The sequence below is a fragment of the Phalacrocorax aristotelis genome, chromosome 6 (genome assembly GCF_949628215.1).
Source record: "Phalacrocorax aristotelis chromosome 6, bGulAri2.1, whole genome shotgun sequence".
Classification (NCBI taxonomy): Eukaryota; Metazoa; Chordata; class Aves; order Suliformes; family Phalacrocoracidae; genus Phalacrocorax; species Phalacrocorax aristotelis.
In genome coordinates, this window is record NC_134281.1 from 52,279,822 (window position 1) to 52,424,000 (window position 144,179).

The 144,179-nt window shown below is 39.8% G+C and overlaps 2 protein-coding genes across 5 annotated transcripts in view; one reads left to right on the top strand and one right to left on the bottom strand.

The window, feature by feature from the left end:
* The first annotated feature begins 1,744 nt into the window (after nt 1–1,744).
* Nucleotides 1,745–80,960, top strand: ST6GALNAC5 (ST6 N-acetylgalactosaminide alpha-2,6-sialyltransferase 5). Of its 3 annotated transcripts, none has more exons than XM_075097893.1 (5): nt 1,745–2,254; nt 2,892–3,119; nt 64,206–64,615; nt 70,012–70,119; nt 73,131–76,777. In XM_075097893.1, exons 1-5 carry the CDS (start codon nt 2,189–2,191, stop codon nt 73,243–73,245), a joined length of 927 nt encoding a protein of 308 aa, XP_074953994.1. In that variant the 5' UTR covers nt 1,745–2,188; the 3' UTR covers nt 73,246–76,777. The 3 variants fall into 3 exon arrangements, with proteins under 3 accessions (XP_074953994.1, XP_074953992.1, XP_074953993.1); XM_075097891.1 differs by lacking the exon at nt 73,131–76,777 and adding an exon at nt 76,784–80,960 and having other exon boundaries at nt 1,747–2,254; XM_075097892.1 differs by lacking the exons at nt 1,745–2,254; nt 73,131–76,777 and adding exons at nt 2,411–2,541; nt 76,784–80,960.
* A 6,960-nt stretch (nt 80,961–87,920) lies between these two features.
* PIGK (phosphatidylinositol glycan anchor biosynthesis class K) overlaps nt 87,921–144,179 on the bottom strand; it is a 71,949-nt gene continuing 15,690 nt past the window's right edge. For both annotated transcript variants that reach the window (XM_075097889.1, XM_075097890.1), the window contains 3 exons: nt 143,530–143,702; nt 112,366–112,441; nt 87,921–89,144 (listed from right to left, as the gene is read on the bottom strand). In XM_075097889.1, coding sequence (XP_074953990.1) covers nt 89,028–89,144; nt 112,366–112,441; nt 143,530–143,702 — 366 coding nt within the window. In that variant the 3' untranslated portion in view covers nt 87,921–89,027. The remainder of the gene's footprint in view (nt 89,145–112,365; nt 112,442–143,529; nt 143,703–144,179) is intronic.

A 144,179-nucleotide genomic window follows, 5' to 3' on the forward strand; every position in this document is an offset into this window, starting at 1 on the left:
CGGAGGAATAGAAATGCATGGACAGTTCAGTATCCCCTGCATACTGAAAATAAACTGGTTCAATCAGGAAGTCAGATGGACTTTAAGATGTTCTCTGTATTGTTTCCAAGTTGCTCAAATGCTTATGAGTTCAGCCTATGCTCTTCTCCTCTTTGCAAATCCAACTCTTGGGTATATAGATGTATACCTACAAGTACATAGATTCCAGTAGTGTTAAAAACTGAATCTCCAGATAGCTAGCACTATTATTTCATAGGAATTTAAAATTAAATTAAATGGCTGGGCTGTTTTCCAGATGATTTCTAAAGTTCCCATGCTTACACGTAAAAAGCTCCGTAGGATTTACATTACACTACTGTATTTGTTTCAGTGAGCATTTGACTGCCAAGAATACTATCTATGATCATCATGGCAATCTAATTAAACATTTGACAAGCAGAAAGCTGGACATTATTCAAGTCAAGCTCAGCATTAAATTAGAAAATTTAGTTTGTCTCCTTTATCAGTAGACTTTTAAATCAACCTATTCTACCAAAACCCATAAGTTTAATGAATTTGGTCAGACATACTGTGTAACAGATGTCTAACATACAGCCGTGAGCCTAAATCATAAAAATGATGCTCCACTTTGGCATGGCAAAATATGTTAGAAAGGCTTAGAAAGGTCAGTCACCAGCAACCTGCTTGCTGATAGTTGAGAAACAGCACTGTAAAATGCATGAGCTGCCTTTTGTAGTCTCTTGCAGAGCCACAGATAATTTGCTTTCAATGATTCATCAGTTGGCCCTTTGTTTCACTAATTTGAGTGTCAAGTGCAACCACATAATAAAGAATTACCAAGACCTGATAAGATTCTTCTTGCATTGCTTCGTTTGCCTTAACAACTGGTACTATTGAAACCAAACCCACAAACTGAATAAATAGCAAGCATGCGTGCAATATGACATTCTTCTTTGAAATGATAAAGTATGTTTACTGCGCTATCCGCTGATGTACCATACATTCTTGTTTCTTCCTACTTTCTTAAAAGGCACTAAATGCTGCATGCTGTGCCAACGCTAGAGATGGCATTTGTTTCACTATTAGTCCTCCAATGAATTAGTAAAGATAAAAAATGAATTTCACTGACAATTCCAACCTTGAGAAAGCTGCTATCGTGACCATGGTTGAGTTAGCCTGCTGATCGTTTTCTCCTTAATGTAATCTTTAATGCTGTATAGTGATAGGTTAGATGTGAAGCCATATATTAGAACTATTATTTCCATGAGTAATTTTAAGAGAAATATCTTCATGATTAGGAGATAGATTTTTTTTTAAAAATTCTATGCTGTCAGTTTAATAACTTTGTAAGAAATCAGCCTTAAAATGCCTTGTTTTGAAGGGGCGCATTTATAAACTTGGAATTCCCAGAGCGAGAGATCTAGGTAATTTGAGGTCTGTTAATAAAGTTTTCACAACTGAACTATACACCATTAACACACACACCACCAAACAAAAAAAAAAAAACAAACCAACAAAACCCCAAGAAATTTTTAGGAGGATGCTTATGAAAGGAGAGCGGGAAAGCGTTGTCGTCAGAAACCAAAAAGACGGCACGAAGGGCAAGCCCGTGAGATTTGCTTTAAGAAATGAAGAAAGCTTCTGTCAAGAGGTTCTGAAACCTGTTTTTAGGGCTTGGGAAAGAAAGGGTGTTATCAGCGCCTCACGAGGAGTTGAGGGCGTCGATTTTTTTTTTACTAACGTGAAGGTAAAGTACTTCCTCACCGCCGCCAGCTTCGGCAGACCCAGCTCGCCGTGGGAGAGCCACGGGTTTTCCGCTAGGGAAAAACCCAAATAATGTCATGTGAGGGTCGTGCCCCGGTGCTACAAGCAGAACCGAAGCCCGGAGCGCGGGGGGCAGCCACTGCCGGTGCCCGGTGCCCGCCAGGGGCGCGGTGCCCGGTGCCGCGGCCGCCCCCGGCGCCCGCCGGCGGAGCAGCGCGGCCGAGGGGGAGGCAGAAGTTAACTTCCACCTGCCCTGGAGCCGCCGCTGCGCCGGCGGGAGGAGGCGGAGGCGGAGGCGGAGGCAGGCGGGGCAGCCGAGGACCCGGCTCTGGCAGGCTCGGAGGGTCCGGCCGGGTGTAATTCCCCCCTAATCCCCGCCACGGCGGCGCTTCCCTGGCCGAGCCATGTCTGCGGCTTCCCCGCCATGCCGAGCCTAGCGGGGAGCGGGAGGACTGGCGGCCGGGAGGCGCACAAAATGAAGACCCTGATGGTAAGTGCATTGTTGGCACTGCTCATCCCGGCTCCGGCGGCGGGGAGGAGCGGAGCGGCGCGGAGCGGGGCTGCCCCGGGCACCCTGCACACGCTCCAGCCGTGCCGGGCTGCAGCCCCGCAGCTCCGCGGGATCGCGGGAAGGCGAGCAACACCCCGGCGGCGGCGGCGAAGAACTTTCCGCCTGCTTTCTTTTATTCGTGTTGCTGGCGGTTTGGGGGGTTTTGTGTCTGTGTGCCTTTTAAGGAGCGCATAGAAAGCCGATGTGCTTAAAGGACGAGGCTGGAGGTAGCAGCGCGGGTGGGGAGCGCTACATGCAGTCCCCGACACTCGTTACGGTGCGCGAATGAGGCGCCCGAAGGGGGGCGGCTGCACGGGAATGAGGGGTGCGGGGAGCCGGGCAGGGAGAAGGGGCAAGGAAGCGGGTCTGGCGGGGGAGAGAGAGGGAGGGAGGGAGGGGGGCAGCAAGGCGGGCCGGCCGGCGGGGGAGGAATGAGGAGGTGTTCTCCAATTCTCTCATCGCACTTTTGCCGGGATTCTGGCGGCGTGAAACTTGCGGGGAGCGGGGCGGCGGGAGCGGGGCGCCCCGCAGGGCCCCGCCGCGCTGAGCCGCCTCTCTCTCGCTCTGCCCCCCGCAGCGCCACGGGCTGGCCGTCTGCCTGGCGCTCACCACCATGTGCACCAGCTTGTTGCTCATGTACGGCGGCATCGGCGGCGGCGGGGGCCGCCCGGAGCCCCGGCGGCGGCAGCAGCAGCAGCAGGTGGCGGCGGTGCCCAGCCGCCCGCCGGGACGCGGGCAGCACCGCCCGGCCCTCCCCGTCGGGGCCGGCCTCCTGGAGGGCTACATCAGCGTCCTGGAGCACAAGGTGAGCCTCCGGCCGCGGGGCCGTCCCTCGGGCGCCCCGGGCCGGCCCGACCCCCCGGCGGGCCCCCCCGGAGCTCGGACCCGCAGAGCTCTCCTTCCCGCCCCCCCGGGGCCTCCCCCGGCGGGATGGGCTGCTTGGGTGGCTGGGCCGGCTTCCCTGCCGCCGTGCCGGGCCCTGGGTGCCAGGATTAACGGGACCCGGTGTCCAGCCTGCTGTTAGGCCTTTGGGGTGTGTTAGCTTTCTCTTCCCTTGCCCAGTAGAAGATGGAGGGTCAAGTGTTGTTTCTGATGTTGGATGCCAGAGGTACGCTACAAATGCACGTTTGAGACAATATGAGGAAAGGTTAAAAGAAGGAAGTTTAGTTACTGGAAGGGAAAGTCAATAGGTAGGTGTTTATTCTCAGCTCATTTTGTCTTGGGAAACTGAAGAGAACTGACAGTGTCTCCTGCCCAGATTCCTTTTCATACTCCTCCTGGGAAGCAGAAGTTGTCAACCATAGTCTCCATTCTAGAAATTGGGGGCATCGCTTTAATGGTGAACAAAATTATGTCTGTCCCACCCTTGACACATGATTGTCAGACTGTAATACCCGTTTACCAGAGATAGGCAGACTAAGCTTTGATATCTCATGGGACAGACATAATGACATAAAGTGAGCAAGGTGGCACATCCACGTTCAAGAGAGACTCAAGGTTCAGTGATTTTCTCAGAAGGCAGATTCCTCTACTTCTTGTGCAGTGTTCAGTTTGTTGCATTTTCCTGGAAATTCCAAGGACCCTGTCTGCCAAAACCCCAGATAACGTTTAGTACACACACTTCTTGCAATAAAAATTTGCTGTAAAAAATAAGCAAGGGAAGTGAGAAGTGAGGTTTAACTTTCTCATGTTTTCACATCCAGACTGACATCTTTCTGAAAGATATGTTGTCAAACAAGTTACGGAGCTCAGTTTAGAGGTGCTGTGTGAAGATCAGTGACTTTGATACACAGAGATTTTTATTGTTCCTTCTGGCTTTACTTTCTATGCAAGAGTTATCTGTAGGTCTCTTAACATAGAAAAACAGCTCATGACGGTCCCTTGTAGGCTTTATCTGCTTTCTTACATGGTTCTCCTGGAAATTCTCCAATGTAATGTCTGTATAGAAAAAGCAGGCTTGGCCATGGGGCTCCCTGCTCTGTGAGGTGTTCTCCTTCAATTCTTTTGTTCTTCTTGAACATGACTGCAGTGGTGAGGTGTAGATATATTTGCACATGATGTTTATAAACAGTAATAACTGAAAAGGTATCAACAGGTTTTTAGGGTGTGTATGTGAGCAGCCTTCTGACACTGGTCACCCCTTACATTGATTTCTCTTGACTCCCAAACACCCCTCGTTAATAGAACGCACTTAAAATCACTATTCGGTGTTTATTATTTTCCAGGGTAATTTTAATGTTTCCCTGTGTTTTGGAGAAAACTGATCCTCTGGCTTTTTAATATATTGTAATATGGCCCAGAACCCACAGATACTGCATTTCTGAATTTCATTTCACATAGCTCATGCCTCACAGTTATAACCTTCTGAAGATTTAATAACTTTTCTACATAACTTCTGGGGGTCAAAAAGAAGACGGTGCAGCCCCTGCTGGGTTCCCAGCTTGCTTTGTCTTATTTTAATGCACATGAGATCATGCAGAGAGCTGTGCCACTGTGGTACACAGAGCAGTGACGACACTGTATTACCATAAGGGGATGATGGGGGAGAGAAGGGCTCAGATTTGACTCTTAATAGTGTATTTGTTTTAGTGTTTTAAGGCTCATGTATTTAACATGGGTTTTCAATCTCAAAATACATAGGTTTCCTGCAGAATAAAAAATGGGGAATGCAAAAGATTGCAGGCATTAATGGTTTGGTAAAAGAAGGATGCAGGATCAGGGATGATGAGAATAGGGAGAGAGATTGCAAGAACTGAGAAACGTGAACATTTTCAGAGAACATGTGTTTTGGGTGGGACACTGGAGGCTGCAGAGAAGACAGCTTGAATAGCGAGCAGCATAAAAGTGAGAGAAAATGAAGGAATCAGGGAGGTTTAAGGAATATTAGGAGAGCTGCAAGAAGAGAGCAAGATAAAATTCTGTAGCTGTGAGAAGGACGAGATATTTGAAAAGACAGGGAGGTCTGGAAGGAGCTGAAAAGTACCTGTTGTATGAGGACAACAGGCTTGGAAAGGTAAGGGGGGAATGACTTCAGCAATGCTACATGTTATTTTGATGGCACAGAGGTGACAGTGTGACATGACAATGGATGGTAGATTTTTCACAATACAGCTTCCTTAATTTACCATATAGAATCTTGGAATTAGCTGTCGGCTTGAATGACCGTTATACAAAATTCATCCTTGGGTCATGCATGAATGACAGTTAGCAGTAGACTAAATGTCTTGATCATTCACATCTAGGAGATGAAACATGTTCTTAACTTTAGAAAGACTTTTTTTTCTGGATCCCATAGTTTGCTTCAATAGGAAGACCTAGTTTCATGTTTGTGGTGTTGTACCCATTCTGATGCATTTAATGAGTAGGTATGCACATATATGTGGAAGCTATATGATAAGTACTAGTGTTATTATTAATCCATAATTACAATATGGGTATTGACACGTACAGAAGATGTGTTACGTGGCAGTATAGACATTCAGGGATAAAAGTTAACACGTTTTCCACCTTGTGGAATACCATGTATTATAAAAGCCCATCACTACTAGTAGTACAGCTCATTTAGTAGTGCTGGGTGATCATGTATGGAGACTATTTGCCAGAAAATCAAGGTAGTTAATAAAGTACCAATGATTTTAAAAATATAGCTTGCAATATTGTAATTACCAATTATTTCCCTCCTTTTATTTTATATTCATAAGAATTGTAGTTCCTCATCCATCCTGTCAAGATAAGCAGGCAGTCTCTGTGAGTACAGCTAAAATATATAATACTCTTTACTGGATTGAAGAGTCTTTTTGGAGGAGTGTCTTGTCACTTGGTCAAATTTGTGATATTTTGTTTCTTACTGCTTTTTTTCCCTGAAACAAGGCAGAGATCAGAACCCATGTTTTTAGCTTTAGCAACCTTTTGCAGTTCAGCAGTGCAAACTTTTTGTTGAACTGAACCCTTAAAACAAGAAAATTCAGATTCAGAGGTTGGTTCTTGGCATTTTGCCTCTGCATGTCCCAGACCAACAGCAGTTGGCATTCATTGTTGATGGATGTTTGAAATGAATGAATGATAGCTTTTTTTGCTCCGAAGAGCCAGATGTTTATACCCTAAAACCTCTCACATTTGGAAACATAGTTTGCTGAGAGTTGCTATTGAGAGGTCAAGGATCGAAACAAAGCGGAGAAGTAGCAGCTACCCTTCTACTTTGAGGAACTGTTGCTTCCTGCAGAGGCACATTGGCAGAGTGTAGCACTACTTAGCTCTTGCATCTGTTCTGCAATTAGAAAGGACAAGAGTCCCAGACTGTCAACTAACATCTTTCATGAATTCTTTGAGTGTAATCCTGAAATTAAAGAGGTTTTGTCACTGGCATCGAGGGAAGCAGAATTATGCTCTTCCGTGAGGAGGCATGGGGATAAGACTTTCTGTTGATTTATCATAGTGCTAGCAAGAAATTACAATGCTAATATTTTTAAAGCAATTACTGCATACAAATAAGAGACTGTTAATGAAAGTAGGAAACCTAGCACTATTCCAGAACTTGCAAGAAATAAATATTTAACCATTATATTACTATTCTGCAATGAATGTGAGGACATGTCTCTGGATACTTAAAAAGCTTTTTACCCAGTATGGACCCAACAGTTGGCACTGCGAATAAAATATGAGTTTGTCACGTATGTAATTGAATAATATTTCACACCATCAAGGATTTTGTTTCTTAGAAAATAAAAAAAAAAATATCTTGCAAAGTGTGTGATTTATTAGAACCAAGTTTAAATACCTTAAGAGAGCACTGAGATCAACGTGATAATTTGAGTGATCACAATGATTTCTTAGTTTATGATAATGCAAATTATCATATGGAAAGAAATCTTTGTAATCCCTTTAAATTCATGCAGATCAGAGAACAATGTAGTTAATTATGTGCTTGAGGAATAGTCATTCTGCAAATACTGGTATAGCTCCTTAATCTCTGAGACAGAATAAATTGTTCCGGGGTGAAATTATATTTCAATTATATTTCAAGGATAGTAAACTTTGTGTACTTAAAATAGGGGGGAATCTTGACATGTTTGATATTCTTTGTAATGAGTATTACATAGAGGTCAGAATTCAATTTTTTACATAAATAGTTAAATCATTGATGGTTTTGGGCTGAATAGTTTGGGGGTGGTCACTAAACCAACCTTCATAACTGACTTATGTGGGGATGGGAAGCAATTAAATTATTTCAAGGGTTTTAGTGTCTTTCAAATGAATTTATCACACAGTCATAAGGTATCTTACAACGCAACAGTTTATCTTGCCTGAGGTGGGATCAAGCCCACTGAGTTGAAGTAAAACCATGTACCATGGAAACCATATTCCTATTTGCCTCTGAAATTCTTACCTGCAAAGGAAGAAACACACACTTTATTATGCAATTAAGTATTTGATGGAGCTTTTATTATGTGAGAGATCCACAAGGGGGAGACTTTATTCTAGAATAACCTTGTTGGGGGACGCATCCATCTGTTGGAGATCTAGGCAAGATGTGAGTCCAAAAAGCACCTTGTTCAGTGTTTTGTTGGTTTACTGGTTGGTTTTTTTTATGATTTTGAGGTACTGTGGTTACCTTTTATGCTGATAAGCTGTAGGTTTATTAAAACCCTCATACAGCTGACAGAGAAAAAAACCAGTACCATATAACTGAATATCCACAAACACAGAGGAGAAACAATTGTTTTACCAGATTTACCCAACATTTGAATAATGACTATCTTGTGCTTTATATTTTCTTGCTTTCGAGGAACTGCAGTACTCTGCCTTTTCAGCCTAACAAATCATAATACTGGACTCATTCATTTTGATGACCCCTGTCTGAATTTTTTTAGCAGCTTCTGTGTGTGCTAAATGATAATACCTAGTATGCAATGCATAGCACACAACAATGATGGGAAACCATGGTACGTTTTCCTGTTTTCCAGGTTGCTTGGCACCTCTGCAAATAACCGGTAATCTTAGCTTGGCGCTGTTCCTACTTGGAATATCTTGAAATATTTTTAAATGTTTACATATGGGTATCGGTTAGATGTACAGTTTATGCATTTATTTTATGAAGAAGGCCATATTCTGTAGTTGGACAGATTTTTTACAGAATTCTGACTCCAGTCAGAATTGGGAGAACACAAATGTTAGTTGTCAGGATAATAAAAACAAGTAATATTTTACAGTTGTCACTATTGCCTAATTCGTTCTAAAATAAGGGCTGTTAAAGATGAAATCTAATTAGTAGAGGTAGTGACTCCAGGCAGAGGTCAGGACCTGCTGCTTAAAAGAATTGTCTAAAAGGAAGACAGGTACTATTAAATATTCAGATGTCCCTAGAAATTGAAATGTCTGGTATGCATGTAATATGTAGTGTTATTACATTCATTCATGTAACGTGGTGCATAAAAACCTACCCAACCCCAAACCAGCTGTGTTCTGATCATTTCCTGGTTATTAAAAAGATAAAGGAGAGTAAATTATTGTTGTTATACTGAAAATAGAGAAAGTATTGGAGTTTATACCAGGTGAAAATCTTGCCCCATATAATTTGTGACATTTTGTGATGTAGCTTTGTTCTTACATAGAAACTGAAGCAAAAAGGTTTTTTCAGAGACTGTATCACAAAATCTTGATGACTGATTTCAGTACAAACATAAGTAGTAGGTATATGGTCAGGTCAAGATGGTTAATGCAGAATTGTGTTTTAATTTTCTCACATTTTAAAAAAGTCACATCTCACAGCAATATCTGATACCATGAAACTGGTCATAACCTGTTGTCTTGTTTTTACAACTGACAAATACAAAGTTCTTTATTTCTTTTTTCTTTATAGAAGAAAAATTGCAGTATCATGAAGATGTTTTTATTTATTTTGCACTTCTGATTTTTGATTGATTCTGGATTATAGCCTTTATCCTGGGTTGTGAAAAGTGGAGAATGATTAAATACTTTCCTGTATTTATGATTAAATTCTTTCCTGTTTTATGAATATCCTGTGCATCACATTTTAATAAGTGGGTGCTGTCTGTTTCCCTTGTCTGCTTCCCTATCTTCTTTTGCGAACATAGAAAATTCTTCCAGGCAAAATATTCTTCCAGGCAGGGAGTTAGTGACACTTTGTCTGCTAGTGAGATTTGCCTATCTCGTGTGCAAAACCCCTTTTTTTTTTTTTCTTTGCATTTTCGTCATTAGTTTCAGTGACCACATTTATATTTCTAGTATGTGCTGAAGTATATTATATTTGATAACCATTTAAAGTTACCGTATTATGCACTTTTTGTACACGGTCTTTCACTGTGAGCATTTTAGGCTCTTTTCATCTTCCTGTGAAGACAAAGTGTTCTTTTGAAGGGTTTTAATCCTTAGTGGAAGCAAGTATGAACTAAATGAGATTTTCAATGACAGTAAATGTCATTTTTGTTCACAGCTGATGGATATCTCTCAATAGAGTTCCTTAAGTTCTCCCTTTCTGCTTGTCCTGGGGCATAAGTGGATATTGAGTGTCATCCTAACTATGTGATATCTTCAGAGCAATAGACTGCTGGTAGTTTCCTTTTCCCAGTGACCTTCCTTATTAGTTTAACCTGTATTGCTCAGTAACGCTCCATATGCACATCCTTGATGCTGAGGTGGCATTGATAGGAAGAACTCAGTGTATTAATTGAACTTCTAATTAGGGCAATTATGATCAAATCAGCAGTCGTTTGGTGCTGATATAAGCAGATATGACAGCACAAAAGCTACTTTGAAGGTGAGATGAAGCATCATGGTGTTTCACCTCACTCTGTCCCTAAGCAATCTCCATTAGTCATCACTCTCTTGCTCTAGCAGATAAAGTTTAAAGTGTTAAGACCAGGTTAATTACTGAAGTTTGCTATCAGCTGGAAAAGCAAAATTTTCAGTTCAGAAACTGCTATTAAGTGTTCTCCATAGTCATTCTGAAAATATCCAACCACAGTTAAGAATACCAGTCACATAAGAAGTGAGGGCGCAAGTCAAAGCTGAAACCTGCCTTCAGAGAGTCTGTTTGCAACAGACGTGCAAAATACAAATGGAGAAGTGGAGCTCTGAGGTGTCCCTTGATGGTGTTACATGACAGACAGAGTTGGGTGCCAAGAAGCACATACACATTCCTATAGAGAATATACCACATTTGAACTGAGGTTAGGCAAATCTGTTAATACTCTTAGTGCCTGGCCTGTATTCAGAGAGACATACAATGTAAGAGAAGCACAATGTGTATATTAAGTGCAATAACAAATACCATATTCTTACTGGAACCTTGTAAGAAAACTTCAGAATAAGATTGGGTTATTTTAATACAGAGGGGGCAAAGCATTATATTTAACAGGTTACTAGAGTATTTTTTCACAACGATGGTGAACTAGTGCAAAATGTTCATTGTGAAAGAAAAAGGAGCAGTAGTGGATTTATATGGTATACAGGCAGCATAGATCAGATTTTCTTAATTCAGATTTAATAATAATCTGTACCATTGCAAGTAACATAGAACAAGAGTATATAAATGTGTACTACGTCGTAGAAAGCAATATGTTAAGAATTCATTGCAGCTGTAGAAAAATTTCCATTACAGAATGGATGGCTTAGCAAGAAATAACCCAGAAAAGAGGAGGAAAACGTTTCTCAGTGAACAGTCAATACCTTTGGAATATGCATTTTTGTTTAGCAAATATTATATTTTTAGTATGTTGTCAGCATCCTCAGGTATTGGCATGATGTTAATATTGCACAAACAAAATATTCTGTAAATTTTGTACTGTTGGACAGTATTAAATTAGAATATATCTTGCCCTCAGCTATAGCAGGTCATAAAAGTAGATGTAATAACATTCAGCAGAGCATCAGTCTAAGAGTTATCTCTAAGGAAAAGAAAAATTCAACAGTGCGAGTTCGTGCAAATGTACATCTCTATCAAGCTTTGTGCACAGGAAAGTTAAAAGAATATTGTTATGCTTAAGAAATGGCTCACTGAGAAATGGGCTTCTGGAGACTGCATTCATCGACGAGTACATGCTACTTACCAGTTTGCTTGCATGAGGTTAAAACATTTTCTCCCAGTTTGAGATACCAGATTGTGTTTTGTAGGTAGGGACGTGAATTACATTGAGGCTCATTACCTTCTAAACTTTCTTGCCTGCATTGCATTCTCTGTGGTTGGACATTTTTATTCTGTTTCAATGAAATTCATCCTTGTGACTTGTACGAAACATAAGCATCTGAGGAAGCACATAATTGAAGTAACTGACAGGAAGGTAGCACGTGGTTCTGGGCTAATAAAGTGTGATGCAGAGATCCCAAAACTAGCAGAGGCTGGGGCAGTACGTCTACGTAGTGTAGTTTGAGACAGGCTTGTTAGCTTGAATTTTAAAGCAGAGTAGTCACACTGTATCACACAAGTAAATCCTGACCTTTGGCAGGTGTATTTCTTCTGGAGCTGGGCTGGCTCTGCACTGCGCTTTCTTTGGCATTCGGGGTCAGAATAGGCTGAAGCTACACAGGGTGCCTAGGAAGTGGCGGTGCAGACACGCCCAAAACGTTCCTGGAGGATTCTCAAGTGCAGCACCAGGGACTGAAACTGCATTTGAAATACTACCTGTTCTTAACTTTAGCCATCCAAACTATGTACACCTTGTATTTGCAGAGATTGAACATCTGGCCACAGCAAAGCGTTTTACAAAACATTATGATTTCCAGGACTTTCCATAGTCCTTCCGAGAAAGCTTTTTGGCCAAATGCGTGGAAGCAGTGCTCCCCCAGCCTTATCCTCAGTCTTCAGGTAGAGCGCGGAGGCTCAGAGGGAGGATGTGCTGTTGTACAACCTGTGCCATCCCTTCCGTGTTCCGCTGTAGCTCAAGTATGGCATCTTTGGGTCTGTCCTTCAGACACATTGCTAATTTTCATCCTTGGAGATTAAAATAATGACAAATGTGCTCCTACATTTTGTTGCTGTCCATTTTAGTCCTAATGCTTCTGTAAAAGGGTTGGTTTTACACATCTCAGCGTATTGGTTGACTCTAAAATAGGAACATCAAACCTCAAGATACAGCCAGTGGTCTGACTGCAGCTACCAGAGTGATGGAGAGTTAATACTGCCTGTCTTTCCTCAGCTCATCTGCTTGTGCCGGCACAACTGTAGGTGAACTCTTTTTTAAAAACAAACATAACAAAACCCGGGTTTTTTTAGATAATTTGTTTCTTAACACTTATATTACATAAAATGATCATTATTATTGATGACTGTCCAAAATACATTTCACAAATTAAAGACCTGTGGCAAAGTCACCACTATTTCCATTTGTTCATCTACTTACGTATTCTCTGTGTAACACTGCTCCATATTTCTTGCTGTTTTTAATAGTGATTCATGAGCGTTACGAAGACTGAGACAATTTGTTAAAATACTGCTCACGTTATCCATGAGAACTACCTTGGACATGAATGGGACTATACATAATAACCAGCACTTCAGTAAGGGTTTCCCCTCTTGCCGAGTGCCAGCTGACATGATGTCTAAGCATATGTCTGTATGGGATTTTGCCAGCAGAGGAGAGCATGCTCTGCCCTGCTTTTGAGCTGGTTGGTGATGTACAGGCTCTGCTCTGGCAGCTGAGTAGCTGCAGTTAGCATGTTGCTAAGCCAGAACTAATAAGCTTGACCAAGAGGCAAGGTTTATTATCTTGGGCTTAGCAGCATATTTAGTGTGGTTATGTAGCTTACACCATAATGCTTCTCTGTGTCGTACAATCTTGACTCATAAGCAGAGCTTGCTTGTGGTTGGTTGTATGGAGCATGGTCAGTATTTGCTTGCATCTCCCTGCAAAACTTGCTAGTCCGTATCCTAATGGTTTCTTAACCTTGCTGCAGAGGAGTATTTTTAGTCTTCTGCCACACCACCAAGAATTTCCTACCTCATATGATTGGAGAATGTGACCACAACCAACAGGTTTATTGTACAGTTGCACACTTCTCAGTGTGCAGTCCGAAGTCTTACATACCTCACGGTACTCTTGTTACTTAAATTCAGGTAATCGAATTGCCACGTTTAGTACACTTAACAAAAAAGACTATTTTTCAGCATTTATGTTTTGTACAGCAGCCTAATATGATTGATGATGTTGTGGATCAGGTTTTCGAAGTTTGAAGTGAGACCCTAAATCAAGTTCACAGAGCATGATTTAGTCATCTAAGTCACCATTTATGACAAAATCTGCTGTTTTCACGGGGCACACACTTATCAAAGAAAAAATTTTAATTGCTTTGCTTTAAAAAAGCATGTTTGAGGATGAAGCTAAGAGTTTTATGGCTTGTAACATGCCTATTTCTATATACATAGCTTACTTTATATGTAATGCTATTGTTTTCCTTTGTGTTTTCTGGTATTCTTAAATATATATTTCTTTGGAAATGTTGACTGCCGTATCTTAATTTCAGTTAATGAAGAATTTTTGCTGATAGAATATTTAGTAGTATCTTCACTACCTAATGTAAGACTGCTGAGCCTTAACGTTACTCTTTCCATATGTAATAATCATATTACTAGATTTTTTATTTATCTTTTATTTTTTATGAATAGCCAAAAGCTCTGTTTTTTAACAAGTAGAATCAAAACTAGAGCTAAATTCCTCACTTTTGCTGTATCTGCTTTATCTCTTGGTAACAGCGCAAAGAAGCAATGAACCTAGTTATAGATATGCTGAATATTCTTTCTCAGGAGTAGTGTTCATGTATCCCTGAGGGTTTAAGGGCATAAATGAAGTCCTTTGTGCAGCTGGTAGATGTGGAGGAGGGATATCAGGGCCAGGAGGGTATCTCTGGTATTAATGTGTCTGATTTCTTCCAGCACAGTGATCCCTTTTGATCTGCAGCAATTTGTGCAATACAGAACAGCTTTCAGGGTATCTTTAATTATGCTTGTGGACATTTTGGCCTGGAAAGTGAAATGAGGCTTTAGAATCACCTTTCACTCCCAGCTGTGCTGATTTGAAACTTCGAACAGCTTGTTACCCACTTGTAAGTGTAGGGATCATGTTTCTGCTCTCATGAAAGACACCGAATGTGCAGCATCCTGGGCTTCAGTAGAAGGTACCGCTGGCTCTCAGTCTTCCCATCAGAGCTCTCACTGCTGTCAAGATGGAATAGCAACGTATCCTATACATACATATACATATAAGCTGTAATAGCACGTATCTTCAGATCAAATTTAGATTTGAGACAATTCACAGGACCTGAAAACTTGTCTTCGAGGTTCGATTTTGGTACAGCATACAGTGAAACTGCTGCGTTAGGAGCACCTTAGAAATAGAGTTTATACTAAAACCAGACAGAGCCACTATGCTTACCTCTGCTCTCAGACACGTATAAAATAAATTGATTGATGATAAGAAGCATCAGCTTTAATAAAGTTCCTCAGAAATTATTTTTTATAATTGTGCTGCTTCCTAGGGATATTTTTCAGCATGTTATGAAGATGACATATTCTATTTGTAGTGCATAATGTGAAAAAAATCATTTTAACATGACAATTAGCGTCCTAACATTTGAACTTCCAGGTATGATGGCTAATTTTCATGGTCTATAGCAAATAAAAGATGATGGTGATTAATTCCACTTGAAGCTGCAAGAGGTGATCTCAGCCATGTCATGCTAAGTCCAAGGACCAGCAGTTAAGTTCTCAAGACTTTTTAAATTGAGTGCAGTGCTCACAGGAAGTGCATGAAAACCTTGTGACTGAGATCAGAGGTAAAAACAACTGTAACAGAGCAGTGTGTAAGCTAGTTTAGCTGAAATTGTAGTCCCATTGCCTCTTGATTGTGGATGATGAGGTTGCATCTGCTTGTCTTTTTTTTTGTTGGAATTGCTTTTGTGCGTACTAGTGTGTGCAAAGCACTGAGACTTTGAAATTCAAAATAGAGGTAATCTTTTTAAAAAAGTAAGTTTTCTAGTTCCTTTTTGTTTCCCTTGGAAAACAAATAGGTCTGTCAATTTTTTTTTGTTTCATATCCCATACTTTACATCAGCAAAACTACTGAAAATTACATTACCCTGTGTTTATTAAAGTTGTGCTCCTACGCAGTAATACACATAAGACATCTCATACAGCCTTAAGGATTAAGCTAAGCTCCTTTGTCAAGCATGTTGGTATGGCAGGACTGTTAATCTTTAACTGTCAGAGTCTGGTTAGATCCTTCTTTAGACTGAGGCCATGTCTGAGTGCAAAGAAATTAAAATGAATCAACTGTCCTAGTATTTACACCTTCATATTTTTGCACAGAGCAATCAATAAAAAGAGAAGCTGTGTTAGACATACATATGTCTATAAGAAGATTGCATTTCAAGCTCTTATTTAGCAGCATCATAATTTGCTTTATGTTTATGCTTGTGAAATACGAAGACAAGGTTGACAGAAAGTGTTCAAAATATGAAATTTATGAAAATAAGATGTGCAGTGGGTGGCAGCTCATTGAAAGGAGGACAGGGGAAATTTTGTGAACCTACATTTCCTGATTAAAATTCCATAGAGTTGTCTCCAGTATGTTCATGTTTTATTACATCAGTAATTACTCTTACATTTTTCCTTTCAAATTACAACATTAAGTCACAAAAGAAGAAATGTGCTATAGTTGCAGCATATTTAGACAAGGCAAGACAAAACTGTATGAAAAGAATGGTGAAGCTGGGAGGCAAAGTTAAATTAATTGTGAGAGATTAAAGCTAATATTTTAGCCCCAACTAGGTATAAAATTAGTAGTAAGGAGCTACAGTATTGTGCTATAGGTACCAAAGGTTTATATTTTTATATTCTTTAATTAATGTTGTCCTAGCTAAAACCTGTGAAGAGGAATTTTTTAATAATTGTCTGATAATAGCCAGCTACTGCAATTTGTGCTGTTATTCATTCAAAGTGGTAACATAATGAACACACTCCAATGAAGTGACACAGGTCATATATTGAGGCAATAGGTAAAATATACTACAGAGAAACTACCGAGTGTGGTAGACGCCTAAATTGTACCTTTCTAATCAGCCCGGAATTTTTGAAATCATGGAAAAAGAAACCCTCAACAAGTAACAATTTTCTTTGGCGTTTTCCTTCAAATATAGTTTTAAGTGTCTGTTTTTATATTTCATGCACATATAACCTTCCCATTTTCTGAAACGAGGTTCTTTCCCTCAACTCATTAAATAATAATACTTTGTACTTACATATCACCTTGCTTCTGAGGATCTCCAGGTGCTGTAGAAGCATTAAATGGAGACTCCTGCCATAAAGTACAGGAGTATTAATTCCTTATGACATAGGGGGATAGTGAAACAAAAAAGTTCAAACCGTAGTTTTGACCTTGAAAGTCCAGTGAGGAATTTCAGGTAGGAATTTGAAAAGTGCTTAAGTGTTGAAAACTGAGGGGACTTAACCTTGGGATAGGTGTACAAGCAACCACTTGAGATACCTGACTTTCATGAATGGCTTGGAAGTGAAATTTCAGACCTTGTTCTATATAACACTGAAGTTATGTACAGTGGGTTGGGGGAGTTACGCACCTGAAATGGATTCGAGATACCTGATCTGCTGTATAGAGCTGCCCAATGGAAAAATACCCAAGTGCACTTTGAGTGCTCGGGCAGGGTTATGGTGGAGGATGGTTTAGCCAAGATAAAAGATAACAATAGAGAACTCAATTTGTGGACTTGAGCTGGGGATCTTACATGGAAATGCTGTGTAAAGCATTTCAGTTCCTGCTCCAGAAGCTGTTAAGCACATATTTTGAGAAGCACATAAATTGGAGATTACAGCTTTACCTTGTGACTTTCCAAAGAGCCTTCTAATCTGTTTCACTGAACTGTGTAACACCCCCAACTTCATCATATGTGGCAATGCTAGATGTCCTGTGAGGCTGCCAGATTTAGCCCCTGTCAGTTTGTAGTCAGACACACAGAAAGAGCAGTCCTTAAGTGCAGATTTAGATGGTGGCTGAACAAGGCTTTTGAAGGCCACACTTCTGGTTTTGACTTTCAGGTTCTGTCAAAGTGTCATCGACTACGTCTGAGAGAGAAATCTCATTCTAAATTAGTACACAGGCACTTAAATAAATGACCTGATTTTCAGAGCATGTTGAGCCACATGCATTTTGCAACGACTCTGGTGTCTTTGGGTAGGTTAACTCTTTAAGCATGGTATTTGATGTGCACAGCAGGGCTGCACAGTATTTTGGGCTGTAATAAACTTTAATGGGGCGTGCAAATACAGGCATTGAACAACATTAAATAAGCACCCTTGAGTCCTCAGGGAAACAGTGTATCCATCATACTAGCACCAACTACTTATACGAAGTTCATTAATTTATTATGCCTTACATATTTGGTATATATTTTATAATGTATTGCATTATTTTGTGCATTTGGTATCTATTATATGACATACTAAAATGTATTCTGTTTAAAAATCAAAAACGTTAATTTCAGTGATGGGGAGAAGAGTTATGGTAGCACACCTCAGATTTCTCTTTGCAAATTCAAGAAATCCCATCATATTTTAGTGTGAAGAAAAATAAAATCCTTGCCTGACTGCAGAAGAATACCAACAGATAGGATGATTTAAAACATATTTGAATATAAATGTGCTTTTATAAAGTACCTGACTGATAGTTTTTGAGTATGATGTCTATCACATTCCTGTGAAGCAAGAACAGTTTAGGAAGAGCAGGAAAAATCTTGCCATGTACCCAGAAAGACCATCTTCAAAACCAAAGGTAGAAGTAGTCTTTAGACTGCCAGCTTGGTCCTTAACCTCTCTATGAATGTTGATCCAGAGTTTCCTTGGACATTGAATTGTGGCAAGATCACTTGTGGTGTGACTATTTGATCTAGTAGATGAAAATGGTAGGTCTGAAATTCTGTAGGCTGTAAGGGCATCCACAGCATGCTTAGTGTTTAGATAGCCCTCAGTTTTCTTTGCCTAAAATTTGCAAAGTCTAAAGAGCAAGTACAAAAATTATAAATACAAGAATACACATACAAAAATTTTCAATTATTTTCTGTATAGCAGTAGTGAGATACGAGCAACTGGGTACAGAAATATAGGATTTATGGAGTACCATCTTTTAAAAAAAAAAAAGGCCTTTTTTCAGGCTTAACATTACGCAGCTGAAGTCTAAACAACCTCAGTTTTCTTTGCTTTCTATGGATTAGGTGTAAATATGTTTCTCTTCCCTTTCAAAGGGTAAAAATAAAGATAAGACAATTCTGTTCTCATTTAAATTAGGAAGGTTGGAGAAGAGAACTGCAAGTAGTGAATCCTGTTATCATGGATAATAAAACTGCAATAAAAGCGGGACTGCACAGCTTTCAGAGTGAAGGTGTACAAACCAGACCAGTCTGATTAGACACTGAAATACACATATTCCTGCCACAATGTTGTAGCTTAAGCTAGATACATGACTGACAAATGGTGAACCCTGACAAATAATCCATCAAGTGATGTTGAGACTCTGTCAGGGAAGGCAGCCTCAAACAACTTTTTTTGTCTTTATTATAATCCATCACCTCTTGTGCATCTCCTAATGGTCTTATATTGGCAGACATCCTTGTAACTAACTTTCTTTGTATTTCTTAGGAGAAGCATAGCATTGCGTGGCTAAGGCAGTTCCCACATGCTGCTTTGCAGAGCTAGCAAGAGGCGCACAAGGTCAGAAAATGCTACGAATGAAATATCATTATTCAGAGAGCCCAATCTTGCTTCTGCTAAAACTCTATGGAGTTCTCCCCTGGAAATCAGCAGAAGCAGGATTAGTACCCAGGTCTGCAGACCAATCAATTGTTATTAGCAGAGGCTGCCAGTGCTGCGGGTGCAGGCCTGCGAGGCGTTAAGCATCAGCTGCTGATCACCTAATACAGCGCCTCTCTTATGTTGGCACATAGACTATTTCCTGGTTCTGCTTTGAAGTGTTGAAGTCTATAGATCAATAAAATTTGAAGACAGAAGGGCAAGTAGCATGCAGGGTCAGGCCCTCTCTGTCAGATTCATACAGATTAGGGACAAAAGTGGGAGGCTGCAGTCTAGGGCTAATAATTGTTAGGTCCCAAGTCCTTCCTACACTGAATGTTTCTAAAAATCATTGTATATGGGTCTCCTTGTTAAAGGAGCACAAGAATTTAGAACACTGCAGAAGGTATTAGAGCCATAGTGTTAAAACAGAATTGGGATTGGGGAAATAATTATATTATTTTTAAACCTTTTTTAGGATTCTCTGCATTAAAGGATGACAGCAATTGAAAGTGATATTTGTTTTTCTATCAACAGGTCTAGGTTTTAATAAAGTACAAACTTTGGCAATGCTTATTGTCACATTCTATTTTGATAGGGTCTGTGCAGTGACCATTTGTAAGGAATTCCTATTTGAGGGTTGATATTTCAGTGGTCATCCTCAGATCTGAAATCTGAACAGTTTTATGAGCGGTACCAGGATTATACTACTGAGGGACACTGAATCTCTGTCTTTTCATTCTTGGAACTAGCACTGAGCTCAAGTCCCAGCGGTGCCCTGAAAGGCCAGAACTTCTTTTCATAAACCACTGACCTTTCTTCTTGATTATCTTTGTGAACTGGTGCTGTCTTTCAGTTAATAGAACTTTGTAATCGGGGAGCTAAGAGGGATAAAATAGAAGTGACAGTTTTTGCTGCTGGTTAGATGTTAATGTGACTCCTGAATGCCTTTTAAATATGTTATTCTGAATCTGAAGAAATGGAGAAGAGCACTTGTATGTGTTAAGAAGGCTAGGAAAACAAACAAACAAACCAACCATTTGTCTGATGAGATTGAAGGATGCGTCACTCAACTTGAAACTGGAGATACAGGTACAGAAACCCTTTATGAATGCAAAAATGCAATGCCTTATAATATTTAGTATGCATTTTTAGAGAGATTTACTACTATTTTAAGTATAAACCCTGTTTGTAAATGTTACTACACTGCAGCTGACTTCTGGTTTAGTCCTGTGGTTGAGACCGAGAGAAATTCAAACAGCAAAATATTTCTGGAACTGGATTGTATCACACTTGCCCCTGGTGAGAGTTAGAGCAGTTCCATGCTGTCTCTAAATTTATTCTCTCATTTTGGTATTATCTTTTATTATGATAAGCAGAATGGAATCATAGAATCATTAAGGTTGGAAAAGACCTCTAGGATCATGAAGTCCAACCATCAACCCTACACCACCGTGCCTCCTAAACCATGTCCCAAAGTGCCACGTCTACACATCTTAAAAATCTCCAGGGATGGTGACCTCACCACCTCTCTGGGCAGCCTGTTCCAATGCCTGACCACTCTTTCTATAAAGAAATTTTTCCTCATATCCAATCTAAACCTCCCCTGATGCAGCTTGCAGCCATTTTATTCTCGCTAGTGACCTGGGAGAAGAGACCGACACCCACCTCACCCTCCTTTCAGGTAGCTGTAGAGAGCGATAAGGTCTCCCCTCAGCCTCCTCTTCTCCAGACTAAACAACCCCAGTTCCCTCAACCTCTCCTCATAAGACTTGTTTTCCAGACCCTTCACCAGCTTCGTTGCCCTCCTCTGAACAGGCTCCAGCACCTTGATGTCCTCCTTGTACTGGAGGACCTAAAACGGAACACAGTATTCAAGGTGTGGCCTCACCAGTGCTGAGTACAGGGGCTCAATCACTGCCCTGCTCCTGTTGGCCACACTATTCCTGATACAAGCCAGGATGCTGTTGGCCATCTTGGCCACCTGAGCACACTGTTGGCTCATGTTCAGCTGGCTGTCAACCAACACCCCAAGGTCCTTCTCCGCTGGGCAGCTCTCCAGCCACTCTTCCTGAAGCCTGGTGTGTTGCATGGGGTTGTTGTGACCCAAGTGCAGGACCCGGCACTTGGCCTTGTTAAACCTCATGCAATTGGCCTCGGCCCATTGATCCAGCCTGTCCAGATCCCTCTGCAGACCCTTCCTACCTTCGAGCAGATCGACACTCCCAGCCAAATTGGCGTTGTCTGCAAACTTATTGAGGGTGCACTAGATCTCTTCATCCAGATCATTGATAAAGATATTAAAAAAGACCGGCCCCAACACTGAGCCCTGGGGAACACTGCTCGTGACCGGCCGCCAACTGGGTTTAGCTCCATTCACCACAACTCTCTGGGCTCGGCCATCCAGCCAGTTTTTTACCCAGCAAAGAGTACTTGAGCTGCCTGCTTATGGCTTGGACGGGTGTACTCTTTGCTGGGTAAAAAACTGGCTGGATGACCGAGGCCAGAGAGTTGGTTCGGTTCTGTACTGTTTGCTGCAGCCTATACTAATGGCTGAGGGAAAGGTTGGTGTGAAGCTGTTCTTGGACACTTCACAATGTCTGCCCACCTGAACTCTCCTATATAATATTTTTAAACGGGCTCAATGTAAAATAGAACTGGGCTAGTCTTAGTTTGAAATCTTTGGATATTAAACCCCCAACATTTCAAGATGAACCTGTCTGTGTCTGGATGTGCCCCAGGTTTCAGAGAGGGTACCCCCTCCCAAGAAAATTGAGGTCCCACAACCTGAGATGTTACAGGCTTTCCCATAAGGCATATGGTTGATAACTTCGTAGAAGGCTTTAGCAGTATATTTTAGGTGAGGTCTGAAACAGTGGTGGTGAAAACTCCATGTCTCCTGACCTTTGCTGTAGCTCGCACTTTTAAACACTCAACTCATTCTTACAGAGGCTGTTGAGAAACAGTGAAGATACAGAACAAATGCTATCAGCAGCCTCATCTGACCACAAATCCAAGAACCTCAAAGAATGCATTTTCCTGTGTTAAGCAAATTGTTCAAACATTACTTTAAATGCTCACCACAGACATATTCTTTTAGGAGTAATGTTTTCTACAGGGCGCACCTCCCATGAAATGGTGCTTATCTAATGCTTTGTATTGAAAGCAGCATTTAAAGAAGGCAAATCATAATTTGGCTTTAGCGTGTGATGTTTGGCAGTTCATCTGCTTTCTTAATACGGAAGTGAAAATAGTATGATAGTATGTGAGAAATTGTTTATTCAAGGCCGTATAAGAAGTAGACTGCTACGAACACACCTTGCTGTTGTTCCTGGCAGTGGACTAATTGGCTCCGAGGGCAATGCGAACAGGACACAGTTACAGAATAAGGTGTTTATTTATGTTAACGTTATTCCTTTAAGCCATCTTGAAGAGCAGGCTCTGAGGTGCCAGGTGCTTTCAAACACAGGACAAGGAGACAGTCCCATTCTATTGATTGCTCTTTTAACATGATATACCTAGCCCTTGCATAGCTCTTCCTTAAGTGCTTTGAGCCCTTAGGGTAAAGAATGGATCAGTGTTATGACTCTCATTTTAAAGATGAAAGATGAAATTCAAAGTGATAATTTCACTATGAAGTCGGCAGCCTATGGGTTTGAAGTTATCCACAGGGTTGCTTCTCAGACTGAAAGGCAGCCTGCATTGTTTGCTTGGGGATTCTCTATTCTTGGCCAGTGGCTGACCAGGAGCATCCTGACAGATGATTGAGAGGTGCAGCCTGGCTGGCTAGAATAAGGCTTACTCAGTTAACACCTGTACCCACACTTGCTGGACCTGCTGCATGTCTGCTGTGGTGGTTTGATGAAAGGCAGCAAATTCTTATTTGTTTAAGGGGCTGACTTGCAGCCATGAAATAGGATAGTGAGTAAAATTAGAAATTTTCACTTTTGTGTTAAGCATTTGTCCTACAGAGTTGCATAGCTCAAGTGTTAGGTGCTGAATCCAGGTGAAACGTTCTCATCCTTGGAATACTCTACAGAGAACATCACAACCAAGTGTCTGTATTTTGCATGCAATTGTCATGTGCTTTTTTTGAGGAATGATTCAATGGTGTTAATTTTTATTTTACCCTGTGTAGTATATCTAACTGCAAAAGTAGCAGGCGTTCTTTGTTGCCTTTGCTGTTTAATCCAGTGGTGTATGTGAAATCACCAGTTTTGAAGATTTGAGGGAGGGGACACCAGATTCAATATTTTCGCATTGATAAAGCTTTTGGGAAGATTCTTAGAGCTCATGAAATGGCTCGGTTGTGCCAGTTCAGATTTGCATTTCAGAATGTTTCATCACCTTATTTGCAGTAAAAGTGAGGATATGGAGGGGATATGTAATGCTGGGATATTGGACGGGGTACAGAAGGGATATGTAATTCACCTGTAGTGAATTTGTGATACATGGTGGACTTGGTTTAAAAAAAGAAAAGGGCTGTGCTTTGAAGCCCAGTGATGGCAATATAGTTCAGCTTTTAGTTATATCTTAGCTGTGTTTACCTCAAATTATTTTGAGATGCCAGTGCTGAAGTGGAACATAGTGAAACATTTGTTCTGAAGTCAGAGAAGCTAGCTCCTTGGTCTTCTTTTGGTAAAGGTTAAATCCTGTATTGGAAGAACAGTAGTCTCAAAAATGCCAGTTGTACTTTATATGTTATCTCAGTGTGACATTTTAAAAAAAAAGTTCTTTTTCCTGTGTGTTATTTCCTCATCTCAGCGCAGTCTTCTGTTGCTGTGCATTCAAATTAAATATACCATTAAGGTATATAATACTGAAAGCCTCTGCTCTGAAGTCCAGTGAGACACATTTTCCCTTTCACTAGTAGATAGTGATAATATTAAGTCTCTAATCTCATTAGTTCAAAAGAACCACCCCATAGCACTTGGGTGCTTTAAAAAAGCAAGAAATAGAAGAGACATGATTAAGTTTGTAGAAATTGGAAGGAAAATGTTTCTTTTGAGGTAACAATGCACTTAAGCGTTCCATATTAATGTTCTGGAAGACAATAGAAGAGTCTTTGATTTTGAAGTTAATTTGCCTGTGTCCTGCATGAGAAAATGTAGTATTTTGCATTAGTTTGTTTGCAATACAACTACAAAATGGCATGTTGATATTTTTTACTATATGTAATTTGCCTTTCTGTCAATATTCTTTATGCTGTTTATCTTCCCACCCTCTGTGAGAGGAGTTGGCAACTCTGTTTTTGTTCTTAGCTCCAGTGTTTATGATTATTCTCAGGTGTGTGTTGCTACTCTTGGCAACTACAGAATCTACCACTCTTCGCAGGCATGGTAGCATTATTGTTTTATTCAAGCATTTAAATTTGACTGATGAGTTCATCTATATGGTTTTTCCAAAAGTCTGTTAAATCCATTTATGTGATATTCTGATATAATTGCCTGTGCTTGTGTTAAAGCTGTTTTCCAGAAGATTAGGCATATGTTATAGAATCTAAATTCTAGTTTTTGAAAGTAAAATGCTGATGATTTCAGTGTTTGATTTAGACAGAAAATAAGCTTGATAGGGGACAGACAAGAAGCAAGTGGTAAGAAGATAAATGTCAGATCAACTCTTCATGTATTTGTTATTCACCTGAGCAATTTTATTGTCTGGTTTGTAGGTCCATCCCATGCTTCTGGATGTCACAAGTCTCTTATTCCTTTGTGCTACTCTTAAATGTAAATGTCATCTTAAATTTGTTTCTCAGCCTGTTTTGTTGAAAACATGGAAAAAGGCTAAAAGGTCAATCATATTTATCTCAATCCAAATTATTATCAGTAATTGTATTTTCACTCCTCATTGATTCTAACGGGACATAATATATTATATGTGCCCTATATAAAAAATAAAGTACTATTTATAGAATTATGAGTTAAAAAAGAGAAATACCCATTATTATTCATGTAATGCTGTATGTGTTTTATCAGCTGCACAGTGTAATTTATCAGATATGGTACATTGAATCCCATTGAAATCAATGAGAAATGGATATGTGACTATTCACATGCTCATTTACTGTAATACTTTGGTTATTTAGAGCTGCTAAGGGTTTATTACCAAATGTGTATTTTTGCATGTACTGCGGTTACCCTTAAAACTTACCAGGTAATTTAGCACTCAGACTGGAATGATTTGCTGTGGCGGTATTTCTGAAAAGGTACCTCATGTCATGTCATGTCTTTCCACCCCTTCCTGTCCATTGTTTTGCCCTGTCATGGATATATAGCATACATATGCGTGTAGATAGCAGTGGTGGTGATGATGGAGTTTCACATGTGAATTAACTTAAGTTTGATCTACTTTGAGTCTTGCTTTGGAGAACTGTAGGTAGTGAAGCAACAATCTTTAAAGGTCCGTCGCAGCCAGTGTGAAGACTTACTATATATATGTCATCTAAGGGATTTATGGTAGAAGAAGAGCCATATTAAGAAACGAGAGGAAGGACAATCAGTAATCCTAGGGTTATAGTACCATCACCTTGAATTTAAATAGTTATCAATTGTACACTCCTCTCCAGAAGGACAGATACTTGTTCAACATCTCTATCACGTTATAGAGAATGGTATCATTACTTGGAGAGTTACAGTCTTAAACCTGCTCTTTTTCCTTGCCCTCTTGCAAAGCTTTATCTCATGAAACTGAAAAACTGTTGCCCTGTGGGTACCGTAGTTATTCACCTCTTTTGATAGGAATGCCTATCACCATATTTGGGCTCCTTGCTCCACCTCCTATGAAATGGTTCTCTAAAATTCAGTGCTTTTCCAAACTATCTACTCAAACACATCCAGCAGTAGCAGTGGTGTCTTATGGAATATTAATGACTAGTTCTTCCTTAGGGTTATCTTGGTTTTCATCCTGAATGTCAGGTAGCCTGATGTGGTGAACACATTAGGCATTCCAGGAATGTAGACAGCCCTTTCATCTTGTACTTGGTTAGAATTTATTAAATGAAAATGTCTTGCATTGGATTCTGATGTCCTGGAGTCAAAACCAAATTCATCAGTGACTTCTATGGGGGACCTTAAGAGATAGTAATAAATATTGAAATATATTCTGTGACAGTTTTCTTTTGTTATTGACCATAAAAATATTCATTCTTTACTTTGGGAGAGGCAATTTGTTGTCTCAAGGAAGCAAGGAGATACATTTCCTTTTGCTTCATTTCCCAAGAACTTCCAGTTACGTAGAATTGAAAGCCACAGTCTTGCCAGCACATATGCATAAGTTCAGATGGTGAGCTGTTCTAATAGTTGTATCAGTATTTTATTTAGTAATGTATGTGCAAGACATCGGAGCTTGTACTGCAGACCCGCAGATTTAAAACCAGAGGGTGCTGTAGTAAGAGCTAAAGGACTGAGTGGCTCTGGCTTGAGCTGTAACAGCCTGATATCTACGGTAGAATGTGTTTTCACTGGAGAGCTATATGGGGATATACATATTATATGTGATCATATAATACATTATTGTAATTTGCACACTGAAAATTATTTTGGTTCCTGGAATATGAGAAAGCCCTAAATACGGAGGAACTTGTGCCATGAATCATAACGCTTAAGTGCAGGGGTTCTTGAATTAGAAACTTGACTTGTTCATACACCATCTACTCACAGGTTTTAAGGGAATTGATTAAATGCAAAAAAAGTGCATTACCTGTCTCCCATCCTATATGTTCATTAGCATAACTTGTGGCTTTTTGAAACCAGATGACGTTTGAGGTTTTGTAGTTTTCCTTCCTTTTGCAATAAAACTATTTCCCCCGCCACCTCCCCCAAGATCTCAGTTTAAGTTCTCAGGTGGTCTCAACATGGTCTAGTATCATTCAGTCTTTTGAACATTTCTGCAATGTCAAATGATTACTATTGCCTGCATGTGCCTGGAAATAACACAGTTCCCGTTCTTTCCTCTGTAAGTTAGGTCTTTCACTTTGGGTGTAAGAAAAGGCCTTTTCAGCGTTCTCGTGTATGCTCTGCAAGGTTTCGTTGTTATGCAAGTGTGTCTCTGAAGAGCTGGTGCGCCCTTGTACTAACTTAGTTCTTGATATTTTAACTCCCCATACAGAAGTGTGATACAGGGTCTGTTTTTATGCACAGATTTGAGGAATAGAATATAATCCAAGCACATTTTAATCAAGAAGTGTGGTTTCATTACCTGTAACAGCTCGTTTACCCACTGATGGTTTTGTATTTGTAGAAGACTGGGACTGAAATTTTCCTGCCTATAGCTGTAGGTTGAAAGTCAGCACAGCAGGGCAGCCCCTTAAGACGACCTCCGTGCTTGTCATCATGTTGGGGACTGCTGTGCTTGCAGTTCACTGTGGAGTTGTTCTGTGTGGGGTTAGTGTGACCTGGCCCCCCTCCCTCCCTTCCTCTCCCATAAGCACCTCGTACTGTATTGGCTGGTTGGCTGATAGGTGGGGTGTGCTTTTGATCACTTTCCTTTCTTAATCATGTTTTGATGTCAGGAAGAAAGTTGATGAGAGTTATGTCATTATCAATTACATTTTCTAGTACTCTCTTTGAGACTTTTGACTTTTGCCTACTCCATACATGTAGTTTTCTTTCATATTACAGTGTAATCGTTGTCTTGAAATTTCATATTTTCTTGTCTTTAGCCCTTTCTTCTTCTCTGCTTTCTACTTTCTACTTCCTGCTTGCTTAGTTAACCCTGTTTTGTGTGTTGTTTTCCTTCTGCCTTTCAATTTTCCCAGACTTCAGTTGTATCTTTGCGCAAAGTATATCTTGGAGGCTTATGGTACTAATCAGGGCTTACAATGCTTGTTTTGCCCATTACATTTAGTAAGGATCAATACCTCAGCTTGATTCCACCTCAGACTTCCATGTCTTTAAACAGGAATTAGGTTTGAGCCCCATAACTCTAGCTAATGCTAGACATGATGTCCATAGTCAAACTACAGCAGACAGCTTACCTGCTCAGAAACAGATGAGGATTTGGAGGACCGTAGCTCCTCCACAACCTCTGTCACGTTTCCTGATACTCAGAGCTCAAAAAAGTCATGCGCCTCTGGAGCAAATCCAGTCAGGCATCCAGCCTGGAGCTGTGCACGATTTCTGTCATATTTAATTACGCAGGTCTATCTTTAAATTGTGTTTCTGCAGGTGTATTTTTTTTTGTCATAGAAAGCCTTAATCCTGAAAAAAAGGTGGTTTGAATTTAAGCATTGAACATATTTATGGTTAATTACCTCTCCAAACTACACTGTGATAAAAGTGAAGTTAAATTTGATGCTAGGCACCCAAATCTTTGTATTGTTTACTAAATAAAAGCTATCCTATAGGGTCAGTTATTTGCAGCTGTAAATATTCTTTGTTATTATGTATCAGGTGTTTTTATTGAATGCTTGTTTGTTTGGATACAGTTGTAGATATGTTCTGACAGTTGTGAACATTTGTTTTTCCTATGTAGGTGATTGCATGGAGAACAAAACTTGCCTTATAAAAACCTGATGATATTGACTATCAGGTGTTTTACAGGATATAAAAAATGTTATTTTAGCTATTTATTGGATAAATTAATAGCCTGCACCTTTGCACTTCTTAATGGGCATTCATAAATAGCCTATGGGAAAGAAGTAATCCTTCTGAGCATTGCAATATGCTGTCCTAAAATGAGGCTGTGGGTTGGTGACTGTGGTTTGTGGAGAAATTAATGATATTGAATATACAAAATTACTTTAATATGCAGTATATTTCCCTGTGTTTTGAAGATCAAAGAAAGCATAAACATGAAAACAAATAGGATCTATTCACTTATTTCGCTCTAAGATAAAAAGGAATCCCAAGTGAAATTAAATTTCTTTTAATTACTGATTTAATATCAAATAATTTGAATGGGAAGAGTGTTTCTTCAGTTGTTTTTAAGTGAATGGAATGGATCTGAAAGTGTTGCATATAGTTCGTATACTATATGTGTTTACCAGTGAGCCATATTATAGTAATAAGGAGAGGGTAAATTTCTTTTGCCATTCTCCTATACTATGATGTATATAAAGGAAACAGCCTTAAAGAAAACATACTTTGATACCAGTATATCTGTCTTCTTTCTTATGGAGAACCAGAAAATGAAAGCATTTTTTAAAAATATATTAAGGCTTTTTCAGTTTAGATATTTCAAAAACAGATTTTTATATTTTATATTAACATATTTTGAGATCTGGAAAACAGTATTTTTTTAAAAAAACAATGTTGCATTTAAAAATAAAAATTTGCATTTGAGTAAAACCAAGTAAACCTAATACTGAGGGAAAAACACTTTTCAGGAAGCTTATTGGGTTGTGTTTTTTTTTTTTAAATATTAACATTTTTCAAAACCTAAGTGCTATGAAAGGTTTCCTGGGATGAGAATCTATGTTCAAATTGTGATCATCATCAGTATTTTGCTTTTCTTCCAAAGGAGTCAGTAGTGGCCATGATGGGATATTAGTTTCAGAGGTAAAGATGTGCCATTAAGTACTTGTATTTATCCTGCCAAATCATTCATCGCCTTTCACAGTGCTGTTACAAGGTTGTAAGTTTGAGCATTAAATATATAACTGAAATGTTTACCTACATCTGTAAATTTTTCAGGCCAGGACTCATGTAGCTCCCTCCAAGCAGTTCTCCTTCCCCCTCAGTTAATGCCTTCACTCTACAACTTGCCCTTGTGGCCAAGAAGGCCAGTGGTATCCTGGAGTGCATTAAAAGGAGTGTGGCCAGCAGGTTGAGAGAGGTTATCCTCCCCCTCTGCTCTGCCTTAGTGAGACCACATTTGGAGTACTGTGCCCAGTTTTGGGCCCCCTGGTTTAAGAAGGACACAAACTGCTTGAGCAAGTCCATCGGAGAGCTGCCAAGATGATCAGGGGACTGGAGCATCTCCCTTATGAGGAAAGGCTGAGAGACTTGGATTTGTTCAGCCTGGAGAAGAGAAGACTGAGGGGGCATCTCATCAATACCTATAAATATCTAAAGGGAGGGTGTCAGGACGATGGGACTAGGCTCTTTTCAGTGGTGCCCAATGACAGGACAAGGGGCAGTGGGCACAAGTTGGAACACGGGAAGTTCCACTTAAATATGAGAAAAAACTCCTTTCCTGTGCATGTGCCAGAGCAGGGGCACAGGCTGCCCAGGGAGGGTGTGGAGTCCCTTCCCTGGAGACATTCAAAACCCACCTGGATGCGTTCCTGTGCCCCCTGCTCTAGGTGTCCCTGCTCAAGCAGGGGGGTTGGACAAGATGGTCTCCAGAGGTCCCTTCCAACCCCGGCCAGTCTGTGATTCTTAAAAGTAAACAAATCCCCGAAACCCCAAAACTTCCTTTATAGTCTGTAACCTTCTATTATGAACAAACATTGAATGCAGTAATTCAGGTTCCAAATTCCAACATCAGTGCTGTGTGTTATAGCATGTCAGGGGCTCAGTGAATAATCGGGGCAAGTCACATTTCTTTGTAACTAATATGTTTGGTATTTTCAACTCTACCATACTTTTCAAACTTTATAAATGTTTAATGATAGCAGCATTTAATTATGTGTTCAAATTCCGAAGATTGTGTTTACCATGAATTATTTACTAGGATGAAGATTTTATTCAATTTTTTGTTCATTATACAAGATTTTAGGAAAGGAGACTTCAGAATAGGTTTTAATACCTATTTAATGCCTAAATCACTTTGGCTTTCTGTTGCTTCACAGGCCCTTGGGGAGACATAGATTTTAGTCAAATAATGCATACTGCTGTATTTTAGAAGCATCACTGCATTGGCTATCTGAATACTTAGGGATATCTCATATATAGAGTCATAGAATCATAGAATGCCCTGAGTTGGAAGGCACCCACAAGGATCATCAAGTCCAACTCCTGTCCCTGCACAGGACAACTCCAAATTCACACCATGTCTCTGAGGGTGTTGTCCAAGTGCTTCTTGAATATCGCCAGGCTGGTGCCGTGATGCCTCCCTGGGGAGCCTGTTCCAGGGCTCCACCACCCTCTGGGGAAAGAACCTTTTCCTAATATCCAACCTAAACCTCCCCTGGCACATTTTCCTCCCATTCCCTTGGGTCCTGTCACTGGTCACCAGAGAGAAGAGGTCAGCGCCTGCCCCTCCTCCTCCCCTTGTGAGGAAGCTGCAGACTGCGACGAGGTCTGCCCTCAGTCTCCTCCAGGCTGAATAAACCAAGTGACTTTAGCTGCTCCTCATACGGCTTCCCCTCTAACCCTTCACCAACTTCATGGCCCTCCTCTGGGCACTCTCTGGTAGCTTTGTATCCTGAATGTACTGTGGCGCCCAAAACTGCACCCAGCACTTGAGGTGAGGCGGCACCAGCACAGAGCAGAGCGGGACAACCACCTCCCTCGACCGGCTGCAAAGCAGTGCTTGATGCATCCCAGGGCACGGTTGGCCCTCTTGGCTGCCAGGGCACACTGTTGGCTCATGTTCAACTTGCCATCGACCAGAACCCCATGTCCCTCTCTGCAGAGCTGCTCTCCATCCCTCACTCCCCAGTCCGTATGTATATCCAGGGTTGCTGTGCCCCAGGGTGTAAAATCCAGCACTTGCCCTTGTTCAATTTCATATGGCTGGTGATTGCCCAGCTCTACGGTCTGTCCAGATCCCTCTGCAGGGCCTCTCTGCCCTTGAGAGTGTCAAAAGCTCCTCCCAATTTTGTGTAATCAGCAAAATTAATTAGTATTCTTTCAAGTCCTGCATCCAAGTAATTTACAAGGAGATTAAAGAGTACTGGCCCCAAGATAGATCCCTGTGGAACCCCACTAGCGACTGGCCGCCAGCCCAGTGTAACCCCATTTACTATAACTCTTTGAGTCCGACCCATCAGCCAATTGCTTACCCACTACATTCTGTGTTTATCCAGCTGTGTGCTGGGCATTTTGTCCAGGGGGATACAGTGAGAGACAGTATCAAAAGCTTTACTGAAATCCCAAAAAGATCACATTGACTGGCTTCCCTTGGTCAACTGGGAGGGTAACCTTGTCATAGAAAGAAATCGAATTTGTTAAGCAGGACTTTCCCCTCGTGGACCCTTGCTGGCTGGGAGCAATGACTGCATTGTCTTCCAGGTGTTTTTCAATAACTCCCAGAATAATCTTCTCCACGGTTTTACCAGGCACAGAAGTGAGACTGACGGGCCTGTAGTTACCAGGGTCATCCCTGTTGCCCTTCTTGAAGACTGGGACAACATTTGCCAGCTTCCAGTTGACTGGGACCTCTGCAGATTCCCAAGAGCATTGAAAAATCATTGAGAGAGGTCTTGCTATGACATCAGCCAGCTCTTTAAGTACCCTCGGATGAATCTCACCAGGCGGCATTGACTTACAGGGATCTAGTTGGAGCAGCAAGTCCTGCATGAGTTTGGGGTTTATTAGGAGTTTATCATTCCCACAGTCATGGTTCACTAGCCTAGGGCTCTGGAGGTCCCTGAGCCCACCATCGGTGTTGAAGACTGAGACAAAGAAGGCATTAAACATTCCTGCCTTATCTATGTCCCTGCTTATGAGGTGACCATTCTCATCAAGCAATGAGTCAATGTTATTTCTAGCCTGCCTTTTGCCATTAATGTATTTTAAAAAGCCCTTCTTATTGTCCTTCACAGTACTGGCCAGCTTGAACTCTAGCTGAGCTTTGACCACATGTATTTCCTCCCTGTAGTGGCATCCCTATTGTCCTTCCGTGTCACCTGACCTTGCTTCCGCTGGCCATATACTTTCCTTTTTCTCCTTATTTCAAGAATAATACCCTTTTCAGCCAAGCCGGCCTTTTGCCTTGCCTGCTTGACTCCTTGCACCTTGGGATTGCCTGCTCCAGTGCTTTTAGGAGGTGGTACTTAAAAAGCAACCATCACTGATGGACCCCAGCACCTTCAAAAGCTTTTTCCCAAGGGACCTTCCTAAGCAGTTCCCTGAGCAAACTGAAGTCTGCTCTACTCATGTCCAGAGTTGAGGTCTTGCTGGCAGCTTTCCTCTTGTCAACATAGATTTTAAACTTGACTGTTTCATGGTCAGTGTGGCCAAGGCATCCCCCAATTTCTACTTTACCCACGAGGCCCTCTCTGTTAATAAGCAACATGTCAAGGAAGGCACCCTTCCTGGTCAGTTCCCTTAGGACCTGTACCAAGAAGTTGTCATCCAGATGGTTTAGGAACTTTCTGGACCTGTTTGTCCCAGCTGTGTGGTATTCCCAGTTGACGTGTGGCAAGTTGAAGTCACCCATAAGGACAAGGGCGGGGTCCTTTTGGGGTAGAGCAGCTTGCAAGTACTAACTCGGATGGTGCTGGGAAACTATTAAGTGACTCTACTATTGCGGCCCCCTCCTCTCAGGCACTTTCTAAGTCTTACTCCAGAAAAGTCCACACGCTTTGCAGAATCTTTATTTGGTGATATTGAAAGATATTGGCAGGAAAAATAGACCATAATTACAGCTATATTTCAATTAGGTACTTAAGCGTGGGTTTGTCTGTTACTTCAGAGAGAATAATTAAACATTTAAGCACATGCTTAACTGTCACACTAGTGAAGGCTCTGGTAATCAGTGCTGGACTCCTGCTTATCCTAGTCTGATTCCAAAATGGCATTGGCTTCCCCCAATGCATGTAAATGTCATCAGCGGGTTCAGCAGGTGACGGTGTCTCATGAAGAGACCTGGTATCCTTAGGAATATGTGGCTCCTTAAATCTGCACGTGGGTAGCTTTTGATTAGTTACTATCGACATGGTGTGATCCATAAAAGTGGCATTAGTGCTTTTGTATCCAGAACTGAAGCCCTCAGCATAAAAAGGGCTCCTTCTCCCCCACTTTCAGTTTAATGCTGTATCTTAATTATATGCAAATGCATGGGTTTTTATGCATTTATGGTCAGAGTCTGTTTGAAAAAGATCAGAATAAAGGACAATATCTGTTGGTTCTACCATAGAGTTCAACTGTTACTCTGTGTAAATCAGCATACACTCCATGAATCCTACAAAGTATAGATTATAGACTATTTTTTTTAAGGTTGGTTAAATTCTACTTATTACGTTTGGCTGTATGGGTCAAGCTGTGCTGAACTGCCCTTTCCTATATGCAGTAGTTTGCTGTGAGTGGAATGTACGAATTTGCATTGCTGTGGCCACAGAACTAGAAAGAAATGAGCACTGAGGCGTTGTTGGTGAGTAGTGTCTCTAGGGAATTGCAGTAGAGAACCGTTTCTGTAGTGTGCATTTATTTTAAGGCCACAGGTAGGGAATGAAGCCTAAGTGTGCCAGGAACTACAAACTGTACCAAACACCAGAAAAAGTCAAGAAGAAAGCTGAAGCATCACAGGATAAAATAAGTAACCAAATTGCTTACAAATTTCTGTGCTTCGTAGAAGTGCTGCTGCAGTAGAAGGTTCCTACAGTACTGCAAAATGTTTTGAAGGCTCTAAACTTCTGTGATCCAGTGTGATCACTGTCTGTTAGTAGAAATTAGAGTCTTAATTAAGTGTGAGGGTATATGCCTCTGTGTGTCACTCCTGGTTAGGGTGAGTGCGCATGGTAGATAGAACAAAATGTTTCACAGTGTTTAAAAATATACTAGATGAGTTTAACATTATTAACTACTTACTAGGCTGCATAGGAAGGCTGAAATATTTCTTTAGAGCACTGGTATCAAAGCAACATATCTGATGCATGTGAAACATCCACTGTAGGGATTACCTCATTTATCAGGTACATCGTTCAATTAATGTCTGTGTGGCTGTTGCTTTCTCAGATCAACCATTTTGTGTCCTTGTATTGGTTCTGATCCATTAAGAACAGAAAAGGCCACATTTGTCATAATACTCCAGTGTCTGTAGAAGCGTCACTGCAGACACACAGTGAAAGTACGAAATTCCGGAGGGTGCAGTTAACTGTATCTTATATACTTAAGGCATACATATACTGCAGTTAAGGCATCTGAATATTAAAGAATTATGGCATGATACAGTTAATTTTTGAAGTATATTCTGAAGGAGGAAGCTTAATATTTAGTAGAATATATTTTGAAAGAAAGATTTGGCCTCATTTCGGTTTACTGTTGTGACACTGTGCTCATCAGCTGTGTAACACTGTAAGGTACTTCAGCATCTGTCAGATTTGTAGTCTGATGAGCTATACTTGGAATAAACCTGAGTTGATGAAACAATCAGTGAGCCTTTGCCACTCTCAGAACTGATTAGTGAAAATCTAGCCAGCCTTTGCTCATGTGACACGTAACACTGCGCTCTGTATACTAAGGCTGAATCATCAAGATTTTCCACCGTGCCTGACCATTACTTAATGCTAGTACCTGCTAAGGGCATGATCACCTCATTTAGAGAGATCATATATCCTTTCAAACATGGTAGAATTGTGATTATGTAGATACTTCAGTATTTGTTGACAGGTAACCACCTATTGTGGTGTTTCTTATTGGTATTCCAGACAGCTCTGGTCATTTTTCCATAGATAACGGTAGTGCAGTGACTGCTAAATGCACAGGAACAATTGATTCAAATTTATGCATGTTAATTTTCAGACTTTCCGTCTAGACTCCATAAAATTAACCAGTCACCCACTGAGATATAACTGAATTTCAAGGTACTACTTGACAAACTCTATTGACCACTCAAGTGACACACCCCCACAAAAAGCAGCGATTCCTGCTACATAGCTGATTTATGACACGTACGATACCCTATTTGGAATATAATATTCCATGCATTATGCCTGTAATAAATGCACTTAACATGGTTCAGGAAACAAGTGTGCACTTTTCTATTTGAGAAGGATTTGTACAAACCAATTGAGGTGATTACTCGCATGTATCAGGTTATGGGATTGGTCCTGAAGTCTGTGGATTTACTTGAAAGTACAGTCAAGGTTTATGACCTTCATCTGCAAGCAAGCAAAAATACTACAAAATAAACTGATATCTAGAGCTATGTAGTATTACTGAGTGATTTGAACCAAAATCTGTCTAACAATAATTCAGTGAAATTTAGGAATGTCTTTGGCACTCTACATTAGTATCAAGTAATTATCTCCAGCTAAGATAAAATGAGGGTCAAGACTGATTGTGGCTATTAGAGCTGGAGTGTTGCTGTATTGAACATGTTAATTTAAAGCTGTACTAGGAAGAGATGAAAAAAAAAAAAGATTCTCCAAAGTGAATTTCATAGTGACTTTTGAAAGACTGGACACAAGTTCTTTTTAGAAGTTAAAGGAGAGCTGCTTGCAACTGACTGTATATTGGTTGGATCGACGCAAGCTGCCCTAAATTGATACTAGTTGACTACTTCTGGTCTTGAACTTGGTATCTCACATTTAGGGCTCTTAAATGGAAAGATCTCCTCTCTGATTATGAAATAATGACACCAGGTTTGTAATTTGGTATTTTGCAAAACTCAGCAGAATGATAGATATGGGAGGAAAGATCATAGCCTAGCATCTTATCCTGACATGCCATAGACGGATAAAATTGTAAATGATGTCACTTGGTTAGCGTGGCTTGGTCTAGCCAGGCTGTTGCGGGATCATTGTACCCAGGAGAGGTGGGCAATGCCATCTAAAAATTTTGCCTGGTACCCATAATACTATAAATACTGTTTGACCTATCTATCCTTTCTCTGATGCCTATTTTCAGATCATTAGATCTGAAACTGAAGTTGATATGGGCTGGATACTACAGCACAAACGGATGCTGGGACCTTCCTGCCCAACCTTTCCTTTATGACAGGAGCCTTTCCCCACACAGCTGTCGTCTTCATCTTTGTTCTCCTCAGAACTGCAGATGGGTTGCATAGCAGCTCTGCTTTTGCTTTGGAGAAGGATGTGAACAGCTCTTCCCATTGCTGCTGTGGGCCCAGGAGCCCCATTTCAGCCCAGCCTGAGGCCATCAATCCCTGCCCCAGTGACACAGACACCAACATGGCAGGAGGGCCAGCCTCCAGCTCTGCCCCAGCCCAGCCCTGCTGAGCTGGGCCCAGCCTGCAAGCTGACATCCTGGCCTGGCCACAGCATATCCCTGTCCCCCAGGAAGTGCCTGATGCCCAGGGCTGGGGCTGCACCCAAGCTGTCCTAATCCGTGGCTGAGACAGTGAGACTCTGCCCTGCTGGCTCCCTAGGGAGCCCCCACTGCTCCTGCACCCCAGGGAGCTACTGATCCTCACTGGCACACAGATGCCATGACAGCATGGTAGAACCAGCACCTAGCAGTTTTAGTATAATTCAGTATTTCATGGAATTAGAACCCTGTCGCAGTAGGAAGGGATCAGGCTGCACAGAACAATATTAGTGTTTGAAACAGGTTGAAAATGTTCAAAATTTTTGTATGAGATAATTTTCTTCAGTGAGGAGGGTGCTGCAAACCTTAGTTGATGGGTTGTGTGACTAAGCCAATTTCTTTCCTATGTGAATACATTAACTGTGATGATAATACCCTGAGAAATCCAGAGGGCCAGTTCTTCAAAAGCAGTTTGATGGAAATTCTCATTCATTTCAAACAGATTTAAGTGTCTATGTGTTTTAAAGGTCTAGGACAAAATATTTTAAAATCCACAACATCAAGTAGGAATAATGGAAATTAACATCCTTTGACTGTGACTCAGTCTTAGGTGAATGAATGTTAGCTGTTCATCACTGCTTTCGTTCTCACCTAACTCTTTAAAATAGTATTTTTTTTTTGTTATAGTTAATCAGTTTTTCATAATGGTCCCTGTAAATCCAAATATAAAAATATATTCTCAGTTGTTTATATTCCTTTCTTCTAGCACAAGAGGAATGTTTTAGAGGACGAATTTGCATCAGAATAATTCATAAAGCAGTTTGTTTCAGGGCTATTTATTTCATCCCAAGCCCCCTCACAAAGTAGCAATAGTAGAATTATGGATATTGTGGTCTTCTTGCAAATTACTTGTACAATTGCCCCAGGAGGGCAACTTGATACTGGACAGTGGTTTAGTAGATGGTGGGTGCAAATTAGGGTTGCATTAGCTCTGTAGAGTTGTTGAAGAAATCCAAGCAGAGTGAGACATTATATATGTTCGTCCTAGCACATCACAGGCTGTTCAGAAGCATACTGTTTCAGTGAGGAGGAAAAAAACTACATGTATGTTGGTGCCACAGCAAAATGTTTCAAATATGTTGGTGTCCAGAATATATCCGGCCACAGTAGGGGAGGATGTAGTATTTATACATTAAAAATAGTTTTCATTGTACTCATGAGTTATGCTGGTATTTCAGAGGAACATTTCTGGACAGCAGGCAGGATGGCTCTGTCAGCGTGAGGCATTTCAGATTTACTAGTAGATACTCCTGTCTGAGCACCTGTCCTGCAGAGGTCTGTTGCTTTGCTTCTCAGACAGTTTAACGTTGTAAACATTTTGGTTGTTATCAGCCCTGTCAGGAAGCAGACAGTCTGCTGCTCTGTCTATACATTAAACTGTATTCTGAAAATGGAAATATCTGGAACACAAATGCTCTGAATAAATATTCCAAACAGCACAGTGATACAAAGCAGCAAAAATAATGAAAATGCTAGGCGCAAACTTGCAAAGTGATAACTCCATTGAAAGCACCTCATAACTGTGGGTCTATTTCCATCTTCCATAATTACACAATACGGAGAACTATTAGTGGAAAGTCTGCACGTGCAAACCCTGAGCAGGGCATTAATGAGAAGAAAAATTTCCTTTGTATTGGTAATGGTGTCCCTTTGATGTACAAACAAAAGATAACTGCTTTTTTATGATTTTTTTATCAAGAACCCTGTTTTCCCATTTCTGTTAAAATGTGGCTTCTTTTGCTGGGACTGGTCTATGTGCAGTTTTTATTCTATTATGCTCACATCCCTAATGGAAGTAGTCATCTTCTGCCATGGGCATAGATGTATAGTGTCAAGGTGCCTTATCCCAGAAATGCCTTTTATTCTTGTTTTCCAAGACTAGCTTATCATGGAACAAACACCTTTATGCCTCTGAGTCTGCATCCACATTAAGACAATTGTACTGCTTTAATTATACTTTTATAATTAAAATGATACAACTTCTGCATGTGCACTTATTTCAGTGAACATTTTGCCTTTGGAATATTTTTTAAGATATCCATCTAATTCCTAGCATGTTTGTGTATAATTCTACCTCTCACTACCAGTAGTCTATTACATGTATCTAAGTCCCTGATGGTGCATTGTATCCTCAAGTCATTTAGCCCTTTCTCAGTTCATAATGATACCACTGACCCCTCTGAGGCAATTCCTTGAAAGGAGATAACAGTTTTTTCCCTGCCCTTGACCAGTAGGCTGACTTTAGTGTTCAGCTCTCCTGAGAACACTGTTCTGTTTCCCTCAGGAATGTGAAAAAGTAATTTCCCCAGATAACAGCCAAAAACCCAATTAAGCTTAGATTAAAGAAAAGGAGGATTTATTGGCATTTTATGGAATAGAGGGAAAAGGAAAATAAAAGATAGGCGATATTAAATTGCCTGAAGTGGAGACATAGACTGTCCAGTTGCTAGCATTACTCTTCAGTTTACAGAATAATTGGTGGATTTTTAGCTGGTTTGAACCATATAACAGTAAAACATTGGCTCTCCCGCAGCCCAAAGCCATGTCTGTCTTTTTTCTGTCAGAGCTGGGAAGACAGTGACATGCTGTCATTGAAACACTGTGTGTGGCTGGGAAACCCACTCGCTGACTTGGTGTCAGCAGTTACAAAACATGTTTATTTTCCCAGTGGGATGTTAAAATACACGCAAATTCAGCCAAGTATACAAGATTTTCGTTTCCATTTTCCTAGTACATTGTATTTTAGCACATGATTTTTTAACACCTTTTGTACAATGTATTTCACATCTCACTGTGGTCTTTCAGAGGATCCATTGCCTTCTCCTCACCTATTTAAATGGGACACTAGGTATTTCCTAGCTTGAAACACAAGAAAACAAATTATTTGCATATCTTTAATTAACCCCCTCTTTGTGTAGATTAAGATTGCCTTTAGTAACTGTCAGGTTTTTTGGCCAGTTGAATAAACAGCTTCTTGCATGCATTTCAATTACTGCACTTTTGTATTGCTAATGAGACTAAGCAACAGTTTCTTGGAGGCAATCTTAATTTAGCTATTTCATTCACATTTTTATACAGTTACAGTGTTCCAGCTCTGTAATTAATGGTGCCATCTCAGCTTTAGAGGTGGATAGAGAATTAAAAATCAGCATGACAAATACATCAGGTATAATTCAAATTGTGAAGCTGTGTTATACTTCTCTTAAATTATTTTCATACTGCAGAGTCCCAAATTGCTTTAGAGTATGTGCAGGATATCATAGTACAGACCATTCTGTCCTCAGAAGGCAGCAGCCAAGTGGACAGTATCTGATTTGGGAAGGTTTAGTCATGGCCCGAACATGGCTCTTGTGAATAAGACATGCCATCTTCATTACCAGGAGCAGGCAGGACTTCCAGGCTTTTATAGCTTCATTAGGAGGGTTTCCTCGTGGTGAACGGAGTGAGCTCACCAGTCTTACTAGTACAGCCAAATTCCTACCAAAACCAATGTTTACATGTACAATTGAGTATTTTGAAGTTTCAGCAGCATTCAGAATGTTCTACAGGCAAAGCTGTGGTCTTATGGACAGCTGCAAGAGCAGTGGGTTAAACTGTAGTAGTATGATTTGTAAATGAGCCTTAGGTCTTTCATTGTTAAGCAGAGGAAAGTTGGTTAATTCTCACTATACTATTAAAACTAGCATTGAGCTTTTTGGCCAGATTACTTCAAAGAAGACTTTGGAGCTATTGCACCAGGAAAGTAACCAGAGCTATTTCAGGGTCAAATGGTAGAACAGCATCAGGGAAGGTTAGAGGGATGCATTTGCAAGTCAAGAAGACATTGAAGGGGATCTAATTATAGGCTTAATCGCTGTAGGTAATGACAATTCAAGCTACTATATTTAACATAGCCTGGATAGTATAACCGAGGTCATCCAACAACCGAATGAACAAATTGAAAGCAGATTTTCGAGAAATGTTTAGAAAGGAATGGAAAGCCTTAGACCACCTGAACCCAAGACAACTTTTATTAGTGAGTTAAGTTTTCCAGCAGAGTCCAGATTTCATCCTATGCATAGGGCTGTGGCTTTGTTTTAAAAAACGTCTTCAATACGTTTATTCATGAATTTCTAGCAATGTGTATGCTTAGCATTTTGCTGGAGCAGTGCCCGTGACACGCTGTGGGTCTTAGAGCTGGAAGTTGAGCCAGAGTACGTACTGTCGTCCTGTTACCAAATCCATCGCTGGCTTGTGCTTTGACTTTGGCTGAGGCACGTGCAAATGTTTGCTCCGGAGTCTCTCCACATCTAAACTACCTGGCTTCATAAAAAGCTTAAACATCAATGATGAATAGTGCTATAGAAGTGCAGTAACTTGATGCTTTCAAGGAGGAGACAAACAAGGTCCAGCAAAAGAGTTGACTAGGTGGGTGAATGTAGCTGTGTTCTCTTCCTTCCTACTTGTCCATATTTGTAGTTCACAAAAGTGGAAACAATGGGGTATTAATTCATGGTCTATAAAACAAAATCACATTTTTAGTCTTGCATTTCAGTCGGTCTCATTTTTATGAACTTTGCAGTTGTGTTTCACTTGGGATGTATTTGGCTGCTTGACAAAGTGACTGGAGATTTACAATTCCTTATTAGTAACTCAGGGCTCTAAAGGGAATAACAGAGTACTTATTTACTTTTCTAGGTCAGACTCATGATGTAGGAGTTTAATGAACTTCTGCTAAACAGGAATTGAAGCAGCTAAAATCTCAGAGTGCATCTGTCCAGTAAAGTTATTAATCGTATTTTCTATAGGTTAGGTATATTTTCCTTGTGCGGGGCTGTTTAGGCTGCACTTTCTGAGTAATCAGCCAAGAATATGAGACTCTCGTATAGAACCTGGTATTAAGTCAATGCACTGATGTGATTTTGCTCTGAAATTACATTATGTCAGATAACTGTATTTATGTATCAGCGTTCAGGGCAGTAAGATCCCAGTTCGAATGTGCCGAAAAAGAGTTTGTGATTCATGTTAGCAGCTAAACTATTGCTGCAGTTTCGATGCCTCTCAGATATCGTTTGAATCAATAAGGTGGGCACTTTTCTGTCAACAACACATTCAAATCTATGTTCAAGAAAAACAGTGCAGTATCTCTGCTTCCCTGTAAATGTGAAGGGAATACAGTGTTTCATATTCTCACAGGAGATATACGTTGGGATTGACCTGAGATTACAAAATTAGTGATGGAGATAAAGATGCATGGAAGAAACACAACATTACATAACCACAGCCCAGCTTTTCACTTGTATTGCAGGAAATAACATCTCTTCTTTATTGAAAAGAGGAGTTTGTATTACATTCAGAAATGTTTGTGAATCAAATGTGTAAAACACAATAATGTATTTGAAAATCCTAAGTATTTCAAAAGACACTCTTTAAGCCTTGGAGGTGTAACTGTGTATGCCCATAAAATGCCAAATCTCCTTTGGGTTATGCAGTATTTAGTAAATACACATCTATTAACATGTTTAAGACAGTATACAGTTACCTAGAAAAAAAAAAAACAAAAACAAAATACAGACCAAGAGATAACAGAAAACAATGAGTGAGGGTGTTATGTCTTAAATATCCTAACTTCATGCCTATTCATGGCTCTGAAAATCCACCTTCCTTCATGCTGTCCTAAATGCTGGTCCTGAAATAAGTTCCTCTGCCCTCTTCTCAAAAATCAGAGATCAGGGTCACCTTTGCGAAAAACCATCTAATCCTCAGTTAAACCAGAAGGTCCTCTGCTTTGCCCTGAAGAGTAGCCTCCTGGTTAGAATGCTTATCTAGAATGCAGAAAGCAAAACCTTTGTGTCTTCCTTGGTTGGAGGTGATTTACAATTCTTTCTCTAAGGATACAACCCTAATCTCTGAACTACAAACTGATGTGGGGGTCATAGTACTTTGCGTTTCTTGATAGAGCTGTGCCTCTAGGCACAAAGAACTGAGCAAGCGGAGTGTGAGCCCAATGCTGGGGAGAGCTTGGTTCAACCCCTGCTCTTCTTTCTGTAATTATCCAGTGACCATTTTACATAGAACTCCTGAAAGTCCTTAGAGCATTGACTAGCTTTGATAGCCTTAAGGCAAGCATGTTGTACAGTCTCTGTTCACCATTTCTTCTTGTTATTCACACTAGATTTTCTTTCGCTTATTTCTGCATTAAGTGATGGAAAGGAGTATTGAACTTTTAATTCTTTTTCTGCCTTAATCCTCATCAGCCAAGTTTCCAACATGGCAGGGAGCGCAGAATCCTGATTACAATCTATGATACAAGAAAAAGAACGTAGCTCGACCTTTGGATCTCAGGTGCTAAGAGATATATGGGAGAAAAACAAAATGGCCTTTATATTAAACAAATCTGATGTGGGAGAGAGGAAGGACAGATTTTATATTTGCTTTTCTGGTTTTGACCAGAGAATACTTGGCTCAAGAACAATAAACTGCCATTATTCTTGTATGTAAAAAGCACTTAAGAAGCAGGACTGCAAATAGTAAGATGAAATTTGTATTTAATAGTAAGCAAGCAAGGCTGTGCCCTTGTGACAACTAAGCAGAGAAGCGAACAAAGGAAGCTTTCAAAGCATTACTGGTCAGTCTGATTTTGTAGTTGGTTGGTGGGAGGACCAGGTGTAGTTGTTTGTTTGACAAAAAGGAAGGCTAAAGAAATTGGAATTTCTAGAGCTGTTTTGGGAAATGCCTCATTGAAATGGCAGTGGGGGTTTTTGGCTTCTTTAGGATGTGGATAATGGGAATAACTTTATGCTATTGTTGATGGTCAAGGGAGGAAATCAGATGCCAGACCTACGCTAAGAAGCCCTGTAGGTGTTGAGAGAGGAAAAGAGGTGGGATCATGGCCTGGCACAGTTGTTTCGGAAGAGACAGATGTAGAAGTATTTGTACCCATAAGTCTGGTAGAATTTGGCCTGATTGTGAGGGGGGTGATGCAGCTTGCCTAGTACAAAGCATGTCTTTACCATATAGTTGTACCCCTGATAGGACTGCTTTTTTGGCGTAATATACTTGTTTTGCTAGAACAGTAATGTGCCTCTAGAATAAAGATGACCTAAGAATGAGAAGGGCTGAATACAGAGGAAGAGTGTCTCTCTTTTTGGGAGGGGTCGGTAGAGACAATAATGTAATAACAGCATTCCTATCCTATTCATTGATATGGATTTTTTTCCACTAAGCTATGTGAACTACCTTGAAAACTGGGTCAACTTAAATGCTGTCACAAATGCTCATCACCAAGCGTATATTGCTGCATACCTGTCACACTCGGCAGCTGGAACGAATTTCATGAAGAGACTGGGGTAAAAGGTGAAGCTCAGCAGGATTATTGGCTGTGAAGGAATCACACTTTTGCAGTTTGTCTGGTACAAAACAAAGGAAATGGGGCAAAATTGTGCTTAATACTGATAAATAGAAATAGTATTTATCTTTTTGTTTTTAAACTGATATTTTTTGTTAGTCAAATTTATTTGCGTACATTTGGTAAATGCAGTATTATTCCCATGGTGGATTATTCTTGCTGCATAAGAGACTGAATTTATTGACATATCTAGACATGGAAATTTACTGGGAATTGCTTGAAACCCTTAAGGGTTTGAAAGTTCTTTAGATGGAGTTAGTTTCAGTGTAATAATGGGATTGTTGGTGGTAAATTACAATATCACATATTTACTGGTAACCAAGGAAGGGCTTTTTAGAAGATGCTCTTTCTTTTATGCCAAAATGAAGTTACATGGATGAAAGCCATGGTGTCCTCTCATAGCATATCTTTGCTCCAGCAACTCTTGATGATCATAGTTCACTGAACTTCACTGTACAAGATTTAGGATTTGTGCTGGAGAACAACAGCATCTCATCCTAATTGAACTGTCTAGCAACGCTGGGGAAATAACAGCATGTATGATACCTGTGTTGCATGTCAGTAGGTAGCTTGCCAGCCTGGAAAGAGCCAATGTCAGGGCTCAAGCCTATACTTTCCTCCACAAGCTGAAAGCATCCTCTGAGGCACATCATAAGCTTTCCTGTGTGAGTTGGAAAGTGGTAGGGAGCAGTAGTTAAAGTCCAGTCTAGCTCTGCAGCTAAAGCCTGCCCTCGGAGTGATTCTCATCTGCATCTATATCCATTCAGTCCTTGGCTTTTTCACTGACAATGCCTTCAGGATGCCAGAAGGCAGTGGTGGCTTTGTGATGCAAATCAGTCCTGCCAAGTCTTACTAAGAAGGTGACTCATTCATTCAGGATCAATTTTTAAGCCAGCTTGTAACATCTCTCTCATTTGGCATGAAGGATTTTGCCGAGCGTTTCAATGAGACAGTTACAATCTCACTAAATTTTTTTTTTAAAAAAAACTTCCTTTCGTTCACATTGTCACTCTGAGGGTTGTATGTGAGTGCCAAGAACTGGACAGAGACTGAAAAGCAATAAATTTGCTCTCCCAGGGTGAGCAGAAATTTTGCCTGTAAGAATGAGTTGAAGAGTCGCTGGGTTTTTCTCAGGAGGAAGGCAAATGCAGGGAGGACAAGAGTGGTCCAAATGACCTTACTGTTTTCACAAGGACATATGGCAGGTGGACTCCTTGGTGGCCTGTTCAGAAGGAGAAGTGGAGGGGAAGCAGCACAGTAGAGTCTTTTGCTAAAGTGCAAAGAGTAAAGCAAATCGAAGCGCCAGTGCATCTGTTTGAGAGGGGGGAGTAGGAATAAATGTGCTGAAATGTGTGGCGTGGTGTGGAGAACAGCAGTGGAGCCAGCAGCAGGGTAGCCAAGCACAGAGGAGTTGCTGTGATGCTGAAGGCATGTTACCCTGCAGTAGCTTTGTATATACAGGAAATTCTCAGGTTTTGCTGCAGACCTGATTTTGGGGAGGAAGACATAATAAACTGAGGCAGAGGAAATGCTTGGCTTAGTTGGAGGCAGAGCACCTGAAGCACTGTTCCACAAAACCCTGGTGGGTATCCTGACACTAACAGGGTTAGAGAGGAGCATGATGCAACCCGTCCCAGTGAAGGCTACTGAAGACTTCTGGGTAGACAGTAGCTACAGATTAAGCAGCAGTATCTCAGTTGTGATAACTACAGAAGTCTGAAATGAGCATATATGACCATTCTTCACACATTGCATAGATATCATAGTTCTGGAAAACCTGAGTCAAACAATCAGAAATTGTGCCCAACTAATATATTGGTTTAAAAATCGTAATCTATAAATACTAATACTATATTTGAAGTTTATATCTTCCTTTGCTTTTGAAGTTTCATTGTGTACTTAATGTTACAGTTCCCAGTTTCCCACTCAGCCACTCTGAGAAACTTGTTCTCTTCTAATCCCATCACTCCAGGAGCTGGAGATTTAAGAAAAACATGCAATATTATGAAATATATAATAAAATGGTAACAATTGGCAATATGGCAAGAGTGAACAGATCATCAGTCAAAGACTACTATATGCAATATTTCATCCTCTATGTCTGTAGGTGATGCCTGAGCCAAGAAAAGCCTTGCATGGCCACTAGGAGGAAGGTTGTCTGCTATGGTCCAGAAATGCTGTTAATTTGCAGTTTTAAATTATAGGCAACCGTCACTGTATTCCCCACAGAACAACAAAAAAAAAAAACCAGCATGTAGACTCTGAACTTGTAAATATATTGAAGTTACCAAAATATGCTTTATTAAAGTAACAGCTGTATGTTTTTAACAAGTGATGAATACATAACAGGAAACGCATTTTATAAACTGTCCATAGGCTGCAGTTTGTCCATATGAAGTCTTTGGTAACCCTATGCTGATAGCGAATACAAAAGAAATAGAAAAGAGATTGAGATCTATAGCATGCCCAGCTGATTTCTGTAAGAACCTAAAATCCACATTCACATTCTCAATTTTTGATGTGCTTCCTTCATCCTTCAAAATGAATTTCAGGGATGTTTTAAATATGTTCTTAATTTACCATATGTGCTTCATTTATGTTGTATCGCTGCACTGGTGTATCTGTGGCACAGAGGTTTTAGCCTAGAAAATAAAGATATACTGGGGAGTGAGCACCATGAACGAAAGGAAAAAACACTGAAAAAACAGTGAGTGGAGAAGCTTGGTGCAAAGGAAGCAGCCTGGATTTGCAAGAGAATTCAGTGATACCAGCCTGCCTTTGAAAGCTTGCTGAAGTGTGTTAGACAGTTGGAAACAGAGTTGTAAAGGGGAAATTTAATCTCTGACAGTGAAATTTAACTGATGCTGGATAAAGGGGAATCTCTGTGATGCTATATGTCTAATTTTCACAGAGAATGTTTAATTCTTTCAGATATTGCAAGACTGCATTTACCGCTTTAGTAAATAGATATTGCTGCTTGTGAAAATCCATTTAGTAAATGTTCTTTTGGAGGGTGTTGGCATCTTACGAAGTACTGAGGCTTCTTTATCCACTTTTAACCTGACCTGCTAAACAACTGCCCGTTTTCCTTCATTCAGTAAGCTTTAGCTAAATAAAAACTCCTACCAATTCTTAATAAAATAATCAGATAAGAAAAGGAATGTATTAAGATGAATGGGTAATATGTGGAAAATTATTCAAGACAGAAATATTCTGCCTGCAATTCTATTAATTTTATCAATGCATATATAGTGCACTCTTATGGTATATAAGAATTACATACACCCATGTGCAGTAGACTGCATGGTATCTACCAAATCTTTACACTGTAAATAATTTACATCTATTGCCAGGCAGAATCAGAGTTTTCCAATCTCAGAGGAAAATAAAGTCTTGTCAGCCCATCATGTTGTCATTATTACTGAATGCCTAGTAACCATTTCCACAAACATAAAAGTCTAGACATCCTACCTCTTTGATGAGATAAGTTGATTGATTCCTGGAGCCAGTTTGCTCAAGATGCAACTGGCTTTCTCGAACTTGATGTAGCATTTGCTCTGGGTAAGAAGAACAAAGAGAATGCTAGTACTTGTTTGTGCTTTGGGCTAATCTGGAAAGGGTGGAATATTTTATTTTATATTTTATATACCCCCTGCTACTAGTCTTGCTAGCAGGGAGAAAGGAGGCAATTTTTCTACCGTGATACAGTGCTTAATTAATACTCACCAGAGCTAAGCCCTGTAGAAAACCACAGATACAATTTTTTTGTTCTTGACAAGGAGAGGCTGACTAACAACCAAGACCCAAATTGCCATGGGTAACATGGGAAGTATGTGGCTATTTCTGATGAAGATGCTGTTTCAACATTTTGTCTGTCTGTGGTCTTGAGCTGGTCATTCCAGTCTTTTACTCAGGAGGGACAAACACATTGTAAAATATTGCGAGATAATGTTGGATAACTGGTCTTCAAATAGGATTAAAAGGCATCATTCAGAACATACAGGAGAAGGCTGTTTCAACATGCAAAAAGCACAGAACCAGATTGCTTCCAACTACATTCATCTGCAAATAGTAAATATATATGTCATTCACATTTCCATAGTAAGAGGTTGTACACTGCACAGAGCTTGCATAGCCTATACTTTGCAGGCAAATACTGGTGAAGCAATTCAGGGCGGCGATCAGCCACTTCCTTAATTTGAAAATCCCATCGATGGAGTTGCAGAAGGTTTATGTCAAACCATTGGCATAAAAAGATAGGCATTGAACTTGAATATGTAGTTTGTCTGTGATACAAGTGCTGCCTCTGTAATGCAGATTTGCTCTCTTAAAAAATATTCACTTCAAAGTGTTATGCAAACTACTGCACTAGAGCAGCAGCCATAGAAACATACTGCAGCGTGTCCCAGCTATTACACACACCTGTCGAGTGCAGGGCTCAAAAAAACCATCAGCCAACAAGCACTAGGATCGTCCTGGTACAATATTTTCTGCCAATTTAGAAAATAAAGACCAAGGATGGGGTTGGTGTAACGTCTAAAGGAAGGTTTTTGTGGATACCAAGCTATGGCATTATGCTTTTAACCTGCTGTCAGCCCAGAGGGAAAGATGAATCTGTTTTCTTTGGATTATCTGAGGTGCCGCTACCTGGCAAACCAGAAATGTCTTCCATTTATGCACACTAAAGTGAGCACTAAGCAGGGCATGTCTATTAGCTCTGGGGAAGAGCTTTCCTATTCTTGTGTTAGCAAAGGCTAGGATTTATTACAACATAGTGTGGGAAGAAATTAGTCATCCGTGATGTGGAGTAGGATATTTTCTCTTTCACATGGTTTCTCCATTTTTGCCTTGTAAGCCACTAGCACTTTCCTGCATTTTAGATGATTCATTTACATTTTCAGTTTGTACATTTCTCTTTCTCGTTTTGCTCTTCATTGGCAGATAAGAGGGGAATAGGTAAGAGAATTAAGGGGAAAGGTGGCGAGCACACCCAAAGCCACAGCAGAATGGTTTGAGGAGAGGTAGTGTCTTTAGATACTGCTCTGGCATCTGGATACTTAGGAACTACATCCATGTATGTGAACTAAACATAGAAATGCCAAGGTACTTAGAAAAGGCCCCATTTACAAGTCATGTGTCACTTTTTGCACTGAATAACTGATTTGTATTTGCAGTTAACACCACTTGTGTCTGAGATGGGAAGTAAATGTAGCGTCCCTGTTTGCTAGCAGTGAGACTTGGGACTGTAATGTAAAGTATAATGTCGGGCAGTGCCTCGCCTACTCTTAATTCATGGCTTTGGAACAGCTTGTTACACACCCAATGCGGGTCTGGGTGATGGGAGTAAAGAAACCACCACCTTTTCCTGTGTCCTAACAGCAGATTGCCTGGTCTGCAGAGCTTTTTGCTGCATCAAAAGTAGATCAAATCTTTATTTAAGAATCACAGGATGGTGATAGTGCTTTTAAACAGTAGCTGCTATTAAAATGTCAGCATTGCTGTCAGTCACCACTGAATACCTGAGTTAGCGCTGTTTCCCCTGATATTGAGAATGGAAAATAGACAGGTTGCTACTTAAAGTGAACTATTGTAAATGAGGAGCACAGATTTAATCCTTTCTGATATGGCTTATTATCCATCTGTGAGATTAAAAATGTATGTTGTATTACTTCAGGGGTTGCACTGACCTCTAGATTTCATGCTTCTGGATTTAACTACTTCTTATGTACCATTATGTTTTTATTCCTTATTTTGACACTATTAAGGCTTAGTCATATATGTGAAAGCAAATGTAAAGTTACAGATAACATGGTAATTGTCCATTCTATGAAAACTTTATGGGTTTGTCTTGTGAGCATTGTGCAAAATGGCAGATATTGATATCTTAACTAATTATTCAATCAAGGATTTGGCAGGTCAGTCAATGGGAATGATGTACAATGGACGAGAATTGATCACACTTCATTTCCCATCAATTGGCAGAGCAAATGGTAGCTCAGATGATAAGTTAGGATCATTGCCAGTCATTTTTGGGCTCATGCCTTCTGTTTTTTCTTTCTTTTTTTTTTCTTCCAAACAAGAACCCCCAGACTATTTGATGAAAGTGAGTGTCCTCTGATGTTGGTGAATAAAGCAATGCAGAGTTTTTGTAGCCTCTGAGGGACGTGAGCCTATTTCTGGCTCCATAATTGATGCTGCTGCATAGTCCTATAATCACCTAACCTTATTGAATTGTCCCCATGTGAAGATTTGATTTAAAATTTAGTAATCATTATACATCATTTATTTTCACATAGATTACAGATTCATCTGTAAAGTGACAGAATTTCACCCCCAGAGCTCTTTGAATGTTCAGCTCTTCACTTTTACTCTTTTTGGATATGCTTGTGACACTTCCAACTTCAGTGATTTACTAGCAATTAGTAGGCTTCCATGACAGATTTATTGTAGCCTTCCAAAGTGTGATGAATCAGTCATGTGGCTATGAAGAAGTGGTTCCCTAGGACTTTTACTTAATGCAGGAACACAGAGTTAGATCCCATGAAGAGCTTTGGTGTCTAAAGCAGGACTTAACCCAATTAAAGCTCCACTCCTAAACCCAATGTGAAATTGCAGTTTAAAAAAAGCTTTGCTTAGCTGCTGTCTAACCCTGAAAGCACATAAACCAACTCACTGTTTCCTCATTTGAATTTCAAGTGAACTTGATGCCTACACTTCTTTTTCTGCATCTGCCAGAATCTTTGCCTGATTCCTGTATAAGGCTGCTCAGGAGCTGGAAATTAGAATTGCTTTCTCCCAAATGCTCTGCTCAGTTTGGCAGACCCACCCTACACTCATACAGCCAGCCATGTCCCTAGAAATGTAGCTGGAAAGGATGGTGCAATCTACCCATAACAGGAGTTGTTTCTTCATACCAGGGTCGGCTAGAGGGTGTGAGGTTTTTGCATGCATTCTGGTTTCTCCTGTTGTGCTGTTTTGATCCTGTCAAAAAGGTAACTTCCTATTTATCGGTTGGGATAGGGATTGATTCCTTTGGAAATGGTGAATATTCAAAAATAATCTAGTTGTGACAGGGCCAAATGTTTTTGCATTATAACAAGCTTTCTTTTGAAAATTTATTGATCTGTTCTTTTTATTTGCTTTCCCAGATGTCTATTGCTCAATACTGATTGAAAAAATATCTCATTTCTGACATGAAACTACCCCCATGTTAAACAAATATACATTGAACCAAAATAAACTATTTTAATAACTTATTTTTTAATTGAATGCAAATGTAGCATTCACTGCAGACTGTTAAAGCAAACAAAACCCCCAGCGCATTTAGCATGTTAAAAAGATTTTTGCTCTCTTCACAATGTTATACAATAATTAAAAAGGAAGCCAGCTAAGCCTTCAGAACCTGTCCCCTTCTATAGAATGTAATTAATTTCTGTTTAATTCTAATAGTAGGGCTGTAATGTGATTGTTATTTTTGAGGGGTGGAAATCATGCACTGTTGCTGTTTTGTGTGTTTTGGGAAGCAGAACAAATGACAGAAAGGGAAAGATTTGAACCACAGTCCAGCTGTAATTAAACACTGACATGTCAGTGGAGTTTGGCTGCTCAGTTTCTTCAAATGTGGATTTCCAGGATGGAGGCTCCTCCCGGCTGTAGTGTGCTAACAGGAGCAACAGTTTCTCCTGAGAGGGTGTGTTGTTTTCTCCTTGGATGCGAGAGTCTGGGAAATAGGTAGGCCTGACACTGCCATGCTCAAGGTGAAATCCCCACTTGGTTCACACTGGTTTGTAGGATGTCAGGGTGCCAGCTGTCCTCAAGGGCTCTCCCTTGAGAGCGCTGTGGACATTTGTGGTCTCACTGTGCTTGTGACTGGGCAGGACGTGTCAGGATTATGCTCTCATGCCATCTCCTGGCAGATTGTCACCATGTTTGCCTCTCTGTGCTGTGTCCCTTCTGCCCTGCCCTGTCCTCTGCAGATGTATTTGTCACAGCATGTCAGCCCTGCGAGATCAGTGTGAAAGCCAGCGGGGCCTCAGGTGGCCCTGTGTGGGCACGGTGGGGGACTGGAGAGGATGGTGCAAGTACAGGGACGCCGTGCAGGGCCCTGCTGGGGATGCTGCAGGCTGCGGAGCTCAGACGTTGCACCCGCGCAGGGTGTGTGCAGTAAGGTGGACACGACTGCTGGGCTCTGAGGGTGTGCCAGGAGTGTGAAACTTGAGGCAGCTCCCCAGAACCACCTGGTACGTATGGGGGTGTGGGCAGCAGGAAGGCCGGCACCACCTCGCCCTGCCAGTGAGGCAGTGGGGTTTGGGCTGCTGCGGGCAGAGCCTCCTGGCCCATTCTGCTGCAGGGTGAAGCAACCCCTGAGGGCAACCCAAGGGCCGTGCAGTAAAGACAGGATGAGCCACCTGGTCACATCTTTGTTCAGTGGAGTGAAGCAGTTACACCTGATGAGTAGCTGGTCTTCCTCTTTTCAATTCTTCGCCGAAAGATTCCGATACAAAAACCTGTTGACACTTCAGTGTTTCTCCCCTACAAGAAGAAAATACCCTGCCATCTCTCCTGAGAGTTGAAATTGTGGCTCTAGAGTGGTCTAGGTTTGTCAAAAATGCTGTTTAGGTGGATGGGCATTATTAGGGGCAGTAAAGCTGGAGAGGTGACCTACATGTCCAGTGCAGAAAAAGTACTTCAGGATATGCCTATTGCTCTGAAAAAACTGTTCGACAGGAGTTCATCCACATGAATCAAGAATCCTGGCTGCAGCCAGGCGTGGTGCAGAGACCTGAAAAGCAAGTGCTGGTTATGGAATTTAAAATTTCCTGCTGACAGGTATCAGTTAGATGTCAAGGCATTCAGTAATGGTGATTTGAAACAATGAAAGATTAAAAGAGACTTTGAAAACCTCTGCAAGCTAGCACTTCTTGGTCATGCTGCCACGTTCTCCTTTTCATTCTTTGACCACCACCACCATCTCCCATCTTATCATAGCATTTTGGGCTGAATTTTATATACATTCAATGTCACCTATCTTCTTTTTTTTCTGCCTTGTTTTCACTTGTCTTTGCCTCCTGTTCCCATTGTGAAATGGATCCAAGGGGTGATCCAGTGAAATATACTCTCTCCCCTGCCCCCCTCCCAACCTTGGAAGAAGTGAGCAGGAATTGTTTAATGTCACTACCAGGTAAAATGCACTTCAAATGACACACACACCACATCCAAAGAGTACAATTTAGGACTAGTAATGTAAAATAAAAAGCAGATAAAAGTATAAAAGCACCCACAAATCCCCTGGGACTCCGGTACTTTACATCTCACTTCTTTTCAGGAGCGTTTTGTCTCTGCTGCTGCTCACTAAAAGATTATTCCTTTTTTCCCATTTCTGTGGTGTCTGTTCTTAAAACTACCTCTTGCATCCTCTCTGTGGCACACCCTTCTACACTTCAAATTCCTTGGCCAAATGCATTGGGTAACTGTGGATTCAAGTTACACCATTTCCCCAGTTACAGATAAGCTACATCTTTGAGCAAGGAGTATTACTGAAGAGTGTTAGCCAAGTGCCTGGGAATCATGCTTCACTCAAATCAGTTGACGGTAAAACATAAATAAAAGCATTTATGTGCCACAGCCACAAGAGGTGGCAGAGTTATACGTGTCTGTGAAATAGATAGATATGGAAATAGACTTAATTCTACTTCTAGCAAGGTCAGCCGCCCTCTCTCCCTGTAATTAGCTGACTTGCTATCAGCTCTTTCCTGGCTCAGTTTTTCAAGGACTCCCTCTTCTCATTTGCCCTGGAGCTCAGGGTACCTTCCTCTGAGAGAGACCTTCCTTTCTCTCCAGCCAGACTTTTCCTCCAGAGATTCCAGTTAACCTCATCCTTTTCACCCGAACTTATTTACCCCTAACTTATTTAGAAGATAGTTTTGATGTTCTGCTGTAAATTGAAGAGCATCTCTTTGGAGAAGCAATGCCATGTTGGCAGACATTGTCTAATTAACCCTTGGTGGTAGGTGCATTTCACTGCTAAATGTTTCCATCCACCGAGTGTTTAATTTCTTATTAACCTGCACACTGACAAATGGACTCGATGCAAACATGCTGATTGGATAAATATGTTTGTTTGTTTATTTTTGTCTCCTGATCAGAACTGTGATAATAAACAATTGGAGAGACATGTTTGGAATGCTTGAGACCATTTAAAAAAAAAAAAAGCCTGAAGAGTTTCCCTCTGAATTCAAAGAATTATTTTTCAGATTTAGTTGCAGTCCAAAAACCAGTTAAATGCTAGTGATACATAGTTGCAGATACAGATACAGATTTTTAAACATCTGTCTTCAAGATGTTTGCTTTTCTTCTGGTTTTAGTCCAAAACTGAATATACAAATATTTTAGTCTAAAACACACTCTCTTTTTCTTCTTTACATATGTGCATGGGATAAATTCCCAGAGACTTTCTGCATCCTGCAGCCATTGAAGGAAATGGACATTTTGACCAGTTTTCCTGCCAGTACCGGTTTCCAACATCTGTCTTTAATGTCAATATGCCAGTGATTATGGAGGCTACCTTAGGGTCATGCTGCAGAGGTGGTACCACTTCATGTATTGTTGAACATGATATATCCTCAGCAAAACATTTTAAACTCAGATGCAGTATCTTCTGGCAGGAAAAAAAAATATTTTTAATTTGCTTTCGTTCCCTGATGTGCTGTTAAGTCAAAGGGACAGAAGTAAGAGCAAATAGAGCAGTCTGGGTTAATATAAAATAAGCCGATGAAGATTACATGGAGCTAGCCACATGAAAATCAAAAGGCCTTAGAGACCACCATAAGGCTGAATATTTTTGACAGTTTTTGAAACAAAGACCTTTGAACAAAATTTTTGAACAAAGATCTTTCAAAGGCATGAAGAGCCTTATTTTTTATTTCAGTCTACTTCAACAAGATAAAGAAATACAAGACAAAATATATTATAGAGAAAATTCTCTGTAGGGTCATTAATTCTTTCTAATCAGACATTTGGTCTTAAATTTCATGTGGCCTGTTCTAGGGACTCTGTGTGCTCTGTTGAAGTTGTGTTAAAACTGGGTGCCATTGGAAAGGCTTGCCTCCTGTGTCCTTGCAATCGCTATCACATTGTTGCCTTGTAGCGATAATAGTCGTAGTGAGAGTTCAGATGCATTTGGATGAGCCAAATAGTGTCACAGAAAGCAACAAGTGCTTGAATTTGAAAACTCAGGCACAGTCTTTAAGGATCGGTGATGCTTAGGTGTGAAGGTGGGTTAGATAAAAAAAGTGACCCTGTAAAACTTGAACCTCAAAAAAAAACTTCAAACAGCTGTGACAGGTGCAGAGAGAGCAGCTGAGGGCATATTTCCAGGAAGCACTTGATCTGGAAAGAATTGCCCAAACACACCAAAGCGAATGAGAGAAGTTGATGTGAAAACTTTCTGGAGCAAAAATCCAGACTGTCCAATACCTTTTGTGTAGATGGTTGACATAATTCCTGTTTTCCTGACACTTCAGTTATAACAATTTGCATAGTTAAGACACCACGCTTGTGGCTTTATTGCATTTTAGTGCAAGTACTTTAGCTGCAGAACAAAAGTAAAGCAGTTTGATGTAATATGGATGTCTATTTGCACTCCTTTTAAGATAAACATTAGGCAATAACCATTTCTTTAGAGCCTGTATATTGTTCATATGATTCTCTCTCTTGTATAGCAGCTCATGTTCATCAACATGATACATTCCTGCCTGATTTTCCAGTTCTGTCTTTCATTGAGGATATTCTTTTCTTTCTGTGATTGCTTTTTCTTCTTAGACCATTACTCTAGTTGATAGCTTCAGGTTATCATTGTATCCTATCTCCCTCTCCAATAAGCCTATGATTGATACTAATCTTCCTCATGGGACACATTTATAGGATGCAGGATGGAAACTACTCTCTAAATCTTAGCTTTATATGTGCTGACAATTTGCAAGGCTGCACCTTATATTCACTTCAGGTGGCTTAGGGGAAAACATCAGTACCTGGTAATCATGCTTCCAAATAAGAAGAGAAATGCGCTCCATGTACTAGAAGTTATCTTGTTGTTCAGTCTCCTGTGCTGCTTCTGCTTGTATTTTATGTAACTAGAAAGGGCTCGGATTCTATAGGTGGTCAATGTCCTGTAACCAAACTCATGCCTTTTCTTTCCAGTGAGAGAAGCCATATTTTAATTAATCTAATGGAAGCTTTGACTAGCGGGCAGTCCCCTGAAAAAGAGTTAATGTGCCGGAAAACACTTCGCACAAGCAGAAGACTCTTCATTGACCAACGTGCTTAACGGTTCTTTTTCTAAGAAAATTATCCCAGTGAAAGCTTCATGGAGTGCATTTGATTTTCTATTTTTCTTTACATAATATAGCTTCATGTTTTGTAATTTAATTAGGTATGTCTGAGGACCTTTTGAAGATAGTATTATTATATTTTTACTTCAGGTTTTGCAGATGCCTGTCAGTATAGTATCATGAAAAACTAAAATATTCCATTCCTTGGATGAATAATGTTTGATGAATGCATTTGCTGAAGTTTGGCTATTTCATTGTTTCTACTCAACAAATATCTGAAGGCAGAGTCCAGTTATATAATTAACTTCGAAGAATCAATGGGAAATGAAGATGCTAATGTTTCCACAACATTTGCATATTCAAGCTTCACAGCCCAAGAAACAAAGAGAAGTAATAAGAAATTCATTTGTTTTATCTTTTATCTTTTTAAACAGACATGCATTTATCTTTATGAACAGACTTGCCAGACCTTTTTTGAATTGCAAAGTTTTGCTGCAAATGCTTGTTATTTGGATTTGCATAAGGATTAAAATGTTGGGCAAGTGGTATCTCCTAACCCTTTCTGTTTACTTGTGTGATATCAGTCACTGGGATACAGCTTTCAAGGCAATCAGTGCTTTTAGTTCAGTGGATAATGCAGTTTGTTTTCAGGCAGATTCTCTCACGTTCCAAAAGTCTAGTTCAACAAAAATTATAAATGTATTTGCTCAGAGGATTTTTTTTTTCTTCCTCTCTTTAAGAGCTCTCTGTACCTGCTAGCATAAGGGTTAAAAAATGAAAATACGTGAAACTTGAGGGGAAAGTCTGAGCTGGCATGCATAGTGTAGAAGTTAAGCTACACTCCTTATCTGAACATACGTGTGAAAATGTCATGGTCAAAGCAAAATCATCTTAGATCAGAACTTAGCACCACAAAATCAAAACACCAGAGACTTGAAAAGGTTGTGTACCGCAGCAAGTTGAAGTTGGTTGAAGTTCAAAACTCTCTTCACGCTTTAAGTGTTTCAGTCTGGTTTTTTGTTCCAGCTTTTTATACACAGAAGTGTTACCTAAAATAACCCAATATGCATCTGAATAATTTTGCTGTTCAGAGAAGACTAGTTTGAGGGCATCACAGCATAGTGTGTCAGGTAGACGGGACTTGAAAAATACCAAAGCAAACTCTTTGTGCTTGTACGTTCTTTCATTTTTAGTTTTGTCATATTATTATGAAAGCACTGTTCCAACATCAATATGTTACAAGGCAAATATTATCAGGGAACTTGCATTATTTTCACAGGATCACGTCTCTCAGAGTACCTGCATTGTGGAAATCGCTTCTGAAGTGCAGAGAAGCGTACTTCACTAACGAGACAGTTTGAGCCCTCAGCTTGCTGCCTTGACTTACAGAAGTTAACTTTGCAAATGTGAAGCTTCAGGGCTTTTATTCTACTTTAGGGTGATTGCTGGGAACTTTGCAAAGAAAAGCAGATTTGGCCTTAAAATCTTCAGTCCTCTAGGAAAAATATTAAGGAAGGAGGCACACCAATAGAACCTGTATGTATAGCTTGCTCGTGAAGGATGGATGACAAGAGAAGCATTATACCTGGAGCAGTGCTGAGTGACAAGGGCTTACAAGAGCTGGAGCAGCTGTTTGTGATGGACCAGCAATGGGCTGGGGATGCCTGGAGCTCCTGCAGAGGTTGGGGTGCCCTCTGTGACAGGGGAGTGTCCTTAAAGCCTCTGGGAGATGAGAAGCCAGCCTAGTGGAGCCTTGTGAGAAGCCTCAAAGCTGCTCAAGGCTACAGGAAAGTATAAACTTAGAACTGAAGCTGCCAGGACAAAATATATTACTGGCAATGCATTAATTACTCAGGGTTGTTGCTGATGACCCAGCAATCAAGAACAAACCATAAGTAATAAATTGCATTGAACATGGGGTGAACACAGGGTTCATTAACATCGCGTATGGAATGCTGATTAAGTTCTGTGCACGAGGCAAGGAACATAAAAAGCAAATACTGAGGTAACATCCAGTCAGTGGGTGTCCCAAGCTAGCTGTTGTGCTTAGGCCAGGCACAGCGGGCACTAGGTAAGGGAGACGTGAAACTCCTACCGATGAAATTATCGGCTTTATAACAAAAAAGAGAAAGCTAGACTGTGCTGGAATAAGTTCACTTTCTCCTGAACCAGTAAGACTGACTCTTGTAGTGTTCATGTGTGCTTTTTTAACCATTAATATAGCCCCATACTGAATTAATTGAATTGAAAATGGAAACAGTTTTGCTTTCCTGTATGTCGGTCTTCTTATTTCTACCACTGCTTTTACTTTAGAGTGAAGAAGCCCTATAGCTTTTCACTCCAGATTAGGCAAAAGACAAGCTTACTGGCACTGGCGAACAAAATGCTGTAGAGGTGTTGCAGTGCAAGAGAAAAACATAGCTGTCAAATACCTTACAGATATTTTGCACTTTCAGTCTCAAATGCTTAGTTAAAGGTCATTCATCCAAAAGGAATTTGGATATTCTTTAACCTTTCTCAGTCTCTCTCACTCTCTCCCAATACACTTTGAAGTCATCTGTAATATTTCCAGATGTATCTATGAGGAATGCTGATGCCAATGAACTGACAGGTGGTCTTTTTCTGCTGAACTCAGTAAATAGCTGTTCTTCGCTCCAGAAGATCTTTTTTGTTGTTGTTGTTGTTGGCCAGGTCATCATTGCCAAAAGAAAACATTTTTTATTTATAGAAGGGAAGCTTTTATACTACTGATAATGGTATGTTCTGAACCCAGGGTTCTTGAAAATAGGTCATTAAGTACTCAGTGTAGGAAAAACTGTGTCTTCCAGTGTTCCTGATTTACTGGGGGGAATTGTCTTGTTTTCTAAATCTTGGCTTTAAAATCAGAAGACTTTTATAAGAAGAAAAAAAAAAAAAATTGATCATTTGATTTCATCACAAAGAAAATAATTGTATCTAAGAGTAACATATTTTGAATAAGGAATAACATTTTTCTATTGATTTTTTTTTAAGCAATAAAATGTCTGAAAATAACATTTTTCAATCATTGGAAAACATAGATTTTAAAGTCAATAGTAGAGCGGATTACCTCGAATTGGAAAATACAGAAACAACTGTGGCATTGTTTTTTGTTTCTGTTTGTCTGTTGGTTGGTATTAAACACATCAGACACGTATGATATAGTAGAAGCACTTACTGGGCTATAATCTGTGTAAGCAAAAGCTGCCAGGAGTGAGTTTGGCCCATGATAGTTACAGCAGAGTAAGGTTGCACTCATATGTTATGGCCACCAGGGTGCTGTTATGGGGTTTACCAGGACGTAGCAAGGTTCACCCGCTCCTTCATTCCCTTGGACTGCCCATCTATCCTGGAAAAGCACCAGCTGATTTTGCCATCTTCCAGGGTTCCAGCACTGTGAGCTTCTGTCTTGTAACCTCTTTTCTCTCTATCCCCGTACGTATTTTCAGGTGACGGGAGCTGAGGTAATTTGGGGAATTTATTTGGCTCCTTCACTAAGTGTCCTGGGTATTGATACGGCTGACGTGTTGTAGAAATAGCCACATGCTCGGCCATGTTGTGCCAGGTGCTGTATATGCAGTTCAGGTACACAGGAAAATGTGGTGGCTTTTTGACAATGGGTACCATTAAAAGTCAGTGTCTTTTACATGCGCTATGTGTTACGTTTCAAGATAATTAATATAGGTGCTACAGAACCCACCTACCTCTCACCCTATCCCTTTTCTGGGCATTTCGAAGCAAGGCTCATGAAGTAAGGATTGCATCACCTACCTAAAATATCACTCATATATCATGGGTTTGCGCTTTTTTTGGTTTGCTTTTTTTGGTCCAAATATCACTGTAATAATTACCGTAACAGAGAGCTTTCTGTGGAGTTAATGTTCTTCTGGCTTAATGGCCCCTGGTTATTCTCAGGCCATCAACTTTTCCCAGCAGGTCATCAATCCCAGAGAACTGCCTTGTGCCTCCATTATTATTGCTTAAGTAGATGACATTTCTGGTGCAACCGCTGCCTCCCAATGAGATGATATTACAGCCAGTAGCTTTTTCCCTCTTGCTTTCAGTATTGTCAAAGCATTATAAACAGCTGGTACGAGACTGTTGTGGCTGTTGGCTGTGAATTCCTCTGACAATTTTTAGGTGCGAGTTTCGTAGATTTCGACTGAAAGAATCTGAGTGAGGTGACTGAAAATGACTTGCCTGGAGCAGCTACACAGGCTCAGCCCCCATGCATCATTCAAGAAGTAGCTGGGCAATACCTGAATGTTTCAGTCTAAAGACTTTTTCCCAGAAGGAACAGTTTTCAAACAAGATCTGGGACAGATGTTTTGGGGAGGGTATTAATGTTTATCATCTAGCAGATGTTGACATCTCCTCCCTCCGCAAGTTTCCGCAGCTCCACTGATGGTCACACTTGTTTCCTAACAATTGATGGATTCTCTGGCAGACTTTTAAAAGAAACAAGTAAGTTGTAGCTCAGTCAGTCAGAAACCAGCAGAGATTGTTTAGGTGAAAATGTCTTGCTATGTGGATATTCAGACCCATGTGAGTTAACATTGGTGCTGACTACATTTCCTTTAACCTCATTAGCACTTCATCTTGCTTTCCCAAGCATGATGGTGGAGCAGCTAGTTCACCTTAGAGCCTTTTGCTAGGTAATTCATCAAAGTGGCAGATGAAAGCTTAAAGGAAAATGCATGTAAATACTGCACTAGGAACCTTGGCTCACAAAGGCATGAACATTTCTAGCCATATCATTAGCTCTGGATTACAGTCCATGTGTGTGAAAGAAAAGGGACTTCGTTGTTTGGAGAAGATGGAGCTACAAAGCTCACTGGTTGTATCATTATACAGATTTTATAGTTTAGTTATTTTGTCTTTAATTAAAAAACACTTCATCATTCATTAGCTATTATAGAAAAAAGCTCACACTGCGACCACTTGCTACCTTCAAAACTCAAAACAAATTACTTAAAATACTCCCTTCATACGCCAGGGGTCAAAACATTTCCAAACAGGGGATTGAGATTATCTTAAACCTAGATTATGTTTTCTTTCCTGCTTTAGATTTTTAAACTGTGTCTCACAGCATGCCAATTTAGTCATTTGGTTCCTGTAGACATGTGGTTGATACTGAGTGTAAGTATATGTCATCATAACTTCTCATTGCTAGTAAACCCACCAGGTTTACACCTGGAGACATGCTAGCTATGGTTGTAATGGCGCAAACAGCGAGCTGCCATGGCGAACCACAGGGTTTGATCTGGAGGTGCTGAGGCCCTCGCTGCTGAAGATGGGTGTAGGTTGCTAGCGCTCTTCAGAGCCAGTGGAGACTGTCACCTCCTCGGTGCACTACAGGACCAGGCCACAGTGCAGGTGACTGCTCTCAGCATATTGTGTGGCTGATTTGCAGCCTCTGGCATTAAACAAGCCTGTTACTCACCAGGAAGGTATTGGAAAGCCATTCTTTATGCTTAATGAAAATAAAATTCTGAGAGCCTTAGGAAGAAGATGAGTAGATCAAAATGATCATGAACCAAAATGGCCTTCCAAGGACCTTCAGGCTGGTGACCGACCAGTTGAGTTTGTTTAGGGTTTTTTTTCCTTTTTTTTTTTCCTTCCAAAGACGGTATAAGACACACACCCTGTACATTCTGTAATCTGATGTTACTGGTCTTCAATGCTGCACGATACTGTTTCATGGAGGGCCACCAAGGCACACCTTCAAACAGTCTTTACCTCCCAGTTTACTGTATTCTTGTTAGAAATTAGCACTTTGGGGATACCGTTAACCCTTTGCCCCTTTTTAGTTCTTGTGCTGAGTAGCAGATACACTTACATACTCCTCTAACTGATACCTATATTGGTGGCATACTTCAGTAATACGATTTGTAATGTATTTTCAATTTTCACGAAAGTTTGTTTTACTCTCCTGACTCCATTAGGTCAGACACTCACTGACCAGGCACCTCCTGTTCCATTTTACTGTGTAACTTTTAAACATGACCTGACAAGCTAGAAAAAGTTCAGCGCACTAACTCACTATCATATAAAACATATGCAGACATTAATGACCAGCTCTGATGGTTGAACCACAAAGGAAGTACCAGAGCATTGTGGTCGTTACGGCACCAACTAGGAGACGGCAAGGAAGGATTGGACCAAGTGTCATGGTTTTAGCTGGGATAGAGTTAATTGTCTTCACTCTAGCTGGTATAGTGCTGTGCTTTGACCTTAGCATGGAAAAAAAATGTTCAGATAACACACCGATGTTTTGGTTGTTGCTGGGCAGTGCTTGTACTAGTCAAGGACATTTCTAGCTTCCCGTGCTCTGCCGGGTGCACAAGAAGCCGGGAGGGGAGGGGGCACAGCTGAGAGAGCAGATTCAAACTGGCCAAAGGGATATTCCATATCATGTAACGTCATGCCCAGTACGTTACCTGGGAGGAGCTGGCCGGGGAATGGAGGCAGCAATCGCAGCTCGGGAACGGGCAGTGTCGGTGGGTGGGTGGTGAGCGGTTGTATCGTTCGTGTTTCTGTGGTTTTTTCCTTTTTTTTCCTTTCCCTTCCTTTTCCATTTTATTATATTAACATTATTATCATAATTGTTATTATAATTATTATTTTATTGTAATTATTAAACTGTGCTTATCTCAACCCACAAGTTCTTTTGCTCTTCCGATTCTCTTCCCCATCCCACAGGGGTGGGGGGAGTGAGCGAGCTGCTGCGTGGTGTTCAGTTGCCAGCTGAGGCTGAACCAGGGCACCAAGGTATAACTCTCTTCCCTTAGCAAAATGTCCTGACCCCCCAAGGTTGAAAAGTTATTCACACCTGTGCTTATGAAGACTTAAAATTGATTATTTCCTGCAAATATTGGAAGAGGAAGACTCAAAAATACTCCAATCATACCTCATTTGTGGCAAGTGGAAGAAGTATGCTCTTACACAGCTGGGAACAGTATAGAAGCTGTTGTGATTAGTGTACATGATGCAGCAGTGGAAGGGAGGCTTTAAGCAGCGGACCTAACTCCACAGAGGAGCTTTAAGTGCTATACATCTATACCTCATTTTTCCCATCTACAAAATGTACAGGTAATGTGTCCCCAGTTATTTGGGCAGACTGCTGGGCGAGAGCTATGTAAAGTCCTCTTGAGATTCTTGCTCTAGAATATGCCATGTACGTGTAAAATATAGTTATCATGGAGTGAATGGGAAGATATTTACAGCTAATTTTGAAGTATGTATGTTTTTGCAGCCTTTAAAAATGCACTGCAAGAGTTGTGCATTGGTAACCAGCTCTGGACACCTCCTGGGAAGTAAACAAGGTGACAGAATCGACGAGACGGAGTGTGTAATACGAATGAATGATGCACCTACTCGAGGTTATGGAAAAGATGTTGGAAACAAAACGAGCCTTCGCGTCATCGCACACTCCAGTATTCAGAGGATTTTGCGAAATCGCAATGAACTCTTAAATATGAGCCATGGCGCCGTGTTTATCTTTTGGGGGCCTAGCAGCTACATGAGGAGAGATGGTAAAGGCTTGGTGTATAATAACCTGCAGCTGATGAATCAGATACTGCCTCAATTAAAAGCATATATGATTTCTCGCCACAAGATGCTTCAATTTGATGACCTTTTTAAACGGGAAACTGGGAAAGACAGGTGAGAACTTATGTGAATACATCTGGGGGATGTCATATGGTAGTAAACAATGTAGTTTATATATCCCAACTTCAGAAACGCTCAGAAGGACCATCACACCCATTAAATCCTCTGCCTCATGAGTTGTAATATGGTATGACACGCCAAATAACATCACTTGTAACATAAGTAAAAAATATGCATCAAAATAATTTGTATGGAGTATTGCCTCATCAACTTAGAATACCAGAATCTGGATGTACTGTTTATACAGCCAAGGAGGCGGGCGCTCTTTATATCTCACTTTGGGGTAATATACCTGGAAGTTTTTTTACTGATTCTGAAGAATCAGAACGGATAGGTTATGTTTTCTTATAGAGGAAATGCCACCATTCAGTGAATTATAATAGCTGTTTATTGAATTTAAGCAGTCTTGGAACATTGCAGCTGTAAAGCTTCTTGTAAAACAAATGAACATTAGTCATACATTAGGTGCTTCAGAACAGTTCATCTTCTATTTCCAACTGGGAAAAGGAAAGTTATGATAGTTACATCTTCGTGAGACTGTTTATGAGTTGTAGACTGATCTCCAAATTTTTAATAAGTGACCCACTGCAGGACTCAAGCATTTTCACATATAATGTTTGAAAACAAGCATTTAAACCAAAGACTTCCTAGCAAGAAATATATTTCTTTTAAATGAACTCCTCATTTTTACTGATTAAATAGGCTGTAAAAATGGGACAGGGTCCCACTTAGGTACATGTGAAGAGGGAGGTATATGGTGCAGTAACTCATGGTGAGATTTTCTAGCTTCAGAAATACCACATGTACGCACCAAAGCCTGGAGCTGGGGTCGAGCCTCTTGCAGACAGGGAGGACTGAAGAGCAGAGACTTCATTTTCTGGGCTGCACAACAAAGGCAGAACCAGTGTTAGAGGAAACTGCTGTATCCTCTTAGCTGACGGCGACTTTATCTTTGCTTTGTATTTGCTGCCGTTGTCTGTCATACCCCACATGGTTTGCTTGCAGTGCTCTGTTCAGTTATAGTGGATCAAACTACCTATCTTAAGTTCTGGACTGACTCACACTAACACACTAGAGCACACAGTAATTTGGTCAGTTTCTTACCACTGAAGGTCCTTTTCTCTTCATCCTCAGCTCAGTGCTTGTGAGTCTCTCCAGAGACTCAGACTCTGCCTCTGCCAGAACGGGAAGGAGGGATAACGAGGGGCGATACCCTGCCAGTTCTGATGTGTTACTGTCTTTTCCAGGTTTGGTCACCCAGAGTAGAGCAAAGTGAGAAGGCAAATTAAGCATTTGAACCCTTCATGAAAAGCACAAAAGAGTATCTGTATGCCCAGTACTTACAAAGGCACCGAAGTTAACAAAGCTGTAGTTGTGCTGTAAGATGGGCCACCACCAGCCCTAAGGGTCAGACCCTGTGCACAAGGCATGCACGCGGCCACCTCCTTTCCTGGATTACTCTTTCAGTGTACGCCCACATGCAGCCCCCAGTTTTGAGGAACAGGCCATCTCCTCTACTTCAGCCTGGCCAGTTCTGCCGCGGGGAGCCGGGGTCCCATTCCTTTCCTGACTCTTGCTGTGCAATTTCAGGGACACCGCTCTTTCTGGTTCTGCTTCCCCCACCCGCAGCAGAAGGCCTATAGCTGTGCATGGGACTAAAGCATTTCTTTTTCTGCACAGGCACCAGGCACAGTCTTGGCACCTGAAATATTCTCAAGGTGTTTGAGACATTAATGATCTCCTAACAGGTCTACAGTGGACTCAGTCATGGGCACCCTGAGCTCCCAGTGTGAGTCAAGTGAAGGGCACGTGGATGCCAGCAAAATTCAGCCTCATGAACAGGTTCCGTCACTGTTAAGAAATGGCAGGTTCTGCTGTGTATGGGCACATCCAGCGTACTTGAAGGACTAAGAATATTAAAATGGGAGATGAAAATAAATGAATAGGCAGCACAGAAAAAGAGAGGGAAGATGAAAAGAAACACAGGTAGGAAGGAATTTGTAAGGGAAGAAAATTTATGTAGCTGTGGGGGCAGGAGCAGAACATTGTACAGCCCAGAATGTTGCTGTTCCCTTGGAGGTTTCTGCTGAGCTCTTGACATTAGTACCTGCAAAAAACAAAGGAGGGAGAGAGAAGCCTGATTGCAAGGCTGCAATAATCGAACCATTCATTTCTGTCTTGAAAATGATGAGAAAAGAGGTAATTGGATGTATTGTGCTTTTTGGGAAAAAGCTGGTTTTGAAATGAAGGGAGACCTTCAGAAAACATTGCCAGTTAAATAGTATGGTGAGTGACAAAGGCTGCAGAGCAATATACTTGGTATTATAAAGTAACTGTACTTGAAAATAACTTTATAATTGAATAAGGGTACATTAAGAAAATGTGATTCAGAACCAATATTATAGTAATTAGATAAAGGAGCCATAAATGAAATAACTGCAGGAAGAGTATTTCCATAGAGATTATAAATGAGATTTTGGTGGAGCAGAAAGGCCTTTAATTGTAATTTAGTGTGCACTACAGAATTATCAGCACAGTGTGTTAGTTCATCGTATAAAAGGATATCTGATAATTTCCCCTAATAAGCACATGACAGTTCTTCATATTCTTTCATTACAGCTGATTAGGTATAAAAACAGTATTCTTTTGTTGGACTTTTGTTCACATCTTTTATGAAAAGGCAAGACACTGTAACCCTGTTTCTATATTGCTGTCCTACAGATGTGGTATTTAAAGGGGCCAAAGTGGTACTTGAGTGAGTTTTTAAATCTTTAATTTGTTGTTTAGCTTTTAAGCTAGTTTATTTAAATTCAGTTATTCTCATGTTTATTGCAAACACTGAATTGCAGCATAAATGTGTGTAAGCAAAAAGAAAACTAACCCAGCAGACAGCCTGGCTAGGTTGCCTGGCCTGCGCAAAGCCCAGCCACTTCGGTCATGGTCTAGATATAACTGCTCCCATGGTTTTGGAATGTAAGGTCTTAGGCCCCTAAACCAGTGGCCTTGTGCAAGTTCCGAGGTACTCTTAGCCTGACCATGTTCCTGAATTACCTAGTGATTCATAGCCTCAGAAACTCTCAAGTGGCAGGAAAGCAAGATTTTTAGACTTTTCCCAAGCTTTCCCTTTCCTAATAATTTTGAGCCAAAAATTATTATTTACTCTTTTGTATTGTTGCAGTGCCTGAAGGCCTCTGCTGAGCTTATAACCCAGCTATGACATTGTGACAAACTGCACCACCCCCTGCAAGCTTAAGTGCAAATTCAGAAAATAAATAAGGCCCCATAATTGGAACTAATGAGATGCTTAAATCATGTTATTCTCCAAATGCTAGCTTAGCCTGAAAGTCTATATGTCAGGAGCAATAAAAACGTATGTTTCAGGAGTGCATACATTACCAGGTGACCCACAAAGGACAGGAGAAATTACCTAGGCTCTCCAGCATCCTTCAGGCATTTTCGGTTAAAGAATTCCCTTATGTTCAGAAGTGCCTTTTAAGCAGCTGGCATTGATACCACCACTGTTTTTTTTCCTTTGCACTATTCCAATTCACTGAGGAAATGGGAAACTTAGGCATTCCTCAATCTGACAGTGCTCAAAACATCTCCATCCTACTGCCCTGTAGGTGACCTACGTGGAACCAACTCGTTCAGCATTAGCTTGGGAAACTGCATGGTAGGCTCTTGCCTGCTGAATTACATATTAGCAACTGCTGGCACTTGATTGCGGTGGCTGCTGTGGCTCCAGGTCCCTGTTTCCAGGACTGTTGTGCATTCTGCTATCGCTACGTTAACCGCAAAAGATGGCCTTGGAACTGGGGTCAGGACCTGGGATTCCCAGGTGACTGCTCTGATGAGAACCTCATGTTCTCTGCTGTGCTTTTTTGGGGGAGGGGGGGTGTCACAAAATTTCACAGGTGTCAGGAATGGGGTTAATGTGGGGTCCATATTAGTACAATCTGACACAGCACACAAGCCATCCAAGAGCCTGCATGTGCAATCACAGTACCTCAGCTTTAGTAGGAGATGAAGGGAGAGCCAGTCACTGTGACAGGCTGGCATCAGGAATCAGCGGCCTTTTTGGGGCACAGATGACACAAGCTTGAACTTCTTCCTGCAAGGCTTTTCTAGCTGTAAGGAGCCATTAGGGAGACCTGCTGTCTCCTTCTTTAACAGTATTTGAAAGGACACCTTTGAGTGAACTTGTTTTCTCCAAAGCAAATACCTGGCCACGTGCTTCCATTTCCAAGAGCGGTGCCTGCCTTGGTCCTGTAGGGCTGCCCCTAAACATGCCTTTAGGACATCTTTAAGGCATGCTCCTCACTGGCATTTCTTTGACCCTCCTGTTCCAAGACTGCCAGCTCTCCCCGGGCATGGGAGGAGACTTAACAGTCTCCAATTCTCCAGCAGGCACTTAACACAGGACTGGGACTTTGAGTGCATGTGCCAGGCAACCATAACCATTAGCGTACCCAGCTCTTACACACTAAACAGCAATGAGAAGCACATGCTAGGAAGAGGAAGTGTTACTGTTGCCATTTTGAAGTAAGAACCTGTGATACAGCAAAATTTAAGCACAGCTTGTAAATCTCTCACATCTGTGAGCAGTTACATGGAGATATTTCCTATTTTGCGTAAATAATGCTGGGATCGGTTGTGCTCCTTTTCGAGATTTCTCCCAGCCTGCAGGGAAGGCCAGGAAAGGAGCTGCCTTACAGGGCTCCCTTGCAGCACTGTCATTCATATTCAAAGGTCCCACCAGGCAGGGATGGGACCTGGGGCAGGCAGAGGAGTAGCACCGAGGATGAGGTTTCCCAGGCTTGCGAAGGGATGGGCATAGATGCAGCTAACTAGAAGTTTCCTGCCAGCAGTCACAGCGAGTGGCTTGGAGCTTCTAGAAACCTCATCATGGATGGGGTAGGAGGAAAGATGGTCAGACCAAGTACTTGAGGCCAGCCCTCGCTCCAGCAGACAGGCTCCTCTGTAAGCTGTGGGAGGCACCATTTTAAGCAGCCCTTTTCATCCCGTGATGTGTCTTCCTAAGCACTTAGTGTATAAGCTCCATTAGGTGGTTATAGATGTGTATAGATTACTAGCAGAAGACTATAAATATAAGACATGAAGTTTCAGTCACTTAAGGTAAACTTACCAAAAGGTCAGCTAAATATTAACAGTGCTGTGCCCAAAATTAATTATAGCAAGGGCAGTTTCTGCATAGATTAGTCCACTGACAGAAGACACGAGCAAAATCATTAAAAGATGAATGAGCACAGTAGTCTTGGTTGCCCAATTTTCATAACCTTTCACAAGAATGAAAAAATGCCCAGAAATTGCTTCAGATATCTCAAGAATTATTTGTCAGCCTAGAAACTTAATTATGTTTTTGCTTTCAGGAAGATATCCAACACTTGGCTTAGCACGGGCTGGTTCACAATGACTATCGCATTAGAGCTCTGTGACAGGATAAATGTTTATGGCATGGTGCCACCGGATTTCTGCAGGTAGGATTTATTCTGGAACCATTATTAGCCAACAAGGTTGAACGTTACAGATAAATATCTCAATCTTTTAAGTTTTTCTTCTCTGCAATATATCTTCAGTCCTCTTAAAGCAATTAATTAACATGTCCCAGGATCTGATTCTGAAAACAACAAACAGCATTTAATTATGTTATATAAAATATTTAAAAATCTTGTTTGTAGTGTTGGAGAATTTATCCTTCTTGTTGGTTTCTTTTAGCCTCTGAATATTTATCAGCTAAAAATAATGCAATAATTGGCATGAAATTAATCTGAAGAAAAGAGTACTGGAAAACATTACTTTTAATTTGTTTTTAAAGTTTCCCCCCAGTTCATAGAGGAACAGAGTTCTCACAGTGACTAGTTTCAAAATTGGACTTTCTACATGACTTGAATTAAGGCTGTTGTATCTCTGCCAACAAATCCCAATCGTCCAGTACACTAGCTTCCTAAATAATCCCCCCACACAAAAAAAAAAAAAAAAAAAAAAAGGGCAAAAAGCAGAATTTGGACCTGCAGAATAGATGATCAGTCCTGTAATCACCCATTCTGGGCATGCGGGGTGTGGGCCACAAGTGGTAGAAGCAACACACAAATTCTGTCTGTGGAAGCTGTGTGACCACTTCATGCTGTTCTGTAAAGTGACAGCACGTGTGCGTTTTACAGCTATGTCGTGCCTCCAGCCGCATTCAGGACTCAGGCCCAAGGTGCTGGTTAAGGTTTCCTACTATGGATCAGTGATAGAGGGAACCAGTCTTCAGGGCTTCTGGTACTGGACCAAAATCACGTTAGCCACGATGCAAAGCACTGATCCAGTATAAATTCGTTCAAATTTGGTTTACATCAGCAACCTTTATGCTGACTTAAGTATCACCTGTCCATCTATTACTAGGCCTACGACTCTGGCCTTTCAGAAGAATGTGGTTATGTGCCCACGCCTCGTCCTGACGCCATTTGCACTGACAGCTGAGCCATCAATGCACAGGCAGTCTGGAACGATGGCATCAGTGTAACGCTTCACCACCGGCTCACAAATCCCTTGCACAAAGCAGTATTTGCTTGCATTTTCTGTTGCAAATTTAGTGATCTCACTGAAGTCTGGTTCATTGACTAATTCAAGATGCCTTGCAGGGGCAAGGGGGGCACAGCTGCAGTGACAGGTTAGCTCATCTATCAAAGAACAGGACTGCTTTGACTTTCTTCTGAGTAATGAAAAAGATCATTTGGGAATCTGCATTTGTCCTGGGCATGTAGAAGAAATCCCTGAAGAAATTACAATATAAAATGTCAACACTAAATTCCACTTTGTAAGAATTTCTACAAATTATAACAAAACACTGATGATAAATGCTGTGATGTACTGCCAGATTTCATCATGAATTCTCCAAGGAAAATAACAAACTAGATCAGATATTCCAGACAACATAAATACCTTCCACAGCACAGCATTTCAGTTTCCCTGTCACTTCAGTTGGCCACGACACACTTCCTCAGCTTCTGTAAGTGGCTGCTTTGTCTTACTCCAGCAGTAGCTGTATTCCAGTGGCACATGGAAGCAATTCTCAAATAAACTGATGATCTAAAAATGCAGAAGACAGCAATGCACTGTAAAGCAATGGTCAATCCTAACTTTTCAGGCAAAGTCAGCTTAGTTTAGATACTTGATAAAAAAATAAAACCAAATCCAACTGTGTTTAAGAGAGGCTAAAATTGTCACTGAGCCCATATGAAAGGCTTTCATAGAACTGATACACTGAAATCAAATGGATATAATATTAAATTATAACACAAGCAAAGCTGTAATCAGTCAGACCACTGATAGATGTAATAATGCTTACAGCTACATTAAAAAAAAAATCTTAACATAAAGGTACATTTAACTGGTCATAAAAAGGGAAAGGGTTATTTCTTTTAAAAAAAAAAAAAAAAGTATTAGGTGTCTTTACCTCAGGTTTATTCCCCAGATGATGAAGGGGAAAACTGTGGTTGCCATGCCTGGAAGAAGTTATTCATGAAGATCTATGAAAGGGACCTGTTGCCATAAATACAGTTAACCTTCTTAGTTTGCTCTTCAGCCACTCATTAAGAAGTAAAAGAGTGCTTCCTTTCAAAGAAATAAGACCAAAAATAAAAAAAGCAGAAATAAAGAAATATTCTATAATTTTAAGCCATGTTTCCTGGTTCTCAGTCAGACAAAATACAAATCTACCATTTAAAAAGAAAAACAAAACCAAAAACCAACACAGAACCCTCCCCTCCCGCCTCATGTGTGTGTGAGGTGGTACAGGTACTTCTGTTGCTCTGCAACTAAAGAATTGGAAAGAGGGTTTTTTTTTAAAAAAAAAAACAACACATACTCCTATTTCTATTCAGAGTTAATATCACCAAATTTACAACTTCAGCAGATACCCATTATTTTTTTAAGTATTAATTTGTGGAGCAGGTAATGAGTGTGGGTGATCACTGTTGCAGAACTAAATTAGTATCACATCTGTAACGTGAAGGACATCTCAAAGGTCTCGTGAATATCATGCTGTTGATTCTGCTACGAATTATTAGCTTAAGACCATTAACCAAATTGTTTCCTACCCGTGCAGGAAAAAATAGTCTAGTAAAGGAGTCTGGAGTACAGAGTAAAAGATTTGTCACTATTAATTGCCACAACATGTTTTAGATTCATTTCTATTTACTTTCACTGGACATTGATTTTTGTAGCTGAACTGGAATTGGTGACCTGATTATTATAAATTTCTAGTACTTTACAGCAAAACTATCTGTAATATCGAATCCCTTTACAGATTTACGCTGTAGTAAGGGTTAATGGCTTTGATATTGCTCTCATGCCGTTAAATACATCTGACTTGCACATTCTAGATTAAGACGAAAGCTTGTGCTTCCATGCACGTTGCAAAGATTTTGGAAAGCGTGTGCGCGACTCTCTCTCTCTTGTCACAAGAAAGACAAGCCATCTTATCTTGCTGTACTTTTTCCAGTGCCCAGGGATCCAATCCTAGCCTTCGCTGGAGCAAACTAGCACCCCAGATGGGAAGCATTTCCCTCTCTGAGCATCCTCTGGCAGTCTGCCGTAGGCGCAGGACTCACTCCTGAACTGGGACATCGAGGATCTTCGTCTTGCCTTCCTACCTCAGAGGCCAGCTTGTGGTGCGCACCAGCACCACAATTCCTGAAGGCGCTGCAGTGCTGCCGCTGTTCTTTGTGGCTGCTCAGCAGCATCGGTGGGAAGGACACAGACAAGGCTTAATGCCATCTGTAATAACTCCAGTCCCTGTCCATCAGAGTATCGCAGCAGTGAGAGGCTGGTTCCTTGCAGATATCTCTGGGTACTCATAGCACACAAAGAGAACTCAGGGTGTTAGTGAAAAGAGCCCTCTTTAAACCCCCCGTCCTCTCCATGGGCCTTCTTGAACTCACAGAAACTTAAAGCTTCATTCTGAGCTTTATTTTAACTAATAACTTTTGCTGCAATTATGGAGCCAGATCATTTTCCTATAAGAATCCTCATTTGACTGCCAGGCCATTTCCCATCTGTGATAATTTGCCTGAAAATTGGCATTTGAAATACTTTAATTTATTCCTTTGGGTACAGCTTTTAAATCTAGTGTTTTCTTACCTCGCTCTCTCCACTTTCAATTGCTTTAAATCAAGTACAAAGAAGCAGTTGTTGCTAGTTATGTTTCCTGGGGCTTATGAGGCGCTTGATAGAAGAAGAGATGCTCACAGGATTGTCAGCTGTATGGGAGCCAGCCATGCCCTTTGGTCCATATGCCTGGATCCCACCTCATTACCTTAATAACCAAATGCATAAATGGGTTGGAAAACAGGGCTAGTACAGAGGTCAAGAAAATGGGATCCTAGAAACAGGAGGCAAAAAATTATCCAGAACTCTTCATAGTCCCAGCACCTTGCCCGTCACTCAGTATGTTAATGACACTTTATTCCCCCTTCAAAATATGCATTATTTTACAAAGTGTGTGAGTACATATAGTTTTAGTGGGTTGATTTATAACAGCTCTTCACTGGTGAAGGAAGAGGTTGACCAGAATGTGATATGGGATGGCCTTGTTTTTCTGCCTTGTTTCTTTTGAGGCAAACACTGCTTGCTGTATTTTCAGCTTTTGCTGTGGGTGGATACCATCTGTGGGAAAATGTGCACTGAAGTGGCAAACAGTAGATGACTGACATTGGGTACAAGCACTTTCACGGTTGCTGTGCTGGCAGGCTGTTAAGCAGGAAGTAGAGTGTATTTTACAGAGGAACTTTCCTAGATTCCTCCCAGCTGTGATATTAATATGCATGCTAAGTCTGACAAAATACTGATTAATGTCCAGTATCAGTCAGTGATAAAACAGCATCTGTTTTAATGTTAATAAATGAGGTGGCAAGCAATTTCCGTATAGAAATTACTCATGCATTTCATTTGCTGGTGACACAAGCTAATTGCAGAGTTAGAAGATAACACAGTACAGTTAATTTGGGTTATGGTGTAGTTACTCAAGCCAGAGCTCAAATCCAAACCTTACTAGCATGCAATATAGGGGAATCCAGAACCCCCACAAAAGGAGAATTACGTCAGACAAACCGTCCTAGGTACCTAACTGCCTTTCAGAGTTCCTAAACCCAAAATACAACACATGGAATTTAGCCTCAAAGCCTCAGTCAGCTGCAGACTAGTCTCAGAGAGGTCTAAAGCCACCAGAATTTTCATTTTTGCAATGAATTCACCTCCAGGTCAGCCAGTAGACCTGCGCACAAGCCTTGACAGCACCCATCAGGGGATGTCTGCACCCAGCAGGGTGCCCAGACTGTGCTCCTCTGCCTCACTCACCTGCCAGGCCCTGTGCAGCAGGTGTTTCTGGACTGTTTCTGATGGGATGTTGCATGAAATACAGTGACCCGTTACAGCCTGGAGCTAGGGGCATCCACCTCGGGTACCCTGGTGTTAGCTTCAGAGCCTTTGATGTAATGTGCAATCCCTGTCTTCAAAAAGGGAACTCAACTGCTAAAATATCCACAGGTAGAACACTGGTAACATAAGAGATAAAGCACTTGCTGGGAGGTACAGGCTTGAAAATGGTGCTTCAAAGGGGCAACAGAAGAGCGTAACCCTAGGTAAATACCAAGTTAGCAGAGTAAGGGAGAAGAAAAAGAACGACTATCAAGCCTTCTCTCCGTCCTCTCTCCATCTGATCCACCTAACCCCTCTACCTGTATACTTTGGGTTTTGTGTGGAGGAAAAAAATGACCTAGAGCATTCCTACACCTCCCCTGTGACAGATCTGATTCCAGCTGTCACTATCGTCCATTGCTAACTTCAGCGTCCAGCAAAGGAATAGGGAAGAGACATACAGCAATCAATTTCCTGCTTTTTGCTCTTCCAGTTCATGTTCTGCAAACACAACTCAGGCCTTCATTAAAAAAAAGGGTGGGGTGGCCGCGGAGGGAGGATCCCAACCAAACGTACCCGGAGGTACCGGGGCCAGCAGCCTCGCAGGCTCACTTTGCAGTACGGGGCCCTGAGCAGTTCCCTTATTTCCACTGTGACTGCGTTTGTTCAAAGTCTGTTGGAGATACGATTTCAACTTTACTAATCCTAACTTAAAAACAGTAACTATCCACCAAGCAATATAGGTTTACCCTCGAGAACACAAGAGTAAAATCCAGCTTTGCTGCAGAAAGGAAGAGCAGTCTAAATGAGAGGCAGAGGCCTATTTTTTTAGTAATTCTTAAAAAATAAATCACATTAAAATGTATCCTGTCAGATTTACAGTAACCATACAAATGATTCATTTAAGAGATTATAATAAGAGGTCCAATGTATAAAAAAAGTGTGTGAAAAATTAATTTAAGATTGAGATCTAATAGTTGTAGCTAAAAAAAAAAATATCCAATTTCTATATGAAGGGTATTTTTTACATTACAAATATGTTTCCTGTAGGTGAGGTATTGAAGGATTCCTTTTCACTCTCTTATGTATTCCGGTGAGAATATATACAGTAAATTTAGAATCCATCTTATTCTAGAAATGTAATTTTATTGTTATTCTGGTCTTGTAAGATTGATCACCATGTTGTGTTACCAGGAAGCTAGATTGATTGAATTAAAATGTTAATCTAAGGTACAAATGGAAAGCAGCAGCAATATCATACATTACCACTGCATATACAATATGGATAATGGTAAAATAAGAAAAATCAGAGAATAGCGTAGGTGACATCAGCTATCTTCCCTATCCCCTCTATCTTCCACTTCCCTGCCTTCCCCCAGTTCAGTAAATACCTCTGCAAGGCTTTTTACAAATCACAATCTAGATATAAATCTCTTTTAAGCAGTTTGCTTCAAATTTCAGAGTGGTAACAGCCCTGCAGCACTCTCCCTTGTTTCTGAGCTACTGCTGTCCTTTATTTAACTGGGAGAAGGGGATTAAAGAATAGCGATAGAAAGAGCAAAGGAAACACCTTTGCCCCATTCTGATGTATTAAATATGCAAGAAAAATACAGCTGCCTAGAAATTTGGTTTAACTGGGAGAAAAAGTGGATTTGAGCCCATCAGCTTATTAAAGATAGCATCTTTTCAATCAGTAAAAAGGAACATCTCGGGCTTCCATCTATTTTCTTTCTTCCACAGGGATCCTAATCATCTTTCAGTACCTTATCATTATTATGAACCTTTGGGACCTGATGAATGCACAATGTACATTTCACACGAGCGGGGACGGAAGGGCAGCCATCATCGTTTCATCACAGAGAAACGAGTGTTTGAGAACTGGGCACGGACATTCAATATTCACTTTTTCCAACCGGACTGGAAACCAGAACCGCTCACTGTAAATCACCCTGAGATTAAACCGGTGGTCTGAGGGATGAACGCACAGGCTGCAGCCGCAGTCACCCACTGTGTCAGCCTTCGGGGTGTTGGACCTTCTGGGACAGCAAGGCAGCCGAGGGGGGAAGGGTAACGGGCTTTGCAGCCGACGACTGCAACACCGGTCAGGAAGTTACGATGAAGGAGCAGCGCATATCAAGAGTACTTTCTGTCAAACTGTGTGTTAATCCAGTATATAGCCTTTTTTGGCCATCTGACTTCCTGTGTGTGTATGTGATTTGTGAAAAACAACTTGAGTATCATTAACGGGATGGTTAATTCATTACAGTTTTTTAAAGTACAATGCCACTGAATTTTCATAGTGAAAACTTACAGTATTTATTTAATGGAGGTTTTTATGCAACCTAGGCCAGTATTTTTCTAATTCAGTTATGTGATTGTTTATCTTTCATAATCTTTCAAATCCAAAATGAATATCGCTGATGGTTTGAGAGGCCTAGCTTTTTATTTATGAAATTTGTTTGAAAAATAAGATTCTATATAGCATGTAATTAATATTTGATCTGGAAATGTTGCATTTCTTTTAAAAATTTTGGGCTCCGTTCCAGCCTAGAGCCTTTAACAGCAAGAATGGTCCCACGTGCAGATCTAGCTAACTTTACATTCTGACATCTCATGTTAATATGAAAACGATAGTGAAAATTCTGTTTGATATTAATGTTCATTTGCTGCTGTGCTGTCAAGCTGCTGTTTTTTAATTAGTGGTAAAAGGAAGGACGGCAAAGTTTATCCGAAAAAGATCCCTGTCTATAGCAGCATGCTTTCAATGAAGAAGAGACCATCTTAGGCTGGAGGGGTTGTGTTCTGTTTTGCCTCTTGTAGCCCTGCAGGAGGCTGAAGGAGCAACCCTCCTGAGGCAAGAGACTACAAACCAGGCAACAACGGCTTGAAACAACATGACCAAATTTCTGAAATCAAGAAGTTACACTACCAGGTACTCCAACAGCAGCCATGCTAGCCAAAAAGATTACAATGGCGCACCTGCAAATATCTCTGCCTTCCAGTGTTCCAAGATCATCGCTGATCTCGGAGATCCTGGATCGCACTGAAGTTGGGATGTGAGAAGAGTTCCATGAGTACAAAATTGTCCCCTTGAAAAGAGCAAAGTTACACTTGGCAGTTTTTTCCCAAACTACACGTGCATGGCGAGTCCCTGCAGGGGACGGACAATGCTAGTGCTGTATATGGAACCTCACAGTGTGAATTACTGCATTACATTTGGCTTGTGAATAAAGAAGATTTCAGTTACAGTATTAATTTTCCTTTTGCATCACAAATATTAAGTCTCTAATTCCTTTGAAGTAATCAGTAAGAGTAAATACTGCATGAAACATTACACCTCAGGTGACAAAAGGTGTCTTTCATTAGACAAATACTAAAACTAGAACAAAGATAGTACCTTAAAACATCTCAATCCAAGAAGCTGAACCTCAGAGGGGATACGCAGAGCTGGGACCAAACTCACTATAATTTAAAACCACTTACAACCCACGGTCTTCCTCTTTCCAAAACTGGACAGCAATAGCTGCAGCTGCCCTGCAGGCGTCCCAGACCTGTGGGGACAAAGTGAACTGCCCCGCCTGGTACACACCACTCAGCATACAAACTGAATGCAAAGCTCTGCTATTGCCAATTGCTCGTAACCTCTCTCGTCTGGTGTTTAACTCTCCCTCTTTCACTGACTGTGTTTTATTCCTTCCACTCAATTTCACAACACTCTACAAAAAAGAGAATGGATTTTGAACTAATGGCAATTTGAACATCCCTTTCAGCATGTGTACTGGGGCGTGTATCCAGCATGTATTGCTCAAATTGATGAACTCTGTCAAATTGATTTACAGATCACTTCTGATGGGACTGCAGGAGATGGTACGGACACAGTAGGTCCTCTCGTGCCACCATCCTTTTGTTATTTTATTAGTGATATGATTATGAAAAGATCTTGTCATTCTAAAACAGGGCTCTTAGTTTTTCTATTGAGAGCTGCAGGATGCGTATGCTAAATGCTTACTTATGCTATTGTTAAAACCAGATCATTTTAAAATAGATTACACTGATCTACTTTAAATATCCAGTAGAAACATGGGCACTTGCCAGGCTCTGCTGTGCTCCACATGCTCGCTTTCTGTCTGCAAGACTGGTCAATACCAAGTAGATCAGATGAAGTGTTAAGAATAAGGCAAAACACGGGATAAACCGACATTAGATCTCCTATCTTCTACCAGAGTGAAGCTAAATATTCCTTCTTCAGTTTCTGTTAATAAGAGCTGTGTCTTCTTGTTACCCTTATATACATCCAGTCTTCTAAACAAAACAAACTCAAAACTCACTTCAGTCTCGTCATCTTCCTGTGGAGTTTCAGCAAGTTCCCCCATCTAATTACAGAAAGCATGAAGGAGTATTTTCTAAGAGGAAGTCACACCCGCATATACAAAACGCACTGCAAAAGGAATTTGATGAAGCCAAGGAGACAGCAAGTTTTAAAAAGGACTGATCACACAGATTTACATGGAATATAAACCCAGTCCAAAAAGCACAAGTTACAAGAGTGCAAAAGAAACGTAAATAATTTTTGAAGTGTTGCAATTTTAATTTACAAATTACAAATCCTACCAAAGCCCAAATTTTCAACTACAGCACATCCTGCTACATTTCAGCCTGAAGTAAGGTTTTATGGCCTAGTTATAAACCAAACAGATTTATGATAGAAAGTGCTGTCAGACCAGAGATAAGTAGCACAAACTAGGCACCGCTGCCATTCTCTGGTTTATGCTGTCATCTTGCACTCTTCACCTTAATTTGATCGATTCATGATCTTCACTGTGCATCATTTCACATATTAAAAACTGTTGCAAAACTGTGTTTACCGACATCAGCGGTTTTAAGATCTATGTTACTTCAGTTCTGAACTCCTTCCATACCTTATGCTTGGCTTCATCAGAGTAGCTATTTTTCATCTTGAAGAACTATAGCTTTTATGCCGTGAAAGGTGCAACGGGAACTGAGCATGATAAGGAAAATATCTCTGCAGCTAAGAACAGAAAAATGAGACCATTGGTTTCTGTTACTTTGGCTCAATGGTTGCACGATGCCCAGGTAAGAGCATTGAGATACAAAGCAGAAACACAATGCACTTTGAGAGAACCTTCTTTCCAAAGCGTTAAAGCACCTCAGAAAGATAAGTGAATACTGTTTATTCTAGGTAAGGAAACTGAGGAAAGGGGAGGTTAAGAAACAGTGTTACTAAGACCCAGTTACAGCCTTAGTGCTAGGTTTTAGAAGAGTATCGGGTGTGCTGACAGCTGCTCCTGGCTCTAGGCAGAACACACAATGGCAATTTCATATATTACATACACATACACATGAACAGGAGTGTAAAGTGATAAAATTCTGCAGGAGGTGCTGACCTGGGTCTTGCCCTGCAGTATTTCTCAGGCAAACTTCATAGGAAACTAAGTGATCTTTACCCAAAATAGCTCTAAGGAGGCAAGGACACAATAATATAAAAATACCTGGAAGAACATTGGGGGTTGGGGTGAGGGGAATCTAAAGAGTAAGGAATAAAACATGGTTTGAGCTATCCAGCTGTATTCCCCTGGAATACGAAGATCAAAGTCAGGCTGGAGCTGACAGAGTGGAAGGTTCTGGCTCAATAGCAATGGCCGTCCTGCAGAAGTTTCCTTGCAATATTCTACAAATCTATCACGTGCCACAAAACTTTTTGAAAAATTCTGATAATCACCTCTGACTAATGAAAGGTAATGATTTTATTTGATGCAAGGAGATGTAATATCTAGTTCAATTAAAAACATAGCTTAGGGATAAAAAAAAATAATCAAGAAACAGTTAAACAGTGAAGGAGTGCTTGTAAAACAACAAAATGTAGTGCAAAAGAGAAGAAAGTACAGAAACTTCACAGGTATCAGTACTTCACCTCTCCTGGTGCATCAGTTAATACTGTTCACTTTGAGTTTCCAGCTGCCTCCTGCAAGTGCACCTAGATGTCACAAGTATAAGATTTTTATAAGGAGAAAAGAGAAGAAAAGAAAAAGATTTAAGGACAATCTCCTTTAAAAAAAACTTGGAAATATGAAAGGGCAAGAGTCTAAGATGGTGGGAAATTGCTCTGTACTGAAGCAGAAAAGTATAAAACTCAGAGGATGTCCTACAAAATGGCTGTAAAACGGCTTTGCTTATGCTAAATACCATTAAAACCACTAGATCATTAAATACTTTCTATGCTGAAAATTACAACACAACATGGAACTGTCAAATGATACCCTTTGACCACTGTGACAACGGAGTTTCAGTATCACAGTGGAAACAAAGATGGTGACTTTCATCTCGGCTGACTGCAGAAGAGGCTCCTTGGCAAATGCAGAACTGCAAAAACAGGCCACGAACCAGCACCTCCCTCCCTTCTGCAGCTCCCTCCCGGGGGCGCCAGCCAGAGAGCACACAGCTGTCACAGCGCACACTGCGCACTGCCAGCACAAAAGGGAGAGATCCCCCGGTGGTGTCTGTTGCTGAACACCAGACCGAGCCAGAGAAACTACTCGGCAGATGATGAACATACCGTGTCCTTGCTCACTGTGGAGTCCTTTGACCAGGAGCTGTCTTCCGAAGTCAGGAAGACAGAAGGATGGGAAACTACAGACAAGCAATCCTAGCACGTTCCAGACAAATGGATGAAAACTGTAACAAGGAACAGAATTAGCAGTTCTAAAAAAGACACACTGGCTAAGATGTAATGCTGCTTTTGTAATAAAAGTCATGCCCTGCAAATCTATTTAGTGTTCTTCAAAGTTTTCTGAGGCAAGTGGACAAGAAGATCCAGGTGATGAGTCCACAACTAGCTTTGCAAGGTGTCTCTCAAAAGACTTCCAAAGAAGCTACAGGACCACAGGTTGAAAGAGAAGATCCTCACCTACGGAACCCATAGGAAATAAGGGCTAAGAGGATACATCATCAGCTTCAAGTTACAAGCAAAATTCCACAGGAAAACGTCTCAACCTATTTTCTCTGCTTTTCTGTAGTCTTCCTTTGGCATCTACCACAGACACAGGACACAGGGGTTAGACTCTGTCGGATAGACAGATAAAAAACACAAATTCTTTTATCTAGTGAACATCAACTTGTGCACTAAAGCCCAGGTATAATATTGCCATACTGACGATGTGCCAGGCAGCCACAAGATCTAACGACAGTAACTGCATTCTCCTTTTACTGAAGGCAATGTCAAAGCACCCAGCTCAGATAGAGAGCAAGACTGGACCCTTTTCAACAGCCAAGGAAAGTCATGTTAATCATTTGGTTTCTCAGAACAGATTTATCTCCTTTAGAAGATGCCTAGTGATATTTAAATCTGTCAGCTTCTTTACACAAGCCAGACAACTGTTAAGATAGCTTTTAGGACACCAGATACTTCATGAAGTACAGGGAAGATAAAGGGAATAATGCATATTTAGCAAGGGATAAGGTTTTAGGACTTTGCTGACTTCACTTGGCTATCAGATCAGTTGGAGCCTTTAGGATCCAAACTGACAGCATGATGTGAGTCTGTTAATAGCAAAGCGAAGGAAATTCTGAAGGGAACCATTTGGCATGGCTGAGTTTAAGGCAAGAGCTTATCTTAGGTTTATGTTTTAACAAAAAAAGCAAAAGACGTGAACAGATTTATAACCTATGAGGATGTGCTTCCCCCCATTCCGTCCTTGCTGTAACCAAGCTGCACACAATGCCAACACTGAAAGAGGCTACTGGTATTCAGTGGGACTGGACTTTCGTCTTGGACAAAACTGGAACATGTCGCACTACAGCATTATTTTTTTTTAATGTGGCTGTACCTCCGCAGATTAGCATCACGTGAAACACTAAAAAGCTATTCGTGGTCAGTCCATTGCAAATGATATTGCAGAGAGGGAGCAGCTATACAGAAGTGAGCAGCAAAAGCAAGTGCAGAAAACCTATACACACACAAAAAATGCAAGGATCAGGACCGTGGCAGAGAAGGGTATGTGAAAGAACTGTAAAAATACAAACATACACTGTAATGATATAGTGATGGCCCCATTTGCACGAGAAAGACCAAGGGAGGTAAAGGGACCCTAAAACCATCACAATTTTGAGTGATAATATTTTGAGCTACAAACTTAACGTGGACAGGAAAAAAAGTACAGAAAAAGGAAGTAGCTTTACAAAAACCAGACAGCAGTGTCTCATGCTTACTGATGCTCTTCACTGGTAAGTATCAAAGTATTTGACAGAAGTAGTACTGGATCTGGATATAAAGGACAGAGCCTAAGCTTAAAATGCCTGCTACATGCAAAACCAGTGGACCTAGCCAAGCATTTAATATATGCCAGCATTATTCCAGTAAGTCCTTTTGCAGGCAAGAAAGGAAATGTATTTGCTATTTCAGACTTCGACATAGGGACTAGCATGACATGCCACGGATCTCCCAAATAAACCACAGCCCAGCTACCTGGTCCCTCCAGAGCTGTGGCACCAAAGCTATGGAGTGGTCAGCAGGGTGAGAAGTCATGCCATAGGAAGTAGCGCCTGTGCTAGAGCTTTGCCAGCACTGCTGTTGTACTATCGAAACTGTCCGTTTCTGGTATAGCTCGGTTTGCTCTATGGATTGCTGTAAACGATGCCACCAAAGTAACTTCTGCTGAAACAGTTCGCTTCCCTAGTGAGCCCGTTGGCCAGAGCAGCAGGGCTGGCTCAGTTTCGGACAAGGCATCAGTGTTCTTGTGTGTATACATTAGAAGAAAGGTTAAAAAAAAATTTAAATCTAAAATTTGTGTGGGGAAGAAGACATGGCACAAACACTAATAGATGTATATCTTCAGAAACTTTGAACTGAAACCTTAAACACTATCAATTTAATCACTAAATCAGGCAGAAGTCCTCATTAAGGGAGAAAAAGTAACTCATTTTAAAGAGCTTGCAAGTGAAATTAGTGCTATGAAATGCTGATTTCAGAGTATGTTATGCAGCATATACAAGTTTTCATCATAAAACACCAATGCTTTCAAGATGCATTTCCCTATGGCATATTATTCTTAAAAGTTCACGGAAAGAGGGAAAGCAGAAGTAACAGCAGAGCGCACAAAGCAGAGGATATTACCTTCCACAAGAAACAAATTTCCCAGTTCTTTTTAAATTTGTCTTTCACCACTTAAAAAATGCAAAAACTATTATGCTCATTACTGTACAGAAGCGTTGAAGTGATGGTTGAGAAGACACTTTCATTATATCCACTGCTATTTTCTGTAGTTCATAACTTTATGGATAGATTAGTCTCATGGGTGAAATATTTTATGCTTGTCTTCAGTCCAAAGGTGAATTAGTCTGGAAGCATGATAAAATTCTAGCAGGTCACACACAGCTCTGTGACTCCAAGCTGGAAGATCTGTACACAAGGACACTGACTCTTCTGTCGCCCTCAATCTTTGTCCCCAAATTGTACCATATACAGAGGTGGCCATCTCTCCAAATGCTGCAGAAATACACCATTCCCACGTTGTGAATTGCCTTCCACTTCATCTATTTTTATCAAGTCCAAACAATCCTGAATTTGTAGAAGCTCTTCAGTTCACAACACAGCAAAGTACGGGATCAAATCTAACTATTTACCAGCAACTGGCAGCATCTCATTTCCTCATCTATATTGAAGGGGTAATTAGCTCGCTTTTTGGAAGTCTTCAGACAAGAAACTTCATTTATTCCCTCCCTATAAGCATCCATCAAAGAAGAGAAAGAAGCTCTCGAGCTTCAAAAAAAACAAAAAAAACCCAAAAAAAAAACTTGAATGACATGCTGTCGGCGTCAGGATTGCCAGGGCTGCAGACTTTGCTGGTCTGCCTCAGCGGGACAGTTAGTCCTTCAAATCTCTCTTACGTTTTGAGGAATATAGTACACCACCTCCCAGTCCTCATCGCTTTGCAGATCCTCTCCACCCAGGATAAATTCACAGCTGAATCTGGTCTCTGCTCCTTCACAAACCACCGATTCAGTACTGTGTGCAACTCAGCCCGGCTTCAGCACACAGTGGTGCCCCTCTGAAGGCACATCAGACCACGAGATCCATTCGCTTCCAGTACGTTTCGTGGATATGGTACCAGAATAAAAATCCCTGACTGCTGAAACAAGAGATGGAAATGGGCTCTATTTGCAGACGCTCAGCAACAGAATTAGTAACAGATTACGTTTGCTTTTCCGTAATCAATAACGGAGACCAGCTTTTAGGGTGAAACAATTGATTTAAAAAAAAACAAGTCTACTTTCTAGGAGAGAGACACTATCACTAATGGTATCTGTAAAGGTATTTTTGACCAGCCTATGATCTTTGCTTTTGCTAAGACAACAGCATTTCATGGTGATATTCACGTAAATAGAAAAAGATTTAGCTAGCACAGACCAATGAAACGCTGATTGCCTCATCACTACTCAGGCTTCTTTCTCCACTGATTTTTGTGGGTATCTCACTTTTCAGTCTGTTATGGAAGCGTAGCTTAGTGTCACACATTTGTGTAGACATTTGGACACGGTCATACAAAATAGTGTTCTCAAATCCATACAGCATTTCATAGTTCAGAAATCAAATGAAGGGCAGAGACATGAGAGAATGTGTATGTGAGTATAGACCTACTGTTAACTTACCATTTCTTCGGTTCAATAACAGTAATACATTTTGATATGTGATCCTAAAAGAGAGCTGAAAAACTGAAATGAAACAACTTACTTGTATTTTTGTCACCCAGGATTATTCTAAACAACGTCTGTGCAACCCATGGCAAGGCCTGCCAATGCAGTTACGTAGCAAGGGTGCAGACGTGAACATACAAGAATTTGCAAGCACGAGCGTGCTTGGTTCACAGACATATCTACGTAGACGCACAAAATGCTGAAATTTAATTCTGCTCTAAAAGTTTCTATGCAAAGAAACATCAAGAAACTGCCACCTGGCTTATTTTTTGGATTCCATTAAAAAAATCACCTGCGCCCAACATAGGAAGCATCTATACTGCACAAGCACATTGGCATGAGAACCCAAATGGTTTGTGAGTGAGAATGACCTCGCTGGCTCCCAGACCCCAGGTCCCAAAGTCTGAAGGGCTCTCAGGGAAAATGAAAAAATTACTAACTTTAAATAAGTAAATAGATATACAAAACACATTTACAGACCACTCTGACATTTCTATACTTGCTTTCAGACTATAACTCTTCACGGAATAAAAGTTATCACTGTATGGAAAATAGTGTGTCGTAAGTGTAGCACAGGCAACTTTATTGTGACTCTGAGAACGATCTATTTCAACTCCACATTTTGTGCATATAAAAATGTTAGAAATGCCCAAAGCGTAGTTTGCTGCATTCCAGTCAAATTGTTGTTCTCACTTCAATTTAGTCACCTTCACAGGCACACTTGCTGAGTGCTTCTATTCATAAATTGCATTTTAATAACCCACCTAATTGCCTTTTTCCCCAAGCAGATAAGCTTTTAAAAGGACTGCATCTCTGGTATCTTCTGCTACTTGCAAAATTCAGCTGAGTTCTGTCGATGTTTCTATCTATCACTCCCTGCAAAAGGTGGCTGAAAGAGGGAAAGAGAAAAATTTAATAGGGTCCAAGGAGCCTGAGTAAGTGTAATTGCAACTGAAGCAAGGCAAAGCTCTATCAACTTCACTTTAGTCACTTTTAGAAGTGTGACAAAACTTGTCTATAAAATAAATATTTGATTAAAAATATTCGTTACAATCGAAGAAAGTATCAAAGGCTGGATTAAAAAACAAAACCTAAGCAAGTCTTCTAAGAAATCCCCTAGAATTAATTTCTATACCATGTCTACACATTTCAGTAGTGTCTCTCTGCACCTCTATGCAGTCTGTCTACAACAGATCTTAGTTGATTGTTGCATTAGAAATAGCTGAGGGGAAATTTAAAAAAAAAAAAACAAAACAAAAATGGATTTCTCATTTTAGGGGAAGTCACCCTTGTATCAGATTTTGGATATGAAGTCATTGCCTATGTAGGGTTCCTTCCAAAAAACAGCCCCCAAACCCAAAACACTGTGAAGAAATCCAGCACTAGGGACGCTGCTCAGACCCACTCCACTCCTCCCTCCCTGAGGGGGGCACTTCGAGCAAACAGAGCTTTCATCTTTCGTTTGGTGGCGTTGTTGGCGGGGGATACCTGGGCATCACTTATACAAAAGCTTCCCACAGCAAACTGGGAAGAACTCTCTAGTATTATTTACCACAGAATATCAGTTACAGAACTGTAAGGACAGTGGTGTAGGAATGCTGTTGTTTTAAATACTGATTAATTCCTATTCTTGGTGCTTAGCACGTGCTACTAAAAACAATTCCTGCCGTTCACCAGAAAGCAAACCAGAGAGTTCTCAGTACTATAACTCTAGTGAGGTGGGGGTGTAGCGGGCTGCTGTTCACCTCCTGATAACAGATCGTTTTGTACCTTTCTCCTCTGCAAGCCTAGAAGAGGTATGGAGAAAAAAGTTTTTAATCCTCAAGAGATGTACTACACTGCTGGTTTTGTTGTTCTCTGGCATCAGCCCTTAAAAACAGCTGGAAGCCTTGGTGGCTGCCTTCTCTGTAGCCCTCCCCGTCAGTGTATACACACGGCTCTCTGACAAGTTCGCTACTCCTAACCCGAGGCTATGATGCCAAAATCAATCTGAAAGAGAAGAAAAAAGGACAACAAAAATGTTGAAGCACTCAAATTTGTGTTTTGTGCAATATGGAAATGCTTGATACCATATTCTAAGAAAAACCTACTGACGCTGGTCTTATGTGTGATTACAAATAATTCCTAGCAATTTACAGAGATACGTATCTAGCATTTACACCACATATGCATCATGTAAGCTTTATTATGATTAAGCTAGAGATCAGGTTCCACAAGCACACTGCAGAAAGCTCCTCATTGCTGACACACTTGTTTCTATACATGCACAAATTTGCTCTTCTCTTCACTAACATTGGTGTGTTATACAGACAAAACCCCGTTGGCATACATTCATCAGTAAATGTCCAAAAAGAATAAATCAACATGCCAAAACAGAATTTACAAAAACCTAGGTGATAAAGCTCATTTTCCAAGGGCTCAAAAACTACAGAACGCAACAGTACAATTTATAACATTTTTCATCCTGATGCCAAAGTCAATTTTCTTCTGAGCAAAAATCCAGTGCACTGACAGTTCTGAAAGCACTCGACTCCATATTGTAGGGAGTGAAAATACAGCACCTAAAAAGGGTTCCTAATGGACACGGTGAAGTCGTAGTTTCACTTTTTTGGCATTTTTTTCACGTAGATTCAGTGAGGTCATCATATATTTTTGTTTCACTTTTACCAACTCATAGAATCCTAGACTCAAAACTGCCTAAGGTGAAAGGACCGATCCAAGGCTTGTATTTAACAGGGAAGAAAAAGGAATAAGAAAAAAAACAAGAAAATCTAGAGTATTTTTATTTTTGTGAAGAAAACTTTCAATATGTCATGCCAAAGACTGCAAAGTGGTTTAAGTTTTTCTTGATAAAATGGCATCTTAAATACCATCCTGCACAACCTCTAGTTCTTTAGCGATAGGCTGACTACTTCTAAGATTTACTTTGAAACACGGGGGAAAGAATTTGCCCATTTACAATTCACAATCAACCTCAGAAATTCTGTTACTGTGTTTAGGTCCCTCCTCTTTTTTAAATTTAACCAGAAAGAAAAATTGCTCAGAAAAGCATTAAAACATGTTTAAAACAAGACAAAATAAATAAAAGCCTGACACTAAAACCATTTGTTAGACTCTTTTCAGAAAAAGGCCCAGAAGAGATGACTTCCAAAGAACCTTTAGAAGCGAGATCTCAACCCTGGTTTTCACTGCAACCCTAATACACATACAGAGCACCCAGATGCACCGATGAGTCCACGGGAGGTGTCAGTGCAGTCATCTTGCTTGCTCGAATTCAGAAGATGTGTTTCATGTGTTTGATTCCGTATGTTTTGAAGAAAACCATGATGATCAATGCCCAGAGTCCTAAAATGAATCCTCCAGGAGGATGCCAGTCCTTTTGTTTTGGTTTCTGAAAAAAAGAGCAAAGAAAAACAAAGAAGTCGCACTTAGTTCTCACATTAAACAGGCACTGTGTTTATCAAGTACAAAAACACCCCACCCAAACCCTTGCAGTAGAGAAACATACCAATAATTTGTATTTCTTCATAAAGAAGCATCTTCCTTCCTGATGTGGTGGAAAGGCTGATGGGAGGTGAGCGGGCACTCAAGCAGGGAGGTTAAGTACCACAAAAAGGTCACTACAACTGTGCCTGAGGCACCACTTTGACGGTGCATATCAGTGTGGTGGGACATGCTCAAAGTCATTTGTTTGGACAGAACTTCTCATATCTGGTCTCATATTAATACAAGAGAAAAATGCTGTGAGTATGAAAAACAGTTCCTACAAGTGAAAATGTGGAAGAGAAAAGACACTGTTGATTTTCCACTACCTAGAATGTTTTCTACCGCTCCTTTTGTACTCAGAATTATGTGAATAAACAGATACCTAACCACATAAGAAGCTAAGATTCATTATTACAGGAACATCATAAAACAAGATAGGATTGTTTTTAGTGTCAATCACATTTCCCAGGGGCCTCATTGAGTCTAACTGCCTTTCCTTAATGTAGAAATATATTCTGCAATTCAAATACCTGTCCCTTCAACAATTTTTTCCATCTTCAGTAAAAAGCAATACACTGCAATTTGTTAAGGCCTTTTCTATCTCACACGTAGCAGAAGACAAGATAAAACTTGTCTGTCCTCTTCCTCCTCATATTTAAAAACATTTCAGATACTCCATATTCAGTGAGAAATGGATTGTAGAAGGTAAGAGCTGCCACGTGCCCCGAGATCTGTCTCGGAGGCTAAGAATAAGGTGACGCTATATGAATGTAAAATTTTTAAGAACATCATAACAAAAAGTATCAGAATTACAGTATTTAGAAGTATAACTCAGTCCCTCATGCCTGTGCCTACTCTTGCCCTCAGCAGGTATGTTTTACAGATCTTCTAGGCAGACAGAGATGATTTACTATTACAATAATAAATACTGAAGTGCTTGCTGAGCTTTTTATTCCTGCCTTGCTGAAAGATTTGCACTATTTTGTCCTTGTATAGAGCGAGACACAAGGGGCACAGAGCGTTTTGGGTTTGTTGCATTTAAGTAAAATTTAAAATTCTCTTTCTGCCACGTGAGTAACTATTACAAAAGAGGGTACGGTTTCCATTTCTGCATGAATCTGCATACGGAAGCTTGTCATTTTCCACTAAATGTACCAGGTGGCTGGTGAACTTTAATGCAATAAGGAACAGTTTGCAGCGTCTGTTCTTTCAAAACAGCTTTCCTATCAACATGAAGACAATGTTTGTTGAGGCTCCCATTTTCTAAGCCACATAGTTTCAGCTTTAGGATTTTTCTCTAAGTACCATGCTTGTAATTAAAAAGTGTAACAGATAGCCACGTTGCCTGAGATACCCAAAGAACCTGGCACTCTGAAATATTAACGATTTTACTCTGGTACAGGAATCACAGAACCAGCATAATTCACATCAACAGCAACACAACCAAAGATACGAGCAGAGATGGTGTCTATATATGCAAACTACTCCATTTCCTAGGAAGCTCCCACCAGCTGCAGTGTACGTGCCGTTCGTAATCTGCCACCTCGCTGACACTCGCAACCACACATCTCCGTATAAACATCTCAGAAAATCAACTCTGCGTGTTCAAAAAGGCTGCCAGCACACCTCGCTTCTGAAAGTAACAGCACACGACACTTCTCCACACAAAGGAACTTTCTTGTTGAAATCCTCCTAATTAACCCCTACCTTCGTATGCATATTGCAGTGACCGTTTCATCAATCTCTTTGTACTATCAATCTTTCCCTTCTTGGATCTCAGACAAATTCCTTACCACAAAGTGGCACCTGACCCTTCTAGACAAATGACTTCAATTTGCAGTCAGTGACACTAAAAGCCTCCCTCTCCTATTTTGTATAGAACAAGTAATTTAATTTCTTTAAAGAATTTATATGAATAAATATTTATAAGGTGATCTATGAGTATGGTTTTACATTTTGTCATGCGATGTACTGAAACCTCCATGGAATTCTGCAAGCAAACGGAGGCCGATGCAGCAATGGCTCCTTGCTAGGAAATCAAGGACATACGTGCAGTCAGTCTACAGCCATGGGATGCAATGTTAAAATATGAAGGATTAAAAACATGAAAGCACAACAAAAAAAAAAAAAACCATATGAGGCTATACAAGAGCTACGTACTTAGTAATCGTAAAAATAAATTATCTTAATGAGAAAGATTTACAGTCCCAGAAACTGAAAACTACACATAAATATTAGACCTCAATAAAAGGGCAAAGAGATGCAACTCTATTGTACATCTGTAAGTCAATAGTGAGGTTAATTGAGCACAAAATTATACTGAAATATGCCAGTATCTTCCACCAGGGGCATTCAGACATCAAAACCTCATGAATACCTAAAACAGGATTACACAGATTCATGTTTAAACCTACAAAAGAGCTGAAATATGTAATTTTCTTTACATTAACTTGATCATAGACAGTTCATCATTGAATTAAAAATGTAATTAGCTTTCGAATTGACAAGTTCGTCCTCCTGAAATCATAACAGATATAACACAGAAAACTTCAATAACAAGTCTTTGTCCAGCTGGGGACCTCAGCTAAGCAGTGAACAGCACTGAAGCTCCTTTACAAAAAGCTGCATTTCGCACCTGTGAATCAAACCCATCTACGTGTAAGATGGAGTTGCTGCTTCCATAAATTATGCCAGTGAATTGTACTTGTAACATAGGCTGGCAGAGAGCTTTCGGCCAGCGCTGTCATAAGAGCAGACCAAACAAGTCTCTCCCCGTGGCACAGCTGTGTCACTACCACAAGCGCTGCCTGCGTACCCATGTCAGCGAGGAAGCGCGGCATCACTCCGAGCTGCCACAGCTCGCCAGCAGCCTTGCATAATGAAGCCAGAGGCCGAGGCGGGACGCCCTTCTATGAAACACATGAGCCTCAGCCGTATGGCTGCAGAAGCTGCTTTGACTATTTTGTGCAGGCAGGTGGGGAAGAGTCACAGAGTTCTCTCCTAATGTCCTAATGGGAAAAACTACTAAAGTAAGAAAGAAGCACCTCAATAGCAAATGAAAAGTTCCCTTTTCAGATCCACATATCGCAAAAAAGGTTTAGAAAAGACAGGATTTCTTTCTCTGCTTATACCAGTTCTGTGGCCATAAGCAACCCCTAGATAAACTGTCTCTTTCTACCAGTTTTAAGACTGATCAGAAATCATTAGCGAATACTAAGTTTCTCCCAGACTCCTAAAAAAAAAAATTCAGTATTTATCCTGTGAACATTGCCTAGTTCAGGGTCTTATTCCAGCAAATTTCTGTGAAAGTCAGGCAATTTTCTCACTTGTGAGAAAACGCTAAATGGACAAAAAAAATGTTAAGTGTTGCAGTATTTTAATTTGCAATTAATTATGTATCTTTATTATGCCTAATTTGATGCGAGAATGGGTACTATTAAAAGACTACAGATGGGCTGCAGTACTTACAAATTCCGCATAACTTTCTGATAGTTGGGACTGATCTGGCGGAGCAGAGGCAGTAGCACTTTTGGCTCAAGTTATTCTCAGTTCCACTGCTGCAGTACCTCCCCAAGAACTCCGGGTGCCAGGTACTGCTTATGCAATGGACGTGTTTAGGTTTTGTGACCCACGCGACAATACAACCCCATTATAAACACCCTCTTTACCCCTACAATTATAGCAGTAACACATAGGTGAAATGCACATATAAAATGGTACAATGTGTCACGAACAAATCCATTTAGCAGCTTAAGGGCTAGATTCCAAATTTATAAGACAGGTAGCTAAGCAACAGCAAGCTTCCTCCTGTGAACAGTTTTCTGTTGTACAGTTGCTAGTTCTGGTAGACTCATTATCCGGTGGAACTTAAAAACAGTTAACAGAGAGTTGCTCCAAGTACTGTAATTAAGGAGAGGATAAAACAGTGTATTTTCGAACTGGATGAGTCTGTAGGGACCCGAATGGAAAGTATCCAAGACTTTCAGTGAAGGTGTTTCATAAAACATGCTATACTCATTACTCCAATTAAAGTTAGTTTTATGCAAAAAAATAATTTAAAAAGTATGAAAGCTGAAGTGGTAATTAGATTAAGAATGGTTTAATTTTAAAATGTCACATCAGAACAGATTATTTAAAACATCATGTATTAACATTTCACATGGAAAACACTGTATTAAGTATCATTATAATCCAACCCTACTCTTCCAATCCACTCTTCCAGCAGAACTCCCTTTGCTTTAGTGTCCTCAATAAGGACAAAAATATTGGTACAGGAAGCTTTGGGTTAAACTCAGAATCCGCACTGGGATGGCAGCAGTAGAGGAAGCAAAGCACACAGTATTATAGTCAGGAATGTAGTAATTCCCAAATGGAAAAGGGATACGCAAATTCTTCAGTCTCCTCCAGCATCTTATTCCAAACAGGGCTTTAAGAAAGTGGGCAAAACCTGAAAAATGAATGTGCACATCATCCTTGCTGTGGGGGATGCTCTCCCCAACCTGAGGCAGATGGTGTGTTTGTACTACAAGTGCAAAATATCCATTGCACAAAAATAAAACGTTAGAAGTGCTGTGTACCAATGAGCCCATTAAAGTGGCAGCTATCGTATTTCAAATCAATCCCTGCTTGATTCTCTCTGGAGTTTCAGTGCAGAGTGCCCTAGACCCAGTTTTGGCCTATTTATTGCAGCACACGTGGTATAAAATATCACCCAGGGTCCTGAGGCTTCCTGGCAGACAGCAGCAGCCACAGCGCTGGGGGGAAATCCTGTGCACGCCCCTCTGTGGAGTCTCCTACCTCTACTAGTCTTGGGGGCCAGCAAGCACTCGCAGGGAAGTGAAGCATGCTTGCTGCTTCTCTGTGCGGTGCTCGCTGTCGTTATTAGATCATTGGGGTGAATTTTATGTATTTTGGGGTGTAAATTTCCACATTTTCTTATTGGTTGTTTTCCATTTAAATGAACATTTCTATTTCTTGCATTGCAATACTAAAGGTTTTCTTTCTTGTTTCTCAAGATACCTAATTTTATATTAGGGTCTGTGTTAAAGACCAGTAGTGAAATCTAAAAAAGACCCACATTTCAAAAACAGGCCTTTGAAATCCAAGGCCAACCTCAGATCCAAAACTCAAACAACCTGCCTCCTCACCTCAGAAAAAAATGTACTGATCTCAAACTGAAGGACGAGGAAACTCCTTGGAAAAGCCGAATTCTGCTATGCAGTGCACTGTGCCAACAGCACGTTATATATTTCCTAGAGGCACTCCATAACAATTCAGGTTGACTTGCAATTCAGAATTTCAAACTGGGTAATCCTCTCAAATCTTATGACAAAGCACACAACAAAGTTTAATTTCAGAATTCATTTATATGTATCACAAGCAAATCACAGCATAAAGTATGTCCTCAAAGCTTTTAGCAGAAGTACGCACTTCTAACTTGTCAGGTGCAGTCTGGATTTGGGGTCCTCGCAGGGGGCTGGGGGAAATCAAATAATTCCAGCCATCTAGTAATAGTTTAATCCTCTTTTGTGCCCACAGCAAAATTAAAGTCATAAGAGAACTCCAACAGAAACGGTGCCTGTTAATCTGCCAAACAATTTAAAGCACTTTCGCCTAATCTCCCAGTTTGTATTTATTAACCACGGTGCCATGATTACTCGTATCTCCAATATTAATAAAATAATGAAGAAAGTTCACCCATCAAGAACAAAAACTCACGAAGGATACAGGAAAGAACCCCAGTTTAAACTAGATTAACATATCACTGCCAACAACTGCATTTTAAATATTTACTTCAAAAAATATATAAACACTGTACTAAAAACTACAACACTGTTACAATAGCTTTAATTTTTCAGTTCCTTCTAAAATATGTAATCTATAAGGGCTTTTTAGAAATGAACTTCTACTTATTATTCTCTACTTTCAGTGTTATCTCTCAGCATTACATAGCACTTTAAAGTGCATTTAGTGGTTTAACAATTATTCATTAATCTTCCAACCTGCGACACAATACATAATATACTTCTTCTAATCAAAGGGAGCTTTCCCAGCACCTGGGACCCAGTGCAGTTTAATTCCCAGAGAAGGCAGCGCTCAGATGAATCATGCCCACCTGGCAAACACAATAGGGATTGTACTAGGGGGCCACCAAACCCAGGCGCGTGGTTTGCCACATCCAAAGCTAACACACACAGCTCTGCACTGGCAGCAGCAACCATCCATACCTCTCTTCGATAGACTGGCACAGCAGAGCTCTTACCTCGGCTGAGGTACGAGGGCTGAGCCCTCACCTGCTCAGCTACCAGTGTGTTACATTATGGAACTCACGTTTGGTGGAGATGAAAAAAGTCACAATATAAAGTTGTATTTAGAAAAAAAACCCCAGCGACATCTATTTAAGGTACACTAAGCAAATGTTTTTTTTATATTTTAATCATATTCATACTCTTACATGAAGCCACAATCATGACTTTCCATAAAAGGACACCTAAGTCCACAGCAAATACATGAGTTACATTTAGCAAACACAAAGCTTCATGCCAAATGAAGCATGCAAAAACAGAGGATGAGCAGCTTAATTAAGTAGACTGGGTATGCAAAACTTGGACACCGCTACTTTGAGAAGCATCCTTCTCTTTTAATATGTTTATATTTAATTAATTTAAACAAGAGGAAGATTATTGGCAAAAACAAGACTAAAGGCATTCAGTGCACAGTGCCATGCCACAAACGGAACGATAAAACTTCTCAAGGTCCTTACACTGGAAGGGGGCAAAAAACACTGCCACCACGCACTAGCGAGCCAGACCTCTGTGGAGAGGACCTCTAAAAAATATCAGATATAAAAGCAACTCACTGCTACTGAAACCTTGGGTTAAGCAGACAGAAACAGCAGCTGCAAAGAACAAAGGAGGTGAAAAGGGTGTGTAGAGGCTGCTAGTGGGACAAAGATACTTTATATTCACAAAAATACGAGTGCGTAAATAGGGCCAAGCTGTTCTTAGAGCACTGTTTTTCCAAGCAGCATGCACTGCTCACTTTCCCCTGGGCAAAGATTACCTCAATGTCTTCTACGGTGCAGATCTTGTTCATACAAACTCAATGTCGCGTTGCCAGTGGGAGCGGAACCAGCCCCAACCTCTCAGCTCTGCAGAGACAAGGCCGTACGTGCATCCATGGGCTCCTCCCTGTTTCAGTCTGGGATGATTACTTCAACTACCAGCCTCACCCAGCCCAACCTTTCCAAGGGGCACAGCATTCCTGCTTCCTCCTTGGAAATCTAACTTGGATTTCCCATAGCGTCCCTCTGGACCACAAGGTGAGTTCCATTCAAATATTTTTAAGTTAATATCCTCTGAGGCAGGTCTTTTGTCTTAATCTCATAAAATTAATTGTATGCCTTAGAACTTCTATTATGAAGTATAATTTTGATCATTCAAATTCAAATGAAGTTGTTTCTGTTTATATGGAGAAACCACAATGTTCATAAATTATTACGCTATTCCTTTCAAAGTAGTAGTGACACTTCTAACCACACATTTTTTTCTGGATATCCCATGAGTATCTATTCATTTATTTCCAGGTGACAGGCTCTATTAACAACAGATGTTAGACAACATTAAATCTTGTACTCAATATGCTACACTGAGTACAAGATCTAATCAAATATCTCAACAGCTACTTTTTAAGAAACTGGAATCCAAATAAATATTCGTTATTCCTGTAGTTTTTACTGCTTAGTTTTTAAATATCTACAACTATAATTTAAAAGGTTCTCCTTTGCCCTAAGCTGTGTGCTACATTATACGTGTGTGCGGGAGAGCTCCACATTTTCTAGCTCCAGCTTGAACAACTCAAAACAGCATTATATTTAAGAGGCAGACATGAAAAAATGGATGGAGGGAGAAGCAGGGCTGAGGCAAAAGTTTCCTGCACATTTATATGAGCAAGATCAAATACGGCTTTATTTTTATTGCAAAACATTTCCATTTTTGGTCAGAAACCAATGAATTACAGCTGGTGATGGATTGGTTTGTTCACCACCACCACCCAGCTTTTAAAGCCAATTGTTGTATTCAGTAGTTTTGCACTCCTATGCTAGACAATTATTCTCACCCAAGTCTGTGTTGTACATACTCTCTATTTGAGTGGGGAAAAGGAAGAGGAAAAAGAACTATTCTGAAATATCAACCTAATACTTTCGGCTACTCTAGCTGCTATACAACCTTGAAAACAAATCATAAAACGTGGACACAGCCGTAATACAGACACTTATTTAGTGGTTGCACATAATTACACCTCCACCAGAAAGCCATTTCTGTTACGCTTGGTATGTCAAAGAACAAGGAGTCCCAGAGAACAGATCCATTCCGGCAAACAGTTTTTGTAGGCAGCTGCCATTAAGAAAGAATGGCAGGTTTATGGTGTCATAAATATTCACTCTTCCCACATGACATTCGCATGACACCAGGTTCATCAGGTGAATGCTACATAGGGCTCAACAAAGACCATCCTTCTGGAAGAATGAACGAGTGTAGCCAAAAATACACACCCCCTGCAGCATACCACATGTAACATGTACAGAGAGGATCAACACCTTTCCAAAAGGGTAAGTCTTTAAAAAAAAAAAAAATTAAACCACAGATGGTCTTATCTAGTGGCAAACCAGTTGCACCTTTCCTGCCTACCATCTAAACTAACCACAGGTTACTGCCCTACCGATGTCATGTTGTCACTCAGTCCCCTGTAAGTACTACTCATCATCTGTTCTGTTTGCCAGCCATGTATTTGTAGATGGTCTTTCGTGTTAAGCACTCGCTCCTGAAAATACACGCTTGCTCGCTGATTCACAGAGCCTCACCACTGGAGATGGGCTTCTCCAAGCACACCGAGCCAGAGGAGACAGCTGTCAGTGTGCGGGGACTCTCACCCTGGGGGGAGGCTGAGGGGAGGAGAGCGCTGGCCATGGCAGGGTGCCACACACCGGGAAAGAAAGCCAGTCACCACAGCAGTAATCGCCCGCACAAAGCTGAATCACAACCTCACGCAAAGAATCCGGACAGGAACGACGATGCGGGATGCTGTCTTGCTGTCCAACCATATGAACACAACCGCTCCATTCCTGGAGTCTTCATTCATTTACCCCTTCCATTCCTTCCTCAAATGGAAATGATTTCATCAAACTTCAACCCTCTGAATTATTTAGGAGAACAATTCTAGACAGAGCACTACAGAGCAGCCTGCCAATATCTCTATCTCTGGCCATTCATCAGTCCTGTCAGGAGCTTGTGCGTTACACTGCCGTGCTCCTCACGGCACGCTACTGAAGGTAAACAAAATATAATTAACTTTAAAAAAAAAAAAAAATCACCAATAACACCTCACTAAGTTTACACGGTAAAGTGGGATAAATGTGTGAATATATTTGGAGCCAACAGTGCCTTCACTTGGAGAAAAGTGTTCAGAAAGGTATCTGCCACCACAGCACTGCAAAATATGTCAAGCTAAGATTGATAACATTTATATTTTTTTCCTTATCAATCTGAGCTTATTGGTAACAGCTACTTTTTATGCTGCATAAGCCCAGAAGAAATATAGTAGGTAGAAGAAAAAAACCTGGCAAAACTGTTACTGCTCATTTTACTACTTACTGAAATACCATTTAAATAAACACTGTCTATCAGAGAAGCTTTCATGTGTAAGCAATAAAAAAGTAATGATTAATAAAAACTGTACAAGGTCATGTGAGAAATGAAAATGTTACAGAACACTGAACTGACACCAGAAAACGGAATTAAATCTTGCATCTTGGACAACCTACTGTAACATACTTTGGGAATCTGCTTTATATAGAAAGGTCCTGTTCCTGCATGTATTTAGTGGCACGTAACACAAACTAAGTCAAGAATTTAATCTTGCACTCAAATTACACATGTGGTTACAGATGCACACAGAGTATGTATACACAGATGTCATTTCTATGCCCAGTGCAGTGTTAAGCAATAAGCTACGGAATAAAAACCAGAAATACTTTGCCTTTTGCCTAAGGATCTAACAGCATCCCCTCCTTTCCCTCCACTCCGCACACACATCCATGTACACACTTGGCTTTCTTATTCTTTGTGTTATTATCCCAGGGACACAAATACAAAACACCAAACTTGTAAACTGGAGAACTAATTTGTCAGCCAGAAAGGATGCTGACCCTCCTCTCTAGGTCTCATCTCACAAAAACTGCACCACATTGTACTTAGAGTTGGGTAGTTCCTGTTCACAGCTTTTGGGGAGAGAAGAGCTAAGGAAGAATCAGACCTCTCTAAGGTCCAAGTTAAGAGAAACTGAAAGTGGGTCTTGACCCAAGCCGCACGGCAGTGTCAGGAAAAGCAATAAAGCAGAATACGCCTCATCCCTGTAACATAGCAGATCTCTGTCTTTTCACGAGTTTCTACTGCAGGCAAAGCCACAAACGTTCTGAACAAGCTGGGCTTAGTTTGCGGATGCCAAAGGCAGCTGTTTCATAGCCGAAAGAGGCTTCTGCAGAAAAATTAGCTGAAAGGTAGCAAAGAGGCCCTTCTCTGCATGTAAAAGCAGAAGTCTTGCGAATCACTGACCACTTAGGAGTATCGCTTACTTTCACATTTGCCAGTATCTCATTCCAAATGCAAATCTTGTTACACCAAAGACAACTCCTATGAAACAGCAAAACTGATCACCAAAATTAAAACAACTCTGGAACTATATATCTTCTGTTAAATCCTGTATTTAGTAAAAGAAAAAATGATTCAATTTACCATTAAAAGGTTTTGCTAAATCAATTTTCCTTTAATTTGGGAAGTCCTCTAAAACTTGTTTTAAGTCAAGCATAATTTTTTAAACTACTACCCGCGTACTTCATAGGCTGTTATGATATGGAAAAGATTTATAATTTTTTAATTCAATAAAGATTAACAAAATAAATGTAGTAGTAGCTCTTCATTCCATGATATCTTCAGCTTTTAATTTACACTAAAAGCCAATGAATAAAGTTATTACGTACCCTTTGTTTTTTAGGTAGACTTTTACTGATGCTGGTTATGATAATAATAATGAAGATGATAGCCTCTACAACCCCAAAATTCTACTACTAGGCATTATGCTTTCTCACTAAGGTTTTTGTAGTTTAATTGTCTTCATGTAATATTGATATTTGGTACTTGGATGTAATTAAGCATAGGGGAACCATTCTTAGAATACCATTCCAATCCATTAGGCAAATTTTCTCACTATGATATGAAAATTTTCATCTACTTAATTAGCACACCTACTTCTTCCAAGCCTAAGTGAACCTAAACTATGTTTTATGATGGCCCAAGGAAAAAAAAGAAACCACAACACATCAACTATGCCTCCACTCAATTGTACAACTATTTTAAAATGTGTGAACAGTTAAGACAAAATTGAAAAATTACCATAATAGGCTTTTGACACTTCCCTGCTTAAGCAAAAATTAATTCTAACTCCCTGTTTTTATGCAAAGCCTTTATAATTTCTCTAATCTCAAGTTCCCAGGAGAGAGAACACAACACTTTCAAGTACAAGAGTGTGAGGCTTGGCATCTTCTCTTTTTAGTTATGCAGTTTATTTGATGGAAGTCTAAACCGCTAAGCCTCCCTTTGTGCTTAATATAAGCCATCCTCAGTGGAAATACAAGTTAATTTAAGTAAAATGAAGTTTTAAGAAGAATGCATTCCCTTGCACAGAAAGCTTCACTAAAGCAAAGCTTTTTTTTAAATGCAGCATCTGTTTCCTGAATTGCTCTAGAACCTGTAACAAAAATAAACTAAAAAGAAGCAAAATTTTTAAAAGATAATTTACATGTGAAACAGCATAAACATAAACCAGTCTAATAGAGTAACTTATTTCTCATTTTACTGTATGTTTTTCAGTTTAATCTTATTTTGTGCATGAAGATGCTCTACCAAAGTAATGAATTAGCGAATTCTAAGTGTAAGACATTAAGCATCTTCTGTTTTATTAATGGTGACTATTATTAAAACCTACTGCTTAGGTTACAAAAGTAAATCAGCTGTATCACTGGTATACGCTCCCCTACACAGTAAGGTGTGTGGATCACATACTAAATTCACAGTTATTTCACACATTTCTTTGCCCTCCACCACAGTTGAAATATTTGTACATCAGATACTACGCTACAGCAGCACATGGTGTATTATGATGCCTACAAACCTATTAAGGTCACGGAAAGCTTGTGCATATATTTAGTCTATTCCCAGGAGAGGCAGAGGTGTATTATTTGCATACTATTAGGCACTGAAAACCTATTCAGTTATCCCCACTGGAGACAACTCACCACAGTGACCTAAATAGTATTCACTTTTCCAATATTTGAAGGAACAGCAAATAAATGGGACCCAGTGCAGACAAACCCAAAAAGACTCAGAACACCTAAGAATCCAGGCTTATAAATGACAAATGCAAATGAATGCAGACCAGTCTGTCACAAAAAAAGTTAATTATATGCCTAATAGAGGACTACTATGTTGAGATGAAAATGGCTGGAGAGAGAATTTTAGCAAAAATGCTCTGACATTGGCCAAGCTTATTATGAGCCTAAAGGAGAGCAAAAGGGTCTGAAATCACAGAACTCACTTAAAAATAACCTCCTTACATTTGCAGCAACAGCAGCGGTTCTAGCAGCACGGGAGGTTTAGACTGGATATTAGGAAAATTTTCTTTACTGGAAGAGTGGTCAGGCACTGGAACTGGCTGCCCAGAGAGGTGGTGGAGTCACCATCCCTGGAGGTATTTAAAAGGTGTGTAGTTGTGGCACTTCAGGACATGGTTTAGGAGGCACGGTGGTGTTGGGCTGACGATTGGACTTGATCCTAGAGGTATTTACCAACCTTAATGATTCTATGATCAGCTGCCCAAAACAAAGCAAGACAGCTATTCATATTTTATGTATAGCACTGTGCAACAATTCACAGGACGTTAGCAACTGAGACCCCTGGGACACGCACGTGTTGCTTCTTCAATAGCAGCTGCAATATCGTGCATACTTTCTGTAATCATGCACATGTACTAACATGCTGTAATTGTCCTCCTCATTTATATTCCCCCCATAATTACAGTATTTTGATTAAACATCTACCAGCCTCTACTCACTCCGTTTTCTAGTCATTCTTTCTGATTTCAGTATAGCCACAAAGAAGGGAGAGTATAAACAAAGTATCTACATCCTCTGGGCAGAAAGTCAGAAGAGATTAACAGAACCATCCTTTACGGCCTCAGTCTACAAATCAGAATCTCTCACTGTTAACCTTGTTTTGCTTTTTGCCAACATGCTGTGTGAAGTTTACTTTAAGCTGTAAGCATGCTCTGAGCATAGCTACAGCACAAGAGAAACAGTAACGACAGTCTTAAAATCACAGTTGCGAGCAGGTTGTAAAGCATAACAAAAGGGGATCATGGCACAATCAAGTCCAAAGCCAAAATAAAGATATAGAAAGATAAGTAGTACTTTTTGATAGGTTTGCGCGTACAGGGTCGTCAAACACATGGCTGATTCAGCTAAAAAAAAAAAGCATAAACAATATTTTTCATATAAGAAATGTAACAGTGTTTAGAGTTCATGGTTATAGAGCTACTACCGATCCTTCAAATGCAGTTATTTGAAGTTCAGATGAGTGAACCACAAAGATCTATAGCACTCTATAAAGCCTGATATGTTACAGTCACTTCCTGAACCTCTTCCTTCATTTTACATCTTAGATAGTGGTTATTAAAAAGAAACTATTACAGGAATTACTTCTTAAAGAAGCTGCAAATCCAGTGTCGCACCTCTAACAATTATAGCTACATTAGAGTTGGGGTATCCTTTAATATCGTTTTTTAATAGTACGTCTGACAATTCTATATGCCGGTGGGTATGAAACTGATGTCTCATAATGCATGAAATGGATGATGCTACATTCACATATAATGCCTCATATTACCAGTATTCTCAAGGGCAAACTGAGCACTCCCATGATATGCACAAAGGCATTAAATCTACTTCCATTTCAACTTTCCAGAGTAACAGTTATTTTCACTCTCACCTGCTCATGAGAAATATAAACAAAAATTTGCAGGGAATATGCATACACCTTATCAATTTTGGCTGATACTATTTATTCTAGTTGGCTTTAGAAATTCTGTAGTAGTCAAATACCCAGCCAGGTTGAAAAATGCCCCTTTTTTTTTTTTTTTCTTCTTCTAAGCAGTAGCTTTCAGCTCACTGCTGTGTAATGAGCACAGGACTCTAACAGGAACAGGGGAGCGCAGAGCGTGGCCACTTGAGGGACAGCCCCTAGGTAAACTACTCCAAGCTGTGGGTCAAACTGACCTCCCACCCTGTGCCAAAGATGACTGAAGATACAATGCCAATCTCTAAATGTAAGGGTTTTCATAGGTCAGGGACAGAGGGAAAAAAAAAAAGACGCAACCTCAGAAAACTGAACGGTTCGGTGCTATACTCCTTTGTCCAACCTGCAGGATCTGTACAGCCCAAAACGGTTATTTTGAAAACATTGCACCAGTTGCATCCATTTCTGCTACTGCATCTCCCTGAAGACATGACTATCTTTGAGGGAGACCATGGTCTAGGGGTTACTGTCACCTTGCTGGGTGCCACTTCTATGAAGAAATTATGAATTCACATTCCAAGACATGACAGCAGAGACTGGGCCCTACCGATGTCCAGACAAGCTAATAATGTACATGGCATCAAACAGAATATTTTGGTACCTGCTCAACTAACTGTTCTTAACAGACTTGTGTAATAGGGAAAAAAATATTATTCTTTTATTATTTTCAAAATATACTTTGGTTTCATTTTGAAAAAATGCAAGGAAGGAGATAAAGTTACATGTTTTAATGCATAAACGGGAGAAAAGATGGACCACGCATGCAACATTTCTGGCAAGAAAATGCTACCATCCCCCAACTCCAGTATCTCTGGGCAGGCAGAACAGCCCAGAGCAAAGTTTCCCCACCTTGGCTTACAGAAAACATCTGGTGTGGTATTTCTAGTAGGAAACAGTTAAAAATCAGAACCCCACAACTGACTGTTCAGGTTCCTTGTGCAAGATGCCTTCCAATGAATTTAGTTATTCAATCCATTGTATCCAGTTATAATTGGAAGAATTTAATACTACATTCAGTTCTCCTGTAATGCTTGGTCAGCAACAAAAAACTCATGCTTCTTTTCTGGCTCTGCAGAGCAGTGTTGTGTGCAGACAAAAGAAGAGTTCCCCTTGCATGAACGTTTTGGTAGTCTATCCTTACAGAAACAAGTTCCTCATAATTACTGCTAAATTTTTAAGATTTGGGAGGCAGCATTTGAAAGAAAAATAATTCTAAGATACTTATCTTTATTGTGTCTTGAAGACTAAGAGAAAAGCTTGCATCTAGTATTTCAACTTAACAAAGAGATAAGGAAGCAGAACCTTCCCTGTGGTCCTTTAATGGGAAGATGGAAGAAAAGAGACTGCTTTACTAGGTGTCTGCTTCCAGAGGGTTTCCCTCATGCTCAGATGAAAAACATAACAAAACAAAAGCAGCTGTGCCTTGTCTGTAAAAACAGATCATCACTAATTTATGCTAACTCCACATCATTGTCTTCTGTGATCAGAAAGCACTGATGAGAAAAACAGCAGCAAATCAAAGAAATTATAGTTTAAAACTTTTACAAAAATACTTCATGCTACGCTCAGAAATATGCCTTATTTCGGGAATGTTACAACTTTGCTTATGAGATTTCATTAGGCTAATGTGCTACTTGATTTCTGAAAAAGAAGAGAGACAACCTCCTTGTTTGTGTGGACTACCAGCTTACATATGAGGGTGCCGAATACAATCACTGACTCTGCAGTAGTTCACTAGATGAAAAAATGCCTGAAAACATTTCTTGTTTAATGTTTTGCCAGTAAAAGATCTGTACTAGCTACAACCGAATCAAGAATGTGTTTGGTGGTTTCTTGGAGTGAGCCAGAGAAACTGGACTATTCCATTCTTAATTTATTATTTATAGAAAACAGTACTATCAAAATAATTAAGCAGTCTCTATATTTAAAGGTACACACTGCATACATTACATGACTCATACACACAGCAAGACTCTGCTACTCACAATTTTTTTAATCACTCTTAATAAGAAGAAATATTAGGGAGTGAACTTCAAAGCACCTTGTCACACCATGACACACCTATACGCACCAAGTAGCACACAGTGTTAGCAGAAGTATCTTTGCTGCTCTATGGTATATTGGTTTGGTGGTTGGCAAAACTGTGCAGTAATAGCTTTTCACAGAAAGTTTGTTTCGTTCCTTTGGAGCACAGTTTTCTACTAGGTAGCATTCAATTTAAAGGAAGCCAAAAGAATTTAAATAATCTCTAATTCATGCAACAGTGAGAGAAATTAAATCCACATACTGTATATAATTTAGGGAAAGAAGCGAGTTCTTATTTGCTGGATAACATCCAGTCATGATTCCACTTGAGATCACTTCCATTAGAGTTATAAAATGCAGGCAAACCACCTCCAGGTTACACAATTCACAAGCATATGTTTGATACAGAAAAGAAAAGGAATTGGAAAAAAACCCAACCTTAATAAAACACATTAATTTCTAACCCCTCTACACCAAGTGCCCTAGATGAAGAAAGGCTCATTCAGCAAAAGCTGTACAGCATGCTTGGGTTTCATTCTGCACATGAGTATAGTCAAAATGCCTGAGCCCCAAAAAGGACGTTAGGTCAGCTGGTGAGGAAGAGGATGTTGACAGACTTCCATGACACGCATCAGAAACAGCTTTTCTCACCTGTAGCCTGGAGCGGGCAGACACGAACACTGCCATAAAAGGCTGCTCTTCTCCATGTACTCCAAATTGGCAGTGGTAAGGGGACAGCACTGCCTTCAGTACATTGCTCAGACTGCAAGTGTCAGCCTGACCAGGCAGGTGTCCTAGTACAAGGTGACATGCCACAAGGCTTTTTGTTGGGTAGCCACATAATGTATTTTGTTAAAATAAAATACAATTCTGACGTGAAAGCACTTTCTAATCCTTGATATGAAATATCCAATTCTCAATCATCCTGAAAAAATTCAGTTCTGACAAAGAAAAGCATTCCTGAAGAGACCTGTCTGTGCTAACAGGTGCAGCAAAACCTGGTCATATTTTATCTCTGACATGATCTAGCTGAGTACGATGGCCAGTTTTAAAAACCAAGCTATGCTTTAAAGCTATTTTCAAACACAACTACAGAAATGGATTTTCACAGAATGTAAAAATAGCTGTCTAAAACTTTACACATCCAAGCCCACACATCTAAGTGTCACAAGTTGCTTTTGAACCTCTTAGCCTGTAAAGACACAGTAAAATGCAAGTATCGCTTATCAAAATACTTCAAAACTTTTAATAAATTATTATCCATAAACCAAAATTACTATCTGCATTAAAAAAAAGGTCAAAGTCTGCGTTACAGCTGTGCTATTAAAGACCTTGCATACTTGACCAAAGTTCTGAACACCATTAATGTTTTTTATAAAACAAATAGGAACCAAGATGCCACCATCAGGACAGACATAGACTGAGCGTGAGGGGCCCCCCTTGAAACGTAACAAGTGCTATAGGGCAGCTACGAGGTGATGGGACTGGCACCAGTGTGATCCCTAAATTTTAAATTTATACTTTCAAGACTCTATCAGCATGTGATGGGTTAATTTTCATATCAAGTGTTTCACAAAGATTGTAAGCCACATAAAACCGCTTTAATTTAATGTTTGTGAAAACATTTAAGTCTGAGAGCTAAAATTGTTGTTATAGATAATCAAAAAATACTTCAAAAAAAATCTATACAACATGGTGTGTTCTATTTTCTTAATACTGTTTCAACCGTTTCTGCCAAATGCTGCTAAAGAAAACCTCTCTCAATTAAATCAGCGTGAAACAGGAATAACATCAACAAATGCAATAAACTAACACCCCTCTACTACATGAGAATGAGGTCCCAAGAATGAATAAAAACTAATCTTCAAAGCAAAAGGATTTTACTGGGGGGGGGAGGGCAAACTCATTACAGAAACACTGAAATTATGGAAACAAAGACCTTCTTGCAAGACTTAATATAGAACTGAAACTCTACAGTCATCTTTGATGACCATCAGCCTGTCCATCTATAACTCTGGAGATCTCCCTCACATCTTCTTTCTTAAATTTCTTATTTAATTTCCCTTGTTGTAGACTGCAGTCAATACCCTCAAGCTAGACTGGATGTGGCAACTCCCTAACGTCCTCTGAGTCTAAACTCAGCAAAGCTAATGGTGCTCACAGGAATTGCTCAACTGGAGTCTGGAATAGAGAGACGTATTTACCCAACAGGGTTAGCAAGACTTCCCAGTAGTCTCCTGAGATTACAGAAGGCATTTTCCACTAAGGCTTCCACAGTGAGGCTACAGAAACACACTAGTTAAAAACTCTACAAAACAAACTTAACACGTCCTCCAAAAGGAAACTCAATCTCATTTAATTAGAAATTATACCTAACGCTCCCCCATGCATTTCCCTACGTGAGAAAACACCTAGGAACTCTTAAGTAAATGTGCAAATGTAAGCCATGTCACATTTTAAGTAAATTGTGCAATTGCCATTATGGGCTGGAAGTTAGTTTCCTGAAATACCATCCTGTTTTAACAGTATGTTGATTTATCTGCTTAATATTTTACAATGGACTAAAATAAGTATGCAAGTTGATCGTGGTCTGAATTCGCTGTTTCATTTTGTTTTCAATTATAACATCATCGGGAGATCTGGCATTTATCCACTGAAATGCGCCTTTCATCAATAAAACATTCTTCCATCAGTAAGACACCTGTAACAATTTAAGCCTCTTCAATATCCTAAACCCAGTTAGGCGAAATACATTAACACAGAGTGACATTCAGAGCATGAACACTGGCACTGAAGTTAGGTACTTTTATTAAAATACCTTGCTGAACTGGAAGGCCAACAATGAATATCCTTTATGATAAATGAAAACAATCTTCTGTTCTTTCACCAGACCGATGTCAACTAAAGACAAGCGCAGAATTAAAGCATTCTCTCCTTTTTCTCCTTTTTTCTGGTTTGGCCTTACTATTCATAAACTTATGCACGGCTGTGCACAAAGAACCTCATTAAAAAGGCTGTCTTATGAGGGTATTCCTCCGAAAGCTTAACTTTTGACATTTTAGAAGTTTATATTAATGATTGTATTCCTTTACCAAGCACTAGCAGTTTTTTATTTCAATTAAAAGCACATGTTTTTCCTTTTTGGTTTAGAAACTGAGAAAGCTACTTTATTTACAAATGTCTGATTTTGCTTCGTGTCTAAAAACTAGTGGCTTAAATGTTAGCATTTGTTTTCATTCTGCTATTTATTTTCATTATTTCACATTTGTCTTTTTAATTATCCATGCTCTAATGCATAAGATATAACGCATTTCTGTGAGTTGGAAGTGTGAACTTTATAGGGTTGTTATTCTTTTGTTTTTATGCTGCTATAATAATAAATAATTACTGGTGTCACAAAGCTTAAGATCAATCCCAAAATCAGATTCTCGCTCTCCTTTCGTTAAATAGTTTAGGATGTATCAAGTCTGAAATTTTCTTGTGGAACAATCAGATTAGAAATCAAAAGGTAATATCTGTTCATTAGTATAATGTTTTTTAAAATACCAGAGATGAAGCACTGAACAGAATGTTAGAAATCACATGTAAATGCCCAAGTAAAATGTGTAGACTTCTAGCAGTGTTCAGGAGAATAAATTTACAGTGAAATTTGGATAGAATTAGCAGCCTCGTTGGCTACTATGATTAAAATGTACTTTGGTGTTCTACCCATTTAGGATACCTGTCTCGTATTGTGATGCCTTTGTTTCTGCCTAGAGGTAAACAAAACATGGGTTACCATGAGAGAACCCTTACATGTGATAAACAAATCCAACGGCCCACACTAAACACAGTAATTACCCATTTTAATAAAGCATCATAACACCACAAATATATTCACCATTTTTACTCATGTTGTTTTTAATTTCTTATAAATTCTTTCGTTTTTCTCAAAGTAAAACATATTTGGTCATATAAACTTAACACAGTCCTTGCACTACGTGACCCAAGTGTCACAGGTCCATCAGAAATGATCCATTATAATCTTTGCAGTGCCAATTCACCAGGACACTGGTGCAAACTATGCTTAGCTGATTATAGCTCTTCAAGGCTCAAAAAGGGCATTACAATCATACAAAAGCAGGGCATGATGCCCGACTCCCTGGCACAATAGCTAAACAATGGTCATTTTATTCTGTTTCTCTACATCAAAGACATTTTCAGTTCTGTTGGGTCTGTTTTGCTGCCTTGTGTGGACCACAGCTCTATACTACCAGTAAATTTGTTATAGCAAACAGGTATGAGTATATAAAAAACAGATTTTTGCCTTCCACAGTGCAATATTCTATTGCAGTATAACACACAGAAGCCAAATGAACTCTCTGTGGTTATTACCCACCTAATGTTGTAAAAATATTACTATGACATTTTGTCTGGTCGACCATCTTAAAGGTTAATTCTGTTTCCTATTTGAGATTTTCCTCTAGGTAAGCCATTCCATGCAGTTTCTATTTACTGATTCCAAACAACCCCCAAACTGTTTCATTGCTCACTCTCACTGTTAAGAACATATTGACTGGCTGCCTGCTCTGCTGTTTAATTCATTTATGCTGAGAGTCAGGCATGAAGACAGAATTTTAAATGTGACATTTGCAGGCTGCTGGGTCATTTGAAGCTCTGACAACACCAGGGAGTTCCTGACATACAAACTGGTCCTGATTTCCAATCTTCCATGTTCTGAACACATCAGAGATTCTTCCCGGAGGTGCAGATTTCAGCCAAAAGTTTTAAAATCCCTTGTGTTTACATCTCGCAGAAAAGACCTGTACACTTTGAAGTTTTAAAATAAAGCTTATGTTTCCTTTAAGGTAAAGCCAGCCCTGCCTGCAGCGTGCGACTCAACTGCTTAAAAGCACTGATTGACAAAGGTATTTGGAAAGATCTACGATAATGATTAATACTAATAGGATTTTGTAAGCAACTTTGACATTTAGTGGACTTTTATTAGTACCTGTTGATGTTTAAGCGTTCAGAACCAGCTAAGTCTGAAACCACAGCTTTACTGCACATAGTCTATCTGGCTATTGCTACGCTGACCAACACCAAGTCCCAGTTTTCAGGTTGGAAGTTTTCCTTATCTCAAGGCAGCAAATGGACTGTACCATTTTGTCTCCCACAATGAACTGTCATTATCTTTCCCAACTTTCAGGACAATTTTTCAGAGTATACCCGATTACCTGAAAGATTCCATACTGCCAAGGTACCATTCAGAAAACTGTACCCTGACCTATTCAGTCCTGGCTTAAGAAAACTATAGTTACCTGTCCCTGAAGCAGGACTCACATCTACAAAGTTAAAAAATAAATGACTGCAACAGAGTAGGCCTTTTTGCTTTCTCTAAATCATCACCAAAAAGGAAGATGCAAAGCCTCAATACTCATGTTTTACAGTATATCACAAGTTTTATGCATGTTATTTGGCCATGAGCGGTTCCACAAAATAGGCAGAGCCCACTGTGGCTCACAGCGAAGAATGAGAAGACATGCAAGTGCAGGCTGGGCATCTAATCTACCAGCAGGATGGACTGAGATTCAGACCTTGAACTTCGAGAAAAGAGCAAGGGAGTATAGAATCTTCTGCACTGAAAAGAACACTTCCTCCTCCTTTCCATAAATTGGGGGGAAAAAGGAAAAATGCTATAATATGAACTGTAGTCTGCTATTCCCAGCTTACATGTCCACACGTGCTGGTTTTGGCTGGGACAGAGTTAACTTTCTGCACAGTAGCTAGTGTGGGGCTGTGTTTTAGATTTGTGCTGGAAACAGTGTTGATGACACAGGGATGCTTTTCTTATTGCTGGGCAGGGCTTAACACAGAGCCAAGGCCTTTCTGCCTCTCGCCCCACCCCACCAGCGAGGTGCTGGGGGTGCACAAAAAGCTGGGAGGGGACACAGCCGGGACAGCTGACTCTGACTGACCCAAGGGATATCCCACACTGTATGACATCACACTCAGCATATAGAGCTGGGGGGAGAAGAAGGAAGGGGGGGAGGTTTGGGCTGATGGCGTTTGTCTTCCCAAGTAACCATTATGTGTGACAAAGCCCTGCTTTCCTGGGGGTGGCTGAACACCTGCCTGCCCATGGGAAGTAGTGAAGGAATTCCTTGTTCTGCTTTGCTTGTGTGCATGGCTTTTGCTTTACCTGTTAAACTGTCTTTATCTCAACCCATGCGTTTTCTCACTTTTACCCTTCTGATTCTCTCCCCCATCTCACCAGGGTGGGAGCAAGCGAACGGCTGTGTGGGGCTTAGTAGCCAGCTGGGGTTAAACCACAACACCACATCACCCCTCATTTGTTTACCTAAATCAATGGAAGAGCATTGATTTTAAATAAAGACACAGTTAGAAGGCACAGTCTAGGCAAAAATCTCAATCTGTTCTTTTATTGTGCAAAAGAAAAAGCAAACAAACCTGTGGAAAGCAGAAAGTATGATGACACTGCTTTAGTTAGAAACAGAAATAGCACTAATTGAGAACTGTATTAAGGAGGGAAATTGTTCTCCCAACCCATCTTTCATGACAATTATTCCACAATAATGATTCTATACTTTGTCTGCTTTTTCAGGAAAGGGAATATGATTTAGGTTAAAATGCAAATTCAACAAATTAATGGATTTTTTTTTCTTTTGTATCAGTAGACACACAATTATTTTAACAGCAACCTCTGAAGTGTCCACCCTGTCATACAGGAAGGATCTTTTCATTGCCATGTTCAGAATAAGATTTTTATAATTTAATCGTTGTCATCTGAACAAGAGTATGTTGTTTTTACATACTTCCAGCATACGGACATTGATTCTGTATGACCTAGAAAAGCAGATTTTGTTACAGATGTTGTTTATTCTCAAAGAAAATCCCTAAAATAGAACAACATACCTGGTGTATTATCTGAGCTACAGGAAGTTGTTCAGCATATTTTAGTGGTTCTGTTGCCAACTCATCCTCTGGAAGCCTGGGAAGAAACAAAGTTAACATTTATCAAAGGTAGTACAATGTTTACCAAGTTAAATTACTGAAATTTAAGAGTTTCAGGTACGTTACTTTTAAATCTTTGGTATCTGGAAGATTATTTTGCTTAAGATGAAGAAAAAGTGTACTTTAAGACCTTAATTGAATATATTTCTTACAAAGTTGTGTGAAAGAATACATTTATAGTGAACAGATGTGTGTGTAACACTGTGGATTTCTTCCCTGACCAAAACATAAAACACAAATTTAGCAGCAGAAACCTAAAATCACCTTTAAATTCACTTTTAGAAGAATGAAATGCTGGTGAAAGCTGGATTGAAATCCCCACAGGAAAAAAGTCTTACATGTTTACAGAACAGATTCAGCACTGTTAACAATATAAGCTTCTTCACTCAATCCTGCCAACATAATTCAAATGTGACCATCTCAAAAGGCAAGAGGTATTATTCACCGTTTTCCATTTTTGCTGCAAGTGCACATCAGTGTTCAGCTGTGGTAGAAGTTCAACACCACAAACATTTGTGCTCTTACCAGCACAGCAGTGTGTACCACTGGTTTCAAATAAGCCAAAGAACTAGCATGAACAACAAGAGTAGAATATTTCACGAAGAAAATGCACCATATCCCTTTAAATGTCAAATAAACTGTAGCTGCAACTGAAAATTCAGAATCCATAAGTAGTCTTTTAAAAGAATATTTAAATGATAGTAAATCAATACGAAAGCAAGTTATAAACCCATCAACCATACTGCTTTCTTCTACTGGAACTGCAAAGCACGTGCTACATTTTCAAAGTATCACTGAAGGTTTTCATCAGTCATTCCTCAATCTTTCTGCAGAGTTCTGAATATAGGAATTTGAGTAATATGACAAGAAATTGGGGGGGGGGGGGGGGGGGGGAGAGGGAGAAGATGCCTACAAAAACAAGGCCTTTCTATAAAGTTAAAGCAAAATTACTTTCAGACAAAAACTGTGGCCAAGACATTATTTCCAGGTTCAAATTACTACCTTATACCAATTTTAGTCAAAAATGATACGTGCTTGCTGGGTTAATTTATCTGTAGACTGGCTGCCAGGTAAGAGCCAAAAACTACAGGTTTAGACTCTGCACTGGGAGTCAACAGGCTGTGGCAAGAGAGATGACAAAAATGCACATCTCTTCCTTTTTCTGTTTCTGAATTTATGTTGTGGTTTGGAATGCTTTTAAGCTCCAAGTAAGAGCCTGAATACCCAGAAATCTGTAATGAACAGAGTATGAGGAAGTATGAAAGTCTTACTGTATAAGAAATTTAGAAGCAGAGAATGAAAGAAACATGGCAATATTTCAAAGATCATAGTGACAGCCTGTCTCAGACTGCTTAATGTGCTTAAGAAAAATTAAGTAAGCAAGCTCTGAATTACTGAAGCTGGTCTACTGAAATAGCTCATTTACTTATATGGTTTTCAGAGGTTTTGGACTATTATGGCAATGATGAATTTGTACTCACAACATGAAATATACTGCTGTTACAGTGCAACAGAAACATCAGAGCTTAGAGTGTGCTCCACGACTCCACTGTGGTGCGCAGAAGGAGCCTTTCCACTCATTTCCTTTCTACTTTCTATCATTTGCAGAGTCCTGACTGGCAAACATACCACTGGCTATTTAGCTACCCACAGCCAGTGTGAATTTGAGATTACTTCTGTTCTACTGGGAGCCTGTTAGTTGACACACCACCTAGATTTATAGATACCAGCTACATAAACCCATTTCTTAGCCATTGTTCCAGATACGAAACCACTGTACACAGAACAAAATATTCATCAATATCTTGAACACTTATCTCTACAGTCTTTACAGGGACACTGCAAATGTGGAAAAAAAACACCCTAGTATCTCAAATCCCAAAATTAAATACTTGAAGCTGCAAGTAACAGCTACAATTACTATAAATGGAATGTTAGCAGGGACGAAAAGAAAAAAAAAGCTTGCCTGTTCTATCAAGGACTTTGTACATTTGGCAATGTTTTCTGTCTAGACAGAGTCAGCATTCCCTTGCATAGTCAAACACCCTCCTTGTCAATTGCAGAAAAAGACTTTTCTTCAAATGTCAAAGGATTAAAAAAGATAAATTATCAACATAATTTTGAGTCTTAGGAAGCTTTACCAAAAAAATAGGGAGGGGAGAATAGTATAAACATGTATTTTAAAATAATTAGATTTAAACTGAAATTAGACTCATAGGAGCCTTTCAACATCAAGAAAGACTATTTCTAAGGGTTTTTTTCTAATTTACTTTCTGGGAAAAAAATCAATTTAAATAGACTACATTAGATATAAAAATGACAAGATATAGATTAGAGGCACATTATAATATCTACACATACATGTGTCTACATATATGTACCCATACCATGATATGTAAACATGCATGCACATGGGTAGTTTGGGAGAAGAGTTCAGAACATTCTCTCAAAATTTTTGCTTAAATGCCATCAACTTCTTTTATATGTATTCAGTGATGTACTAGCTGTCAAGTCCACAAAAGAGAGTTTTGATTCTTCTCCTGCAGATAAGCCTTCTCAACTGGATGAGCATGTACCTCAATCTTTCATATTAAACCGCATAAATTAAAGCATGGAAGCTCAAAACTCTTGACAAAAAAGCTGTATGAAATATTGCCCAACTATATCCTCTACCTGGAACATGTCATTAACCTGAGCTAGCAGGTATGATAAAGCAGTGTATCAATACACTTTGGGCATCTGAGGCTACTAAATAAAGTGCAAGAATATTTCACAGTAAATGATCTTTGCAAATTTTACAGTAATAGTGTAGTCTTCATTATTATGATACTGCAGTACTATCCTCTAAAGCCACTGCATGGCATTTTGTCAAGCAAAAGAACTCTCCTCCTAGTACCATACGCTCAGATCTGTCTAACAAAAATTAACTGTGAGAAGGATATGCAGATTATTGAGCCAACCTAAAATATCAGCTTGTTCTTACTGACCATGACTGATTTTTTTTCCTGAATTCATAAGCATATATATGGCTTCACAAAGGTTTTTCCTAAGCGCTTTGTTCCCAACTCTTTTCTCCTCTTTGATCAACTGCCAGAATATTTCAACACATATTTTTCTAGGGTTATTCTTATCCACTTCTACTCAAGGTTCTGACCAACAGTCAGATCTGAACTGTTACTACATTCACTATTCATAGCTATTTACACATTGGAAAATTAAAAACATCTAATACTAGCAACATTATTTTTAGCTAAAAAAGGGAATTACCCCTAGAAGTTATGTTGTATTTTAAGCAAATAATATTTAAAACTTTTTGAGGAAAAAAAACATATTTTTTTGCTTGTTTCATCTTTTAAATTTTCCTATCAAGTGATGATACTTGTGACAGAAATTGAAACTTAGGACAGAGGCATCTTGCAGGTCTTTGTTTTCAAGTACTTATATACAATCACTTTGGAAAATGCTTCAAAGTGCTTCAAAATGTCCGGCATGCGAAGTTCTACCACTATAACCATGTCAGTTAGCAATACCACTTTCAGCATTCATTTTAACAGATATAAGCAATATAAATTCCTTTTAAGTGAATTATATTACTATGAAGCCTCCATAGATCTTGTTTTTATTTCTCAGGGCAACCATCAGTTTACTGGTCTAAACATTTGTATAACAGGTACCAGGCAACTTCCTCTAAATTTCTTTTTCCTTCTTTTATCTTACCAACAAACCCTGTTGTGCAGTCATTCTTTCCAACAAAGGTGAAAACTGGATGATGCAACAAGAAATTGCTATCCTATAAGCAGCACAGAGGATGAATCACTGCATACGAAAGGCTTCTATGAAACAGCATCCATCATGAGAGCTCCAAGAACAGCAGTAAAGTCAAGACTTGTCTGCCCTGAGAAAAGGCCAGAAACAGCCGTTGGAGCCTAAAATCCCCTGCAAGTGGGCACAGAGGCTATATTTTAGTCTTTTAAATAAGAACAGAGACATCTCACTGCCAGTAAGATCAAACAACATGATGTAGCTCCCGACTACATGGCTGAATTCCCTCCCCCAAAGCAGGGGCTGCATCCAAAACCAGCTACGCCAGGCACGTTATATCCTGAACCATGCACAAACACTGTCCAGGAGAGCGCTAGCTGGCACAAGCCAAAATAGTACCAGGGACCATGCTAGCAATTAAACTTCACATGTGACTGCAAGGCAGTACATCAGTAAGGCTAATTTACAAGCACAGAGGCAGCCTCATATTCTGTCTTGAAGAAAATTACATTGGTTAGCTTGGTCAGTTTTGCAAGTGGATCACAGAAAAGCCACAATCAGGGCAGTTCTTACCAAGGAGAAAGAAGCTTGTTGCAAAACTACTACTTCATTTTACACTAGCCCAAAGCTGAGTAGCCCACTAACATTGGGACTCCTAGACTGGCAGAACTATCTATAAAAGGCCTTCCTCTTCTAAAAAGCATAAGGAATAGGAAGGCCATGACTGGAGAGGAGAAAGAGGTCAACACAGAAGAGAAAGTTCTACTTCCTCCTCCTTTGCACAGTGGAGGAAGAGAGTAGGTCAGGAGAAAGACCATCTCCATTACAATCATCCTGACCTTGCCTCGCCCTTTCACAGAGAGACGCAAGTACATTTGTTACTACTCTCCTTCCAGAGGTAATTTCCAGGAGTGGCATTAATTTTTGCTCAAAAGCAGCTATGTCAGAAAAAAAACCCCAACAAAATACAAAAAAAACCCTCAATTGATAGAATTTATGCTCAAATCATGTGTGGCAATTTGAGGCTGTAATTTCACAAAATTAGTTGGCCTCACTGTTTAGTACATTTATATGTGACACTTAAACCTTTATAAAATTATGGGCTAATTTGTTGTAACACAAATTTCCTTGTGTGTTTAATTTCTTTCAAAACAATTCTATTACAAAAACAAAAGTCATTTTTCATGAATTAATTTTCCAGTAAGAAATGGTCCTTTCTGTCTCAATTGAGCATGACAGCAGAGTGCTGCCGACAGTGCCAAAGCAAGCTAACACAGTGGCATATCAGCATATACGGCATCACGCCTGACAGCTGGTAATGCAAAGCATAAGGAGATCTTGATTTTCAGGGCGAAGACTAGAAAGAAACATAAAATCAGAAGAGAAGTGGGAAGCAGTAACAGAGAGCAGAAGAGGAGGATCTTGAAAAATTCAATTTAAAAGTTATTTTTATACTGCCACTGTGACTGCTCTTAGATGAAGGAAAGTAAGCATGAAACAGAAACTGTGGAAAGTTACTCTAAATCCAGTAAAATGTGTCAAGATATTTAGTGAAAAATCTTATTTGTTATTTATATTTGCATACTCTGTCTTATGGGAAAAATCCTGAGAGTCAATGTGCGCTAAAGAAAAATAAATCCCTAGCATCGAGAGGTGGCACATTTTGCCACAAGTGCTAATCCAGCCTATGGTCTGCTACACAGAATAGCTACAGTAGCTTTAGGGCAGAGATGTATTTTATCTCATGCAAGTCTTACAAAAATACAGGAAAAAAAGAGCAGCACGTGACCACTAACTGGTTTGCTCAAGGCAGAAATGGACTGTTGAGGCACTTCAAGAGAGAGAAAAGTCTAGATAACAGGACACGCCATAAAACCTGGCTCTCTGGGCAAATCAAAACATTCACTAATTAGATGAGGCAACAGGACTAAGGCAGTTATTTCTGCCTTCCTATACAGTCTCTAGATTTGATGGTTTGGACAGCTCACACATTCTTTCATACGTATGACCCATGCATTAGTAATACTGCACTTCTTTGAAACTATTGTTCCTTGATGATAAGTCCTAATATACAACCACCTCTCTTGGAAACTACACAAAATCAGAGTGTGAACAGGGTAAAGAAGAGGTCACAAGAGACAAAATGCTTTATGGGAAAAGGAGTTTGGGGATTATCTTCTTTATTTGCTGTAGCTGTACAAGACTCGCACTGCTCCTAAAGTGCAGCCTGGTTTGTTTGACAGATAACTTCTGCACAGTATGAATGAAAGTACTATACGGATTCTCCCACTTCTAGAAGTGGCTTGGAAGTAGAAATACTGCAGTGGATCAGACAGTCAGTATGTGACCAAAGGATGCAAATAACAGCAGAGGCCTAAATCAGACACCCCAGACTGAAAGGTTGAAATTATTAATCTAAACCTGTGTATAGCACTGATAGCTTTATTGACTGTAAATACATGAACATGCTTGCATCTGGCAATAAAACGAAAACAAAATGCCAGGGCTTTATGCGCCACATCAGAAAAAGTTATTAGGTTTCCTATTAAAGAGAGACTGAAATGGGCTATGTCGGGTTTGAGTGAATAGTTTTTAAAATTGGCCATTGAGAAATTTATCTACCATATCCATTCTACAGAAGATTAAGAATTAGACCTTGGATTAACGCCAGGTACTTGATCTATCTGCTAAACCCTAACATCACACATATTTAAGAATATGGTATGTTTAAACAACAGAAGCACTAATGTACATGGAAAATGCCGGTGCTTGAAAAGATGAGGTCATGGTTAACTCTGCTCTTCCCCCAAAAGTGTTCTAATCGATCCTTTTCTTATCCTTTTAAGGGAACACATGATTTGCCTATAAGCATGATTACTACATGGATAGTCACAAAGAAAAGCAGCAAACACTCGAGAGTATAATCATTCCAGGTAACTTCCTCATGTCGTCTCCTTCACGGCATCAGTTTCTTCAGTTAAAAGGGTCCAAACAAGTCTTTCAGCTACTTAAGAAAGCATTCAGTGTAGGTTTTGTTGCCGCAACCTTTGTTCAGGTGAGTGCGGATGTCGCCCTCTGAAAACCTGATACACCTAATAATGCAAACAATTTCAGTACCATAGTACTGAGCTTTGGCAAGCCGGACAGCTGGCAGCTTACCTTGGGCGACCTTGTAGGACTGTCTAGCAGAATGCTAATGTGCATCTTTTGCAGTTCATCGCTGTGAAGTCAAAGTCATGTCTTTGAATGGGTAAGCGATTAGTGCATATTCAAAGGTGAGGAGAGAAGGGAGCTATGTCTACAGAGGGAATATGCAGGGATTTTGCAAGTACAGCCAAGCACACCAAGATTCTTTGGTCCACGAATGCTGTGACCTCTACTTCACCACGCTTGCAACCTAATGCAGCAAGTGGCATACTATCAAAGATGGTTTAAAAAGAAGATTGCATAAAAATGAACAATACAGTATGGAGATGAAGAAAAAAATAGATTGAAGGCAAAAATTATCTTTGATGCAATGAAAAACTAAATCAATGTTAGACACAATCAGATTTATAATTATCTGAAGAAGGAAGCTACTGACTTGCATTGAAATGAAAAATATTTTACTTCATTGTGCTGGCCTTTACAGAGAGATATTCCTGTAGAATAAAGCAGCAAAGCATCTTAGGGTTTAGAAAGGCAAAATACTTCGTAATCTGTTCATTGCTTTTCAAATAAATGTGAAAGATTTTGACCCGAACTAGTCATACAGACTTATTCCTGGAGTTTAAAAGAACACCTTAAGTCTCTGTGGAGTCTTAAGCACAGGGATTTCCGCTGGACCTGGTCATAAACAGGTCTGCTGGTGTTCCCAGAGTCTGGCAGACACATTGACTTATGATCTGTTGCTAAATAAACTGGATAAAACTATACTGTAACAAATGTTTTCTCCGCCTTTCTGTGATCCACACGTAATTTCTTATCTAATGAATTTCAGGGGATTAACCTTTGTCAAGTCACATATTCTTAAACATCCCAAGATCTTAAAAAGAGGTAATAGAAGTCGATTTTGTGTTCTAACACGGGTTGACCGACATTGCCTCTCTGCTCTTTGCTAGCCAATGACTTTTGTCAAAATACGTTTAGTTGCTGAAGGGACTCTGTTCTTTCTGCTCCTATTTTTATACTTAGGCAAGACACAGGAAAGGAATTAAAAAGAATATTAGCTTAAGTAAGCAGAACTGACTTTGCTGGTACTGGAAAACACATGACCTGTAGGGCTTCATTTTGTTATCTCAAATATTCCACATTTTAGGTAAATTAGAAAATCTCTTTAGAATTAATTTAAGCTTCAACATGATGATGCTGCTGAAGCACAAAATGCTAATCAAAAATTGTAGATAAAAAGACCAGCTAAGTCTCTCCTCTATCACTGAAAATCACCATTTGAGTCCACAGCTAAAAGTAGATACTCATCGTTAATTCATTCTTACAGCAGGCAGGGTTGGGGGGAATGGGGCGGGGAGGGAGAGAAGAGACAGTATGCATCTCCCTCAAGTTTCCCAAACTCAGGGCATGCTCATACAGACAAGTCCAGCAGGATCAGAGGAGCTTCTATGGATGGTCCAAGCCAGTCAGAAAAGAACACCACCCACCTAGCTGAGCAAACATTCAATCTAGTTTGAAGTGCATATGTGCTGTATCTAGTAATTGAGGCTGCAAATTTCCTCCTTGGACCCAGTCCTTCCTAATTGCGTGGGGAAATGTTTAAAAGAGTGGTTAAAAAAGCCCAGGTTTTTATTGCTCTATGACTAGTTTGGAAACCTGTGACTGAATTTCACAGAGATCTTAAAGAAAAAAGACCAAACCCTCCCCTGCCACCACATCACACATGCAATTTAAATACTACTACCAGTACATGTAAGCATTATACTTTCAGCTGGATAAAGCAAGCTTGTTCATTTTTCATAACAAAGTTTATCAGCAGTGCCTAATCTTTATATAGACCAATTCAACACTACCTGTCAGTGCACAGAAAGTCAGAAAAATCAGCAGGACAATGTTTTTAAAATGAAGAATTAACATGGGAATGTGCCAGGGCAGCAATTCCATTATTTAGTGCCCACAATTAGTCTTTATAGCAAAGTTCATATTTTGTTCCTTCCTGCGTATGTTAAAATTAAACAATATATCTGCATTTGTTTATATTGTTACACTTTTCAACAAGCACCTTCTAAAAACCCTGTAATATACACACTTTAAGTCCAATATTTCTACACCTACAGTACATATTTCTATTTTTTCAGTTCATGAGTCATGTAATGTACCATCCAGCTAAAATTTCTCATGAGACTGCTTAGTTCACTGCAAGAATCTGTCAAAGTAGCAGTGGCAACATCTGTTCTCTGCCCAGCACCATCCTCAGACCTTCTACCTTACCTCTTCCATTTCAAGCTTCTTTCTTTACTTTTTTGCCCCTTTACTCCAATTCACCAATGTAGATATCTACACAGAATTACAGAAATGTTTCTAGGGGACTTTCAGAGATCATCCTGTCCAGCCTTGCAACACCAGATCAGGTCAGCCACAGCTTTGTCTAGCTGAGTCTTCAAAACCTCCACAACTTCCCTGTGTAATGTACTTTAGGGCTACTTCACGCTCTTTGCAAAAACATTTCTCCTTATGTACAACCTGAACCTCACAAGCCACAACCTACAGCCAATGTCCCCTGTTACCAAAGAACAGTTTACCATAACCATCTCTATAACTGCATTTCAAACAGTTGCAGCCTGCTATTACATTTCCCATCTTTTCAAGGCTAAGCAAGCCCAGACCTCTCAACCACCTCTCACAGGTGTGTGCTCTAGGCCCTGACCATCTTGGCAACCCCACTCCGCTGTCTCAGCATCTTTCCTGAAGGGGAAGGCCAAAAGCCAGACACAGTATTTCAGGTGCGGCTTCACCAGCATCAAAGAGAAATAACAACAGTATTGCTCAACCTGCTCATCATATTCCTCCTCACACAGCTAGGTAGGCAGGTTGGCTCTGTTGATTCATATTCAACCGGGTCTCCACCACTGCCTCCAGATCCTTTACAGCATTTACAGCAGGGCTTCTAATCAGCCTGTCAGCTTCCAGCCCCTCTTGACATGAAATCACAAGAAAAGACACCAGTTGAACTTCTTTCTACAGGTGCATAAAAGAGCATATAGTGGTACCAATTATAGACCCAGGTTTTCTTGAAAGAAACATGCTATACACTGGGCTCTCAGAAAATTAATCATAACTACAGTTCTGGGCTTTTAAGAAATGGTTTACTGTTCAACCAGGTCTCCCCTGCACACCAGATGTTGCATTCCATCTTTTTGGGTACAATGCGATCAGTAACACGTTTCCATAAAGCAGACCAGAGATACACCACAGACTGCAAAATGCTGTACTACAAAATTTAACCATTTTCCTTTCTTTCACCAGTACTGTTCCTCTCTGTAGCCAACTCCAAGAGTCCTAACAGTGGCCATGGCAGACAGCACTGAGTAGCATTCCAATCAGCTAGCAGTAAACGCTTTAGACCTCCTGTCAACATTATATTGCTAAGTACATTACGAGTTTTGGGTTGGGTTTTTTTGTTTGGTTGTTTTGTTGGTGGTTTTTTTTCTCCACAGAAAGCTGCACAGAATGTATGTAGCTCAAGTTTTTATCAGTCTTATTTTCTGGACTGTGATTTTCTGTTATTTATAGATGACTCGTGCACTTTTTTGACTGGATTCTGGTTTTGCGTGTTCTTGTTAATGGCAAATGAAACCTCAAGTTCAAAACCAAACACTTAGCTATATTATATTCTCTGAGGCCAAGGTACTGCAGGTTACTGAGTCTGCTGATGTTGAACAATGAATCTATTAATGTTTGACCCTGTAAAGCAGTCGCCCTTTTTCTTCATATTGGTATTTTATGGTCTGCCTTTCTGTCCTCACTTATTTCATAGTATTGGGACCAGAAAGGCCTCATCTCCTGTCTACCACAGACCACTGCGTATTGGCCAGAGTGCCCTACAGTAAATTCAGGGACTTTACAAACTTTACAGCCTTTAAGCTTGAACGATTTTAGTGGTCCGCTCCCAGGAATGGAAGCAGTGGCAGCAAGTCATACTTTTCCTAGGTCAAGTACATGGCACGCCACTTGCCAGGCTCCTAGCAGGCATACAAACTTGGGAATTCCCCTGCCTATCCAGGCAGGCCTCTAGGTCTGAGGTCTGTGGGACAAAGAGAGGGACACCATCTCCTTCCACTGAATTCAATGCTGTAGTAGTTCCAGTATCTGCCAGCTATACCTGTACAAGACCTACGCCTAGATTTGCAAGTTATCCCTGGTTGCAAAGCCTAATAGTAGGCTGGACAAGGCAGATTTCTCATGTTCCAGGGTGATTTCTAATCCAAATACCTGACATGAAATCCGGCATCTCAGCCACCTGCCAAGTCCGGATTTCTGATTACCTCACCCTCGTCTTGCTGGGAAGGGACAGATGCAGTAGCTCTGAGCGTGCCACAAGCTATCAGCTCCCCTTCTCTCTGCAGTCTCCAAGGGACAAGGCTAAAGCAGGGAAAAAAGCAGCTCTGAGGGCTACAGGCACTTCCCTCCCCATCTTTCCTTCTCAGTTACCTTAAATTCTCTGTAGTGTTCTATGTCTTACTGCAAGAGTAAAAAGAGATAAAACCATCTAACATGAAAAAGCTTTTTTACAGAAGTTTCACTTTATTTCCATACCTACATGGATATGAATTCTGCAACATCTTAATCATCAACATGGTAAATAAATGCTAAGCAATGTTTAAGCAAAGATCTTCTTTATAATGTAATAAAGCAAAAGCTACTTCTATAAAATGTTAAGTTCCTAAAAAATTAAGCAGTACATGTTTCAAGAATACCTATATGGGTTGGACCTTGCCACAGTAAAAATAGTTTATGAGTCAGTAGAATAATTATGCTTACAAAAATGTCTAACAAAGCCTAATATTAAATAGTTATTTTTGAAAATGGGACTTTAGCTTTTAAAATTAAACCTTCAGTATTCAGTCAGAACATGCCCAAACTTAAGCTGACCATGACTTTCTAAGAGTGTCTTATGGCAGTAAAGTATATACATTAAATGGGTTGATCTGGTTTTACCTTCCGGAACAAAAACAAAACACAGAAAAAAAAATATCACTTCACTCTTTTATCAGAGGAATGTTCATGTTATTTATGTAAACCCTTACATTTGTTTAAAAAAAGTGATGCGCAATTTTAATTGAGATTGAAGCCCTAGTATTTTTAACCTAATCTCAGGCCTTATCTCATTCCAGTGGTAGGTTCTTCCATTATTTAAAAGTCATTTCCTGCAAACGTTCACAATCTACAGAACATTGTATCAGTAAATCTCAATGTTACGTATACTTTATCAATAGATACTACCAGCAAGAGACTGTGTAAAGCAGAAAACATCACAATGCCAATCTGTCACTCAGCTTTTAGAACTTCAGGCTCTCAATACCCCTTATGTAAAAGAACAAAATCTCCAACACTGCTAAGGTCCTCCACAATCCTATATATAAGTAGATATGTGTCTCTGTGTGTGTGTGCATACACATACACATAAAAGGCAACTATGAAACTAAGGTGAGAATTAAAAGTTTCTTTGTTCATTTAGTACAGATAACGAGGCCAGACTTCTCTTTCACCACCTGCATATGGACTAACTAACAGCTATAGAAACAATGGAACAACTCCAATTGCACAGTAATATGCTCAACAAAAAGATCCGAAGCGAGGGAAGCATAAATACATGCAATAGCCAGAAGATGTCTTTCTACAAAATTTTGCATGCTATGTATTATCAAATTTATGAAGTCTAGGTTACATTCTGTCCTTTTACCTTCATATTTTAAATGTTTTGTGGAAAACAAACTTGATTTCTAAATCACCCATTTTCTCTCATGTTTTCATGAATGTTCAACGTATCTGTCACCAAAATTATCAGAGTACTTCAAATGTAAGCACTATGGTGGCAGGTGCGTATCTTCCTTGTCTGTGTTCATAGCTGAGCTATAGTGGGTCCTCATTCACGAGTGGGACTCCCACACACTACTGCAATATAAGTAGCTAAAAAAACAGGCACTGATATTTTTCAGCAGGAATATCAAAGCATGTCAATATACATACCTAGAAGCCCTTCTACTTGCATCACCTTGTAATTCTACTCTGATTTTGGAGTTAACGATAACCAGAAGTATATGATGGCAATCAAGTACGTTGGTCCTCTACTCAAGGAAACTAAGAAAAGATTCTTTGTTCTACATTTTAAGTCTAATGCCTCTGCAGGAATTTCCTAAGAAGCCACCAAAACAAAACAAAAACCAAAAACCTGTTTCTGCTGCATTTATCGAGACTAGGATGAATGCAGCAAACACACCCATCCTCACCGATGAATACGTAAGTCACTTTGAAATGAAAAATTTCCATTTCAGTAAATAGACTGCACTGTAAAGTACTGAACTTTCACTAGAGAGCTGCTTAGTGACTCCAGTTATTGTCTTATTACAGAGTCCTGGACTGCAACGTGATAATATAGTATTTACTGATGCACTGTATTCATTGAGAAAGAACGGCCTGAAAGACAGATATAGTGGGGAAAATAGCAACAAGAACACCACCTGCTATCTCGAGCTGACTGCTAAGCAGCCAACACCACTTCCACTGCAGCACTCGCCCAACAGCACAAGGCAAAGGTTTCCTCAGTATCACTGCACAACCACGACGCCATCGCCTTCTCAGAAGAGTTGGCAGCCTGGGGTCCACTGGGAAGCTATAAAAACTCTGGTAAAATATTATTTATAACAAGAAAATGACAGTACTGATGGCTCTCCATAAATGGAAAGCCCCAGGAATTTCTATTTATCTCAAGAATGTGGATTTTTTTTGTTATTCAAATACTTTTCCTACTGAACTTACAACTATAAAAAGATGTTGACCAGCTATCAGCCAGTGCATGTTTAGTAAACCCTCCATTATGCAAGAAGTCTTTTCCATGGGGATAGGAGAAGGAAAAGGAAAAAAACAGTTGAAAAATGAGCTATTGAGAGATTATATAGTCTGAATTCAAGACAATGGTATAGCAGTGCAACACCAACTGATTATGTTTTATTATAATCACCTCCAGGAGTACAATAAAGGAGTGGTTCCAGATTTGGGGTTTTGTTTTTTTTTTGGTTTTGTTTTGTTGTTTTCTGGAGTGTTTGGGGTGGGTTTGTTGGGTTTTTTTTGGGGGGGAGGGGGTGTTTGGGTTTTTTTTCTGCTCTCCTTTAAACAAAACATAATAATAGAACCACTGATCTATTAGACATACGTCAACCCTTACAGACCAACCACATACATTATCTTTCAAAAATTATTTTCTACAGGAACCTAATTCACTTCTATCAGGACAGTAAATTAATGGTGTGCTACTGTAACTTACTGTTTGAAATCCCCTTTTCTCATAAATAGTTTTAATTGTATGTACACAATACTGCTGTGAAGGTAAGCAAATCCATCGTGAAACTGGCAGAGGATAAACTGCAACAGGAGATGTCCTGAGAGAGAATTCTCCAAGCAGGTAAGTCTGAAGATGCCTCAGTAAGCCCCTAGGAAGGATGTTCTTCCAGAGCAGCCACTTGTGATAGCACAGCAAAACACAGTGGAAGCCCTCTGCAAGCCACCACGCCAGCTATGAATACACCATTGTGAGACCAGCCTACACTATAAAAAAGGCAGATATGCAAGTCTAAGCAAAAACCAGAACGCACTTTTTTCTTGTATATGGAAAGACCAGTCTAAGACAGAGTTAAATGTTCAATTTTAATAACTATTGTACATGATCACAAGTCAAAAACAAAGACTGTATTTTAATTTAGTGAAAGACACCCCTTCCCCAAATGTACTCATCTGGAGAGTATTTGGCAAGGTGATTTATTTTCTTGCACCACCTAGTGGGGTTTAGTTTAATCTACCAAAATAGAGTTCAGTTGTATTCGTACTTCATGACATTAGTGACAGCCCACATTTTCTCACAAAACGCATAATATTTCAAGCCTGCACAATCCACTAACAGCACTACATTGCTAAGTTTCCACGCATCTACAAAAACATAGCACAACAAAAATGCTAGAAAACAATTCCTGTTTCGCTTGTGTTAAACAGGTTTGGCAGGAACTTAGAGATGTCATAGAAAACTATTTCAGAACGTACTGTTTATGAGTTTCTAGCCTGAAATATCCATCAACAGTACCTTGTCAGGGCGAACCACACATAACCTCAATAGTCCTAATAGACTCTGTTATGCGATAACAAGGCCGCACGCTGAGATTTGGAAGATTTCTACAGGGCTTTTGGACCAAACCTCTGGCAGAGCCAGGCACGGTGCAAAGGACTCTGCAGGAAGGAGGACTACCTTACACAGCAACCACCTGTGCTAACGTCCAACTGCAGCAGGAACGAGCACCTACACTGCATTTGCTAGAAAGATTCCTGGTTGCTCCACTCCAGTCTGTGCTTCTAAGTTGGCTGCTTTCTAATGCACTGCTCCAACACAGAACTTCACTACGTGAGGTCCAGCCACACTGGAAAAGTCCTTTTCTTAGGTCAAGCCCCAACCTGATACAGACAAGAATTCATTAAATATTTAAACACAAGTCCTGAATGGCACAGGTGAACTGATCCAGAAAGCATTTTTCTCATCATCTTTCCTAAAGAAAAATTTATATACTCTAGTAAGAAGTCTTGCATTTAATCTGGAACATAAATCATGCTAGAAAGAAACTATGGAATGTTTTTCAGATGGGGCAATTCAATAAATAAGAGTTCAGTGATGAAAGTGTTTCTAGATCTCCTACCTGTTTTCCAGAGCAGGGACCTTAACCATTTACAAAAATTCACACCATCTTTCTTCTTTACCGCAGTAATTATTTCATTATTTTAGCTTAATCGGTGTCAGTTCTCACTTTTAATGTAGACATATATTTGTAACTCTCATAATATCAGAGGAGAAAAATATACTATGCCCAACTTCACAATACGGAACACATGACAAGTGTTTTAGTTGGATTGACAGGAAGACTTTGGGAAATTATGCAAACCTTTCTACCCTACTATAAACTTCCAGATGAGAAAAGAGGAGAGGAGAAAATTTTCATTTCACAGTGGTTTATAAAATAACCAATATCTGTTTTTTCCAGAAAAACCAGACACTAGTAACAACTGCACTGACTTGTATGCAAAGCCCCAGGCTATGGTACTGCCTAGGACAGTTAGGTACTATCTACTACTATATCAGAGAATCATATTCTAACAATACCGGAGGATAACTGTGCTGCAACCAAGCAGACACCAACAGAGTCCTTTGAGGAACAGGCAAGAAGTGAGTCAGACTGTATTTTAAAGAAAGGATGAAGTGTTTTTTTTTCCCTTTTTGTACTCAAACTTTTAGACTGTTTCAATACTCATACAAAGCACTCTTTCAGGATAAATCATTGAAGTGCTTTTTTTTCATTTTCACAGTTTTCTTATTTGCTCAAGGTTTCAACATGGGTTGCTTTGCTCTATGAGCAATAAGATGAAATTTAAGGCTTAATTGCTGCATAGGAACTAGAACAGAAACAATGCTTGCAATCTTATTCTGTGTACATTTGATGTTCACCCACATAAAAATCTAATTCTGCACAACTGTGAGGCAATATATAGGCAAAACACTAGACTTCATATCCAATATCAAATCAATGCAGAACGCTGGCTCCATTCCAAAAGACCAAAAAGACACACACACAAAATAAAAACCCAACCCAAAACCAACAAACTCAGAGCTCAGCCTGTAATCACTGCTATGAAAACAGGTTCAGACACAAAGGCACAGGCAACGGCCTGTGCACATTATTTTACGTAAACCTGTTATATATGGGCAACTCTCACTCCTGAACTTACCAAGGCTGCTCTTCCTTGAAATATCAACGTCCAAGAATTTCAAAGCTGCCTTTGCCACTCCTGTACTAAAAGGAGTGCTACACGGTCAGTTGACCGAATGTACCATCCCATGAAGAACTCACAGTATCCCTGCTGTGCAACTACTTTTATTACGAAAACTTTTGGTCATGCTTATATCATGAAAGGCATTTTCAGAGCCTATTCTACCACACAGGTTAAGACTGCAGTTACACATAAAACCATCTGCAGAGAAGAATATAAGGGGGGGTGGGAATCATAAAACTTTCACCCATTTTTCCACCAAATTCACAAAAGTATCTCCTTAATAGGGTCTAGCGGACTCCAGCACTAAAACTTCTTTATTAATAGTGGTCCTTATATTTTTATTTTAAAGACAATCACCTGCTTATCGGGGATTTCTAAGTGCTAAAAGGTAAGTATTAATCATACTTGCTTTAAAATTTCATTTTTATTTTTTAATGCTTTATGAAATGGCCCTCATTTTCTGTTACAGTTCTCCTCTCTTTACTTAGCTTCTGTCTAAAGCACTGGTGGTTTCTATGGTAACTTTGGCTTTTTTCCCCACTGTTCATGCAGGTTTTCATCACAGCCAACGACTTTTTTTAATCTTATCTGCTCTATAACAATAGTTCCTCGACTAAGGGGCTGCATACTGTACCAGATGAGAAACCTGCTATTTCACAGTAGTAACTGGAAAAACAGTAAGTTTTGCTAAATTTTGAAAACTAGCAATTGAAATGGAGGTTTTCTGCTTTGTTTTTTTAACGTCTGAAAGAAATATATTCAATCTGGACATTTTTCAGGTAAAATATATGCATCAGTGCACCATTACCTGTAAGATAAAGCAATATTTATAAATAGTAACACTTAAGGAACAAAAGACCTTGTGTGGTAACTTTTTGTGAAAGAAAATTAATCACTATTGTTTCATGTAGACTAAGCAGGACAACAAAATAAAGTGAGAACCACGTCATTTTCTGCAATCGCTAAACGTGCTTAAGCTCCACACTGCCTCTGCAGATTAACATCAGTTCAAATTTCCTTGTCACAGAAGAAAATACTTCTGATCACGTTAATAACTTATTTCTTAAGAGTTGCACATAGTCTGTTATCAAGTTGGTCTAAAACCTACAGGAAACAATCCGCATATGCCAACAAACAGATGAAGTAGGTGCAAAGGCTTGAGCTATTTCCAAACACTCTTCACTAAGATTCTACTTTTAAACCTGTTTTTCCAAGAATATCTAAGTTTGAGGCTAAATTCTTCGATGTGGGTTTGTTCTTGAAGTTTTTCTTTTCCTTGAATTAATGCAAAGGGGATGCCCTCTTCGTGTTTTCTATAGGACAACGTAATCTTTTTCTGCTCCAGATAGGAAGCACCTCTCATGAGTATTTACCACCTTACTCACAAAAAGTAACTGAAAACACAGGGGTTCAGTCAGATCAAGCTGATTAAACAATTAGACAAAATTAATGCAACATACAGGACTGAGCATTAAAAACATACATCCACACCAAGCTACTAGCAACAAACAGAATAACTACCTCATTTATTAAATAAGGCCCAAAACTAGCATTCCTGGACTAAAGCTTTAGCCAAATATGGTTACTTGAATCTAGGCCCTAACTTTGGAATGTATGCATGCAGGGCCGTGTTCAGTACAGTTCAGCAGAGTAGGCTATTGAAACCACCTCTGCTAAAATTAATTCAACTTTAATACTGTTGTCCTCTTAAGCAATATCAATAATAGGAGTAAAACACAGAAAGGATTTACAGGCTAAGAAAAACCACTATTTCATAGAATTCAACCCTGAGAACGATTTTGCATTAGTTGGTTTGAAGATGGGGTGCGTTCCATATCCACTTGCCTCAACAATAATAATTCACCTTTTTGTCCTATATTATGGATATGGACATTTTCCTTAATTTCAGGTTTTATAACCAGAAACACATGATGTTTTTTTGACGTGGGTAGACGACTAACATGTATATTGCTGTTATTTCTGATTATATTGATTTCCTGATTCCCTCCTCTCCTATTAACTTTTTTAAAAAATTCTGTTTGAAAAGAAGCATATCTAAAACTTACTCTTTTATTTTACAAGGACAACTACCAGTGAGAATAAATAATCTGCAATTTGCTTCATTTCAGCAATTTTGTTTCTTTTCAAATTCCTGGTGAAGTTAGTTTTATTACATAATTATTCTTTTGTACCATTCTGATTACATTTAGCAAAATAATCTGATTACTAGATGAGCACAGTAGGCACAAAATACAGTAATACATTAATTATTCCCTGTTTCAATTTATATTACTCTAGCTTTACTGAGACTTCAGTTTGGTACCATGTGCAGATTGCATATTCATTTGGCACATTAAAAGGTGGTGGGATTTCCTTTCTAACAATATCTATATAAGCCATAGTTTCTACAGCTTTCTCTTGTGCTCGCAGCCAGTTATAGGCAACAGTTGCATAGCGATTCGATCTGTTCCATAGCTGCATTTTATATCATCACTGACATATAAAATGAGCTTCCTCCCCGCCTTTCTTTCCCAGTCTCAACGTGTCTTGTAAAGGACTTCATGTTACATCCAGAGAAAGAGAAAAGAAACAGTTAGAAACCAGTAAGAAACAATTATCTAGGATATCTAAAAACTCAGCTAAGTACCTCTTGGGTGATGTATTACCAAAAATAAATTCCATGTCACACTACCAATCACTATTATTCTAAGGCATCTCTTGCATCTATTATTACCAGCCATAAAACTCAACATATGTGTACACAAAATTCAATACAGTGATAATCTTTCAAGAACTGTGCTGTAATTTTAAATGCTTTATATTTAGTGTTAGATGAATTTAAGAACAGTCATAATTTGGCACATAATTACCAAATGACTCATGGATACTCCCTCATGAGGTTAAAGAAATAATTATGTTTGTATAAAACACTGATAGTGCATAATAATAAGAATTTTGTGACCAGTAATGGAAGCCCTTTATTTGCAGAATATGTACACCACCAGTGCATTTATTTTTTTTCCACACTCCACCACCAAGCTGGAAGCATGTTGCTCTCCATAACCTTTCAACAGCCACCAGTGTTGCTGAAAGCATCCCCAAGTATGGCAACTGGGGAAGCTGTTTTCATGGTGTTTTTTATATGTTTGCTCATTAGTTACAGAACAGACAAACACACATCACTTAATATACAACAGTTATTACTATGAAATATTTAGAGCGACCACTGACATAAACTACCTTTGAATCTATGGCATCTGAAGTCTTCCTGCCACAACTAACATAATACTTCCTCCTGTGCTTCCTAAATTACTTCATAAACCCACATATTAATATGCAGTCTAATATTTTTCAATAGTGCCATTAGGTTCGCAAACCATGTAGAAATATTCTGTTTTAAGGACAATTTTCCATCTAACCATATTTCTTGTGCGTATACACAGTTTCCGGTTTTAAAACATTACAGCAGAGTGCAGATTTATCTGTTTTACAGATACACCATATATTTTTATGGAGATATTTGTAAAAGCTCCTAAGCATCTATTAAGATAGAAGTCAGCTCAGAATATTTTGTAATAAAGTACCTATTAGTAAAAACTGTATCAGAGGGAAACCACACACAAAGGAAAAAGGAACTAGGGCACTCTATTTGACAGCTAAGGAAGAAACAGAGGTTACGTCCTCTATGGCTGAGATTTAGAGCAGTTTCACTTAGTGGCTGTTCTGCTCCAATTCCCCAGATAAAATTTAGACCTACAGCAAGCAGTCTTCATTCCTATTTTATTCTAGCAGGAAGTCATGGTTCAGACTCTTAAGTAACCAACAGAAAAAAAAAATACTAGTCAGTGGGGAGCTATGAAGCTTAAACATTATGTTACAGTTAAATTGAGATAAACCTTACAGTAACTACAGGGTTCGTTATATTCTCACAAACTGAGTCCTAAATTGCTAAATATGTAGAGATGTAACTTTTTTCCTACTATTTCAAACAGAAAAATATTACTGAAATTTTAGAGCAGCTGAAACATGCCTATGGCAACATGTCTCACTTGCAGGCAACACAGGACCCAAAATCATCCAGAAATACAAGTAACCCTTTCTGATTTTTATCTCACTCAAATTATTTAATATAATTATAACATTATAATGCACCACCTCACCTGTCAAATTTAAATAGCTACTGTGGAACTACAGGAAAAACATACCCTTATCTGCTTCTTTCATGCAGTTTACACTCAAGTAATCTTTCCGACTGCATAGAAAATCTAACCATTCCTAGCCTTCAGAGCGCTGTGCTGCTCAGGAGGAAATTCAGATGTATAATCTGCAAGCCAGATTTGTCCCTAGTTTAGGAAAGCTTCTGCCAGCAGAAGTGTCGCCCTGGACTGCAGCTCCAGGAAGGCAGCCATGGGGAAAACATATTGGCACCACGCAGCCACAGCCCGCCTGTCCTCCTAAGAGCCCATATGGGGCCTGCGCAAACTGGAAAGCAAGTCGTGCAGTCCAGCAGGACGCCTTCAGCCACCCTGGCTAGCACATCCTAGCCACAGATTAACTCTGCCCCCTCCATGATACGGTGCCCTCAGTGAGGAACAGAAAGACCATCTGTTCTCTCCTTGCAGTTAATCTCCCTCCCGGCGAGGGCAGCACGGTCTGCGGTGCCAGCAGAGTACAAGTTACACAGACTAACAAACTACCTGAGACCAGCTACGGTATGGATACGTAATGTGGGATACACATTTTAGTGGTTTACTCTGCAAGCCAATTTGGCTTTTCTAAGCAGAATAAATGAGCCAGCTTTGGCTTAAGAACATGCAATGTCCCAGGCCAGCAAAACCACTTTCAGTAATGGTTTACTTGATGGGGGTACTCAGATTCCTAATGGAAAATGTGAGTTCAAACTTCTTGCAGAATAAGAACAAGAGGAAGCCCACTCCTACAAATACCCTTCCACACAGCTTCTGAAGCTGTGTGCATCCAAACATCTGCCATTTATCATTCATGACTGGAAAACCAATAGTCTAATAATTTTTTAAAAATATTGAGATAAGAAACAAAATAACAGAGAAAAGATACCATCAATTTAAAGATTATAATCTGTTGAAGATTATTCTAAAATATTAGTAGTCTTCCTTATCCGTTGATCAGAATGTCTAAAATCGTACATGGCCAGTATTATTCAGTCTTTTCCTCCACATCTGGTCCCTGCGGAATTGATTTTTTTTTATTTTTTACATAGCAATTACACAGAGAATTACACAGAAAATACGACTGTAAAATTAAAAATCCAGCAACAAGAGGCCGGAGAAGGTGCAACACGGTCAATTTTTTCAGTGTCTGATCAACCATTCCCTTTGTATTGGAATAAATTTGTAGGTCAGCTAGACTTCAGCAACAGGGTTTCTTAACCCGTAGGAACAGAACTTAAAATAGCTATCATATAATTCAAGGAACTCATGCTAAAGCAACTGTGAATACCAATACTCAACATTTATTCTTCCCTTACCCATAGGAAAGGAAATCCTAGCCCCCACTGTGATCTTGCCTTCTCTTGGGAACTACTGGATTGAACTATTCATGCCTGAACTCTTGGCAGGGATGGCATGGAAAAGCACTCTCCCTCTCCAAATTTGCTTCTATATCCTCATTCCTGCCAGACACCAGAATGCTATTCCCTAAACAATACTGGTGGTTTCAATTTATATTTTTTGGAAATCCTATGATTTGAACTATTCCCGCACCCATAAGAAACATAAATATAGTTTGGCTATAAAAAACATAGTAATTTCAGTTTGCAATGAAAATACATTTGTTCCATTTATGATATGAGAATATACTGCTTTCAGTGGTAATAAATTCTAGTGCTATATTACAAAATATGAACACGCCTCTACACATATACACGTTCATTTCACGAAAGAGAAATTCTGCCTGTCTATATGTTCCAAGTTAGATTTGACCTCTAGGCAGATGACTAAGGTGTTTTCAGGCTTTTTAGTTGTCTTTCAATGTTATGTAAAGTTATGGCCAATTTACTCTTGCTTTTTTAACAGTAACTGGCACAACGGAGATGGATTGTCACCATTCTATGAAAGCTGAACATCCACAGTTGCCACTATATACCCTTGCAGCTCCAGAAACATCTGAACAGTAACTGGTGACAACTGAATTAAGTTTGCTAAGATTCGAAAGACACTACAACATATCCAACCCCTTAACAGTTATTCTTCCCTTTGTATCTCACTTTCCTCTTTTTTTCTTTTTCAGCTTCAGGGGATACCAAACACACTATTGTGTTTCATTACCTTTTGTTTGTTTCTTCTGGTATTTACCAATACCAACTTCTGTGCAATCATGGTCTCCTACCTGCAAAAATGCTGAGTAAGTTCCATTTTGCAGTAAGTTCTTTGTTTATAGAATTACTTTCTTCTCCTGAAAGATCAATCTTACCACAGAGATAATATTCTGGTGACCTACAAATTTCATACAATAATCTTAGCAGTAGCTTGGGCACTGTGGTAGACATATTCAGCATCTGTTATTTCCCCTCCCACAGTTTCTATAGATTTGATACCCTTGACCAAGCACAAAAAACAATCTCATTTTGTAAAGTAATATTAAACAGTGTTCAGCAAGCCATCTGTAAATCCACTTCTTTATGTGATTAGAATCGCCTTTTGTAAATTACCTCCAGTTTTCTTTCCATCCTTTGATGCAATTTTTACTTTCTTGCTCTCCTGTTTTGCCAGAAATTTGCACTAGTCTATTCAAACAGCTAACTGGATAGAAAACAGATGCCTAGCAATAATGCAGTGATTATTTTGGAGTTCAGCTCTTCTCTCACAACTCACATTTCACTTTTTTGCTGAAGAACTAGGGCCCTTAGTATGCTCCCTATGACGCATAACTTCTCTGAGTGTAGCAGAGCCTTCAGAAATAAGCAGTGCAAGGAAACATCTTACTATCTTCCAGACCATCAGGCAGCTTACCAAAATCAACAATAGGGCTTCAAGGACTTCTATTTAAGTAATAAATTTAATAGCCTCTATGACAAGAGCTTTGGTCCACCAAACACCTGACTTGAGAAAAGTCTGTCCTGTTGGGAGGGCTGGGAGATGCAAATAGAGATCCCTGTACGGTCTTCCAGCCATCAGTTATACAAATGTGTCATGAAGGCAGAATGCCCCTTTCTTCCTCACAGCTCTGGACAAGACATGAATTTTCAGTGGCAGAAATCGCTGACCATCTGGAAGGTAATCCCTCAGGCACTCAAAAAAACAAGCGTAAGCTTTTTCACAACATTAAAACAGGGAAGGACTAAGAGCATTTGCATATGCCTTAATACCATATCAAAAAAACCAGTAATGTTGCTTGAGCCCCAGAGACTTAATAGTTATGTGCCCAGATTAATTTCTGGGGCATAAGGAATGCTAACGTATGCTTGGCCACTAAATTCCAAAGACCTAACAGCCCCCTAATCACTCTTCCAAGCTGCCTGTTTGCTCTTTGCCCCCCATTTTTCTACCTCCTAGAGATTTTCTTCTTAGTCACACAAAAAGTATGTCTTAACAAACATCAACAGCAGCTCTGGTACTTTTGACAGGAAATAAATAATAGTGATAGACTTTTATTGAAATTATCATGCTATCTCATAGTGCTGAGAACATGCTAAAATTACATTAAAATATTTCCTGGTCAGACTTATGCCAAATACTACAGCTGTTTGCATGGCCTTCTTGAGCAGTGGCATACAGTACACAACTACAGAAGTAACTCTTAGAACAGACATTAATTTGTATTTAGCACCCGGACAGCAAAGCAGGATCATCAAGCCAAGACCTCCACATAAAGGGCGCTAGAACGACTAACGAGCACTTCAGGAGACTAGAATTATAGAGCAGCCCACTCAACTGCAAAAATAATAGCAGGTAAAGACCACACAAGGGAGAAGAGGTGAAGAAGAAATAATGAGACAAAGTAAGAATGCTACATAGGAAAGGTGTAAAAAGGAGTGGGAAAGGAAAACAAAATTAAAAACCTAGACTGAACACCCTATGATTTCTGGATATTCTCAGCATCTAGATGATGCCAACATCTACTAGATTTACTTAAGATCTCCTTCTAAATCTGCCATGCAACAATTTTAGACATGTCTGCTACCTAACAATATTATATGTATAAGTCAATTGGCATATGCAAGTCGCTTATGAAGAACACGTACCTTCTGGACTTGATTCAAAAGCTTAAGTTCACAAAAATATTGCCATAGACTCGCAAGTGCTTCACAGCACCTCTGCAGACCAAGAGGTTTGCTTTGATGTCAAAACCTATTAAAATTGTATGTAAGAATATCTATATATAGGTTCAGCAAAGTAGCGTTCTACGAAAAACAATGTGAAACAATAGAAGCACAACCTGGTACTAACAGTCAAAGATTTCTCATAGAAGAAATGCAGGATGCCACACAAAACCCCACTAGAAGTTGGAGGAAGAGGGAAAAATCATCCAACACCAAAGAAAATCTGACTCATGAGCTATAGTTTTGCAACAAAACATATTTTCTTACAAAAAAAACAAAATCTGGCAAAAAATATGGTCAAAAACATCCTTTCAAATGAACAAATAATATATTGTTCAAAGCTTCTTTTTAAAATACATTGCTAAATATGGACTGTAATTACGACGCATAACACTTCAGTGTACTTGAAGTCTTCCCAACAGAATTTATACCTGCAGTTCCTTTTGATATTGTCAGTCGTCCTTATTTATGTTATACTCATGTTATATGAATGAAACTGTACCCTCCTATGAAATTTCTCCTACTATAACGTTCATGTTAATTTTAGGTGTATTACCTTGAAAAGTTCTTTTACACTAACAGGTATAGGAGCATATATGTATGTGCATATGTATATATCGATCTGTCTCTAGGCAAGCCAAGAAAAACCAAACGTATTTACAAAATACTTTAAGAAATATACCAATAATATTTGACAACAAGTATTAGTGCACCCATCTTTTTTCATTACTTGTAGGCTATAGAAACATACACGGATCGAAAAATCCAGACTTACAAATGCATTCTGCTCTAATGGCAAGACGTTAGAGGAAATTATATACTACAGGTGTAGCTGATTAGTGTGTTTCATGAAAAGAAAATTATTAAATACATCCAAAGATGCTTCCAGAAAAACAATGCTACCTGGAGTTAACAGCTTCATAATCCCACTCTCAATTCAACACAGATAAGTGGAGGCCTGCTAATTTATAAGTGCTTTTTCTATTTACACGTTACTCTGAAGCTGAAGTGCATTAGCTCTCCACAAGGTTGCCATCCAATGGGAGAAGCGGAGGATAAAACAAAAATCTTGCATTATCCCCTCGAATTCACGCCAAACAACAACAGTTCACCTCCTCCTTTCCCACCCCAGCAACAGTATTCGCAAACTGACCACTCGGGGGGTGGGGGTCCCCCCAGGGCCGCGCTCACGCCGCCCGCCCCGTCCCTCGCCCAGCGCCACTGGGCGGCCCGGGCCGGGGCTCGCCCGCTCCAACGCTGCCACCTGCCGGCGCCCGCCGGCACGGGACCGGACGGGCCCCGCCGGGCCCCGCCTCCCGCCCCGCTCCGCCCCGCCGCCTCCCGCCCCCTGCAGCTCCCGGGGCCAGCCCCGGCCTACCGCCGCACGGCAGAGCCACCAGAACAAACACAGCCACCCCGATCTTCAAAAGCCTCCGCGTAAGAGTAGGTAGAAAATACAAAGAAGGGGGGGGGGGGGAGAAGCTGGCGTAAATCTGTCCCTAACATAACACCAAATCAAGGTGCGAACGAGAACTGGGAATTTCTCAAGAGAACAAGAAATTTCGGAATTAGTACTAAAAATTACTTATAAAATTTAAAAGAACTACAACTCTGAGGCACCTTGTGAAAAATGAACTTGTTGATCTCAGAACAAACCCAGCCGTTTTTACTTTAAGAAAAGCCCGCTGAGCTGAACAGCTTCTACCAGCCAGACAAATTACCTATTGGTTCACAAAGAGCATCCCCATGGATTCAGGAACACACACCAGCAGCGTCACTTTTTAAGCACATCAAACTGAAAATAACTGGTGGACAAGAAGAAGGGACAGGGAAGAGAGAAAAGAGACACTGACACACACACAAAAAATAGATTGAGAGAACATAAGCTGTTAACATACTGCAAATGAACCAATTACTCACAGTTACTCTCTTACACAAGCATTCTTCCCAACACAAGTGGCCAATTTACTTATTTTTAGGAAAACAGTCCCTGCCAGTAGTACCACAATTCTTCTTAACAAAACTATTAAATATGAAGCCCAATTCTCAAAAGCAATGAAACTAGGATGGTTTTATATGATGCTGTCTTTAATTCACTTCTTACTACCCTCAGGAGAAATATTCATCCCAATTTTTACCAACGCTTTCTGCTGATACACATCTTTTCCTCCTGACAGGAGCTGAAAAGCAGTAAGTGTTCCAACTGGCTGTGGAGTTACAATCCAAGTTTAAGAGAGACACTCCTAATTTATTAGGTGTACTAAACTCTGCAAGGCTCTCCAAAGAAGCAGGATTTCTTCTACTCCTTAAGGTTTACTTTTTGCACTTTCATGGGGATTTAGACAAAGTACAGTCAGCTGAAGCCCCCAAACCCCTAGACTGTCAGGTTTTCTGCTAAAATTGGCAGCTACAAACCCAGTCAGGACTGCGGCAGCTGCAGAACAAGCCCTTTGAAGTGAACATAGCTTAGATTGAAACTGCTGTGAAGAAAGGGAACAGCAGAGGATTCTTCTTTTAATTTTTTAAAGCTTTTACTCACAAATATTCACCTACTACTATGTGGATAGAAAGAAAGTCTCTTCTTTTGGTTAATTAGTAGTTGTTCTTTGTATGAGTCTCAGCCAAAGCCAAAGGAGACTTCAAAGGCCTCACTCATTAAGTGTCACGGCTTGTGCTCAACATGAAACTGCCAGTTCTGATCTGGTTGCACAGCTATAGCTCACACTGGCCTCCGGACTGGATCCGTATTACGAAGCCATTGCTAAGCAATTGTGTAACAAAAGAACAAACTTCTGTTGAAAAGATTTGGCAAAGTCGCAGCAATGGGTGAGATGAAAACTTGAACAGTCTGCCAGCAGTACGGTCCCAATACTCATGCCTCATGTGACGGCATCTTCTTTACCCATTATCTGTGTAATCCGTGGTTCATCTCTTTTGTTTGGTTTTTTTTTTAATGCCCTTGTCTGCACATATGACACCTGCAACTTTAAAACAAACAAATCGGATCTACCACAGACTACTTAAGACTGCGTCAGAGTTGAAATCTGTATTTCATTTTCTGGTTATGCTCCATGACACGAATATTCTGTAGCATTCTACTGCCACCAGTGTGTAAAAGGAAAAAGGTATGAAGCTTTTGTGGGAAGATAAAGAGGAAATTATTCATAAAGGAATGAAGCCAAGAGACTACCTCAAATATTAAACCAACAAAATCTCCACGAATTATCTTTTAGGAAAAAAAAAAAGTACCTGAAATGCAATACATAAAAAGGAAAAGACTTAAGATTATGCACAGATTTTGTCAGAATAAAAAACAATCTACACACTCAGGAACCAATGTAATACATCAAAATTTGGTTTAGCAATATATATTTGCGATCTATCAGATACTTCCTGGTAAATACCTCTTGCAAACCCTGAAGGGGCACAAGTTCAATTCTACATGACTTTTCTCCTCTTCACAAACGCTTTTAAAACAATATTAGGCATGAGCAAGATTATTCATGACTAATTTGGCAGAATTATTCATTTTTCAAGAAGCTTGGTTTAGATCTCTCCCAATGACACCAAAAAGAATAAACCAGGCTATGCTAGCCCTGTCTTTCCCTAGCTATTTTATACACGAGTGCAATCTGGGGCATCAACAACCACCACATTCCCAAAAGGTACAGAATGGTTTAACTAACACTGAGAAGTTACAAATATGCACTCATATTCTTTCATTCAAGGGTCATTCTTACATTAATTTGGGACAATCTGGGTAGTATTTATTCAAAGATCACATAATTTGTGAAGTGTTCTGACTTCTTAACAGCCTCAAAAATAGATCTGTGTAATATTTATTATATTCTTTATATAAAACCAGAGTAACTAGCTCTTGCTGAGCAGACTCTCCCAAACTGCATTTTTAATTACTAACTTCATTTCAAGCCATAATTCTTAAATTTGTTGTAGTGAAACCAATCTCTGTCATACCAGAATTCTGTTTAAGGAATTTATTAAGCACTCCACATCGCTATCTATACAGCTATACTACAATTTTCCAGGGCTTTTCTACAAGTCCATACTTTCTTCTCCACTGAAAACACACGCTCTATAAACTCCTCCAAAGTGGTGACAAGAAACTGAGCACTGAAGTATATTTTTGGAAAACTGATCTGAATACAGTGCAATGAATAACTTAATGTTTTACATGAGACCACTTTAAAATGGTCATATATATTAAGCATGAGGCAGCTGCTGCTGTGTGCTTCCATTCCAAGGTGTACACGTTCCCAAAGACTCTCTCAAGCTAGGGCAGAACTATTTAGCTATTAAACCAGCATGTTCCCATCCCTTCCATTTTCACAGATTTAAGTTAACCGGAATTGCCATGATAATGTGATACACCTTTCATTAATTATCAGAACATTTCACAAGGATAACATTCCTCTCTGCGCGTGAGTGCCCGTTTCTCAACATTGCTTCCATGTGTCCAGTTCAGCAGTGTGTCTGACACCTAAGTAAACCTCACTAAGTCAAAGACAGAAAGGCACCAAACAACTCAAAGATAGAAGCTGAAAATCCCAACCAGTCATTTCCCATTTCAGAACAGTGAAGTAATCCAAAACCTATTTCTCCTTTTAATTTTCTGAAAATTAGAAACCTGCATAGCTAAGTTTTCATCATGGTTTTTGACCAGCAAAATGTCTGTTATTTGCCAAAAGCTTTTTTATTGTTCAGAGAAAAAACAAATTTAGTGTCACTAAATACTATTCTAAACTAAGAAGTCACAAAATTAGCTTAAGATATATATGGTTAGTACTAACACATATGATACAGACAAAAATAAAGTACGAAATAAAATACAAAATACCCTAAACCCAAAGGATATTTTTAATTACGAGGACTAGAGTTACTGTTATCTTTAGAATAGAACAGACTGTTTCAGTTGGAAGGGACCTACAAAGATCCAGGTCCAACTGCCTGACCAACTCAGGGCTGACCATAAGTTAAAGCATGTTATTAAGGGCATTGTCCAAATGCCTCTTAAACACTTGACAGGCTTGCGGTATCAACCACCTCTCTGGGAAGCCTGTTCCAGGGTTTGACCACCCTCTCGGTAAAGAAATGCTTCCTAATATCCAGTCCAAACCTCCCCTGACTATTTTAAAATTAACAAAACTGTTATCCACTAACTTATTCTTTGATTTGAGCAACGGTAAACAACAGGTAGAAAATAATTTGTGTAAATTTAAGGGTTGAAAAATATTTCATCCCTAGTATAGCAGACTATTTCAATCCTTTTTTTTTTCCCTCCTAGAGGACAGTATGATGAAACATAAAAGATGCAACAGAAATGGAAGTACAATGCTAAACAAACTCCACAGTACAAGCACATCTTCCTTTACATGTTCCCAATAGGTGGCAACAGAATACCAAAAATACAAAGTAGTTTTTAATCCTTTCTTCATCCACAAAGTAACCGAAGCCCCGCTACAACTTCTATCAATGAACTTGCACCAGCAGTTTTATTCAAATGAATCGCTGCATCTCAGCAACAGAAATTCTCAGGACAGTTAATCTCAAAAGCCAGAAAATTCACAGAACAGAAAAAAAGCATTTACTGAAAAGCTAGTTGTTATGAAACATCAATCTGATGGCTTATACTCAGAGCTTATCTGAGGGACTAAGCTATTACAAGTAGGAATCTACAATAACAAAATGTTTCTGCACATTAAAGCAGAAATGTTAAGGAAGAAAAAATTTTAGACTAGTCTTTTTTTGTTGTTGACATCCATGCCTTGGTCTTTAGCAGTATTTATTTATAAGACAAAGTTTTCAGCTGACAAACCCCAACTTTACCAGTAGTAGTAGGTCCATACTAACTCCCTGATTCTTCGCAAGAAATGACAGGAAATCAGAGTAGTTCTCTCCTTGACAGCTGTATGACTACTTTGTTTCTGTGGCAGAGCTTTACAAATCAAGTCAAAATAATGACTACTTACTTGCTTTCAAAACCAGCTAAGTCACCGTCCAAAGAAATTGTCTCTGTCGTGATTTCCACTTTCCTCACACTGCCAAAGAAGTCTGTTATCAGAACATTTTGCGGGTCTCGCTGGAAGAGATCAGTTCGGTGCCCAGGTGTGGAAACGCACAAACTTTTTGGACAGACCTGAAACTGGAAACCAAGATGGACAATCATGTCCTGTCCTTCATTCATCAGTAGTCATATACCTTCCAAAATGTGATCGCTATAAAAAGAAGGATATATGCCACACATAACTTGCATTAATTTCAGTACAACCTCCACAGCTGAAAAAAGATTGAATAAAAACATAAAAAGCATAAACATCTTGATTATACATTTCAGAAACCTTTACCCTCACAATTACACTGTTTGAGTTTAGAAATGATTCTGCGAAAGTCAACCATCAATTATATGTAACTGATTAAATTCACAAAAGTATTTCTGAATATAGATGCAGCAATGCTGCTATAACCTTCCCAAAAGCACAAGTGGATATAAATTCTTCATATTTACCAAAGGGAAGCAGGCAAGATTAAACAAGCCTTGCGAAACAGCTAGTAGTAAAGGCTTCATAAAGAAGCAAGAATTTACATTTTGATTTGAAAGAAAAAAAAACCTCTTAGTCTT

Excerpts from the sequence above, each read along its gene's own strand:
- ST6GALNAC5 (XM_075097891.1), top strand. The coding sequence starts at position 2,189 with ATGCCGAGCCTAGCGGGGAGCGGGAGGACTGGCGGCCGGGAGGCGCAC. Across the intron at positions 64,616-70,011 it reads CGGGAAACTGGGAAAGACAG|GAAGATATCCAACACTTGGC; the intron begins GTGAGAACTTAT and ends TTTTGCTTTCAG. Across the intron at positions 70,120-76,783 it reads GTGCCACCGGATTTCTGCAG|GGATCCTAATCATCTTTCAG; the intron begins GTAGGATTTATT and ends TTTCTTCCACAG.